Source organism: Electrophorus electricus, chromosome 14, assembly GCF_041902795.1.
Source record: "Electrophorus electricus isolate QZ-2024a chromosome 14, ASM4190279v1, whole genome shotgun sequence".
NCBI lineage: Eukaryota > Metazoa > Chordata > Actinopteri > Gymnotiformes > Gymnotidae > Electrophorus > Electrophorus electricus.
The window spans coordinates 14,569,168-14,691,063 of NC_137510.1; the positions used below are offsets into that span (position 1 = coordinate 14,569,168).

At 42.3% G+C, this 121,896-nt stretch overlaps 3 protein-coding genes and 1 long non-coding RNA gene across 12 annotated transcripts in view; 1 reads left to right on the top strand and 3 right to left on the bottom strand.

Annotated features, from left to right (window-relative positions):
* Nucleotides 1-30,373, bottom strand: part of plecb (plectin b) — a 103,724-nt gene extending 73,351 nt beyond the window's left edge. For 4 of the 9 annotated variants that reach the window (XM_035531221.2, XM_035531217.2, XM_081696506.1 and 1 more), the window contains exons 1-2: nucleotides 30,123-30,372; nucleotides 26,909-27,104 (exon numbers count right to left, since the gene is read on the bottom strand). In XM_035531221.2, the coding sequence (XP_035387114.1) occupies nucleotides 26,909-27,101 (193 nt within the window). In that variant the 5' untranslated portion in view covers nucleotides 27,102-27,104; nucleotides 30,123-30,372. Of the gene's footprint in view, nucleotides 1-2,403; nucleotides 2,447-20,954; nucleotides 21,150-26,908; nucleotides 27,105-30,122 lie in introns of those variants that run through there. The other 5 variants (XM_081696504.1, XM_081696503.1, XM_035531226.2 and 2 more) reach the window with 3 other exon arrangements.
* Nucleotides 30,374-49,855: 19,482 nt separating this feature from the next.
* rspo2 (R-spondin 2) lies at nucleotides 49,856-93,047 on the bottom strand. The gene is made up of 6 exons (XM_027024278.3): nucleotides 92,598-93,047; nucleotides 91,980-92,348; nucleotides 74,767-74,952; nucleotides 66,605-66,748; nucleotides 66,292-66,480; nucleotides 49,856-51,268 (listed from the first exon to the last, which is right to left on the bottom strand). Exons 2-6 carry the CDS (start codon nucleotides 92,077-92,079, stop codon nucleotides 51,150-51,152), a joined length of 738 nt encoding a protein of 245 aa, XP_026880079.1. The 5' UTR covers nucleotides 92,080-92,348; nucleotides 92,598-93,047; the 3' UTR covers nucleotides 49,856-51,149.
* Nucleotides 93,048-95,857: 2,810 nt separating this feature from the next.
* Nucleotides 95,858-121,371, bottom strand: eif3ea (eukaryotic translation initiation factor 3, subunit E, a). The gene is given in 14 exon segments (XM_035530491.2): nucleotides 95,858-96,007; nucleotides 96,935-97,069; nucleotides 97,660-97,762; nucleotides 102,266-102,375; nucleotides 105,728-105,829; nucleotides 106,735-106,861; nucleotides 109,829-109,950; nucleotides 110,498-110,623; nucleotides 116,045-116,140; nucleotides 116,847-116,889; nucleotides 117,794-117,823; nucleotides 120,340-120,421; nucleotides 120,582-120,699; nucleotides 121,262-121,371. Coding segments are annotated over 14 exon segments (1,368 nt in total). The 5' UTR covers nucleotides 121,352-121,371; the 3' UTR covers nucleotides 95,858-95,923.
* Nucleotides 108,194-109,806, top strand: LOC113586266 (uncharacterized). The gene is made up of 3 exons (XR_003411592.3): nucleotides 108,194-108,346; nucleotides 108,810-108,944; nucleotides 109,710-109,806. It is a non-coding gene; the product is annotated as an uncharacterized LOC113586266 (long non-coding RNA).
* Nucleotides 121,372-121,896: the final 525 nt, after the last annotated feature.

Below are 121,896 nucleotides of genomic sequence, written 5' to 3' on the forward strand. Positions count from 1 at the left end.
AATTTTTTGCGACTATAATAAATATTTATTTAACTGAACTTTCAGATGTTTTATTACTTTTATATTCATTTTGTTGTATAAATGTTTATTGGAAAAGCACTTTGAATTGCCTTGTGCATGAAATGTGCTATATAAACGCGTATATACACCTTTACACCTATAGTATTTGGCTAATTAGTTAAAACAGAAAGCACAGACATGTCTTCTGTATGTCTTTCACATAAATATCTTCAGTCGTATCAGGACTATAGCAGAAGAATATCCTATATAAAATGTAGCCTTTGTGTCCATCATGCCAGCCACCCAGGGGCACAAACCATCCCCAGCCATTCGTCAAGAAAAGGGAAAGACCCCATTTGGCAGCATTTGACCAAATCTATAATTCGATTTTTTTGGAATATTAGATTTCGATCAAAATGGTTTATTATATTGGATGAATGATATTCTGAAATGGTACATTCTCAGCATTATTAGCATTTTTCCATTGGCATGGTGCTGTTGCTGTTGCCATAGTATCAAATGGTTCCACACTTTTCCAGAAAAAAGGTTCTCGGATGGCAAAATTGATGCTTTTCTGGCCCTGAAATCTTACTGGTCTGATACCAATGTATCTGTGATGCAAGTGACTGAAGGGTGGGACAGTAAAGTTGTTTACCAGCTTTTCCACCTTTTTACAACAAAAAGCATGTGAACTGCAGCAAAAACAGCAGCAGAGAATCATCAGTGGTCCACGGAAATAACAAACACATTACTTGTGATATTGCCATTTGGTTTACATAATGTCTTCCGACTTCTGCTGCCAGATTAGGGAACAGCCACATTTTTGGGCTCTCAAACTAGTGGGAAGGTGGGTCACTTCTTAAAAGGTTCACTAACCAGCAACAGCTCCACCATGAGCATTGACTGTATTTCACCAGTTCCCAAAACTATACATTTAAAGTGACTATTACAGTATAGTATATAGTATATTTTGCATTTGCAAGTTTAGATTACAGATAGCTCACTTATCATTGCAGTATTTGCATATGTATAATTTTAAGTAAATTATTCATCATGGTGACTAGAAAGTAAACAAGAATTTGAAGCTAGTTCAATTCTCTGACTTGCAGGAGGTGACACTGTTGTGTATAGCAGGGCCACACGCCTCACCATTTACCATAGCTCAGACATAATACACACACACACACACACACACACACACACACACACACACACACACACACACACACACACACAGAGAGACCCACTGGAGACTCTTTCAGGCTTCTCCTTGAATAGCACAGATTAATAAACACACAAAGCATGGACAGACAGAGCTTGACACTATGTGTGGGAGCTCTTTCATTTGGCTTCTGGCATCAACAGCAAACAGTGATCTGTTCCCACTCAATGCAGCACTGAAGGCCTTTCAGTGAGAGAAAAGGCCCAAAAGGCCTTAGCATGAAAACACACCACTCACTGAGGGCTACCAAAGGCACGCAGTCAAGAGAGCAGCCAGTTCTGCTGGCTAATAGCATCTACATTCTAGGGGAACAGGCAGGCTCAACCCACACGCTCAGTTGCAATTCAGTACATGACTTATTGCCAGTTACAACAAATCCTACTTTCTTCTGAAAGTGATATAAAATATATAAAAGGTTTTGACACACAGTAGCCTGGAATATTTCTAGTGGCTCATGTAGTCATGGATGGACAGTAACAGAGAGGCAGATATTCATAAACACTATATGAATATCTGCATGGAATTCTATATGCATTTCTGTGTATAATTAAATAGTAATCAGAGATTTAACTACAGGTCTTAATCCTCAATTCGGAGGTCTTATATCTGTCCTAAGTGTGAACTGACTTCTGCCTGAAAGGACTAAAAAAGATCTTATCCATAACTCCAACATATAAATATTGTAAAGATCATAAATATGTCACTCTGCCACTCAACATGTCATTTACACCTCACGTCAGGATAAGTGCCAGACAGTACAAGATAAAGCCAATCATATAGCAAAGTGAATGAAATAACCCTAACCCTACCTCTAGTTCCACTGTAGTTTGGCAAAGGCCCCATGATTCAGTGAAGAAAAATACATTTAAAAGGACTGTATACTCTACCACACAGTGTACCTGACTGTCCAAAATAAAAGCTACAACACAGCTTTAATCAAATATGACACATGCATGAATGCAAAGATAACTCCCTCTTAACACCTTTTTCTCCTCACTCTCTAAATGCGTGCACACACACACACACACACACACACACACGCACGTGTATGTTAGGGGCACAGACCTACTAGAACAGTACCCGCTGTCTCACAACTCTTTTCTTTTTGCCCCTTGTTAGCTATGCTCCTCTTTCTCCTGCTGTACTCTTGCTTTTATGCTTTGAGTGCAACAGTCTCTTACCTTTGGCCGCGTAGTACAAGTCCAGCATTCTGGAAAGTCAAACGAGACTTCTGCCTTGTTCGCACTCTCTCTCCCACCAGGTCTCTCCGTTTCTCTCTCTGGTTCTCTTCCACCTCTGCCCTGCCTTCACGTCATGGCTGGCAGTGCTACAAAGTAAGAGATCCCCCCCACCGCCCCCTCCTTTTCAGGTTACCGTGGCCCTGCCCACGAGCTAACAATCTGTGAGCGCATGTGTGCGTTTCAGGTGCGCATCACTTGGACGTTCACCCCTTATGTTCTGCTCACATGTACGTTCTTTAAGAGGATTTGCCCACTATAATAGAACATTTCATAGCACAGCACAAAGCAAAAAGTAATGCATACAATCTGATGGTCACAGTGTAGCTGGCCCCAGTATTGACTAGGTGTGGACACAGACATAGTGTTGAGGCCATAAAGTAAATTATTAACCACCACATAAGCACAGTGAACATGGAGATATGCACTAAAGACATTTCATTCTGCAGTTCTGAATCTATTTTGGATATTATACTGTCAACTTGAATTTAAACACATCTGACTGTTATAAAATATAATGACGAATATTGCCTTTAATTATGCCTACATAAAGTACTACTTTCTTGTTCTGTCATGAATTAGAAGAGATTAAGATTTAAGGAATGTTTTTTCACAAACAGTGATAAGGAAGGAAAAGCAATTCATGTTTTAGGTTTTCTCAGAGTAAAGACTAGAGTGTGTTTAGCATGCAGTCTTTCATCCTTGCAACAACACTTCTCTTGTGTACATTTCAGTCGAGGTGTTGGCTCTGGTGAAGTCTTGCTGGGAAATAAAGTGCAATAACAGAGAACAACCAACTACTGAACATCTCCCAGGCAGAACTTAGTGCTTAGTCTTTATAATGAGCAACATTAAAGAGATTTCAAGAGACAGGCACTTTCTCGTCAGTTGTTTTCAGATTCTGGGCTCTCCGTTGGACTCTGAATTACCATCAAAATCCTGTTATCTTACACAAGCTTAGCACTCTTACAAAGTCACCACCAAAGCTACATATAGTCCTCATGTGTAGTGGAAGACAATGCTATATGGCCAGGATTTAAAGCTGAGGACCAGTTTCAGATAACCCCAACCCCAGATTTTAAATGTTGCAAGAACACATGAAGACTTTATATGGTGCAGTGTGCAAATAACTGGGCAGCGGCTGCTGCTGCTGTTGCTATTTTGTTTCTGTACTTAGAATGATGTTAAGATCATTAATTTGTCCAGTTAATATCAATATTAATATTAGAGTTAATATTAGCGCTAGTTCATTAATTTGTCCAGTTAATATTAGAGCTGTGTGTTTGAGTATAACAACATTTGCGTGTATATGCATGTGTGGGAGAGGTGCTTCTGAAAAAGCACCATACCTCCTGAATGTAAAGGACATAGCCTTATATTCGCAAAATATAAATAAAAAAAATTCTAACAAGAAATTGTTAAAAATATAATACTAAAAAGCATAATAAAAATCACAGAATATGAATACAAATTGGGTGTTTTGTTTGTTTGTTTTTTAACTAGGCTTCTCTCTGCTCCACTAATACACATCCTGAGGGGCTGGAACAGTTCCAGGCAGTGTTAATGGTTCTCCCAGAATGGCACCTGTGGAGAAAGAGAAACTGGAGATCTTTTCTCTAAACAGTAGGAGACAAAGACCGGCCAAGGGAGAGGCATGCAACCAAAACCTGTTCTCCTGTATTGCTGTGATCGGCAGCAATTAAATACATTCCCTTGTTTCCCTGCATTGCTGTATGTCTCATGGTTCTTTTTTAATTAAACTATTAATTTGATCAGGGTTTTTTTTTTTTTTTTTCAGATGAAATCTACAAAATTGACATCTAATTTAAATTCATTGGCTCCCAATTTAAAGTTATGAAGTTGAATGACTGGGTCTTAATTAATACCTGCTTAATATTAAATAAGATGTAAAAATAACTGCATAGCAGGTGAACTTAGGGTAGGTAGTTAGGGCTATTTGGTTATCGAGTGCTCTACTTTGATCCACCTAACAGGAGCAAAATAAAAGGAGTGCACTGAACTGAAAAGGTCAAGTGAACAGACTAAAGAAATATCTGACCTTTCATCTAGATTTAATTGTTTCAAAATAAGCAAACTTCAGAAACTCCCCCAGTTTCTTGTCTTTGTTTAAACGTCTTTGAGTTAGTACTGTACAGATATGCAGGCACACACACACACACACACACACACACACACACACACACACACACACACACACACACACACACATTTATTCATTCTCAGGTCTGGTATATCTTCTTTTCCCACTGAAACAGTTCTTAACAGTTAGCATGTGTTACTGTATTACCCCTGGTTCTGAACAGCAGAGGGCAGTACATAGCTGGGTGTTTATCCGGACACATGGACTAAGGGAAGTGTAGCCCTAGGTGCTGACCCTACATCAACATTCACCTACCTGACCAAGGAATTACTTCTTTGAATATCCCAGTGTATCTTGCTGCACAGGCATAATAAATATTGTGATACCTTTTCATTCATTTTCTAAGTATGAGTTTCTTTTTCAATTTCTTATAGAAATATATATTTCTAAATTTCTACATTTCTAAATCTAGCTCCAAAGACACTTATAACATTTTCTGATTCACATGTGCTGAGCAGCCAGTGAAAAGTACCATGTTGGAGGACTTCCTCATGGTTTCCTGACTAGTCAAAATGTAAAGGTTATTTTGAGATGCAAAGCACTGTGCTTTGTGTAGAGCAGCACAACAGTCACACTGTGCACCTATGATGGCAGATAGAAATGGGAGATACTAGGAAACTGGGATACAACTCAGAAAGAACAGGGGAGTCCAGAGGAGATGCCAGGCTGTTGACCAGGCCAAGGCTGGCAGTACCCTTTGTCCTGAGCATGGTGTGTCAATTATTGAAAGCCAAACACAGGTTAATTATCACAGGCAGGAGGAATGTCTCAGATAATAATATTTAATTACACACACATACACATACACACACATACACACCCATATACACATACATATACACACATGGGGAAAAAAGGATCTGAGTATTTTACAGAAGTTGGTTTCTGCATGATGGTCTGCACAATTGAGTTTCTTTCTGGCTCCAACACACTTGATTGGAGTGGGATTACAGGGCTAGGTGGTGACGGGGAACATTTTAGAGGAATCAGTGGGCAGACAACAGGACATCTCTTTGTGTGCATGCTTACATGCAGACAATGCGAAAGGCAAGACTGCATCAACAAATACACACAAACACAATCATCATCAGACACACACAATATGTTGTCCTTGACACACACACCCACCCACCCACCCACCCACAGTGGTGTAACGTCACATCAGTGACAACCGTAGCTAACTGGAAAAAGAGCAAGCCAGGCGTCACCTCCTGTGGTTCAGGGGAGCAGTAAACAGGAAGACGGGGAATGCAGACAACTTCCCGAAAGGCCAGGGGATTCCCTCCTTGACTGGGTCTCTACAGGCGAGTGTAAGGCAAAACCCTAAACCACAGAGACAAGTGAAGTGACACAGCAAAACAAAGTACTCTTGAAATCTTCCACTGAATGTAAAGAAGAGTCTACCTGGAGCTGGACTTTGAGTAAATGCAAATCCATTAATTCTTATAACCACCATCTATGTGGTTTCCTCCAGGATTCTGATGTCTAAAGCCCACAGCATGAGCATTTGTACAAGTACCCCAGATTCCTCCCAAGAGCCCATCTTAAGCTGCACTGCAGAAGCACTAATGCTGGAGACAGCCAGGATCTAATGCAGGAGCCTGTTCATAACTGCTGCCAGGGCTTTTATCTCTCTTTGTAAAGGAGACATGCTGCCTGTCTGACCTACGAGAGGCATACACTTCTGCCACCTAGATTTATTGTCCGGTCACATGTAAAATCTGAACGCTACCATTTTTTGTATTTGTGTGTTTTCTGCCTTAGACCTTTTCTTGACTATTCCCATTTATTCCCATTGGTCAAAGAGACTTGTAGAGTGTGGGTGCAAAGCATGCAACAGCACATCCCTATACACCCTGTACATCTTTACACCCTGTACACCCAAATATCTGTCTGTACATCCTATACTACCAGATATCTGTCTGTACACCCTTTAAACCAAAAAAATATATCTGTATGTACACCCTATACACCCAAATATCTATCTATCTGTACCCATTATACAGCCTAACTTCTCTATTTCATAAATGGTGCAGTATGCATTATTCGCTGCAGTTGTACCACATGTTGGAGACAAACAAAAACGTCTTTGAAATGCGAGCAAGAGACAAAATAATTCCCTTTTAGAAATGTTTACTGACAGAAAAGAAAACATTTAAATTAAACTGCCTAGTGCACCGTCAAAAACTGTCGCTTCCTCACTAAAACTAATCAAAACTAATCAAGTTACAGTGACATCACACTTAACGGTCAAGTCTCAAAAACATAATATGTTCCATCACTCAAATGTGACCAACATCTGTATTCAGTTCAATATAAAATGAAATATAAATACATAACAGATCAAATATTAAATTATGATCGTCACTTTCCAATTAGTTTTAACTAACAATAAGCAATCTCCTAGTCCTTAATTGGCTCTTACATATGCTGCTGCACAGCATATTTCTTGAGTGGACCGGAGTAGGCTGGCACGATCTTTCTCCCTTAGGAAGTCTACATGCTCAGATTGAAATTGATCTGCAGTGGAGAGTCCTGCTCCTGCTGCCCTGCTGGTGATGTCATTAATCTGTGATCAGACAGGCATGAGGCCTGCCCTGTTTATCCAGCCCTGCCTGTTACTCGACTCTCCATTCCCAGCACCATGACCTGTCCAAAATCCCTACCACTAGTGAGCAAGAGAAGCCCGAGAGGAAGCATGTGGAGATCTGCTACTGGAGAAAGGCTTTCCATCTAACACTGTGATGCGATCTGCTAAGTGAATGGCTATCTTAGCAGTGACGTGCTAGATGTTCACAGAATTGCTAGATTAGCGGTCGGACAGGAATAGAGTGATGCGTTCATCATTATATAGTGACTGGACAAGCCTTTCTTTGCCTTTGGGGGTGCTCTCATTGAGAAGCTGATCTGGGGTTTCAGGCAATGGCAGAGTGACAAATCTCTTTACACACAGTGGAGAAGTGATACCTCAACCATGCTATAAACATACCAGACCAAACATACCCCAGTCCAACATATCAGCTGAGACAAAGTTCTCATGCATGTGAAATGGGCACCCCATAAGAGCAAAGCCTTTTATACCAGTTAACCCCACAGTGATGTGTTTTTACAAGCTCAGCAGTGCTGAAGTACATGAATATACATCCTCTGTTTTACATTTATCTGACACTTTTATCCAAGGCAACTTTATGACTGAATACAGCTTCAGCAACTGAGGGTTGTAGGGCCTTGCTCAGGGGCCCAACAGTGACAACTTGCCAGTGTTGGGGCTTGAACTAGCAACCTTCGAATTATTACACTAGAACCTTAACCAGTGAGCTACCACTGCCCCTTGTCTGTGTTTTAACTCACACATAATATAAAATACACCTTTATTACATAATTATATCCTTACTAGCGCTCTTTCAGAGCAGTCTTGGGCCTTCCCACAGGAAATGGAAGATGAGGAGAACAAAAAGTAGAATAAGGTAAAATGTAGAGTTGTCTAATTAAATGAAAATAAATACACATATAGAGATGTATTTTCTGATGCATCCTAAAGTTATTAAATGTACCAATAAGAAAATGCCTGTGGACACACCTTCCAGGTCTGTGGGAATGACATTTGCTCCCTGGTTTGCAAGGGAAATATCAGGCTTGCTGTTTCAATGAGTGGACAATACGCTTCCTATGCTGGCAGGACTTTTTATAGACATGACAATGGAAGGACTGGGTGGGGTCCATTTCAAATGCTAATCTTCTGTGTATCCAGTAGTTACAGCTCAATAAGTGAGATTGAACTGCAGATGCTGTTTGATGCTCTCAAGTGAAGTTTCAAGGAATCTTTGAGAAGCCGTAATTCTTGAATATGGATGTCTACTTCCTCTTTTGCATGCAAAAAACCCCAAAACAGTTATCAGTATGTATGTTACAGAGGAGTATGTTTGTGTGTATATACCATATAAGGTTAGTGACATTTGGATAACACAACCTATGTTAAGTGGAAAATATGTATTCTGACATGCAGCTACTTGCATACATGTACATTCAGAAAATGACCCTTTGTCTGTTTGTCAAAACTTCCAGCAGTCCTGCAAACAATGTGACAAGCGGACACCCCTCCCTGGTCCAGCTACCCCCTGCTGTAAAAAAAAAAAGTCATGTCCCTTTAAACATGCATACCGTCTCATTCTCATTCTCTCTCTCATACAGGGGAAACAGTGAAAGTCAATGTGACATTGGATAAAACAAGAAGCTAAACTAAACTAAAGGAAATCTGAAATATTCCTAATGCTGTGCAAGTTCTTTCAAAAAGTGTAAGATGAGCTGTATGAGCTGAAGAGGGAAAAAGACACAGTGACGGAGTAGATACAGAAGCGTGGAGTGAAGAGGGGAATGTGTGTACCTTTGAGAGTAGAGATCTCCTGCTGGATGGATCTGCCAGCCATGACTGGATGTGAAAGTGAATTTCTTCAGTGAGTGTCCTTGTGAGCAATGCTACTTCTTAAACGCTGTGACGGTTTCCCTGTCTCTCTCTCTCTCTCTCTCTCTCTCTCTCTTTCTTTATCACACTAGGATGAGGTTCAGTGAACCTGTGAATCCAGATGGCTCTTTCGCACCTGCTGTGAGATGAGTCTTTGAATGTCTTTTGATTAGTTGGAAACCACTTGTTTAAATATGTTTCTATTGCCTGTCTTGCTCCTTTGGAGCCTCACATGCCTCCACTCACACACTGTGTAAGAATTTGCTAAGCCACGCCCTTCCATTCCCGTCATCTTCTACCACACACACAGATCATCCTGCTGGAGCCAATTGCAGCCTTCACATTCATAAATGCCAATTCCTTTACTCTGGTGTTTCTTGAAAATCTCACTCTGGGTTGCTATAAAGATACACACAGAGTAAAAAGTTCACAGAGAGACCAACTACATTCTCAACATAGTTCACATGAACCCCATTAAAATCAGGGAAAGAAAACCACTGTCCACCAGAAGTACTGACCAGTAAATAAATAAATAATAATAATAAAAAAAAAACCATCAAGGCCTTTAAATGCATTAGAACACAGACAGGAATTATCTTTTAGTTTGAATGAAATCCATCTAATTGGATAGTAGTTCACTGGCTATTATAATATCCTACTGATCATTAGAACTCCTCTGAGCAGCATTTGGTCTTGCTCATCGTACGTGAACAATGTAGGTGTTATCTCTTCTTCTCATCAATCCCACTATTATATTTTCCTCAATATCACAGATATTTTCATTCTGCTACCAGGCTTTACTGCTCGAGCCTTTGTGTCTGTCCTTCCTCTTTTTTCATGAATGTAAATCTAAGATAACTATTCATCTGGATCATGCAGACTGCAGAATTAGCATTGCAAGCATGAGCATTTGTGTTTTTGAAAGGGCACATTATTATGTCTATCAAATAATAAATGTGAGTTAGAGGAAATGAGTGAGAGTCTGCTGGCATGTCAGGAAGAGCCAGTCTCGCCTCTCTCTCATGCCCAGGACGGATAAACTGGGAAAATGCCAACACTAGCTGCCAAATAGAAGCTTACCAGGTCAGCACTTTCTGCAAACATACAAACATGGCAAACTACATATCCCAGTATTCCCAATTAGTTTGGAACAGAATGTTGTGGGTATCAACAATGTATTGAGCAAAAAGTGAATTGGATAAATGAACTCTTATTTAGACTGAAGATCCTTCAGAGTTTAAAGTATTTCAGAAGAAAGTAATGTAGACACTTGATCAAGCAACATAATAAATATACTGTGGTTTAAGATGAAAGTTATTTTGGATGTTCTGGCTAGTTTCCACAGGACAGTTGAGAGAAACATACACACGTTTCCCAGGCAAGTGCCAATGATGCAGTATTTACACAGATGCGTGTTACAAGGCTGTATCAGTGAGCTCTGTCCAACTGGAGTGAGCTGTCGGTGGTTTATGCAGGTTTTTAAAGGAGTAAATATCCATCAGTGCAGTAGTTCACTAGTCCCTAATGTGTACCTTGCTTTCAGGCTCAGGCATTAACACCTTTCAGAGGAATGCTTGGAAGTTATTTCTCTCTCTCTAAATCCCTCCCTCCCTCCACCTCTGTAGCCATTGCTCAAGGCGTATATCAACCAACAGCTAATGGGAGGATTATTTTTGTATTAGGAAATGAAGATTTAATTTAGGGGAATGGAAAACAAATGTTGATCATCCGAGAAAAAGATTTGGGTGGGATTTTAGCCACAAGTATATTCCAGTGATGATGGTTAATAGCTGGCTGTATATGTTATTGTTGTTAGTGTTGACAATGGATATTGCTTAACAGGCCTCATAAAGTTAATTTCGAATTCATTTTGACAGTCAGTTTAATACAGTTCAGTTTAAGGTGTGAAGACCTGATTGCAGATCTGTCTGTTATGTCTGACAGAGAAAGGAAACCCCACCCATGGCCTCACTCAGACTATTGGGATTTGTGTGCTAGAGGCCATTGCCATTCAGTAGCTCAACTGTGGACATCAAAATCTACATTCCATCTGTCTGAGGTCACACCCCTTAGCATTCTAAAGGAGAGGACAGTCACCCTGTCCAGCCTGCCAGCACCTTCACTGAGCTGAAACAGAATGCAACCATGAACACGCACGCACACGCACACACACACACACACACACACACGCACGCACGCACGCACGCACACACACAGCTCCAATCATCTTTGGAGGGGCAAATCTTTAATGGACAGTAACAGTAACAAACATAAGCCTTGGAATACACAGGGAAACTATTTAATAGTTTAAGAAAATCACACACAAAAGGCACCACACATTTGTGTTTGTGCATGTTTGTGTGTACACATGTGTTTGTGTGCGCATGCGCATGTGTGAGAGCTTGTGTGAATGTGTGTGTGTGTATGTGTGTTCGTGCGTGTAAGCGTGTGCATGCATGTGTGTGTGAGAGCTTGTGTGTGTGTGTGTGTGTGAGCTTGTGTGAGTATGCGTATTTGAGTGTGGATGCAGAAGCAGGATATGTGACTGGGGATCACTTCTAATACCTCCTCATTGTTCTGGACCATAGTTAGCATTCCAGCACACTGGCCCCACTCACTCTATGATCATTTGTTTGCTTTCCCTTAGCTTTCTGAAGCTAAGAGAAACACATTACAGATTCTTTGACTCAAAATGAGGCACTTATGGACAATAGATGATCATCTTCCACAAAGAAACACTAAGAAACCCCCCCCCCCCAAAAAAACCTATATATATATATATATATATATATATATATATATATATATATATATATATATATATATATATATATATATATATATATATAAAATATATAGATCTATCTATCTATCTATCTATCTATCTATCTATCTCTCTATTATATCTCTCTCTCTCTCTCTCTCTCTATCTATGTGTGTGAATGCTACAAAATTGTTTATTGGCATTGATGATAGCAAGTTGTTTTTGTAATGCAGCTGTTTTATGTGAGTGCTAAAGGGCTGGTCCTTGAAAGAGCACAATACCCCCTTGTCTAGGAATGAAGCCAGAGGGTGTCAGAGGTTGATCCTCACAGGTTTCCGTATTTATGCTAAATATGCTCACACCCACTCATGGCATCAGGGCCATAGTCAAGACTGAAGGGTGCCGTCACTGACTGAATGCACTGAGATAACATAATGCCATGTCCTCAAACTCCAATAATGACACACAGGGACTAGTCAGAGGAGACAGAATCTTTAGACTTTTCCACCATCTCTCTCCGCTCAGAAATGTTAAAGGCTGAATGAACCTTTGTTGTCATACAGAGAGAAGGCCACTAGGGGCTGTGCTTATCCAGGTCATTGTGATGTTCTTTACAAATATGCCAGACTTAATCAATGACCAAGTGCAGCACTGTCAAAAAAACCCCAAACAAAACAAAACAAAATGAACGGAGGAAATTATGCTGCTCAGTATCTGCAGCAAAAAAAACATAGGCTGGATATCTACAGCAGGACTTACCTGCTTAAACTTCACAGTGACTCAGATCCCACAGGGGGATGGAAGTTCATGGCTAACAGAACCTTTGCCCCATGAAATGTAATAGAGAGCTTACACAGAGACCCATACTGCATTTATCACTTCTAGTATCACTGCAACTGCAATATAATTATTTTTATGATCTGCTATGAACATGAATATTGTGAAGATAATGGTAAAGCATCTAGGAAAAGTGGTCATGGACTCACATCAGGAGCAACATTGTATTCTATTATATATATTTTCCTACTGTATTTGAATAATTGATTTCACAATTTTAAGCTCATAGAATATATATATTATATTCCAGTTATCCCTATTAGTTATCCAAACTCCAAACAGTGCATCAAGAAGGCAAACTAACAAATCACAGACAAGTGTTCAGTATGAAAGCCTCACTATGGCAGGATTTGACATTTGAAGCACACAGACAAAAAGGGGTGCAGGAGTACAGGGAGGCCAAATCTTTGCCGCTGTGCGAGGGGCGCGCTGGCCTGCTCTCTGCAGTAGCGACACTCGGAAATAAGAATACTATTTGAATCGGTTTCTGTGGTCCCTAATTAAAGAACAGATTGCGCATTCTCTTCTCTCTGGTGACTTCAGCCTTCATGCTTTTACTGCATACCACAATCCAATTGGGGCCAAATAACCCCTACAGGAAGCCCCAAATTAGCTGTTTTTAGAGCACTGGGCTTGGGTAAATAAACATTTGGTGTGGCAGAGCAAGATGAGGGTACCAGCCCAACCAAGAAGACAAAGAATGCCCTGGCACAGTGCCAGCTGACTATTGTCAGGCATTTTACTACTTTCTAGTTGTTTCTCTTTCTCTCTCCAACACACAACAGCCTAAACATCTGCACAGACCAACAATATGCATGAAGCGTGCTACTACATCTTTCTAAATTACTACCAGTAAGATGCAATGCATTTGATATTCCCCAGATGGAGCAAAAGGATTCTCTCACTGCCATCCCTCCAGGATCTCATTAAAGAATTGAGATGTGGATTATAACCAGAGTAGCAATGAATGACTTATACTTCACTGTTCAAAAAGATTCTCTAATTAATGCTTTGCTATATTGGAGCATGCAAGGAGCAGAAGGAATGGAGAATGATCAGGGCTGAAGGCAGCATCAGAGGGGTGTTTCTGACCTCACATATCAGCCCAGAGCAGAGCAGAACATAACAATAAATGATGCTCCACTTGGACAGGCTTTAGGGACTATACTGTGTTTGTGTTCATGTTTGTTTGTGTGCGTATGAATGTGTAGATGTAGACATGTGTATGTAGACTTGTATGTAGTCTTGTGTGCAATGTGTGTGTGTGCGTGCATATGTATATGTAGACTTGTGTGCTTTGTAAAGTCTTCTTGGTGTAGAGGGGTGTGTGTGTGTGTGTGTGTGTGTGCATGCATATGTGCGCACAGAACAGCTGTGTAGGGTGACCTGGCATGTCATTCCCAGGCCACGTGGTGACTCGGATATGCCAGCTGGAGTTGTGTAGCGTGCCACTCTGTTGCAGTCAGCAGCTTTTTTCTGTCGCCATCATTTTCCAGCCCTGCTTTGTAAATGTTACTCATCTCCTATCTTAGCTCAGTTCTTAAGGTGCTCAACTAGTAATCAGAAGGTTGCCAGTTCAAGCCCCACAACCAGGTCGCCACTGTTGGGTCCCTGAGCAAGGCCGTTAATTGTCCAAAATGTATTCAGTCATAAGTGTAAGTTGCTTTGGATAAAAAGCCTCAGCTAAATCCTGTAACTGCTTTAGAATACAGAGGGCTTATTCTTGTTTCATTTTAGAGGGCTTTTTATTTCCCCTTTTTCTTAGAAGTGAACTTTGTATGACAGTATAGTACGAGTTGGCCAAGTTATTGAAGAGATATAATTACAAAATTACCATTAGTTTTGTGTCTATATGAATATATTAGGTCAAATGTATGTATAAACAACATTTATACAACATATTTTCAGTTATAATAACATAATCAACATATTTTCAGTTATAATAAGATTCAACTAAATAACTATAGTATTACTATTATGTTACCATTTAAAAGGTGTTTGAAATAAATAAAGACAACAGGCTTAAAATAAAATATAAATGAAATTAAATTAGATTAAATTAACTCCAATAAAAAGATGTAAACATTGAAGCATTATGCAGTTTTCTGCAGTATCAAAGGGTTTCTCATGCTAATTATTATTAACATGTAAGTTCTTTATGGGGTGGGCTCATGAACCATACACTTGATTCCTTGAAATTGATGACTGGATTTGTGTTCTATACCAGGTATTGCTCTGCTATTAGACTTCAAATTCAAACTTCACATTCTTTGCTATTATATTTTTAATGTGGTTTCCATTTTTAAAAATGTCTTTCTCCTCTCAAACTTAGGTGGCATAATTCTCACAACAGCATCCTCAGCAGTGGTCTGAGAATCGAATTTTATCATAAAATCCCACCAATGCCAGCTTGGAAACTTTTCTTTGTACTTTCCAAGCATTCTGCTCTTTGAAGTCTGGCTGGACACTCTTCAAGGTGCATAAAAATAAAATCCATCTATCAGGGCTTTTTCTGCCACCATACAGTCCTCTTTATTCTAGTGGCAGACGACTTCATCTAATTATGCACAGATTTCTCTCATCTCCGGAGAAAGACATGAGGACATTGTCTGTGTCCCATATCCCAAACTGCAAGAGGACAATGACCCAGACATTCGCTACACTCTTTTGACTTGCAGATTAAAATAATTGCGCCCAGCATTAGCAGTCACTGATACAATGTTCAGTAAGTTCAGTAAGTAATACGGGGAACAGTCAGCCATCATGAACACAAGGTTAATTTTTAACCACAAAAATATGGAGTATAAACACACACACACACACATACACACACACAATGAAACAGCAGAATTTAAGGACATGTGGGTGTGTCGGGTAAATCTGGTAACTGAGGGGAAGGGAATGTTCTGAGCAGAGGTGATGACTCCCAACACATGCCTACTGCTCCATGCCTTCCACATCCCTCCTCCCAAAGCGTGTGCGTGCGTGCGTGCGTGTGTAGGCTTCAGTCTGTGTTTAAATTAGTGACAGGTAGAAAGGAAAGATAGAGGTCAAGAATTAAAGTAGGTGAAAATGTGTCTATGTATGTGTGTACATGTGAGCTCTGTCAAACATCAGGCTAGACATTCCACCAGAATTTTATTTAATGACCGTATAAGTGTTGAATAAACACCACAGAACAAAACCTTCACCTTAAAGGCACATGGAACCATACGGAAGATCAGTGTTGCTCACTGTGCCAACCCAGGAAACTCAGGCTGCCTGAGTGAAACACTCCCCCTCACCCACAATGCCAATTTACACACTGGCCCCTCAATAAAGTTCCAAAAACGCCACCAGGGAAATGAGGAACAAAGGTCTTCATTTTCAATACAAAATATTCTTTTGCATGTAAAACTACATTGCCGGTTTGACAGATGCTTTCTTTCAAGCAACTTCATAACATGACAGGTAGCATGTCTGAATATGGTCATTATAGTGGACAATCCCAGGATTGATCAGCTTTAATAGAACAGTGGCAGTTTCAGTTAACAAAGCAGGTCACTTGCTCTTTAAGAACAATGCTGTCTATAGGAAGGAGAGAGAGCAGGTGAGGAAGGGCAGCTGTTTGTGTCTGATATCCGAGTGCTTTTACAGTGCTGCAGGTCAAGCAGGTTATACTGGGATAGGGACTTGTCACATAGCTCATGTCCAAAGCTGACGTCTGCCAGTCAAGCATGGCTCACATGCAAAAGTGAGGGCATGGAGGATCAAATGCCACACAGGCGAGAAAACACATTAATCATTTAACTACGTGACAATGTAGGATGACTAGAACAGTGTAGCACTACAGGTGGTTATACTGCAGACCTCAGCAAAACACCAACAATTTCACAGAAGTTTACTCTGACAGTGCACACACACACACACACACACACACACACACACACACACACACACACACACTTTCCTGCATCATCCTCTCTGGGAGTATATAATTAATGCCACAGTGAAGCTTATCTTCATAACAGCATGCACACAGACACTATAAGAGTAAATATGAAAGTATGAGGGAGTCTCTTTCCAGAAATTCCTAATAAGGCTAAGATCTCCTCTATGCTGCTCTATGAGCTTTGACCTGGGTTATGTCAATGGAGAGCAATGATAGCAGTAGCACACACACACACACACACACACACACACACCATAAAACACAAAACAAAACAAACAAAAAAAACCCCATACATACATACCAGTCAATATTTCTTCACCGAGCAAGCTTAATACAGTACCAGTAGAGCACAGTATCTCTAATTCAGCACACTACTACCCAGCTATTGAACAAGAACGCCCTCATAGTAATGAGATTCCCACATCTAAACACTGCCACAATAGACACATTCCCAAATGGCTGTATCAGATGGGATGGATGCATTCATTATAATGTAACTGTTTTATAACTGGACTCTCACTGACTTGGTCATTATCTTGGTCAACATGGTACCCCCATATCCCAGTCTTGGTTCAAATGTTTCAAGAAAGAGGGAGAGAGAGAGATTTAGTAGTAAAGGCTGCTCTTTCAACAAAACCTCCAGCAATCTTGTTATACCAGACTTGGGAGGTGAAAGGGAAGTATCAAGGAGAAGAAAAGCAGAGTTTAAGACAGACACTGACATCATCAAGATCCTTTAACAGTCACTTAAAGCCAGTATCACAAGATGGGTCATCTACCTATAATTTGTAATTTATCTGTGACAATCATCCTGGATTAAAATAATCCTAGATAATCTGGGTTCTTGCTCTGTCAAGGCATTTATATCCATATATGATCCTGCTACGTGTAAGCATGCCGTCAGCATGTAAATCAGAAACAGGAGCTGGATTCGTAGATTGATCTGGAGAGGTGCCCTGTAACCAAAAACTTCTTTATTTCATACACTGCATAGCACAGGAGGTCAAATGTACTATGCAGACATGCAAATAGATACACTATTAACCAAGATTTTAAACCAAAACACCGTAACTACTTTCATGTCTCTAGAAGTTCTGTACCCATTCTTCTGGTGAAACACTTTCACCAAAATTATTATTTTAACAAAAGTCATTATCAGACCACAAGGCTATCACTTCATTCATTCCATGGCCAAACATTGCAGGGATACAGATAATTTCTCTGTATTTATGCACTATATCAAAGCTGTAAAAACAGTGACCCCAGGCCAAATATGAGTCTTTACGCCTATTGGTTTAGCAGATCAGCTGTAAACTCTTGGGCTTCCTTATAACTCAGTCAGCAACAATCATATACATATCTACTGTATAATCATACACACAATACCAACTGATGAGAAAAAGATAAATCTAGTATAAAATAACAGTAATAGATATATTCTATTTATTTGTCTACTTTACAAAGATGCAGTAGTGTTTGAAGTGCTCTGTGGGTGACCATCAAGTCTGCCTTAGATCTCAAAATATCTCTTTAATTGGCAGGCCAAACATGGCAGGGGCTATGTATGTGTTGAGTATTTTAAACCCCAGGGGGAAATAAAACAGGCATGCATGGTGTAAACCACCAGGGGAAGAGGAGTGAGAGAGAGAGTGTAAGAGGAAGTACAGGAGAGACGGTGTATGGATAGGGGACTTGGGTAATGTCTACCTCCCCTGCTTCCACACAAAGAGAGAAAGAGAGAGAGAGAGTGAGTGTTATAAGAGGAAGCCTGTAAAGAGAGATAGACTTGGTTTCAGACAGGCACAATCACATCAAATGATACACATAAAAACAGCTCTAGTGTAAAAAGACTCTGAAACCGTTCATCCTTTTTAAAATTGTATGCTAACCACTTGAGGACCTTTTGTTGAACAGTGTAAAATATACTGAAAGTACTACACTGTACATTGAAGAGAATCATTTATAGGTAGAAAATGCACACTGTCTGTTAAAACAAACAAACAAACAAACAAAAAAACTAAACACACTCTTTTGGTATAATAGGATTTCTTATGTTAATTTTCATGAGAGGCTCCTTCAACATATTTGGAGCAATATCCTGGAATTACATTACCATAGCAATTGACCAACTGTACCTCTTAAAATTGTGAAGCACCATTTGTGTTTGGATAGTGTACCATAACAAAGCACCAAGCCGGACAAAGTGATAGAGTGTGTGATCTCAGTGAAATTGACCACAAGAGACACAGACACATATGCATTATTTGCAAGGAGCATTTAGACAGCAAACTTTTTCTATTATCTGGCTATAAGTGGCCAAGTAGTAGCGCACATGTGAACAATTATGGGATCTAAACTAGGGTGTGCAGTCCATCAAACACAGCCTATATATGACATGAGCATGTTTACCATGAAACTAAACCAGTAAAATTGTACATTTATTGTTTCACTATAACAAGAAATGCAGCATCTACAGAATAACCCTTCACACATAAAGCCAAAAGAAGCCTATGTGATGTCAAAGGCTATGCTCTAGAACAGGTGGAGCTCTGGATGTTTGAGTCAGAGTCTGATTAAAACTCAGTGTCACTGATCAGGCACGGGCCCCGGCTGGGGGATGTCCCCACTCAACCTAAACAACAGCAGGAGCGAGGGGGAAGAGGAGGAGCCGGCAGAGGGACCCAAGACAGGAGATGTAGATGGAGTGCTAAAAAAAGAGAGATGAGATGGATTGCAAGACATCTCAGAAGATCGAAAAGGAAACTAGGTGAAGAGGGACAGTGGTGGACATGTGGATTAGGAGGGAAGACAGAACAGGAAGCCAGTGATAGAAAAGGAGTGGTGAATGAGTGAGCGCAGGACAGAGAGAGAGGTGGACTTCCAGAGATGGCGAGTTCATAGCTGGCGTGCCTTAATAAGGAGATCAGGTACCGTTGGCAGCAGGAGAGAGGTGGAGAGAGAGAGAGAGAGAGAGAGAGAGGGAGGAAAGAGAGAAAAGCAAGAAAAGAACGCCTCTAATATAAACGCTTGCTTTCTTTTTCCTCCAGTCTGCCTCCTCAACACACAAACACACTGAAGCACACTTGCACAGACATGCACAAACACAGCGTAGAACACAGCCACTGAAAAATTATTCAGCACAGACCCCTCCACCCAATGAGAACAGAAGTGGGGCGATATTTATAGAGGAAGCCTTAACACTCTCTCCCCCATAACCAACTGTTTAGCCCCTCTGAGACCAGGAGGAAGATGAGGAAGAAGATGAAGATACTCTAAGGTACAGTAGGAAAGGGTGCGAGAGAGATAGGGAAAGAGGGAGAGAGAGGGAAAGAGAGGAAGATCAAGAGAGAGCTGGAGAGACAGAGAGAGATCGATCTAATCAGGCACCTTTTTATGCATTATGTTACACAGAAGTGACTAATTAGCTACAATGTCTGGACCTAACTTTCACAGTTATCACTTGTTTATTTCGATGTGTTCAAGCAGCACAAAGTGTTTTTATTCTACAACAGCAGTTAAAAATTAGGTGATGAGTAGAAAACACTGTTTTCAACTATGACCTAAAAAGCACCATCATGCTTTACCATCACAATAAATCCCACATGTGATATGATATGCACATTAAATGAGATGGAAGGTTGAGCAAATTTAGATGTGATAAAGTACATTGAAAGGCATTGAAGAACCTGGAAAGCAAAGCAGATGAAAATCCACTCTGGACCAATGTAGACTGTGTACAAATGAAGAATTTAAGACCAGATTTGGTGTTTTTAAAAGGAACATATTCAGTATAGCAAACAGAAAAGATAATCAAATCAAAAACAACATGTGCCAAATGACCAATTCTGGTAAGAAAACATCCCATTCTTTAAAAACGAACTGCTTAGAAACTGATGAGAGCAGGCATAGCAAAAGCCTGCTGTGCTCAAGAGCTCCCTGGGCTTCACGTTTTAAATATTGAAATAAAGCCCTAGGGTTCTGTGTCTAAGGGATGACCAAACCAGAATGGGCCTTCCACCGTCTCACTCAGACCGTTATTTACTGCAGTATCGTTTTGCTCAGGGCAGAACAGCATGAGCACATGGCCACAGTTCATAGAGGAGCACTTATGTGAGTGCACTATGAATGCTTCCAACCTTCACTGAGAGACCCAGAGACAGAGTGACAGCAAACATGTGTGCCAGTCAGTTTAGCACTCAATAGCATGATTAGTACTCACGCACGCACATGCGCGCACACACACCCACGCACGCACGCACGCACACACAAACAAACGCACACACACACACAAACAAACGTACACACATCATCATCGCCCGCACTCCACTCTCTTCTTTACCTTTATACTTCTCTCTGACGTTCTCGTAAGCCTGAATGAAGTCCTGCTCGTCTGCATTGGGTGGGAGGCAGAGGGGCTCATACATGGCCATGGTCCAGATGTTTGTCTGGACGCTGGTCCGAGTGCTCTTGCTGGCACTGGCGTGGACGCTCACCCAATTCTCTGTTGTGTCCTGCTTGTCCCGCCTGCACTGTGCTGGATGAGGTGGATGTGTGCGTGAGGCTGGGTCAGTTGGGGAGACAGTGCTCAGACTCTGCTGGCTGGCAAGTGTGTCCTCGCTCCAAACTTCATTCCAAAAGGCAGCAGTAGCAAACCACGCCCCCTAGCCTCCCCCAAACCTCACCGTGGCTGGGAAATACCAGCACACCCAGCAGAGCCCGCCCCCTTAAAGACACACAGAGCCCATATCCTCTGCCTTGATGCGTGACTGTGCATTCACACATACAAGTGCGCACATGAGCATAGCACAGCTTATAGAAGACACTGCAACAGGCACAAATGAGTGAGCAACACATAAAAGCCCACACAGAAACACATAGCACTTTCCATACCAATGACATCAAATGTCTCCATAATGAGTTTAAGAGTGAAACTCATTCAGTCATAATTTCCATACTGCATACATAAAATAACCTAAATACACACAATACTAGAACTGTGATTTATTTCATGCAAAAATACTTATAAATTACACAGCTTTATATAACTTTATATTTAGCATGTAGCTATTTCTAATGGACAACTGAAGGGAGAAATACACTAACAATGTTAGACTGCTGTGCTGGGAGGTTCTAAGATGTTGTATGCTGAGCTGGTGCAGTGGGCAGTCTGATACAGGAATGTCCTTGACATCCTTACAGAATTTCAGGAGAGAAACACTGAATATTCACTAGGGAATATTCTCTAGGGAAAATGAGCTCAAATATGTCATCAACTTACAGAATGCGCCATGTTCTGCCTCTGCTGTATATCAGATTATGAATTCAATGCATATTATTGTTCAGAGTCAGATGGTGGATTTGATAAAAGTACAGTGGCTTCTGTTTTCTAGCATTAGGTGCTTTAAGCCTATGTTGTCCATATGTTCCATGACCCAAACACCATTTCCCGTTTTCCTTCCTGTACTTTCCCAAAGACGAGCTACAGGCGCCCCTTCCCACCTCCCCCGGAATCCCGACAACCTCACATACTTCCACAGGAGCAAAGCTCCTTCTCACAGAGCATTCCCAGTCATCTCACAACTCTGTGTGGTTTCTCCACTGGCAAACTAACAGCTCAGAGATTTTCCTGGAGGGAAACACGATAAGTCCAAATGGTGAAAAAAACAGGAGCTCGGAACTCTAGCCACACTCCCAGCCAAAATGTGGATGGAAACTGCTTTTCACTGCCATGAGCAACAGCTTTTGAAAGAAAAAAAAAATTAAAACAGACAACCCAGCAGGGCCTAATGTGGCCACAGAGCCAGAGAAGGAGCAGGACAGGATGGGATACTGTCTCTGCTATAAAAGGGTAATTTAAGTGCACAGCATGTTTCTCTTTATTGTTTACAATCCCCTCCATCAGTAGATGGAAGTAACAACTCTAACTGTATCAGGACCAAACCCAGGAGGACATATGTGAACTTATCCACTCTACAAGGCCCATTCATAAAACTGAAAAATTGTCAGCTGGGCAGTGACATGGGAAACTGCAGCTGATCTAAGTGAGCTTATTTTTAGAAGGAGGCTAAGTGTCGAATAAGGAAACGAGAGGCCGTTAGTGTAAATGTTTAATCTTATGTGTGACTAAAGTGTGCAAAACAACACAGTGTTTGATTCCTTGTTTAACTGTGAATTTAGAAAAGCAGTCTGTTTCTCTTTCTGTGTGTGTGTGTGTGTGTGTGTGTGTGAGTGAGTGAGTGGGAGAGAGAGCGTGAGAGAGAGAGTGAGAGTGAGAGAGAGAGTGTGTGTGTGTCCTTCACCAAGGCCCAACTTGCATTCTGCCACACAACAGCAGGTGGATATGGTAGTGAGAGAGCATTATTCCCGGCTTACGTTACATAGGTTATAGGAAGTGTAAATGTGTCCGTGGCCCCTGGGGTTTCTGAGTGCACGCTATGCACACATAAGCCCTAGAATCTCCTCATCAGTCATAAAATTCAGCCGACCAGGGCATGAAACGAAACACATCCATCTTACATGAAGACTGCTGTGATAGCACAACAACACCACCTGCATCAACCTGAGAATAGAGCATGTCTGCCTTGACCTCTGACCTCCCTATGTCCCTCTACACCCCTCAGCCATGCTTATCACTGAAGCCCCACAGTGTATCTGTAAGGTGGAAATGAATGAAAATTTATCACAACTCTGTTGCTTTAGGTAAACTCCACTATTCAGATAACTCTGTTAATGTCTAAACCATTATAACCCAAAAACATAGAGCAAGAAACACATAACTCTGAAAAATAATAACTCTTGGCTGTCAGAAACATTAGGGAATGTGAAATAAGAATGAATGAATGGATATGAATGTTAAAATATGAATGAACCTGCAGTGTGAGATAAGCCCTACAGCTAGAGGCTCTCTAGAGAGAGAGTAAAAAAGCAAAAGGTGTGGGAAACTATCCAAACTTCAAACGGAAGCACACTGGAGTGAAGGAGACTAAGCAGAACATATTGTCACACTATCTAAGAGCACCATAATTTACATGGTTTAATATACATGAGCACCATAATATACACTGAGATGTAATGGCTAAGCTGAGGTTTACTCTTTACAATTAAAACCGAAAAGAAAAAAACTTGTAAGCAATGCAGTCATAAAACATACTATATGGCACCTATGACAGTAGATTTTAAACAGTTACTACTGCACACACAAAGCAACAGACTGTTACCAAGTACACAAAGAACATGTGCTTTTAAAGCAGATATAATGAAGATAGAGCATGTACATCACAATCACGAGGGTGAGAGACGCAGTTTGGAGCATAAAACAGCATCTTCCTGAGGCTGCATGCCAAATATAACACATACACATACACACACACACACACACACACACACACACACACACACACACACACACACACACACACACACATTTTCAGTCTCTGCACTTAATAAGAAGTATAAAAACACTGGATTGGAAGGAAGTGTATGAATTGTCCCAGAGTGAAAATTTGCTGCTTGCAGCAATGCTAACATTGTAGCTCTATTTCCTCAAATAACCTTAAGGATTTTTGTAGTAAGTTATAGTAATAAGTAACAATTTCATGGTTGAGGCCACAGAATAGGAAGCAGCTCTGACAATAATTTTAAGGACATAATTCAGCAGAATATTTTAATAACTTTGAGACTAATGTAATGGCTACGGAAAACCGATAATTCTCCATGGATAAAGACCCTAACAAATACTGTAAAAGATGAAAGATTAAAGCAACTGAGGGATCAATTGCTAAAACAGATTTCTCAGTTGTACTTGAGGAAGCTCTATGCTGACATCTGGTGGTTGCAAAATGAACATCAATTTTTAAAACTTTATACCATACAACAAATAATAAATGGACCAGTGCAGATTCCCTATATGAGCAGAAATATCAGAAAATTCAGGATAAAAACTTTAAGTTCACAAATACTCTATATAATAGTTTCTGTAATGGTGTGACAGCACAAATATCACATTACAAATCGCACCTGATTCATCTGGAAAAAGACTTGATAACCAGTGAACAGAATCAGATGTGTTACAACAGCACAAACACTAAATGAGCCATTGAAGTTAAAAACAATTCATCAGCCATTTTCTATTTTTGTGTAATCCGTTATTTAAATTTTTTATTTTGTACAAACTTTACATTAAAATGCTAAACATGCTTTATTTAGGCTTACCTTACTTCATTCATGTGGCATTAAAAAAACTTGTAATAGTGTTTTATACTATTGTTTTTATTTTAAAGAATGTGGGAGATCAGTATATGGATATGTATGGTTTTCGTTGCAAGATCTCAAATAATGCAGTAGAGAAGCACCTAGTGAGTGGGAGTGAAAATCGCTGGCCTAGCCCAGGAAGGTATAGCTGTTCTTCTCCAAGGCAGCTGGCCCACATCCTCCCACATTACGCTTTTATTGGTGTATGCCGATTGTGTGTGCGGCTAGGGGCCATCACTGGCATCTGCTTTCTGAATTTTGAAATGGCCCCACCACTCACCAGGCTTTTAGTAGGTTAAGTAATGATTTGCTCAATAATACGCACGCACACACAGACACACACACACACACACACACACACACACACAGCCAGATCAGATCAAACAGAGAGCCCTGTCACCAAGTCATCAATAGCACACTGTTATCTGATATGTCTGTGTCAGAAGGAGGCCATAATAACCAACACACGGCCACTGGCTACAGCTCTGACAAGAGCCACATAAGGAATCAGTAAGCAAACAGTGACGGTTCTTGGTAAGTATGCCTGGACAGCATGTTCAATATACCATAATTTATGCAATATGTGGCACTTCTGGTGCCTTTGTTCTGTCTTTGCCTGCCAAACGCTATCAAGGAATATGAGCTAGTGCAGAGATTTATTAGGAAGACAGTGTGTGTATCACTGACTTCAGTAAGGACATTCCCTCATTCTCCTTCTCTTTTCTATCCCTATCAGTCTCTCACCCGGCTACTGCAGACTGTTTCTGGTAACAGCTCTGCAAGGGTTTCTGTTCACTGGTGCAGTGAAACAGTAGCAGCAATGGGCATACATTAGTTTGTCATCCCTTTAAGAGAGATTTACATGTTTCCAGTGATATTAGTTAATTGCAATTTCAAATTGATTTCATTGCCACATAAAATGTTACTTACAAGGACTTTTTCTTGGCAGTTCACAGTAACTATATAGTAAAATATAGGAGGAACATTTTAACAAGGTAAAATTAAATAACAAAAATCCTGAATTACAAGTTTCATATCCCTTAAATAAATTAACCCTATAGCAGCAGTAAAATGTCAAACTAAGACTAAAGTATTAAAAATTGGGACAGTATCACTGAGAAGAGCAGGGGTAGGAACTTAGCTTTAGAGCTTTTTATCTACCAAAATATAGTCTGTATACAAAACCTCCACTGGGTCCATGTCTGGTCTTTATGGATGAATCTGAGTGTGTGTGTGTGTGTGTGTGTGTGTGTGTGTGTGTGTGTGTGTGTGTGTGCTGACTCATGCAGTAAGAATGAGAAAGGAGGCAGCACTGATAATGTACCAAACTAGCTGTCCTACTGCAATTCGATACCCAGATTAACCACATCCTTCACTGACACACACAGTTACGGTGCGAAGAAGATACAAGGTGAGAAAGCACAACATATCTTGTAATGTGATTATGTGACGCCAAGGTTTGTTAAAGGTCCACATGAAGACATATACCAGTATATAGCATACAGCAGCTTGTAATAGCCAGCAGACTAACTCCATGAACTGTGCATAGGAGCACTGGTGACATCATTTTATGATAACATGAACGTAAACATCATGTGTTTCTGACTTCACTACCATCATGCTTCATGTCAAAATGTGCTTCAGAACAGCTATTATTCAAACGCTCACATGGCTAAACACACCATTTTTCAGTAAAACAAAGCTGTCTATGACAGCACTGAACGTCACTTTTTAATTAATATCAAATGAATAACAACATGAAAACAAACTACATTATATCTACCTGTGCACATTTGTCCTTACAAATGACCTATACAACAATCACACTTGTCTGTTTTTGAATAACTTGCTCTATGCTATATCTGACCATGATAGGCCATTAAAACGACAGGCCTAATTCCCTTTTGTTGAATTTTGATTATTCTGTTGAAGTGGCACTTCCTTATTGAGGCACCCTTGCATGGTCATACTAGTGTGGCAGAATATGCTAAGAAGAGTTGGTCAGACATAAGGTCAGGGATCTGAGGGATCTGAGTGGCCCACCTGCAATACGGATGACGGCCCTCTCAGCAGGGTCCAGCACCTCTGCCGAGGCAGACTTGGAGCGTTTCACCCTCTGGTGTTTGGGCAGGTTCCAGGGCAGTGTGTCTCCAGGACAGGGGGAGACACTCCTCTCACTGGAGCTCTCCTCCCTCACCGCCAGCTCCCGAAGCCTCTCCCTGCGGCCTGTAGCCATCACCTGGGACACGGAGAGAGAATCATACAGGTGACACATGCACAGAAAAACGTCCACGTGCATACCAACACGTGTGCTGGCACTTCTGCCTTCTCTTGCCTTACAAGAGCCAAAAAGAGCCATATCTGCTCTACTCACAAACTACTAAATACATTTCCACGAGACACATAAATCCAAGTACACACTTACAATCAAAACGTTCAGTGCTTACATCGTACACAGACCAATGGTTCACTGGTTGTTTTACTGGTTGTATTTTTCCACAGTAATCCACAATGTTTCCTCAAAAGCAATCTAAAGAGCAGCTAGAACATCATCCATTACATCTTCCATATATCCACCCTGCTCTCTGTGTGTATTGGCCAAGCTCTGTGATGCATGCAGACACTGTCTGTCAGTGGGCCAACTGTCATGTTTCATGCAGGACAAAGAAGATGTCTGACCTTGTGCCATTATTCAAGCAAGGTCAGTAAAGACATGTATCAAAGGTAAAATACTCAAACTCTCACTCAAGTTAAATGATTAACTACAGAATTCTCCAAGTCTGACTAGAATATTTCAAACCATTTGCACAAGTCATGGGCAGTAATGTGGATTGAAGTAAAGCATGTTTGATAAAAGATTGGCACACAAAATAGACATAGGTTTGAACTACAGACTTAATTTATGTAAAATGTATGTGTGTTATGTATGTATGTTTTTTTAATGATGAATGTACTGGAGGACTTTAACCATAGCATGCAAACACTCTACACTCTACCCCATAAGTGATGTGTCGAGTGCAGAATTGTCTTGAACAGACATGCTGTCATTCACTCAATTACACATACAAATTCATACAACGGAAAAATGCTTACAGATGCAATAGCCATCGTGTATCTGTGCTGCATTTTCAGCTGAAATGTCATGTATTCCTGGACTCACACACATAGTTTGTATGAAGGTAGAATCAAACTACATCCTTATACTCAAAGCCTCTTTGTATGATCTAAACTAAAGAACAGACAGCTTTGATAAGCTGGTTAGGAAATGTCAAGGCATCGGGACTGTTTGAACAGCCAAATGAACATCACCTGACTGTCAGGAGCAGTCCAGTCAAATAATGCGTTTACTCATAATGGTAATAGCAGGGTTGGCCTGGTAGTGGCATGTCTCGCATCAGAGAGACAGTGTCCTACTAGTAGCAGGTTGACTATTCCACTGCACAGTGAAATGAACTATTTCCTGATGTCTGAAAGATTCTGCATCACTTTATTCTGCATCACTTCATTCATTTGTATTATCTTGTACCACTTACCAACATACTCTTAAAAGTGGTAACGGCATACTGACAGACTGGGTTATAAATAACATATATTATTTGAAAAATACATTCTATCCAAATACATTAAGAGTCTATTTGGAAATAGCCTTTATGTTTGGCTTATTGTAAATGAGTTCTGTAAGAGCACTTTTAGGCTAAATGAATGCAGAGATGAACACAAATGTACTACATCAGGAAATGTAAACACTCTTGGAGCCACTAGAGAGGTTCCTCAGTACATGATCTAAATAGCTAATTGTGAGTATTAGTGTTATGTTGTGCGAGTGCTATTGTAGTGGATGTTTTCAGGCTTGCAGGTGTAACTTGAAAGGCATGTCAAATTATAATTAATAATTTGAACTGTAACTTTAAAGTATTAAAGTATACATTTAGCAATCACAGCTGCAGTTTTATGTAAGCTCTGTGAATCTAGCTTTTCAGTTCTTATTTTGCTAGGATTCATTATGTACCTTAGCTCAAGGTTTTACCTGGCCCTTCCAAAATCATAACACACAAAAATTAACAAAACACACAAAAATTAAAAAAAGAAAGTTACTGAAAATAAAATAATTTTGACATACAATGGACATACAATAACATGCAATATATCTTGTATAATCCTGTACAGTATCAGGGGATGGAGAAATTCCAGGTTTTATCATACTGTAGTCAGACACCAGACCAGCCCATAACATAGTGAAAGTTATAATCTCAGTGAAAATATAGCTTAGACCAATAATAGTCTAGTTAAGTGTTTCCTAGTCCCAGATTTGGAGTACTTCTGCAAAGCACTGTACAGTTTAGTGTTTGTCTTGTGCCATCACACACCCATGAAGGGCTTGACAGGTAACTTGAATATATTCAGGTGTGGTGGAGTACTGTAAACACTAAAGAGTTCTGTGAGGTACCTCAGATCCCATAATGGGAAAACACTGTTCTAGCTTTGTCTGACAGGCTTGCTTTACCTGCAAATTATCTAAATGTCATCATGCATTAACCATGCATGATAGCTGATTACAGCTGCCTATATATTTGATGATTTCAAATGAACTCCTTGCAGTTGTTTATAGATAACAACGTGTAGTCCATAGCTTTCCTTAGCTGCACAGTATACATAAGGCATTATAGCTTTTGATATCACTTTCTGTTGCTTTACATGAAAGTTCTTAAGACAAGCATCTGAGAGCCAGATATGTATCTCCAAGGCTTCTAATTATGCCTGTCTCTGAAGCCCATACTTGGATATGTATGGGACGGGCAGAATTAAGGGACTTGTTTATTAAGAGAAAATAAATATATGATATATAACAAAAACTTAAAGCAGATAGGAACTGTATCAGAGACAAAAGGTACAGATTCCAGATTTTATCTTTTTTTCCATATTAATTTGAAAAAAAAACCTTCTAGATTATTTGGTAATACATTGCTTTAGTTAATGTAAGTGTACTATATAGTCTGGATTTTAGTTCTCTTCGTTATATCGCACTATTGGATGCTGCATGTGTCAGTAAACCTATCTGCAAGGTACCGTAAATCACCCGCCTACACTGTGCTAATCTTAAAATCGCGTGGGCTACAAAGGAATATTAAAGGATCATATCATATGCTGCTTTCTAAAACGGAATCTCTCCGTGTTTATTGTTGCTTCCATTAATTACACTATAGGATATGAATCGTCTAGTGAGCTAAAAAGCCGACAGTACGCTTGATTGTCTTACCGTTGTTTCCTCTACAGTAGGCTATGGTGGTCTTTGCCTTGCAGCTCTCCGCGGTCCTGTCAGAAAGACATGAATGCAGGTACTGGCGCGGCTGGACAATTTCTTGCGCTGTGATGAAAATTGAAGACATGAAACCAGTCAGCTCTGTTACGATTCCCAGTGTAGCGAATGATTTGGCTTTACACCGTGTTGACTGGGCGGGTACTTGGTGACAGAAGCTGGCGTCGGCGAAAACACTAGAGCTGCAGTAGTCTATGCTCGCGTAGAGAGCTTGTGAGTTGCTCTTCTGTACACACCGTCCCTTCAGTGTCGAAGCGGAACGTCAGCAATGATGAATAATTAACTGAATCCAGAGAATGGTAGATATGGCAGAGTTCCGAAGCATAGCCATGTGATCTTTTAACGATGTACATTGGCGCTTCTACCTCGGAGGTCATTTTAACCCTAAGATCAATTAGCTGATTTTCCAAGCAGAGCGCAGCTGATGCAGGGAGTTGTCTGCAGGACTGAGAGGAACATGACAAGATAAAATGGTTAAATGAAAGAGACATGTTTGTTTGTCACACTAATTATTTTAGTTGTTGCAGTAAAATTTAATGGAAGGACAGACAGAATTCTGTGCTCAGGGTTAGTTTTTACTCAAAGTAGATTTAACCTAACTAGCTACATAGTTAAACCAAATAACTGCTAAATTCTCAGGCTCCTGTTATATTCAGCCATATGTGTTAAAGCATCACATTTGTACAGTTATACCAAGAACAATGTACAATCAAAGATTTTAGACGGTGTCTGACAGGTGCTTCAGTGCTGCTGCTGGTGGTGTTTCAGTGCTTCAGATTGGTGATTTATCTTGGAATTCTTCCACCTTTGGTTAAGCAAAGTGCATTAGGTACATCTGTGTCACCAGTTGTTCATTTCCTTTATCTTATTTACACCATTACTATTTTGATGTGTGTCATTTGACTGTAAACAAATGGCACAGTTTTAGAACACTGTATACAGTGGCTATCTGCAATGCAAAAGAATAGTGTATCGACAGGCCAATGCAATGAAACAAAATCCTACAAGATTTTATGCTTAATCACTGTAATCAATTCTTCTTCTAAAGTATTTTCTCTCAACTTCCAGTCAGTTCATATTCAGTATAATTTTGGGGGCAGGTCTTGTCAGATGCTAGGACTGGTGTTTCATCTCTAGAAACTGACAAATCTTAAAATTGTCTTTTAATTTGGACAGGATTATGGATTTTCAAGAAGAAATGCAATTGAAGAATATGTAGAGACATGTCACATAAACAACTTTTGAGATCAGATAAGGGTGGGGCTTGGACAAGCAACCTTCTGTTTACAAGTCACATACCTTAACCACTGAGCTACCACTGCCCCAAACCTTACCAGCACTTTGAATTACACGACTATTTATGTGCTTATTGCCAAACATCAGGGAAATCTGTAGAACCAATACACCACACAGTTCAGTGTATTTATTTAACACAATCTCATTCATCACTGTCATGCGCAAAGAATGTGCAAACAGAAAGACCTGAAGCAAAGCTGCAGATCTTCAACTAAAGAGCTTAATGAAAATGAATGAAAATCAAACCATACATAAAAGTGTTTTAACTACAGTATAACAAAAAGCCACATAACAGCAATGATTGACAGTGGCCATGCAACTGAACAGGGATTAAAAAAGGCTAAACATAATTATAGAATAAACCCCAGGTGGTGTGGCTACTGATGTCTAACACACTCCCCCTGAGGGAGGCATGGACTAAACCAAACAAGACAAGTGACACGTAACACAACATAAACAGAAGTCCACGTGTTCACTGACACCAAATACCAGTCACTGTCAACGGGGGGGGGGGGGGGTGGGGGGGGTTCACCGTGACAATCACCAAATGATCTAGCCCTTCATGAGTCGAATTAGGGGTTGAAGAGGTTTGCTATAGTCTTTGAGGACCTATTGCCTATAGACTCTATTTTATGGTCCTGGATACATCTGGAGAATTAGATTTCAAGTGTTTCTGAACTGACCTTTTGTAGTACTTTGTTTCCAAAGTGCTTGGTGGAATCAGGTATTCTAGTAGGATCAGGTTCTCTCCCTTTCCCAGCAGCAAAGTTTGAGAAACAATGTCTGACAAGTGACAGCAAGAAAGACAGCACTACATCTGGGCTCAAAGATTAGCATACCACAGCAGATTAACTACATCTTTCTAATGGCCAACTGTTACAAGCACGAGGCAGCAGCTGACCGGACAGGTGGGTATGATTTACAAACTTGATTTGTTAGTGGAATGCTTTCAGGATAATTTCAGGTCCTCCTGATAAAATCAACAAGGAGTAATTTCTCTACAGCTCATTAGAATGTTGTCATTCTCATTTATGCTTTGAACTTGCTGTCTTCATTTTCAGTCACTGAAAATGACTGCATATGGCTACCCCAACAAAAAGGTTTTACCTCAAAAACTGTAGCTTTCTTTCTCCACCACAAAAAAAGTCATTAAAGAGTCATTAAAACCACATGTAATAATTTTGTATATAGCAGCAATTTATTATTTACATTCGAAAGAATGTCAAGTATTTAAAGTATTTAAAGGCTTTCATTCAAATGCATCACATGCTGACATGCCATTTGGGCTGGATTGATATGGTAGTATAGTTATAGTTATGTATATGAGTCTTTTTAAGCCCAGGATTCTAGATCATTCACCTTCCTCTTGGCAAGCTGCATTAATTTTTCCCCAAGATCTTGCACTGATGATGGGAGATTTGAACCACTGTGCACAAAGTCTTCCCCAGCACATCCCATAGATTCTCAATGGGGTTCAGGTCTGGACTCTGTGGTGGCCAATCCATGTGTGAAAATGATGTCTCATGCTCCCTGAACCACTCTTTCACAATTTGAGCCCGATGAATCCTGGCATTGTCATCTTGGAATATGCCCGTGCTATCAGGGAAAAAAAATCCATTGATGGAATAACCTGGTCATTCAGTATATTCAGGTAGTCAGCTGACCTCATTCTTTGGGCACATAATGTTGCTGAACCTAGACCTGACCAACTGCAGCAACCCCAGATCATAGCACTGCCCCCACAGGCTTGTACGGTAGGCACTAGGCATGATGGGTGCATCACTTCAGCCGCCTCTCTTCTTACCCTGATGCGTTCATCACTCTGGAACAGGGTAAATCTGGACTCATCAGACCACATAACCTTCTTCCATTGTTCCAGAGTCCAATCTTTATGCTCCCTAGCAAATTGAAGCCGTTTTTGCCGGTTAGCCTCACAGACAAGTGTTTTTTTAAGGCTACACAGCTGTTTAGTCCCAATCCCTTGAGTTCCCTTTGTGTTGTGTGTGAGGAAATGCTCTTACTTTCACTATTAAACATATCCCTGAGTTCTACTGTTGTTTTTCTACGATTTGATTTCACCACACGTTTAAGTGATCGCCGATCACGATCATTCAAGATTTCTTTTCCCACCACATTCCTTCCTCGAAGATAATGTGTCCCCACTGTCCTTCCACTTTTTAATAATGCGTTGGACAGTTTTTAACCTGATTTTAATAGTTTCAGCAATCTCCTTAGATGTTTTCTCTGCTTGATGCATGCCAATAATTTGACCCTTCTGAAACAGATTAACATCTTTTCCATGACCACAGAATGTGTCTTTTGACATTGTTGTTTAACAAATGAGAAGCTACTCTCTGCATCAGTTAGGGTTAAAGAACTTGTTGCCAGCTGAAACATAATCACACATGCAGTAATTATCCAATGGGAGGCTCTTACCTATTTGCTTAGTTAAATCCAGGTGGTGACCTTTAGGCAATGTACCTTAAAACTGTATAAACTAACCAAAAATGAAAGTCCCCTTTAAAAAGCTGTCAATGTTTTTAATTAAGGAGTATCTAACAGCTACCACCACCCTGCAGTGTCATGAAGCTACCAAGTAATGCACTGCATATTACTCAAGATTACCTCATTAGAGTTCATAGAGTCTCAACCTCAGAGTTAACTTTCAATTATGACATTAATATTGTTGATATTGTGCTAAAATATGTTTTGTATTGCATCAGTGAAGCAACCAAAGAGCAAGGAGTTCCCACACATGGCAGATAGAGCAGATAAAACACCGGTGTCACCTCAGTGTACTGCAAAGTCCTCAATCTATCTCAGAACAAGTTGATTTGCTAAGGTTATGACTTTGCTCACAAACATTTTCATTGAAAGCACACCAGAAATCTTTTTTTTTTGTTTGCTTGTTTTGATGACATACAGTGACAGGTCAGCAAACAGTGTTTCCACTATTTTAAAACTTTTCATTTCTTTCCATTAAATCACAAGCTCCACCACTTTAAGTTTGCATGCAGCATCCACAGTCTTTTAAAGGTCTGACTTTAATTGAAGAGCTGAACAGAGCTGTCATTTGTAGGGATCAAGCCTCATGGCTTCTGAGCCAGTTTTTATAATGTCTGGTGAGACTGGTCCCTTGTTGAAAGCTCTAGCCAGTTCAGTGACTTCTAAAGACAGTGCACACACTCAAGTTGATCTTTTCCCTAACAAGGATTCTTACCAAGAAAACAAGTAGTAGTGTGCAGCCTTATGAGAAATGTGTTCAGCAAAGAACTCCCCAGTAAAACCTGTGCAGTGTTTAAGCCATTCTTCTGGGAGCTTTGAAGTAGGACATCAGCAGATTTCTTCTTATCATTTAAACTACTTTGTTAATTTCCCACCACTAATATATTTCTTTCCCTCATTTACATTTTACATGACACACCTCACTGGGGAAATATGTGAGAAAACTCTTCATGCACAGTTTATTGTGAGTAATAAAATAAAATAGAAACAAATTTCTTGTATGTAAATATGTATGTCACAACTTCCAGTGACTCTCTGATTATTTGTTGACTGAATGCATGACCTATGGCCGGAGGGTTAAATGTTCCTGTGCAAGTATGGACACAAACATGGAACTGGTCCATAAGCCACGGCCTGACCAGACATTAAGAATTTAACACTTAGAGTGCCCTCCAGTGGACAAATTGGAAGTTCTCCTACAATCATTTGTCTATAACTTTTTGGAGGAAAAATCAGTCTGAAATGTTATGAATCCTCTGTTTGAAAGAGCTGCCAGGCTACATGTCAATTCCATATGCTATCAAATGCTGTTATGAAATACACTAATGCCTTGCAATGTGTTTTCTGTAAGTATAGCCTTTAGCAGGGATTTGTAAAATGAAATGTTGTTATTTCATCGGACTCAAATAGAGTGTTTCATTTTAGAGCCTGCATTGAGTTCCACATACTTCCATACAGCAGTCACCCAAACCAAACCGCATTTTACATAATGCATCGATGGAAACCTGGCAGCATGGAGATCTCTGTAATTTACATAAACCTTGACTGGAAGGAAATGGTACAGGCTTGTAGTGACTCATGAATTTGATAGTATCATCTCAATAAACCTACTTCAGCTATGAGGTTTTGGGTATAGTGTCAAGCTTCTTCAGAGAATCAATAAATGAATCAAAAGCTTATTCAAAATACAAAGGAACACAAAAGAAAGCCTAATTGGAGTTTATCACACACTCTGATCTGTGTGACAGAACTAGGGCCTGAGGAGTGCAGGAGAAGGCACGGCACAAACCAAGGCCTGGACAGAACGGATCAATCTCCTTCCTCAGACTGGACAGCATGGATCATTCTCCTTCCTCGGACTGGACAGCATGGATCATTCTCCTTCCTCGGACTGGACATCATTGATCACTTTCTTTCCTCGGACCCCTTCACACTCCTTCACACAGTGAAAGAGTTCAGTCCTGCACATGCATAGCTGGGAAACTGGCATTATCTTGCAAGTCTTCTGACACACCTGTGAATGCACAACTATAGAGTGGAGAAGATTCAGTGGCAGGCCTCACCAGCTGCAGAGCACTGTGTGTATGCTATCCATCTGGTTAATCTGTGACATTATAAGAAGAAAAGACATTTTTTATTGAATTACTCTCTCTCTCTCTTGCTCTCTCTCTTTCTCTGTCTCTGTATCACTGTAGTACAAGGCATTTTTTGGAGCAGATGTGCACCAGCTGTTTGGAGGAAACCCCTATACAAACAGCTTCTGAATCACCCCCGCCCAACACACTCAGAACCCAAAGAAAATATCATATATTTACATGAAGATATACATGAAGATAATAGCATGTTGTTATACTGTGTTATCACTTTGCCAGAATCATTTAAATACTAACACTCAATCATTTAGATGAATTCTGTAACACGAGCTATACTTTCAAAATATGCTGATGCTTCTTTCTTAAAACAGGTTTGAAACCAGAGATCCTGTTATATTGTCACATCTGGTTATATCTGTCTGGTAATATCTGTCCTACACTCCAACTCCCACATTTTCTTTAGCTAGTGAGCAGTGAAAAACATGAGCCTATTTGTTCTGCTTCTGCTGGGCTGAAGACATTTGGTGGCATATGGGACCTCTGTGGCACCAGGCTCATCATGCCTGATCAGCAGCCTTGTCCTGCTCTATCCTGCTCTGCTCTGTCCCAATTTATAGTAGTGGTGGACTACATCATGAGACACATGTCCTCAGGCATACACACTCAAGTGTGCTGGTGGTCAGATAACTCATGGCCGCAGATTACAGCTACTGCCAACTCCAGTGTGGCCCAAATTCTCAGGCTGTGAAATTGCTGGTTTCTGATCTCAGATATCAAAGTTGGATGCATTGACTTCATGGTTTGTTGACACTGGCAGTCTTTGAAGTGAGAAAAAGCAACTGCCTGATAACCAAAAAACAGTGAAGCACTTTGCAGTTCTATCATTTTGTGTTTAATAATTTAATACTCCCTAATCAACATAATATAGCTTTACATTGGCTTATCAGTACTCACGGCATTCCATAGTCATATCATATTTGCACTTGCACACCAAGTCATTTCTGACAAGCTTCATACCACCACCAGTTTCCAAAGAGTTTTATTTCTTTTTCACCACAAGATGGCGACCACAGTCTTGGGTAAGTATGCTCTATGATTTACAAACCTGTTGCAAAATGCACTTACACAATACCATCACTACCAGCCCTGGATGGTGTCAGCCTGAAATGATGGTTCACTTACTGTTCACACAGATATGACTATATGTTGCAACCCATTCAAAATTACAGTGCATCGCCACGCAATTAAAGCTAAAAACCTCAGCAGCTCAAATCACATCCAAATGCTATTCCATGAGTGAATGCTCAGATGTGATTAAATCAGAACAAGAAATTCATGCAACCATGAGTTGCAGTCAAAAATTCTTTACAGGAGAACTGCATGAGAAGAGTCTGTCTAAACATCTCTAGTCCAGTCTCTTGCATTTCATAATACAAAACCTCTGGTCACATAAACCATGTGCGTTTTTCCAAAGGCTTTGAGAAGGTTTATCTATACAATGAAAATGATTAACATTGAAACTGATATTTTCAGCAATATTGTTTCCCAAAAAACCCTGAGTTTGGGGAATAAGGCTTTGAGGTGACAGAACAGTGGTGAGACAGGTTTTGGTCAGGTTATGGGCAGGATACAGGCATGGTATGAGCAGGATATGTGTACATGTAGGGTACGGGTAGGGTATGGGCAGGATACAGGCATGGTATGAGCAGGATATGTGTACATGTAGGGTACGGGTAGGGTATGGGCTGGATACTGGCATGGTATGAGCAGGATATGTGTACATGTAGGGTATGGGTAGGGTATGGGCAGGATACCAGCATGGTATGAGCAGGATATGTGTACATGTAGGGTACGGGTAGGGTATGGGCAGGATACAGGCATGGTATGAGCAGGATATGTGTACATGTAGGGTATGGGTAGGGTATGGGCAGGATACAGGCATGGTATGGGCAGGATATGTGTACATGTAGGGTACGGGTAGGGTATGGGCAGGATACAGGCATGGTATAGGCAGGATATGTGTACATGTAGGGTACGGGTAGGGTATGGGCAGGATACAGGCATGGTATGAGCAGGATATGTGTACATGTAGGGTACGGGTAGGGTATGGGCAGGATACAGGCATGGTATGGGCAGGATATGTGTACATGTAGGGTACGGGTAGGGTATGGGCAGGATATGTGTACATGTAGGGTACGGGTAGGGTATGGGCAGGATACAGGCATGGTATGGGCAGGATATGTGTACATGTAGGGTACGGGTAGGGTATGGGCAGGATACAGGCATGGTATGGGCAGGATATGTGTACATGTAGGGTACGGGTAGGGTATGGGCAGGATACAGGCATGGTATGGGCAGGATATGTGTACATGTAGGGTACGGGTAGGGTATGGGCAGGATACAGGCATGGTATGAGCAGGATATGTGTACATGTAGGGTACGGGTAGGGTATGGGCAGGATATGTGTACATGTAGGGTACGGGTAGGGTATGGGCTGGGTAAAGACTGACACCTGCCCTGACAGCTATGAATAATCAGTTACAGTAACCAAAGCTGCAGTGACTGTAAGATCTTAAAGTGGTGTACATTTTAGAGAGTTGTCCTCTGTTAATAATACAAAACGGCACCTTCCACTGAAACAGGTGATCTGCATGAAATGAATTCTATGCTGGAGCATAGAAAAAAGTGATCAGGCAGAATACTGTATTTTTTTCATAGTTGGCTGAGAAGCCCAAGAAAGGTTGTAGCCACATGCTTACATACTTACTGCTCATTAGCCAGAAACAAGCTGTTTTAGGCTTAGCTGAGAAGGTAACTGCACAGTATTATAGAATGCTGAACAGTGATTGAGGTTTGTATCTGATTTCAAATGCACTATTTCTCCTATCCAGCTAGTAGAGAAATAACCCATGAGTAGTGATTGTGTGTCTAATCCAAGACTCCTGTTTATCCAGAATGGAATCCTGTCTTTCCCATTTTTTATGTGCTGCAATAATTCACCGAACTACAACATACATAAACGTTCATGTATTCACACACACACACACACACACACACACACGCACGCACGCACGCACGCACGCACGCACGCACGCACACACACACACACACATACACACACACACGCACAAACACACTGCTCAGGCAGCCCATCTGCTGCCTGGGTTTTTTTTCAGATGGGAAATGAAGGCCATAAAGTGTGAGGCTGTCCAGCATGGAAGATGAGCTACAGTAGCACTGTGACTTGCAGGTTACCCTGTGGGGTCAAAGCCCCACCATAACTCTTCGGAGGAACGTTTATTCTGACTTTTTTCCCTTCTGTTTGCCTTCACCTATTCTCAGCATTCATTCTCCCATTCTCCTTTCATTTGGAGGATGATATTGCACACTGAGGCAGGCAGCCTGTACCCCCTGTGCTAAGGTGCTTTGCAGCAGGCACGGGGCCCCATGTCTGCGGGCTCTTGTGTCTGTCACCGCCTTGTGGGGGGCACAGACATCCACTGCAAGCTCATAACCAGAAATATGCCCAGGATATTTATGTTGTTGCTTTTCTCATCTGTACAAGGGCGAATTCAATCAAGAGGTGGAGAAGTTGCAGTGTACCTCATAGACTGTATGTTATTTACTGTCAATTTAATAACAAGTCTATATCTATATAGCAGCAATGACCTTTTCTCTGTTCAAAGCAGGTAAAAACAAAAACAAAAAGCTTGGGGAAATCATTGTCTCTATGACCACAGTTAAGAGTCAACACAGTGCAGGTTTTACACATGGTCAAGGCCATGGTCATGTTCAGCTACAAAGTACACAAAGACTTGTAAGAAATGCATCCAGGTCCATGACTCTGACCCTGTCACATAAAGTTCTGAAGGACTCGCTTCAACAGCTGCTATCACTGGAAGCGTTTAACTACATCTATTACTTTATGACTCTTGGCCCTTCACATTAAGATCAACATAGCGTGCACTTTTCCTTTAACCGCAACATGCATCCATTATGGCACGAGTGGTCTCAGTCCAACCCGAACTGGAAACTCAAACATGCTCCACCAGTACCTGTCCGCACGCCTGATGCAGAGGACGTTATCCACTGCTCGTTTGAAAGGTCTAAGCTAAAGGAAGCCAATTTGTTCACCAGACCTCGTTCTCAGCTCCGGCCTTAAACGCTGGGTGGCATGTTTACCTTTGGGAGAGGAGCATGGGCTGTCAGGTTTAGGCCTGAGAGCAGGGTTACAGCAATCAAGCAACCTCTGCCCTGCACTAGGCAGGACTTCAATAAAATACCTCCTGCCCGCTTTAAAAAGCATTAGTCCAAGGCAAATTAAAAAGTAGAGTGCAATTAAAAGAAATCACTGTGTAAATGTTAGCATGTGGAAGTTTTTCTTTCCTTTTTTTCTAAGTTAAGAAGGAGCCTGGAGCCTGGACTGTGCAGCTGCTGTATATTACTATGTTCATCTGGTTTTGATAAGGCACTATTATTATCAAAATCATAAAATTGCAATGTGGTCTTCTTGTACATTTAGATATTAAAAACCCAGTATGCACACAGTTCATCTATCCATGGCCCAGAATGAATGAATAAGAGGGATGCAGTCAGTTAAAAGTCTGAAACTGGAATGAGTAATTTGCTCATGGTCGCTTTTTTAATATCTGAATTCCATGGACTTTTAGAGTTTGGTGGTAGTCATCATCAAATGCTTGATATGCAGTCTGTTTTAACATAAATATACCAAGGGAAGTTATGTTACAATGGCAGGATTTATCAAAGGTACTTGTGCTGCCAAACTATCACAGGGACATATTCTGGAAATTCTGGAGGTATGTTCTTCATCATGTCCTTAATATTAGCTTCACTATTTTCTTCTGTGAATTTAATTCACTTTCCCATAAGAGAGAGGTGCTTCTCCTCTCTCCAAAGGTATTCATGCCAAATAACTTCATGTATTAATGCTCCGGCTTTTATCTGATTCACCAGGATCAAAAGCGTCAGCCATAGGCATCATGTACTATCCAGGTTTCTTTAAAGACACAGCTCATGAGGGCTGAGTAAGGCACACAGAGGAAAACCTCAGCCTCCCATGACTACAGAAAAGTGCCTTGCATGCAGACTGCTGGGAAAATCAGGAACCTGAAATGAATGAGGATATCTGAAAGGTTTTTAAAGCCAACTCAATCAGTGAAAGTGCAGTAGATGTGTATCTGACAGATGTGGATGGCATTTGAAGTTGGAAACCTCATGTGCTCGGAGCTACAGATTTCCAAGAAGTGTGGAAACCAAGTGTAACTTGAAATATGTTTAGATAGCAGGATTCATAAGTAGCCTCGTGTAAACTGGCCAAATGCTCTTCTCTGGTTATTCTTCGCTTCACTCCATGCTGTCTGAGGTGACAGATGTCGCGTCACGCTGCACAGGCCACAGACTCCTGGACTTCCACACACCAAAAATGAAAAAGGTCTGGCCAGACCCGCTTTCCCTGCATTACAGCGGATATTTCCGAACTGTCTGGAGGGTGAAGTCTGGGTTTTTGTGAATTTCTTCCTGGCAGAGTGCTCCATTTCCCCTATAGGTCCCCAGCTGCGCCGAGCCTTCCCTGCACAGTGGCACGTGGGTTCCCCGTTAGTGGTGAGCTTTATGACATGTGCCATAGACTCATTTTTCACTTAGTGACATATGCTCATTCACTGAGACCTGACACTTCTGCTCAAGCCCAGCTGAGAAAATATATAATTAGTCCCTCATAGCATAATATTTGCCACATTACGTTATGAAAGCAAGATGGGAATGAAGCAAGATAGTTGAAATAGACACAGTTTCCAGCATGCCTCATTTGAACTGTTTTAAAAGGAGGTAGCAACAAGAGAAATTTTGGACAAAGATCAAATCAATTAGTGCTCACAAAAGGTTTTAGAAATGTTGAATTATTCAGCCAAAACATAAACTAGACCTCTCCGGAGGGTATCAGGGTATGTAGGCCATTAACTTCTTTTAGGAAGGCTATCAAATGAAAGTTTGAGCAGAACTGTGGTGAGCCATTTTGTTTTCACTCGGGAAATAGCCCCACAGAAAACCCAGATGCCAGAGCAGCACACCGGCAAATATATTTTTAACTCAGTTCGTACAGGGTCTTTGATGAGTGAAACTTGTCCAATTTGCATTGGTCTCTCATTACAGTCCATGTCTAAGTGAGGAGTTTTTTCTGGGGTGATGTGAAGCGCTTTGAGGGGATTTTCACTTCACAAACATTTTTACAGCTTTGACAGTCTGTAACCCACAAGACCATGGCTCACAGTTTACTTCCCCATCAGCCACCTCAGAGCACCACATAAGACAGCTAAATATAACTGCTCTCATCAAAATCAGCAGCAAAAGCAATGCAGAGACCAACATGGTTGTTTTGGGTTTGGTCGTCCAGATTAATTAACCAGCAAAGGGCACAGTCAATGCAAATTACAGAGCAACGTAATCTCCCCTATAGGAGACTGGATGCATGCATATGGTGGCCATAATGGCTCCTCAGCCCTATCCCAGCATGTTTGGATTGTCAATATATTAGGCAATCTGCTCAATATGATTGGCAATCTGGCTTGTCTGAAGTGAGCATCCCTGTTCAACAATTGGTGCCACTCATGTGGTAGCAATTTGGCCTGCCTAAAACCAAAGGTGAATAAATTCCTGACCCCCTCGGTGGCCTTCTCATTCCCCAGGCAGTCTTTGAGTAACCACATCTATGGCTGAGGTTGGCCGAATGGGAAACGGCTGCCCCGAGCCATTAAACAGGTCCATCCGGGGCTGAGGTTTCATGCCAGAGGCTGTGACCATACAAGTCCTACTCAGTAATGAACCTGACGTATCTGTCCCAAATAAAATCTGAATCACGGCACCTTCCCTGCTCCACTGTGGCATTGAAAAGAGTAACATGGTGAAACAGTTGTGCATGAGCATCTACAGTTGTTAATGTTTCACACATTATCGTGCTGTTGTCATATCCACATGGTTTTGTTGCTCATTCCACACCTCATTTGCATCATTAATTAAGGTTTAAGTGACTGTACAAATAGTTCGGAATGAACCAAAAGCCTCATATCAATTTTATAACATCCTTACATTATAAATAGGGAAAGCAGTTCCACATTTGCTTCCCTGGTAGCAGGGATTGATCTTTTTGCTTGTGCTTGTGCTTGTGCTCCTGTTAAATTGCTTCATTACTGCACTAAGCACGAGCCCTTTGACTCAGAAGAGAAGACATCATCCACTTACAAGGTCTCACATTAAAGTCCTGCTTGCTGCAATAAGCCTTGCTTTGTTTCCAATACATTCATGGTAAAACATTTATTAGACTAATTACAACAAGCTCCCATTGAATTTTCTTCCTGTGTTACAGATGCTTTGGCAGAGATCCCATGTTGTGTCACAATGTCATTTTATGCAGCACTGCAGCTCTGAGTGCAAAAATAGAGAGCAAATTGAGGCAGTATGGTGTGATTCATGAAATGAGGTTTCCCCAGGTCTCCAACCGACTTTAGCATCCTGGCAAGGAGGGGTTATTTTAGACAACATGAGTGTTAGCTGAATGAAACAGTATGGATACTCATGAGATGTCGGATTCAAGAGGTGTTTGTCCAGGACAGTAGAGATTACCTGTAATGGTGGTGTTCATTGACATTACTGTTGTAACCGCACATTACTCTGGATGTTCTGCTAGTTTTCATATGGAGCATCCTTCCAAAATCATTTGGTGTTTTGCTATAATGTATTGCCACCTATAGCAGGTACTGAACACACTGAATGAGTGAATGCTGCCCTGGATGTTTCATTCTTCTGAGCATGGTGTTAGCCTGAGTGCTGTTATTTGTGTGCCTGTGTGTGTGTGTATGTGTGTGTGTGCGAGTGTGTGTGTGTGTGGGCACTTCCCTCTTTAAGCCTGTGGTCTATATAATCCTGTTTTGATTGGAGCTTAAACTCCCCCTGCCGAGACTGGTGCCTCGTAGCCGCCCTCTCAGGCAGAAAGACCCCCGAGCATGGAGCCCTCCTGAGGAAGTCCTCTCTTTAAGCAGCACAGGGGAGCTGGGATGACTGCCATGTCTCACGCCCAGGCACATGGTCGCCCAGCCTCCCCTGCCCCAACACAGCCCGAGCCACACAGGGAGACAGCAAAGGAGCTGTCCGGGCCAAGCCCGTCTGTCTCCTCTCCACCTCCATGTGGTTCCCTTTATCTGGAATGATGCATTCAGTCAGTAATTACGGTGGAGGTGGTGATGAAGCCTTCACTACTTCCCTTCAAAATATACAGTTTGTGAAAACGTTGACTCTGGAGTTTTTAAAGCACAGTGCAGGGTGGGAATTGGAGGAGCCCTACAGGATTCTTTGGACTGACTGGGCCGATTAACCTACACCCTGCACTGTGGATGCTTTTCCAAAGGTGGCTGAAGTTATGTATCTGATTAGGATTCACAAGAGCAGCTCTCCTGCTGGTCTCAGCTCTTCAGTAGTTCAGCTATGCAGCAGTTCAGCTCTTTAGCAGTTATTCTGTCCCATGGCTTAATGCTGAGTACATGTTTAATATAGAGACTAATCCCTTTTCCTCTTTCTTCCTATGAAAATCAGTGCGTTATAAATGTCTAAAATTCTCCCCCAGGAGTTGATGGGAGTACTTTGTTTGTTTTCCTAATTGTTTCTAAGGGATGTTGACCAGTGTTATTTACTCTCCAAGACCAGTTAAAGCACTGCATATTGAAAAATACATATGTCTGGACTGAATTTTGCAGACAGGCATATGCGCATACACACACACACACACACACACACACACACACACACACACACACACACACACACACACACACACACAAACGCACATAGACAGACACATTTGTATGGGGCATACTCAAAGCATACAAACATTCTGTGTAAACACAGGCTACTGCTACTGGTTTTGAATTAGAGACTGACACACAACTCCAGCCACTAATTTAGAGGCCTGAGATAGCAGGTATACATTCTGCAGGTCTTTAGTCAACCCCACACACTGCCTGTCATTGCCACACACTGATGAGAGGAAAACATTTGTAATGAGGCTAAGGTTTAGACAGCTGGCAGTTTAGAAAACAGAACTGTCCTCTGAATTACTTCACTGGAAGTCTGATGATCCTCACGTACACTGTTCTGGTGTCAGGTCAACAGCCTGGCAGTCCATATTGACATGAGGGAATTTCAGAGTTGGTAAGCTGCTCTCAGGGCATCAGCAGGTAGAGCTGCATTTCTCCTTGGGCCTACAATACTCTGGACAACAGGCCAATGACTTCTTTTTATCTTGTGATCTGTTTTAATATATATTTTTTACATACTCAGTCTATTGGACAACACTAGACTTGGCCAGCTGAGAAAAAAAGAAAGTAATGTACCACAGGAACAAAATTTTATTTTCTTTAATTATTTTACTTTCACCCAATAATCCGCATGCCTAATGCCATGGCTACAGTAAGATGCATGGCACTTGACTAACACCAAGCTAATAAAAGCCTGACGCTATGCCTGACGCTATGAGGAATTTTTACTAATTTCGTTTCAAGGCTGAATTTTTGCCAACCACTGAGAACGTTAGATAACACAACTTCAGAACCTCTTGCAGATCTACATCTACAGTAGCTTAAGCCCTAATTTAATCAGTTACTTCAGCGGTATATACATTAGAACTGAACTAAGTACAGGGCGACAGCCAGAGGTCAGGGTCAGAGTTATCAGGACAACTCCACCCTTGATTTTGAGAAGCACTAACTATGTTTGAGTAGATTTCACTAAACTCAAATTCATTACATCAAGCAAACTAAAGGCATGCTCAGGCTACATGCTTCCCCAGAACATAATAACAAAACCAATAACCTACAAACATTTCAGCTACTTACAATAGTCCATTGAAAGGGGGAATGGTTTCAGCTATCCCTGTACCTGACTCATCACAAAAAAAGCAAGCAAGTGTACAAACAAACAAAAAAAGATTAGCAAGTAAAAGAAGAATCATCTTCTCTGCAGAACACCTGCGCAATCTCATTTAAAGGAGCAACTGCATGTTTCTTTTTCCGGAGGACTTTTAGGCTTTGCCAGCCATGAGTGAGGTGCATGAATAGGAGGGGAGGCTCAAGCTGGGCCTCCTCCTTACTGGAGCTGAGGGGGAGGTAAACATTCCTGAACTATGACAGTGTCATTACAACTTCTACACTTATACCCATTCACCTCCCTAAGGAGCAGTGTAGCACACCTCTCAGGGCAGTGTTCCAAATCTTCTCCTCCTGGACTCTTAACCAACTCTTTCCTCTGTTCAAAGCGGAACAATGTCCCTTATCCTACTTTGGGTCATTTGTGTCAACTATGGAATAGATATTGCCCTTTTGGGTCCTTACTTGTAATATTATATCCAGTAGGAATTCTCCTAGTAAGGCTTAATAAGCTCTGGTTTTGATTAATCCTTTCTTGAAACCTTTTGCTAATGTGGCTACTAGACTCATATAAAATCCAATAAATGGGGAACTGTTGCCAAACAGAGTGGGAAAACAGCAATGATGGTGTTTTTTTATTTTGTTTCTAGCAGCTGGCTTGATAACTTAGCCAAACGTGACTTTTGTGTCCATGCAGCACTGTCTGCCTATAAAGGGATTTCAGAGTTCCCAGCTATTGTCAACTGAGCAGACAGTATTCATCTCCGCTTATAAAGACCATGTGTTTGAGGTCCTACAACAGGGCCAAAGCTGGGTAGTGATGGTGTGGTCGACTTAGGGCTTTGACCTTTCATGTGATTACGAGACCTTGAGGCCTCGGGGGAAGCAGAAAGTTCTGCTGCAGCTGTCTACTCACTCTGAAAGGCTGCTCTGTTTGCTGTGATGGTGGTCACTAGCATTTCACCATAGCAAAGGAAAAGATGTTAAGAGCAATATAAGAGAGAAAGTAAATCCAGAATGACAAAGAACACCCGCCAGTCCCTCTTCTGAAACCTCATGCCAGTTCAGGCCAGGAACCCTTTTTCCAGTGGGAGTAATAGGGACTCTATCCACTGGTGCACCTGCCCTAATGAAACCAAGAAGGCCATACCCCCCAAAATTAGGTCATAAATATAGTTTTATCCCTTCTTACTCAAGTTGAACATCAAGAGGGGTAGGCCAGAGGGAGATTTTCTGACCAAGGTTCTTTGTTCTTATGATGACCCCACCGATTCACTTCATACCGAAGATTCTGTCAACTGTGTCTTCTACTCTATGTAATGCTTGAAAGGCCTTATAAAGCAGTCTTAAGATGGAACCTTCTCCCACACTGTAGGGTCTCACTCAATTTCCATTCCCCATTAACTCTGTCTTGTAGAAAGCAGAGAGGGTCACACACAATTACCATTCATTGACAGCTGTATTTATATGTGTAATAAATGTGTAACTTAGCAACTCCCCTCCACCCAAATATGACTAATTTGCTAAAATGGACCGAACTCCGGATACGATCGGCAATTATATGAATATTTATCCGTCCTGGACATGCTTTTAAGCTTCCCCTCACTAATTTTGTATGTGTCAGGTCTTCATAGCTGACATATGGTAGATCTATACTCTACCAGTCTGAGATGTTGGAGAGCATACAGCCACACGTTCTCCTGCAGTGCTTCATGCCAAAACGTCATATTCAATGAGAGCTCTAATGATTCCTCATTTCCTACATCCCAGAGGACAACCGATGCCCCATTATAAAGTTACTGAAAACAGCAAATTATTTCAACATTTATTGTCCTGGGCATAGTTATTAACCTGACGATGTCATTACTTCCATGTCTGCAGTGTGCTTTGGAACTAATGTGTCATTCACTCAGTGAGTGCTGTTTATGACGTGACGACCTGATGGTGTGAGAGAGAGCACGCATGCACGCATACACACATGTACACACACACACACACACGCACACACACACACACACACACACACACACACACACGCACACACACACACACACACACACACACACACACACACACGCACACACACACAGTTCCTGTTTGTGGTTTCACTTGTTCAGCCTTTGATGCGTGCCATAATAATAGATCTGAATTGAGCTAATGAAAATGCACTCTGTCAGATTAAAGAAGTCTTTTGACTTAGCTGCCTCACCAGGGCCTCCCCCCCACAACACACACAGACACACACACACACACACACACACACAGAGAAGAAATAGAGATCCTCAGTATGATCCATTGCCTTTAAACAGCCACATAGTTTACAGTGGTGGTTTTCTGATGAAAAGACAGTTAGGAGATGGCAGCAGGAAATGGGGAACCCAAGCTTCTGATGTGTGGGCAGACATCTGATGTACTGACAGACCCTAACATGTGCCAGTCTGTCCTGTTCTGTTTCACTAACACACACAGACACATGGACTGAGAAGGAGAAAGAGGAAGGGAATTTAACACGGTTCAAATCTAAGAAGAACACAAATTCATTTGAGATTTGTGCAGTATCTTTGGTGGTCTTGAATGAATCAACTTCAGTGTAGTTCTTGTGACAAGTTAATGTCCAACGCTAGTGCAATGACATTCTGGCGAATAGTTCATAGTGTGAGTAGTTCATTAACTCATAACCAACAACAGAGGGCTGTTTAAACACAGTTAGTAAGTTTACATATACATTCACTACACAGTAGTTTTATTAATCCCACTCCTGCTTTGGTCCCTAAGGGCCAGGAACAGAATTTCTTCAAACTTGCAACTATGTACCCACATTCTGCTGTTATCACAGATTTCCCCATCTGGTTGAATCTAATCTTACACTGGGGATATACTGCATAAGTGCCAGACACACCAGTGTTAATCCTCATTATGAGTCCAGCGTCAATTTTAACATATGTGCTTAAAGTTAACAAAGTCACTATGAACATTGCAAACATAGAAGTTCAGTTTACTAAATGGATAAACTGGATAAAACTAATTTAGGTCACTTCACCGGCACTACAATGAATCAGTTCTTCTTCATGGGTTTTAAGGGCACTTGTAGCACCTTTAAAGCTGTAAAGCTCTTAAAACCAGTGTCTCTCATCCTCCCGCATGGCTGCTGAGAGAATGTTCCAGTTAATGGCCATGTTAGCTCTACCTGACACATTATCCACCTGACACTCCTGGAGACTACAAAGCCCTCTTTTTCCTTCTTTTCCCGCTCCCCACTTTCCTCTGGAAATATTCTCTGTGACTCCACAAGATTTGCAGGGGTTGGATGTCTGTGGTGGAGTGGTCTGTGTTTGATATATGGGGCACCGGCTGATTCATTTGCTACCGTACATCCATAAGCTGTCTGCCAGATTGGGCTTCGTGTTTTTTTTTCTTTCTTTCTTTCGTACTTTTCTTCAGGCAGTGATTTTACACCGTGCCACGCTGGCTTAATTGGCCATGGCTCATATTAAATTGTTCTGGCACTCTGGTGCTTCCATGGGATGTGTTTATTCACTTCAGGCCCTTTTGCATGGAGAGGCTGACAGTGAGCAGAAGTCAGCAGAGAGTTGTACAGTAGGAAGGTCTGTATGAATGGCTGCAGAATCAACACACTAGGAACAGTAGCGTGACTTTGTTCAGAGACAGCAGGACTATTATTGACTGATTTATAGAAATATTGCCAGGATGTTCTTCTGTATTGATAGATGAGGCATGCATCCATGTCAGAAAGAAATAAAGCCCTTCTCTTCACAGACATCTGATATGTACTACATTATGAAAATGACAAACATAATGGTGTTTATATATTGAAGTGGAAGGAAGATTACTTTAATGTAACAAATATACAAAACAATATCACATATAGGCGACATGAATTGCATTTTTTAATAGAACATCATATACATTGTCATTTCACTGCCTATAATATTCCAGCTGCTCTGTTATGGGTCAGCTTAAAGCTTACAGCATAGGAAGTTCTTCTGAAGAACAGATATTAGACACATCAGACACAAACTTGTTCCACTGGTGGAGATATTTGTATTGTTATAAGTGATTCAAAGAATATTTCTGCACAGACAAGTTACAGGTACAGGGACAAAATTGTCACAAAACACAAAAGTACAAAATCGAATCAATAAATAAATCAAATATATACCATATTAATGTAATAACTATGCGAAGGCTATGTTTTATTTATTTATTGTTTTTGTTCTTTTTTTAAAATCTGTAGCTGGTATTATAACCTTTTTCTAACATTTAATGGTGAAGGAGTCAATACTGAAAATACAGTAACATTTTATTTTAATATTATCATTAGATAAACTCACCATCTATGTACACATGAGCTTGTGGCCATGCTAGTTGAACAACTAAATTTTGTTACCCACAATATACATTTAGAGCATGAAGCAGTCTGGACGTAAACATTTTGTGCCGAGAATCAAATACTTTGCAACTATGCATGGTGTTGGATTACTTTCAGAAATGTACAGAGCCACTGGAAAAGGCAAGATAGGGCGCACTCTGCAGCCTTTGATGGGCATGTCGTTTTACATAAATACAGACAAGTCTCTCTCTTCTGAGCACGTCGGGGTTAGCCACTGATTCTGAACATGCTCCCGCTTTCTTGTCACCTATCCTCCTTCTGTCCATCTCAGGGCCTGCTCTCTGCCTCTTTGCTCATCCTCCAGCCTAAATGTCCATGACTCCATCAGCCCTCTTTCCTCTTCCTTATCAGCCAGTGCGGGAACAGCTGCTGTGCAGTTCGAGCATGCCAGGAAGGGTCACGGCTTGGGCCACGTGTCACCAACATGAGGAAAGCAGCAGGAGGCACAAAGAGAAAGCGTGTGTGTGTGCGTGCGTGTGTGTGTGTGTGTGTGTGCACGCGCTCGCACACAACATAATGGTGAAGAACTGTACCTTTACTGTGTATGTATGTGAGTGTGAGTGTGTGTGTGTGTGTGTGTGTGTGTGTGTGTGTGTGTGTGTGTGTGTGTATGTGTGTGTATGTGTGTGTATGTGTGACTGCATTTGTCTGTGTGTTGGTGTGTGTACACATGTGTGTTCAGCAGCGGCTAGCAGCTTTGTGATCTTTGTCCTGTGGGATGTGTCAGTCTCTAGTGGCCAGCCCTGAGGGAGGCCAGATGCTCGCTGTGCTGGTTCTGGGCTCGGAAACGCAGCCTCTGCTTGTTGGATTTCTTCTTCTGGTCTTTGGATTTGTGCTTCCCTGATCCTCCTACAGCAAACACAAAAGAGAAAGAAAGAGACCTTAATGGGCTGTTTAACCACCCATGAGTTGGGTCTACAACCTACTGACTCCATCGACAGCATTCCTAGCATCGCCCCGGTTGAAACTTCTGTCTCAGGCTCTCATGTAGTGAAACAAGAGAAACACCAGTTCACTTTTGAGACAGTTTATATCCTAGCTCAAAGCAGCCCAACTGACAGAACAAAACAGCATAGTATGCTGGGAAAGGATCACATATTGTACAGCAAACAGAGCAATGATAGGAGCTCAATGACTCCTCAATCCGTGATAACTCCTCAATCCGTAATAATTCCTCAATCCATGATAACTCCTAAAACCGCGATAACTCTTGAATCCATGAAAACTCCTCAATCCAAGAGTGTGCGTCTGCACATAAAATAGTGCGGGCTGGTTTTGTGGGTGGGTTGGAGTGCATTGGTGTAATGGGAGGAGAAGGGATAACTGAGCAAACCTGTCAGTGTTGGGAAAACTAGCATGGCTTGGATGCTGGGATGGCAGATGAACCTGAGCCAGCTGGACCTTGAGTGCTCTCTATGATTCACTCACAGGGAAAGAGTGGGGAAATAAAACAACCTCCTCTTATAGTCAGACTTTGGTGCTCATCTTAATGTCTCCTTTATTGCACTTGTTTGGCCCGTTTAGCTCAGCCAAATGAGACAAAGCCGAGCGGCGTGCGGCGAGTTTATCTGCAGCGATCCTCTCTGTGGCACGGCTGGCCACTCTGCTGTCAGCAGCTGCTCGACTGCCTTTCCCAACATACCACTGTAAATTCCGTGAAAATTATTTTCTTAAGTGGAAACAACCCTGAGAAAAGAGTGCGGCTGTTTTTGCTCTCACGTTGGTGGCACACACACACACACGCACCCCGTGCCCCCCCCCCCCCACTCACCCACACACACGCACACATATGCGCACACACAAATGTAATAATTTCACTTAATGTTCCAAGGGTAATTTCCTGCTATTAATCCTCTATTTTGGTGACTAAAATCTTGTACTTTAGCAATTTGGCAGGATGTGAAAATGTTGTCTTCATGCAATGCCTTGTTATTTGCCCAGTGAGGCCTCCATAACCTCCCACAGTACAGAGCTCCACTTCCAGTCCTGCTAGTCACACAGCTATGAAGGTTTCCATGAGCCTCATTTAAAAACACCAAAGTTGCTGATCTTTTTAGAAAAATGTCACTTTCTATTGCTGTGAGTTACACCAACATTATGAGCCTACGCAGAGGTACCATACTGCACAAGTACATCTGGATCACAGGCTTGTTTTTTCACTAACTGTCATTTAAAGGGTCATTTTCATTTGAAGAATTGCTGCTACACACTTCATAAACAGAGCTTTTGCTGCAATCAGCTCAAAATGAACAACGCTTGATGGAAGTAAAGCATGCAATTCTGTATTTAACAAAGGCCACTGTGGCACACCAAAGTGCATGTTCTTACCTCTCAGCATCTTATTAAGCTGTGCAGTCTATATGGCAGTGAACTGTGACGAAGTTACAGCATGACCTTACCTTCTACATTCCTGAAACTTATGATTACTTCACAATTACCAGATACATACAACAAACGTTCGAGTGAATTGCCACTAGAGTCCCAATTAGTTACCACGATTGTCTTCCAGAAAGTACTCTGTAAAGACTGCATTTTATGGAATCTACAAATCACTATTCACTTGCTTTGGGAATCTGTAAACACTGAGCTATATGTCATATTTCATGACTGACAGCTAGAGGGCAACCTGCACCAACCGAAAGCCCTGTCACAATTAAGTCATGGTAATTCCTAGAAATGGAAAATTATATGCAAATGTATGAAGCATTTAATGTATCTGTGTGTCTCAGTCACGCATGTTATTGACTGAATAAACAGTAGTTTTTAGGTTATTTACAATTAATATGCAGAATTAAATCCCAGGACCATGCAGGAAGGGGTATAGGGGTGTGGGGTGGTGGTAGCTCACTGGTTAAGGTACTCAATTTGTAATCAGGAGGTTGCCAGTTCAAGCCACTTGTTGCTACCACTGCTAAGTTGCCACTGTTGGGCTCCTGAGCAAGCCCCTTAACCCACAATTGCTCAAGCTGTATTCAGTCATGACTGTAAGTATCTTTGGATAAAAGTGCTGTAAATGTAATAACCCCCACCAACTCCTTGGCCCATTCCTCAAGCTAATAGGTCTTTAGATCCAGCCTGCTAATTGTGAACTGGAATACCTTGAAAATTAATATAAAATGGAACTGAACTACTAAAATTTAAAAAGAAAACCTACTTTGAATGAAACTTTTGTAAACAGTTATATGCCAGAATAGCCCTTAGTAGATAAACACTTTGGTCTTTATCTATTAAAAAAAGATCTTTTAGACATGCATTTTCAGATAAATTGTTACAAGCAATCAAATTAAGGCAAATGTTAACTGACAGAAATACATGTAAATCTGTGCATGTAAATTTAAGCATGTGTTTTTATGAAAGTGAGAGAGAGACAGACAGAGAGAGAGAGAGAGAGAGAGAGAGAGAGAGACTTATCTATAACTCTGAATGTGACTGCGCTTAAGATAAAAAGGACTCTCCCAAATTTTACTTTCAGTAAGGTGTCTTCATTCCACCTCAACGTGGCCCTCAGTGTGTTTGTCTTCTCTCATCCATCATGTCTAACTCCCTGTCAACAGCAAAGAATGTTTACAGCATGTGGATTGACAAACATATCTACAAGGACACATTAGTTCCAAGACTACGAGCTGTTTTATCAATTGTGCGACTGTGTAAAATGCACACATATCCAAGGTTGTTTTGATTCTAAAGGGTTGGTTTGTTTTTGCTTGGGCCAAGTATACAGAAGAACAGGTGGAACAGAGAAAGAGATAGAGAGACAAGGATAGAGAGAAAGAGAGAGGGAGAGAGAGAGAACAACAGAGAAAGAAAGAAAGAAAGAAAGAAAGAAAGAAAGAAAGAAAGAAGAGAGGCAAAGTCAGCTTGTTATCAGAGAGGCCATGACCTAATGAAAAGAGAGCTATTTGGCCTGCTGTGCGAGCCGAAGTGACTTCATCTGGATGACTCAAGTAGTTCAGGAATCGAAAGGCCTAATCTTATCAGTGCAGCATGCGGTTTAAGCAAATCGATGGCTGACCTCAGGAAGGCATTAGGAGAGAGCGGTAAATGGGCCTCTCTGCGAAGGCTCTCCGCTCCTTCTGTTCAAACCTTCTCATCTTTCAAGGGACCAACAATTAATAACTGCCCCCCCCCCCCCAGCCCACCCTGTCCAAAAGTTAGAGCGGGGGAGAAAAGGGAGAGAAGATGGGGTCCGTCCGAAGAGATTCAGGTAGCCCGAGGAATGGTAAGGCCAGCGTTTTTTTTGGCTGCTCACCGCTCTCATAAACACACCAAAGCAAAAGCCATTATTTGTGCATGAAGGAGAGGACTACTGGCGCCAGTGAGATTTGATTTCAGTGGCAGAAATTGGATTAGCAGCCATTAAGGGCCTCCTCACACATACATTTATAATGCTGTGAAGGGAAATACAGCTACAGCCAGCTTTCCTCAACTCACACACTGCCTGGAAGAGGATACACAGCAATCGCAAAGTACTGTGTGCGTGTGTGTGTGTGTGTGTGTGTGAGTGTGTGTGTGTGTGAGTGAGTGAGTGTGTAGCTGTGTGTGGCTGTGACCCTGCATGTGTAACAGTCTGTCAAAAAAGTTCATATATCTCTCATAGACTATATTTCTCACAAACTCATATTTCTTTATACAATATATCTCTTTCCATTACCTTGCATGTTTTTATGAGTGTATGTATGTGCATTCTTTAGCTGTTGTAATGACATGCATGGTTACAAATGTGAAAAATATATTACCATTGTGAAAAATATATTACCATATTACCATTGCATATTTTTTTCAGTCTGCTTTTCAAACTCGTCTCATTTGATTTGTGGCTCTTCTATTTGTTTAATGTTGAATAATTATATATGTGTATGGTTACTCCTGCTGTCAATTAATCATACTTTTCAAATAGAGGTCTTTTTCTTTCCTTAAAGTGGTCCTGGGGCCAGTTAGAATGGCCATGACTTTCTTTAGAGCAACTGGGTATTCGGACATGCGCTGGAAATCTCAAAGTTATTCAGCTAGAGACAGAGATGGAGAGAGTCAAAGACAGGAGAGAGGGAGGGAGAGAGAGAGAGAGAGAGAGAGAGAGAGAGAGAGAGAGAGAGATACAGCACAAGCGAGAACAACATGAACCAGTACATGCAAGCCTGAGTGAGAGGGAGATGACTGATAACTAAGAGCGAGCTGAAATGCAGGGATAGAGCCCAGTCCCCGAGCTGAGGTACGTCTTGCCAGCCAGCTGACAACAGACTTCTCTGCAGAGCTTCACTTAGCCTAACAAGATTACTCCGGATCAGCCTCTTCTCTCTGTCCCACTATGCTCTGCTTCCGTTCCGATGGGCCGATTCCAAACACATCCATTCCTGTTGAAAAACAGCTAACGTTGAGATTAGGTGCGTCATCATTTTCTCATTCTGCATGGTGGTGGAGGTGCTGTCAGATTACGTAGCAGGTTCATTTCCCTGCTCAGCTCTCTGAAACTTAACTGATGATTATGTTGAGGCAAACGATTAAGAATCCTGATTAGAATCTCTAGCCTGAGAGAGCAGCCAAACACGTACAATCGTATAAACTAAGTGATAAGAGTTTAGAATGGCTCGAGCAGGTTGGACCGCCCTCGAAATACTGAAATATGCAGACTAACACTATTTGCAGATATCACCATGATCTAGCAATAAATCATCATTTAATGTTAAAAAAAAAAATAGAATGCATTTCACTCATATCTAAACTGGTGGCTTCACCCATCCAGGTGAAGCTATGGAGAAGAATGCTAAGGGGGCACCTCACAGTCACCGCACTTCACCTGTGCATCTGAGCACCTCTGACATGAAAAGGTCCCCTGAGCTACCCCAGCCCTAAGCCCATGGCCATCATGGCAGAGCCATGACTACCATGACGATTCTGTTACGATCGCCACTGAAAGCACAGAGAGGCAAAGAGAGCACTGCCTCTGTGTGTGCTATCTTCCGCACTCAGCCCCACATCTGGACGTAAGCATATGGTTCTCCGGTCCTGTGTCCCTCCGAAAATACATAATCAGCCTTAGTTACATTTAATTACTACCTAAACGTTGCACAGCATTTCTGATGAGGGACATAAGCTGGCTGCTTTATCAAACAGTTCCTCAACACCGGTACCAGTGCAGGTCTGTGCGTGAGTCTGTGTTACAGCCCAGGAGTGAGGGATGACAGAGGGATGAGTGAGAGGATGACAGATGGATGAGTAAAAGATGTCACGGGGTAAATTAGAGATGTCACAAGAGTGAAGAAGAGACGTCAGGATGGCAGCGGGATGAGTAAATGATGTTCACAGGAAGGTGAAGGATGTCACAGCGGTGAGTGAGAGATGCCTCATGGGTGAGTTACAGGATGGCAGAGGGGTGACTGAGAGATGTTACGGGGTGAGTGAGAGGATGGCAGTGGGGTGAATGGATATGTTGGCAGTTTGTGGAAGTCTAAGTGAAACTGCTTTAGTAGAGGCCTAAGGATCTCAAACTCTGGAAAACTCTACCAAACTCCACAGCAACTGTAAATTTAATACCTCCTTTTCATAGCTGTCATGAGAATAAACTCCCAGCCCAAAAATAAAGCTCTGCCAAAGAAGTGACCTCTTCACACTATTATTACACAAACCATTTGATGGAACATTTGTTTTCTATTTTACCCTCAAAGCTGCATTTCCTGCTTATCATTCAGATGATGGACAGAATGGGTGATTTTTTTCTGTGTGTGTGTGTGTATGTGTGTGTGTGTGCATGTGTGTGTGTGTGTGTGTGTGTGTGCGCGCATCTCAGAACCAATGAGATCATTGTGTTCCCCCTTGAAGAGAAGCTAGGCCTCCCAGATTTCTTGAACATGTCAGTGTAACATACTGAGACCTGCAAAAACCGTAGACTGCAGTGTTCAATGCTCCACAGCATTTGGCTTTATAGAAATAAACACACATGGAGCTGAGCTAAGGTTAGGAGACTGATGAGTGGGAAAGCGTGTGTGTGTGTGTGTGTGTGTGTGTGTGTGTGAGATTGTTTGGTTTGCTTAGGGGGCACAGCAAGGACTCCCTAGAGTTGCTCAAAGGGACCTCAAGCTCAGAGGAACATTCACAAAACCAGAACACACACACATCCACATTTACAATATTTGGCAGATACTTTGAACCAGAGTGACTTACATATATGAGTTTGACAGTGTGTGCACTCTGGGTAATGAACTTGCTCTGCCTGTTCTACCACACGCACACACACACACACACATACACACATACACACACCAACACACACATACCAGGTACTACTACCAGGTATGGTAACAAAATATTGATAATGGGATTCTTTACTATATTTGGGTTGAGGCTTCTCTCCTCACAACACACCCTGCTGTGCATCTCTGTGAAAAGCAATCAATGCCGTCGTGGCCATGCCGTGCCACTACCTCCACTCCAGAATGAGTCTCTGAGCCGACGTCACCTTCGTCTGTCTAAAACCAATCAAGCCTGTGTACGTTCGAGATAGCCCACATCCCAAAAAGAAAGAAAAGGAAAGAGAAAAAGGACATGAGATCATCAGTGGCAAACAGATCTGGCTCTGGCGCTCGAGCTGCAGCAGAGCTGTGCCCCACTCTCCCCGAAGGCCTCGCTGGGCTGCTCATGCCCATGCCTGCACGGGGCTGCTGGGCTTGGAGCATGCACCTACAGGGGCTGGGTGAGTCCAGCAACATCCACCCAGCCCCCATCCGCAAACGCAAACACGGAGCTCTGCCAGCATATGGCAAACATTTTCCTCTGCGCATGGCCGCTCACGCCACCTCTGATTGCTGTGTAATTTCGGCGGGCGATTTCAAGATCTTGCCTCGTAAAACGGGGACCTGTGGATTCGGGGCGCTCCAACACATAGCCGCTGATAGGGTGAGCCATAGTATGGAGACGTTAAGGAGTGCATGTGGCACGCAGGTCCTGCTGCCAGTAAGCCTGAGCAAAGCCCTGTGGGGTCTGTGCTCCAGAAAAGCCCCGCAGGAAGAAAAAAAAACTATGAGCGTGTCAGGGAAAAGATCCAGCATATACCACGGGATACTGGGGATTGAGCCAGGATCCAGGTATTATTCAGTCTAAGCACATGAGGATGGAGGCCAAGGACTTGAACAGGGGTGGAAAATCAACAATCTGACAAACAAGCACAAAAGCAACATTTGGATTAAGTATATTTAAAGGTAAATCTTCCACTCTGCCATTTACTTTGGTCCAGGGACTGGAAACCCACTTCTGCCTGACAGTCGGCTCCCTCTCCTGCAATTTTGCGTGAGTGCAGTCTGCATAGATGCATAAAGTCCCACAGTCAAGCACCCGGCAGCTGGAGACAGTCAAGTACCCAGCAGTTGGGCTGGATGTCCATGCCTGTGGACGTGTACTGGTCAGACCCCACATAATTTTGCATCATTCTGTTCGGACTGCAATCTGTGATGTCTGCATGGATACACCCTAGAGGGAAACAGGCAAGGTGCAAAGAGAGAGAGAGAGTGCAACAGAGGACGAGATAAAGAAAGAGATAAAGAGGATTGGAGAGACCACAAACACAAGAAAGAGGGGCTTAAAAGTGAAATAAAGAAACCATAACAGACCCTGAGAAAAAAAAGAAAAGAGAAAGAGAGTGTCTGAGTGTGTGTGTGTTTGAGAGAGAGAGAGAGAGAGAGAGAGAGAGAGGGAGAGAGAATGTGTGTATGTGAGAGAGCAAGATTGAGTGAAAGAAAGAGAAAAGGAGAGAAGGGGGGTTGCAACTGAGTTGATGCAACTGTGCTCCAGATGTTGATGGCATAGCTTCCTCAACCAAAGTTCGATCTGGGTCTTGCCAATATTCAGCTAAATGTTGCCTCCACGCATATGTGGGTGTATGCACGATCACATATGTTTACTGCAGACAAGGCGGAAGTGTGTTGCCTGCCATGTGTGGTGTGTGGAGATGAAAGTGCGTCTTCCTCCGCCCCCCCCTACCGGTGCGTGCCGACGGTAGGAAGGGCAGAGGGTCTGGCAGAAGGGCCACAGACTTATCCTGGCTGACATAGCTAAGGGCCACACACTTCAGCGTAGTGACCAGGCTGCCTGAAGACACCCCTACCGCATGTCACAGTGCTGTCCACTGAGCCAGCATTCCACAAACAAACCTTCTTCATTAATGAAACATGTAACCTAATGGTGAGGGGAAATCGCATACTGCCGTAATTTCTGATATTAGGATGACTTCTTTCCTTCATTTCTTTCATGCATAGAAGTGCAAAGGAATCCAGGAAAGCCTGTTCAGAATATCTGCTGTCAAATATGAGAAAAAAATCCCCTCCCCAACTGAGACATGCTCCTCCTGATTTAACAGAAGCGGATGGTGAAGATGTGCAGAGAAGAGCTCCCCGTCACCCTAAGCCCTCTTCCACAGGTCCACATGTTTATCACTCATGCCTGTGGTATGACGATGGATTCTCCATATAAAAGCCAGCCGGCTCATGGGGTGTTTCAAACGTTACTCTGCAAAGACAGAGTTGCTGACAGAATGACAGGGGCCATATTTATTTTGGTCAGGGAGCAGGGCACTTTGTGGGAAGTTAATCAGAGCCACCCCCCACCCCACATACACACACAAGCAATGTAACCATGGCAATAAAGAGAGGAAGAAAGATTGTTTGTGAAAGAGCAAAAGTCTGAGACAGAGAGAGATGACACTACTGGCAATCATTCTCTCCCATTGGAACAGTTAGCACTGGCAAAAGTTTCCAGAAGCACCATCAAATCAGCCTGCATAGCGTGTCCGAGGAGAGTGAATCAGGTGAAGGCCATAGGGAGCAAGACTGACTGAGCCCTGCTAAGAGAGAGAATTGCCTAAAGAAAATGCTATCAGGGCTGCTTTCAAAGCATAAGAGCATAACTGGTTAATAAAACACATCCCAAATGGTCTAGCATACTGTATGTAAAGACATACCTTATCTTGATACCATTTCTGCTCTTACTATAGACATCTCAGTTATTCACGACTCTTGTAAATATGGAAGTAGACCAACAGGCTTGGAGCTGTAACTTTCCAAAGTCTTCGGAATTGGACTGTAAACACAGCAGCCTTGTACTATTCACTGATCCAGCCGAGGTAGGTCAGTGGTGAACACAGCTCTCGGTGTGCGGACAGGGAATTTTTTTCAGTTGGAATAAGTGAAGACGTCGATTTTCCCGTAAGCAGGCACTCTTCTGAGTGCCAGTGGATAAACGCTGAAAGCCCCAATCAGCTGAGCAAGGCTTAACCCCAGGATATCAGCAACAGACTCAATCCACTTTCTCTTAGTCTTTTGCATTTTCTTCGATGAGAAAATGACAACCCAAGACATGCAAGACCCCCCTCGGCCTCTGAAAATAATATCTGCCTGATACAATTTCAAGAATACCTTACGAACAAATCAAAACCAGGATCAATAACTAGGAATGAAACCCTTCTTGCTGGTGAGCCAGTGGCAGACCTCTGGGCTCACATCCTCCAGGTTCTGATCCTCATGCACAGGATGGAGATGGAGCACAGAGCCGTTGCACGCATGAACACACAGAGAGTCAGCTCTGAGGCGGCCGTCCTGCCTCACAGGTCCAACTAATTAAAGGAAGATTAGTCCACAGGCCCACCAGTCTCAACAGGATTGGCCGTGGGGCACAGATGATCCCTCCGGCATGGTGGCAACCAATTAGTGAGCTTGAGTTGCTCTGGGAAAGTGGCATGGCCCACTCTCCTGTGCCCTTCTGGTGGGAGTTTGCCTGAGCTATTACCCGGGCATAATTTGGCTTTAGTCATCCCTGCGTTTCAGGACCGAGGCCAGGGCTCGTCAGGAGCCATCATCTGTGCATCACTTTCTCCTTCGAGAGGCCTCCTGGCCATTCAAGAGGGCCAAGCAGCCAGACAGTAATCAGATAACTAAGGTAGTGCCCTGCTCCCTCTCGTTCTCTCCCTGCTGAGTGAATTTGGCTCGGTGGCCTGGTTGAGGAAGCAGCCCTCACTGTTTTTCCCAGACGGCTCAACCATGCGCGGCATTCTGCAGACAGGGATGGGACCGTGTGCCACATGAGAATCCACCGCTGTCGGCAGCATGTCAGGACTGGCAGCATATCAGGGCTGCCATGATAGCAGGGTAAAGAAAGGAGCCCAGCTGATGCAAAAATGCTCAAAGACAATTTTGTGTTTAGGTTTTCCAAGCCAAGCATGGTGCTCCATACTGTATGTTTAACTGAGAAGAGGTGGAGCGAAGTGTATTTTGGCAGGGCCCTGAGGCATGCCACTATCTCACCATAAACACGGCATACTGCATGGGGCCATGTTTATATGTTAACAGAGCCCTCAAAAGGACTTCCTCTGTGCACGCCTTATCCCGCCTCTCACACCGTAACAGATTAAAAGCAATTGCTACTCTATGGGCACCACTTCACCGTGGTCTCCCATATGGCTCCCAGACTGGCCGGCTTATAGGCTTCGAGAGTGTGAGGATTATTCCCAGCTCCAGACCTGTGCGAGCGTCTGCACTGCCATGGAGCTGCGAGTGGCCAGCCAGCATGCATAGACCTGTCACCTCGCACTTCTGTTCACTGGCCTGTGATTGATAAGGAAGACTTCTGATCCAGCCGGATTTTGTTTGTAAGCATAGTTCTAACATGCGCATGCAGCTGCAATGAGCGAAGAGCCGCTGCTGTCTGTATTCAAATCAGAAAATGTGTGTTTACAGGTTGAGTGAAATGTTTGCTGTTTGACATAATAATTTGACATAAGAGAAAAAGATGAAAAAGTAAGCAGAAGCACAAAACAAGCACAGCACAATGGTAATCACCAGGTCAGATGAGCAGTCTCGATGAAACACACACATGTAGTAGGAGTACGCAATAAATGGTCTTATATTACTCAAGCATAAAAGCAAATTTTCCAAGTGCAGAAGCTGGAAGAAAGGCACATGTTTCTCCTGTTACAGAAATGGGAAATCAATGGCACTACAGCAGGCATTTTAGTGCATGGCAGAGGTACTAAATCCGAGGGCTATACTAAGCCATTAGTTGTAGAACCAAGTGTCTCCCTCTCTCCCGGCCTGTGAATCACATCACTGCCTGCATGTCTAACTCTTCTCAAAAGAGTTTTTTCAATCGACACAGTTCTTTAATATTACTCACACAAGCAAAATTATGTCTGTTTTCATCACGCTATTTCCCATTGTCTGAGAATGTAACTGTATTGCTGCCATTAGAGGCAATAACATCCTGCAGCTCGGGAGACAGATGGGGGCTATTTGGAACACCAGGGAAAACCTCCACGGGGCAATCACAGACAATATGCCCAATAAACTGCCCAGAACGTAAGGGTGGAAATGTCAGTCATATGCTGGAAGAGTAGCATGAATGCTGACAGGGCAGTCTGCACGCGCACAGCCACAAAGACATCCTTTTCCTCTCCTCTTCACCTCCTCTCCTCTCCCTGGCTGGCCGGCCAGGGTTTTGATGACAGCAGCAGAGGGAGGTGCAGAATGGAGCTCAGCAGGCGATGCTTTTCGCGAGCAGTCAAGCAGCTATTAATAAACAGTGTTTATGGGCCACGCAGCGGCCCGCCCCGGGGAGTCCCACCACACGCTGCCAGAAAGCGGCTGACATGCCTGCGGGGAGGCGTCGGCCCGGCAACCGACTACCAAGCTCCAGCTCGGAGCAGCCGAGCAGCACTGGCTTTCTCCGCCTGCTGGCTGCCGTGGAATGCAATGTCTACATAACTTTCACCATCATCAGAGTGCTGAACAGTTCACTGATGTATACTGTTCTCCAACTGCTTTCTCCAGTCCCCTGTTAGTGTAGCAGGTTATCACTAAGGTCAGATCAAGGCTGCTGATTTGTGAAATAAGGTGCAGATGTTATTTAAGGTGAGAGTAATGAAAGCTGGATGATCATATAAACAATTCCAGAAATAGCGGACCTTCAAAATTCTTTGTTATTCCTTACCGCAATTTTTTTCTCTCCCTCTCTAATTTCCTGTACCCACTTAATCCATAACTATCTACAAGATCTGCTGTTACGTAAGTCAATACTTATTGCAGAGGCTGGTGTCTAGTGTCTGCTTTTAGGCATATTATGGTACAAGTGATCTTATTGCAGCACATGCATCCTTAGTCTCCTTCTTCTGCATCGATGTAGCATCATCTTCTTCGCACTGCAGATCATGTGCATATACATACATGCCTACATGGTCATAGTCTGTCCATAATCCTCTTTATGTCACTACATGTAATTTGTTTAATAGCAAAGTAAAGCGTCATATTAGGTAGCGTTCAGGGACATATTCACAAAAGCCCATGGAATCCGGTGTAATTTAAGAAGTCAGCTGGGAGGAATGTTATCCAGGCTCTGACCGAGCTTCCAGACTGCTCCCTGAACTTTGCTGAGGGGCTCTGGCCATTTCCTGGTACTCGGCATTTTTACTAACTGCATATTACTGCTTTCAGGGCAACACTGGCAATGTAAAATTTCTACTATTGCTTGGAACCGCACTGAGCCATCAGCGATTACCACGAACGTTTCTCATTTCTCGTCTTCTGATTACACTATACATTACAGAGTCAGTTTTGTTGTCGTGGCGATGGTTTCCATTTTAAGAGTACGCAAAAACATAAAAATGAGAGCAACCATGTTGTTCCTGCAACTGTACCAAGACGGCATTAACCCAGTGTTACACGATTGATCTAAACTTTTTTCAGGGGGTTGGGGGAATGACACTCCTCACATCAACCAATTTTACTTATCATAGGAACAGGCTTTTATCATAAACAAAATACAGGATGTGCTACACAAGGAATGGCAATAAATTGATATTTAATATGCAAAACATTCTTATCTTCAACATTTTGAATGAATATATGTAGCATTTTTTAAATAAACATTTTCACATTAGAACTGTTCATAGTTGTTCGCAACCAAAGCAGCAACATGATACTGCTGCAACTGTCATTTTTTTAAAGATCAATTTCATTAGCTTTTATCTTTTGCAAGTCTTCAATAAAATAAGCCACAAATAAAGTAACAATGTGCCATTACAAGGAGCTATGTGCATATACCTGCAGTACAGGTGACTTCAAGTATGTAAAAATGTATGCTATCAACAGGTAGAATAATGGTAATCTTCCCTTTACCCCCCAAAAACCCATACGTGTGTATCCACCCAACGGACACTGAGTCTAAGCCTAGTGTTCCCAACAGGCATCTTCCACATAGGGCACAGAGATTTATATCCATGTCTTTTTCTCATCAGCAGGGAGGACGTTTCTTTAGACTGAGCTGACAGGAGCTTGCAAAGGAATGGCTCCATGGTGCAGTCCAATAAAACCCTAACAATGGACCCAAATCACCCTTCTCATATTACTTAATTGATGTCGGTAAAAGTGCATCACAATGGCAGCTTTAATTAAAGAGGACTATAAAGTACTTTTCAGAAAGGTCAAGAAAAAGAACTGAACTAATTATTTGGAGCTGAGCCATCATGGGGTATAGAAGAGAAATGTGCCAGGTAATCATTTTCGCTGACCCCAACTTTTCTATGTCTCATGGCTACAGAGAGAGGAACAAGCACCATGGATAACCTCAGATTTCTTCTTTTATTAAGCACCTAAATAAAATGTTCTCAGAGCTCACCTGTGCAACGCCATTCTCAAAAATATTCTCATTGTTTACCTGTGCAAAGCCATTCTCTCAGCTCACTTGTGCAAACACATTCTCACAGTTCACCTGTGCAAAGCCGTTCTCTCAGCTCACCTGTGCAGTGACATACTTTTAGTTCCATTTTGCTTTGCACTATTTGCAAAAATGCAGAAATGCATTTTAGGGATGCTGTGTGTGGCAAAGGCACACAGTGGTTTGGACAAAAAAAGGACGTTAACTGATTTTTTAAGTCTTTTGGTTCAGAGTAATTTCTCAGACAAGTGGACCCGTGGGAGGAAATAGCTGAATAAATACTGATATTCGAGCAAAGAGCCACAGCTAGTCAGTCCACAGTGTTCCACTCCTGGGCTTCTGGACTGCTGACGCCTCACTAAAGCAGAAGTCAAAAACACATGCAGAGCTATGAAAGCGGATGTGTTTTAAATGTAAAAGCCTACGTTATCCTAAGCTGACCTAAAACTGAAATTACATGTGTATTTAGTGTGACAGTGTTATAATTCAAAGGCCTCAAAAGGTATAATTGTATTCAGGTGAGCAGGACTAGACATATAGAGAAAGGGAAAAAACAAATTACTACTACAGCTCCTACCTGATAATTCTCCAACGAATAAAATGCTTATTTTCATTAGTGAGTTTGGCCCCACGGTCTAAAACTAAACACTTTATGAAAAACTTTACCTTGGCTGCATTTAAAGTGAAAATATTTTCCCCCCAGAATGCTGTTCTCTTTTAATGGTGAAACTACATGCAGCACATACCGCAAATAAGTCTCGGTTAGAAAAGAGGAAACCTGCACTTCATATACACAGCAATTCCACCGTGACGTGAGTGGAGAAGGCAAGAGATAATATACCCCACCACTGCCTAATAGGCCTGGCTAAAGTAAGCATGGAAAAACTCAGTATCATGCACAAAAATCTACCGAGGATTGAGGTCAGAGCTGAAGGCCAGGAAAGCACAGTCCTGATGAAATAGGTTACTGCGCGGGATAAAGCAGGTGAGTGTGCGGGAAAACAGCTGTGGTGTCGTGCAGGACTCGTGTCTTCTGCTGAAGGCTATTCCCAGGCCTCCCACAGGGAGGAAAAACAACAGCTAGCACCTCTGTGTGGAGCTTTAACGAATTTAACACTAAGTTCAACTATACGCACACACGTGCGCACACATACACACACACACGTGCAAATTAAGCATCTCACCTCTTCTGCAGTGTCGCATGGGCATTTTGCATCTCCTGGACTCAGCAATTGTCGGGCATGGTATCGTGTCCTTTGGGGGCTTCTTCACAATATGCCTCGTGCGGGTCTCCAGTCCCCACTTGAAGCCGCACGTTTTGTTTCTCCTGGTGCACGTGCCCCATTCGCTCCACTGGCCCACCTCACAGCCCTCTGACAGCAGAGGAAGGCCAACATTTAGGAGCCGTGTTATAACATTAGCATACTTCATCACAGCTATGCCAGCCTTGTCATGTTTTTATTGTGTCTGGGCTGGCGTCCTGTCCAGGTGACTTACCTCCACACTCCATGCTGTCATCTAGAGGGGCAAATCCCTCCGGACACTTCTCAAAGCATCTGGTTTTGTGCAAGTAAAAGCCAGGCTTGCATTTTGTGCAGTGCTCTTTGCTGAAGCAGGTCTCACAGTTCTCTATCCTGCACCCTACAGAAAGACATGAATGAATGAGAGAGACAGAAAAAAACCACTGGTGAGCACAGGAATCACTATGTGCTCATCTGGAGCTGATCTAGGCAAAGAGAGGGACTGTGAAAAGATTATGGTTAACAAAAAATGAGTTTGATGCCTGCAAATGTCCCTCCAGGGCAGAGGGAAACTGCTCGTTTCCTCTGACAGATGTTTTTTGCTGGGCAGTGCGGGCGTGAGTGCGGCTGGGTTTGTGCAAACCTCCATTGCTGGGGGCATAAGGGATTACCTCACCATGACCCCTTTTAGGAGGGGGAGACAACACAACAGTAGAAGATCTCTTTTTCATTTTTTTCACTTTCATGGCCATTTGAATGCAAAGGGTAGGTGCTGCCACTACTTCAGTGTTTCATTTAATATTCACAACCAAATACAGAAGAGCCGAAGAACTTCTGTTTCACCTCTGATCCTCCATTTCATACTTAAATATGGCTGCGGCTTGAGCTCTTGCTTTGGTAAGTGAGGTGAGGTTCACACATTTCGGGGAGACCGATGTCCGAGGCCGGCCAATGCATCTGGTGTGCCCCGCTCCTCCTCCCACGCCCCACCCTGCTGCAGCATATCACATGGAGTGGCCCTGTGGCACTGGGCTCAAGCTCTGCAAATAGCATGTCAGACAGAGCCAAATTACATGAGCCACACCTACAAGGAGACGCACTGGGCTCCATGATTAAAAGGAGTCCCCTAGAGCTGTCTAATTTATGATGCTCATCTGATCGTCTGATAGGCTTTGAGTATCAGATTACAGCCATTATAGGCCTGCTCTCTGCCACTGGATTAGGTTGTTTCCCATCTCTGTGGTATCCACTCTGGCGTTCTTTCGCTATAAGATGGCCCTGCTGTTTGAATGTGAATATGCATGTTGTACAGATTTTCAGTTTCTCTAAAAGAAAAAAAGACGAGACGATTGTGTCTTTGACGCTCTGTGGGTCTGAGCCTATCATCATGCTAAAATGCATCAAGTTAGGTGGAATTTTAATAGAGTGGCCTTGCCCCTAAGTGTGGAAACCCTTCCTCTCTCACTTTGAACTTTAGAGCTGGCATCCAGCAGGCATTCTGGTCTCTCACCCTCTCTCCAACCAATCTAAACAACCTCACATCACATTTACACTCTCTCTCGCTCTCTCTCTCTCTCTCTCTCTCTCTCTCTCTCTCTCTCTCTCTCTCTCTCTCTCACACACACACACACACACACACACACACACACAAACCCGCCTGCACACACACACAACTATGCACCTTTCATGACACTCATCTCAGCAACAATCCTTACCACCACCTATATTTCTACAAACCATTACACAGCTCCATCTGTGGCGCAATGGACCAATAAACAATAAGCAAAGGGTGTGCGGCAGTAGCAGCATCAAACAGGAGCTGAATGGAGGAGCGTACGCTCTGAGAAGAGCAGGCTTTTGTGAAAACCACACGGTGAGCATTTTCATGTGACACATGATGCACAAGACAGGCCTAGCAATCCTTAAATACCTCATGCCTTCACTACGGGATATGAATGCAGGGCATGCAGTCAGAGTAAACAGATCCTCCCCTCAGATCTCTGTCTCCAATGCACCGCCTTCACACCATCCCACCACCCGACACCACAACAGCCCAGCGCTGTTTCATAAACATGCGATTCAGATGGTCGGGTTACGGCGTGCTGTAGGGATCTTGGCGTGAAGGGGACGGGCCACACAGGCTGATGTAGCGTGCCTTTGTTCCCCGCGTAATGAGAGCTCTGAGCTGTCTGATGTCCCTACACGTCCAGCACATGACAGAGAGTAACAGCTAATAAATCACCGCTGTCCGTTAAACGCCAGCCACGGTGAGCCTGTCAAAACCTGAAAATATGTTATTTAAAACAAAGATACGGGGGGAAAATTCCAAGCAAAAGCCGGCACGCACCTTTCCTGAGCAACAAGGAGTTATTAGTGAACAACAGCCTACATGCTGGAAAACGTAACTAAAAATCATTAAGTAAAAATTATATTTACCATATATATTTACTATGTTTACTTAGAGTCCATTAATGCTTATAGTTAAAGCTAAATAGGCTTTCAAACAGAATTGTACTTTAATCTGAAAGCTGTCAACAGCAATAGCAGTGGCAGAAAAATCATCAGCCACTTTAGCACTGTGCTTAAAATATAAAGAAATTTGCTACGCTGTCAGTAGTCATTTCCTTTAGGTATCCTCAAGAAATTATTTTTGTCCAAACTCTGATGGTTTTGTTACTTAGTCCAGCAGTTCATCTGCAGGAACACAGATAGCCATACTAACGGTTCAAAAGAACACATATGGAAATACAAGTATTTACACAGCCTCATTTGGAACTATTTCAAAGATGTGTTACAATCTTTCTGCATAGACTATTACTGTGGAATGATGGAGATGGTTTGTGTTAGACAACAAAACAATTGTTGGCAGCAGTGTTTTGGAGATTCTCTGAGAAGGAAAGTCCTGACTACATGGCCCAGGATGGGCGTACAGATCCCAGGGAAAGAATACCATCTGAATTTCTTGGGATGTGCCGCAGTCAGGCAGACATCTGAGAAAAGGTGGTCTTTCCGCAAGATTAACCTCTGTGCCACCTTTAAAGCCTAGTCTATATGCCTTCAGGAAACTAATGAGAAATAATGAGGTCATCCGATCTGTCACAGACATGTGCAAATCCGATGGAAGTCCAGTACAGCCAATTTGCCACTTCTTAAAGAGCTTTATCTTTCGGTCTGATCTTCAGTGGAATTAGTAGGAGGACAAAAAAAGCAGGTGTGTGAAATCATCTGGTCCTGCTCCCTACCTCATAGATATAATACTGCTCAATTTTGATGCTTTATCTTTGTGGTACATGGGTTTGCGTACAGTACATGTCTAGGGTACACTCTGGAAATCTGGAATTAGAATTCCTCTGTTGCTGGTATAGATAGCGCATGCTTCATATTTTCATCATGCATGTATGCACACAAAAACATCACTGCAAATTATGTTTTGCGCACATTCAAACCAGTGTCACAATGGAGCTAATTTAAATTTTGAGACTTTTCATTGGACCTTAAGCAAGTACACCTTGTTGTAAAACAAGTTGACCAAAGAGCTACAGGTAAAAAAAAAAAAAGACACAAAAGCTGAAATTCGGGTAGCAGGTCACGTGAAACTCTCAGCAGACCTCTGGTGCAGAACGGATGCCCATGCTCAAACCAGCCTGTCCACACCCTGCCAGGCTTGGGGGGAGATCAAACCACATTTTCCATCTTTTCTTCAGCAGGACCAGCTGGGGCAGCCAGGCTCCTCTGAGCTGCTTTTCTCGGCAGACGCTGCTGAAGGCATATAACACGCTGCTGCTTGCTCACACCCAGCTTCTGTGGGTTTCCCTGGAGCTCTCGCAGGGACGATGGGCACCGTCCCTGTGGAGTTCAGCTTTGCAAAGGCATGTTGGTTGTCCCAGTAATCTCCAGAACAGGCAAAAAACCTCTGGGGATGCCAAGACAGCATACTTCCAGCCAAAACAGGATAAAATGAGCACAGTGGATACTCTCATAGAGCCACAGATCTGCAACAAACCCTTTCTGCACTGTTTCTGCACAAGTGCTGATGGATTAGGTATAGGTGCACTGCCTGACACCATGGTCTGCACATGCACAGGGGCCAAAAGCAAGCTTCACCATGAACAGAACAGCCCATTCATAACCAAAGGGGTGTATTGCTGTGGCAGATTTAGATGGGCATTTTGTGGGATTATCGCTGATTCCTTTATGGCTGTTGGGTACATAGTTTCTGGGCACTGGGTACTGGACAATTTTTGTGACTTATTTCCAGCCCAGCAGCACAGAATTCCCCAAAAGTCCCTTAAAAATGCCAATGCTTGCAGTACATATGTAAAAGACAGACATGCCTGCAATCCCCATTACAAACACTGACAAAGTGGCAAGAACTACAAAAATGGCATTTATTAATAGATTTTACCAAAGGTGTGGATTTAAGTCACACGACCTGGACTTGAGTAGCGAATTTGAAAACTTATGACTCAACACGACAATATCAATAAAAGATTTGCAATTCGACTTTGACTTGGAACTGGACTTAAGCTTTTAGACTTGAAAAAACTTGAGATGCCTCACGAATCCATTTTCAACATTATTTATTTCCAAGAGTCAAAATAACAGTGTCATATAACCGACTTTGATAATGCCATCTTGGAACTCGCTGTAACTCTAGCGAACTGAACTGCTCAGCTCTGATTCTACATCTACATAGCAACCAGAGAAATTCTGGAGCCAGTCACTGGCAACCTCTTGGGCTCCAGTGTACATTCAGGGTTTGTTCACATGGTGAAGCAGATTCTATAGCTACAATGATTTAAAAAACTGCCCATTTCTACTGAATTCTTCAATATGATGTACAAATATATAGGACATTGCTTGCTGATGAATATTCTACGCAGACATGCTAGCAAAGAAGCTAATAACTAGAGCACATTGCAATAACAGATTTACAGAATTGCCAGAGCAGGTAACCGCTAATATTGATCAGTAATAAAAAATAATAATAATAAATAAAGAATAAGAGTGAAAGTAAATCAATAATAACTTCCTGACCAAACACCGCATATAAAAATCCACTCTGCTCTTGGCAAAACTTATCACAGGCAGATTTTGTCATGGTTTGCATGTGGAATTTTGGTGGAATCATCTGCTCTGGCATGTGACTGTGCCCTAAAACTTTGGGCAGGCTTGACAGATGCTGCCACAAATAAAAACTATAAAGACTATGCGCTGGTGAATAAAAACAAGAACTGCAACATGCAAATTGTGGGGTAAAGAACACTGATGAAGATGCAACATCAAACTTTGACATTTGAAGCTACACAAAGAACAATAAGTCTTTGCCTAAATACATGAGTTTACTTAATAATTAATTAGCTAGCTAACTAAAAATAGGGAGCTAATAAGGCTAATAGTGAAAGCCTAATGTGAGGGAGTTCTCTTCCGACATTCCATGTAGGGTTTAACACGCAAGTTAAGTGCTGAAGACTTGACTTAAGGCTTGCCCTTATTGACTTGGGAGTATCAAGACTTGAGACATACTCATTACTTAGTGATATGTTAACTTAGTGACAGGATATTCAAGGATACTGCTAATCAAAATTGTCCTTCAAAAAATGTCCTATGCTGTTAAGGAGGATAGACTGGACTTCACACAACAGTGGATATATATAGAGAGTGTGTCACAACAAAAAGAACCTGTATAGAAGACTCTTTCTCTCTCTCACCCCCCCCCCCTCACCTTTGTGTCTTAGATTTCTTAGACTTCAAAGATCATTCAGCATGTCACTGAGTGAATCAAATCATTTGTAATGAACTGCGTGTATTAAAACATTCAGGTTACACATTACCTGAATGTTTTAATACACATTTTTATGGCTTGCCTGCTGAAATATCTGGAAGGTTTCATTTTGCAATGTCTCCGCACCCAGCTCACTATGTGAGCAAGCAGATGACTAGTAAAATCAATTTATAATTCTGCAGATCAGAAGGAGTAAACTCTACTGTCCTCCTCTCAGAGAATGAGATCTACTGCAGTCCTCGTGGACTGTTTTGAATAACTCACAGCCAGAACAGAATGTTATGAACATGAGCTGATGTTTAGAATGATTACATTATCCAACGCCCTCTCTCCATATGCTTCTCTCTTTCCCAGTACGGCGCTGTACCCAGAAAGACAAATGAGATGAACTAGATGGATTACCTGATAAGTGTCTTGATGACAGCTGTTAAAGCTATCGCTGGTATCAGACTCTCCATTTACCACCGGTAGGATCTGAACCTCATTACAGCCTCTGCATTGTGAGTAAGAGTGTGTGGAGCGAAGAGGAGGTGGGTGTGGTGTGACGGTGTGTTAAAACACAGTTAAAATGGGGAGGAAGTCACTCGGGAGGACAGGCAGCAGAAAGGGAGGCTTCGAGATCGATGAAAGCGAGGCCTTTGGCTTGACAACGCTGGAAAAACTCAGCATAGCAGCTTCCCTTCTTCCTCGCTCCTTCAGTGCCTTTCTTCCAGCATTTATCTCTCCTGCTAGCCCTCGTCTAGCCTGCCATCTCTTTCTCTGGTTAGCTTCAGTTGCAGCACACAGACCCCTTGCTCTGGACCATCTTCCCACATAAGGAGAAGGAATTGGCTGGGCAAAGCTTGCACTCTGTGAAGAGGGCTTGTTGTGACAGAACACCCTCTGAGCGCTCGGTCAGGTGGATGTGAATGCTGTTGCTTGTCCCTCCGGCTCCTAGTGAAAAAGCAACTGGCAGAGTGTGAACCTGCTTTAATTTGGCTTTAGCTTTCACTTGAGCCTGCCAGTCTGCAAAGTATTTTTCAGTGAGATAAGATCACACAGACACACTTAAATGTAATAATAAACAGCTGCTTCTTAAGTGAATTCAGTGTTGTTGTTTTTTTCTTAAAAACATGTCTAAGTCAACATAATGCAGCACTGTAAGGTGTTGAATAAGCAGAGGAGTGGACAAATTAGGACAGTACTTTGTAACAGTTTATGTGTGTCATTCCTAAAATCACTTCCAGTAAGTCAGCAATTAGCTTTAATGTTAGCCCTGAAAAAACATCCCGTTATGGCTGACAGACATGAACATCTTAGCTAAGATGACAGGAAGAATGTAACTTTGGGAGGGTCAACTGCGAAGCTGGATTATGAAGTCATGACTGAAATTGTGATCACATCAAAGTGGGCTTTGTGCTGGGATCTGATACCACGTGACAATGTGAGGTTTTGTTCTGGGAGAAGCTCCCCTCAAAAGGAACCCAGATTAATTTGCCACACATCACTTTTGCTTAAAATCAAAATTCACAGAGGACGTGGAAGGGGTGAGGATCCAGGCAAAACAGAATTGTAAACTGTCAGAAAACAAAGGGTTTCTTGCCTTCCTCAGCATGCTCTTTTATTGTGGAGACGAGGAGAAGTGGGGCAAGGTTAGAGGTTATTCCACAAGGATAGCAGCTTCAGTTTATACCACAAGCTTATAAGCAGAAGGTTATCTTAGGTGATTAAAACTGGAAGCCCCACTGCACTAAGGCAGGGAAGTGACTTTTTTAGATGTAGCAAGCCCAGGATGTCTGGGTGCTTGGGCCTGCAGGTCCTGACACACTCCTCTGGGTGCCTGTTTCAGTCACATCTGTAATGGCCTTACCTCACAAAACCCATTGGGTTCAAGTTCTTCTCTGTTTTCACAAGAAGATCTTTGCCAACACCTGAAGCTTGTCTAAAAATACTGCAATTACATCTGATATAACCACAGAATGTAAAATGCAAAAAAAGTGAGCCTAGTTTGACAAATAGTAAGCGTGAGCTAAGAGATTTTATAGTGATTGCATCAGCTGGACTCCACAACAAAATTCACAGTTGGGAGGAGACAGGAAGCTTCAAATGGTAGTTATTTAGTTTTAATGAATCATATAACCATCCAGGCATGACTAAATATTATTGGATACTGGAGCACAGCGCTGTCACTCAGTTGCTTCCAGTGGAATGTGGAACCAATCAGATTCCACTCCACTTGATTCCATATTGAACTGCATTGGATCCAGATGTCCATACAGATCTCATGATGGCTGGACATGAAACTAAATTCAAACTAGGCTTCTTGTTTGTTTTTGTTCATTGCACAAACAGACAGTCAGCTCGCCTAAATGTAAGGTTTTATCCATCTGCTCAGAAGTGTGAGAGGCTTTTGATTTCATTTCTAAGTCACACTTTCCAGAATTCGCAACATGTCAGCCAAGTGGCAATATTGCTCACTTAGCCTGACGACTCCAAAAACCATCCATCTCACGCCCAGCTGAACTGGCAGGACTTTAGAGATCATTCATGCAGCTGCGCTAAAAATAAAAAATCCATGTATGTGTGTGTGTGTGTGTGTTTTCAAGTGTCCTCGAACCATACATATGCAGTGTAGTGAGGGGAGCGGATCATACTTGAGCACATGTTGATCTCGGGGCCCCGGGTGCCGTAGTAGCCTGAGGGACAGACGTGGAGGCACTCTCCATACTGCCTCATCCTCTCACGCCGCAGGAAGAGGAAGAGCTTAGGTTGGCATGTCATACACCCGTTGTCCTTCGAACACACTGAGCAGCCTTTGCAGATTGGGTAAACATAGCTAGCTGAAACACAAGAGAAAACAGATCCTGGTTATACGGGGTAATGAAGGCACACTGCGGGCTCACTCGCCCAAATGATACAAGAAGCAGGGGTATCAGTTAGGCCTGTTAGTCTGGTGCTGTAGGTTGTAGAATTACAAGGCACATTTAAAAGGCATGATACTATATTCAATAGCTATAATTGTCCAGCAGTACATCTGTGGAAGAAAATTTTCACCTATTCCTAGTAAAAGAAATACAATGAATCAAGAAATAGTCATTTATGTGAACCTCTTCTACATTTCTAGAAAAAAAAGTCTATTTTGCATGTGAACAGAGCACTGATTTGATTCAGGGCTTAACTCCTGAGCATAGCGTTGAGACAACCCCTGAAAGCCCAAAACCACAGTGACTACGAGAAGGATCGTGTTGCTGGTGGGAGACAAAGGAGCCAGTAACAACCAGACTGTTCCACAGTCAACGTCTCCTAATGTAAACTCCTTAGTGTCCAGTTTACAGGAAAATGTCCTTGGGCGCACACAATCGCTGCAAACGAGAGACACTGCTATTGATTGGAGCCAAGTTTTAAATATTACATGCCAAGACAGGGTAACATGCCTAACTGGATGACCTACCACAATACTTTATAAAATATCATGCTAGGAACTGTGGGTGAAAGAACAGAAAAAGGTACTATGGTGACCAGTATATCTCTAACCTCTTTTTAAGGACAGTCTTAAAAAACAGAATATTTTTCATTAAGAACTAAGATTACGGTCATCAAGGGACAATTGCTATAGAGAGAATCTAGTTGTTAATCAACCTCGATAAATGTAAATTTATTATCTTAGACTGGAGAAATGGGAATGTTAAAGCCTGCTCACAGATAAGTATTCTACATATGAATCTTTCTAGAGAGATTATACTGAGCCTTTGCAGAATCTATGTTTGTTTCAGTGTGAGTGTTGTACCAATCCCTCAGTGATCTTTCTGGGTAAGCCACCGCTCAGTGTGAACACAACTCTCCACCTCTTATAACCTTCATCTTCTGCTCCGCACCCCACCATACCTCTTCCATCATCTAGAAAGTAAACTAACCTAAACTAAACTGAACAAAACCAAACTGAAATAACATACATTCTGGAAACAACAATACAGCAGGAGGTAATCTAACAGTACCCAATGCTATCAAGCTATCAACATGCCCTGTGAGTCTTTCCAGACATGCAATGTATACACATGTATATACCACACTGGATATATTGTTGTCCAAGGTAAATAGTGCATCTCATTCAGTCATTACATATTTTATTAGAACAAAAACAGTGTTTGAGTGGCTGCCTCCAGGAAATTGAACCCTAAGCAAATATCAAAGGCAGCTCAGCTTCTCAAACAGAGCTGATACTGACACCAAAGGAGATTAAAACTGCTGCTTTTACACTAGGTAATTGGTATGGCAGTGATAACAAAGAAGGATATATAAAATTTCTGTTTATCTGTTTCATGTTCTGGACTCTCAACATGTGATGAGGAAACAAAACTGGACACATCGCTACCCAACCGCATCATGCATAAATGCAGACATATGGTGTACACTTTGGATGTGTTTATAGTAACCTGACGTTCACAGCAAATTGGCAAGCTCTCCTTTCCCCAACCTAAACTCTTTAGACCTGATTGCTATCATAGCATGGAGAACTGAGGAAACCAGGTCCAGCATGGGGCTAGAGGTGGGAAATGCAGGCTAATTTTGGGCCACTTGTTCGACTAACTAGCTGGTGGGTGGTACTGTTCTTCTTTCCTACTAATGTGTAATTATTTTAAATTCATCCAGCCACCAGCCCAGTCATCCATTTCAACAAAATATTTAATAATATTTTAATAAATAATCATTGTGAGTTTGAGCAACACAGATATCAAGTCTAATTGCTTCACGTAATTGATTGTGGCTAGCACGACCTGCTCCTGCTGGGCATGTGCACTGTGAGGAATCGTTCAGCTTGCTGTTCATTGTGCAACATGCAGCCTGGCCTTGTGTCGGCCGCACGTGCAGGTGTGAGCTCGCTCTAACCACCGCAGCCAAGAGTGACGGAAAACTGCAAGGGGAAGGCCCAGCCAATGGCTGAAGGGGCCTTAGTTTTAGCTGCAGTGAGCTTTTGGAGGAAGGATCAGACTCAACCAGTCTCGGGCAGGGGTGTCCAACTGCTGCCTTAGAGGACACAGGGCTTCCACATTTTATGGAAATCTTTCCACTGCCAACTGACTCATACCTGAGGCTATGACAGCTATGACTGGAGTCTCTTACCCTCCCCCTCCCCCCCACAGATTTCATCAATTGCTCTAGAGGATTGAATTCTAAACCAGAAAGTATGGCCTTATGCCAAGATCACTGTTGAAGACAACCTTTCACATTCAGTAGACAGTTATCTAGGAAAGGACACAACCAAAGGCACATGCATCAGTAGCACTTATTTCATACTCAACAGTCAACTCATTTTCATGTTCAACCTGAGATAAATAGCGAACTATGGTTGCACATGAATCAATGTCAACTGGAGGCTATTAGTGGATAAAGTCTGTGTCTCACTCATAAACAGTCTGCCATTATAATGCTACACTGCTTCTAAGAGAAACTGTGCAAGCCAGCCTTCCTTCATATATAAACCGTGTCATGGACCATGTTTTTAAGGCATAGTAGAATTCTTACAGTCGAAGTGCACTGGTGCCTGGGAAGTCCTGGCTTACAGTGAATTATAGTAGATAACCATAATTTTGCTGTAAAGTGTTTTTTTTTTTTGTACCAAGAGTTGTGGGAGTGTGTGCTTTTATATTCTACACCTGCACCGATATCTAGAGAGTGCTTTATGCTGACAATGTGTGTATTGTGGAATTCTACAGAAGAAATTATTGCTCTAAATCAAATCAAGGAACTCCCCTATTTTTTACACCCTGACATTGTATTCCAAGAGCTAATGGAAATAAAGAGCTTAGATGTTTGCGCTATTTAAAAAAACATGACACAAGTTAAGGCATATTTTCCCCATACCGCCATAGTGTAAAAAAGTGACACCTACCTCTCAGTGAGGTATTCCCCATCACATAGTTCCAACATAACCTAGTTTAAAAATGCCACTCAAACAAAACATCAATGACTAGAATTTAAGCACAGTCATCTAAAGAATCGACACGTGCCAAATGCTCTAGAGTCAAAATCACCATTAAAGATTACAAATAAATAAAAAGACACAGAAGAGCTTTACAATGACCAAGAGTCAAGGAAAATACTGTTAAAAATTTTCAGTGTGAAAGTGATGTTAGAGAAAGCGACACAATTGATCATCAGAATAAATCTGATGCATGTCTGTCAGCTAGAATGGTGCCTGTGGGAGACATGCATCTGGACTAATTGATTACAGGTACAGACTACAGGTCTTGATTTACTTAGTAAGACTGGATTGCTATCCTTGTTATTTTGTTCTTAGTTGTGTTTGTACTTATTCCTCAGGCTTTCTCTCCGGTTTGAGAATGTATAACTCGTCACGGGGACAACACTTTTTTTCTTTCGGAACTAATAATGATGTGACTTGACCTTGGAGTAATCAGCATGCAGCAGCTCCAAATGTACTTTACAGAGAGACCTCAAACATCAGTGCAGACAAACGGCGCAATAATTTCAGTTCGCAAGCCTCAAGGCAATGAGAACTAAAATCCAATTTGTTAAGGGTAAAATATCCTTCCAACATAATTCTGTGGTACTGTTCCTCTGTCTTGGCTGTAATGGGGAAGTTGGGAGATGACTTCAGATGAGCTCCACATTTCGCCCCCTCATTTGTGTACATCACGGGTGCAAGATGTGAGGCATAACGGCTTGTTTGGACTGGGCTGCTTTCATTCAGCCCAAAGAGGTTTAGTGCATAAAGTCTGTTTTGAATGGTGATAAAGGGCAATTAGTGCCATAGCAAGACCCAGCTGCAGAGAGCTCGGCCTCAGGTACATTTAATGACTTCTAAACAACTGTGATGGGCATCGACTGCATTTGCCAGGGCCCTGCCTGGGATGGGGGGAGGGGGAAGGTTTGGCAGGCTCCATACCTTCATTCCTACCTCCCTTTCTCTCCTAGACACATGCACATATAACAGCAACACCCCCCTACACACACTGCTCTCACGCCCTCGCTGGTCTCTATAACCACATAGTGTAGTATGACTCATTTAAAGTTTCTGCAAATTCAGAACCATAAAATGCTGCGATTTCAACTCTGTGATTGCGAGCTCTAACTACTCCCTATGGAGATCACATACACAAAGCAAGTTACCCACATCACTGAGGGTCATTTTGTGCTCATCCAATTAGTGAGAGTTGTGTAAAAGACAGATGTGGTGTCATTAGTAAGCAACTCAAGAACATGGCCCAGAGGAACCCCCCCCCCCCCCATACTCTCCTATTCAGTTATGAATGTTCCAATGAGAGCCTCACACAGCACAGCACATTTGCTTTTCAAACTTGTACTGCACGAGAGTCATGCAAAGTGCACCATCTTCAAAAGAGAGAATATTCAACATCAGAGCAGAGCAGCCTTCAGCAAGAGTTCCCTCACAAAAAAATGTAAGACAAGATTTCTTGAAACTCAAGTGAGAATATAGTGCACATGAAGAAAGAAAACTAGAAATATGCACCTGTTCACAAAAAAAGATTAAATAGCTTCACAATCATGTCAAGAAAATTTTCTATGTAAACAGCCAAAGGACTGGGTAAACCTCAGCCCTCAACAGCTAAACCCACAGGCTTCTTATGCGGTCTCTGCTCTGCGGTGAAAATTAAGTTTGCCAACAGAACCATGTATGTGTAACTTTCCTGAAAGTGTTTGGGTAGTGCACTTCTAAAAGGCATCATTATAAAGGCTACAGTCCACCACAGAAGAAATGTGCAGTTGGTTTCTCTGACTTCAGATGTTATGTCATCAAGATCTTTGCTAAAGTTTGAAAAATGAACTGAATGCATGACAAAATGCTTCTGCTGCCTGTGCCTGGGACTCATGTCCATTCAGCAGAACTTTCAGATGGTCTACCTGAAGCATGGCTGTGTCCCTGGCAGCTCTGTACGGTTCTGCGCTATTTGGGGCAGTATATGAAAAATGATGTTAAACCACCTACATTTGGTACAAATCACTTTACACTATAGTTATAAAAAATGAGGACTGGTGCTGGTGGTTGAGCAGGCAGGGCACATTATGCCCAGAAAGCACTCTGCAATCCTAGTTTAGCAGAAAATATGGCCATTGCCTCTAACTACTTTACAGCTGGAAGTAGTCGGGATTTTGGGATTCAAGCCTTTATTTTTCCAGTTTTCTTTAACAGCTCGTACTGTATGCATATGTTTACAATTTAGGGCAAACCCACCACTTATAATGATTTTGCAGCACGTGTCTGAGTAAACACATTGGTTTTATGGACTTAATAGCTTAGCTACATTCCTGGGTTGCAGGCCTGGGGGCATGGCAGACACTGAGGTTTGCAGATTGGATCTCAGATTGGATCTCAGCGCTTAAATTGGTTTATCTGATATAAAACGTGTCCAAAAACAACAGGTAGCCTGCAGTCTGAGCGAAAGTGACTAAAGCTGTGTCTCAGAACACTGCTGTTACTGAAATGCAAAGTCTCTTGTATTTGGGCTTGATGAATTAATAGCTATTAAAATCTGCATTAATCAGTTATCTATACCCAGTCTTCCAGCTGCAGTGATCATACTGTGAACTGCTTGATACTAAAGTGGGAAGAGTATCGTGAACCATCCAAACAGGGCCGGGAGGACTGCACCACACCTGTCTGCTCCAGGGCTACCTACCAGCCTGATTCCCACTGAGGGTGCAACAGAGTCTGCTTAAGTACCAAAACAACGGAACGTCTTCAGGCGCAGCTCTCCGCAGACACACCAAGCTCTCCGCAGACACACCAAGCTCTCCGCAGACACACCAGAGTACCAATTCATGTGAAAGTCGCTGGGAGGCCAGAATGACTTGTACTGGTGCTGGGAGGTCAGGAGCCTCTTGGAACTGTAGGTAATATACACAGTAATCCATCAAAGGCTGTGTGAGGTGACACAAGCATGTGTTTTGTGTTTTCCTTTTTTTGGGGGGGCATGATTTGGACCTTTACCACTTCTCAAGTAACTCCCAGGGCAGTAAAATAGTGTTAATCTCACTATTGAAAAGAGCTAGTGAGAACCAGAGACAGAGGAAGCAGAGGGGAAAAGGTGAGAGAAGGAGAGAAAGACAGAGGAAAGAGAAAAGACAGAAAGTGTAAAGAGAGGCACAGGAACAAGAATGTCAGAGACAGAGAGAGAGAAGTGAGAGAAAGTTAGAAAGGGTGGGAAATGGAATGGCTCAAATTAGCACACCTGTTGGTGATTTATCACACATAAAACTCACACCTAATTTTCACACCTGTAACTGGATGTGCTCGGCATGCTATAACTCACTCCCACATGGTGTTCTTCAGGAGCCGGCTGTGTGCTGAGTGCAGGAAGAAGCACCGGCACCTTAGCCACTGATGAGTGAAGCAGTCTGGGACTGTTATCATCATACACTGAGTCTTCCCTCTCCACATCACCGCCTCTGGGCCACTGGATCCCAGAGCACATCCCCACACCACACCCAACATGTCTTACCAGCAGGGAACCCTGACCCTTTTGAGGTTTTTGTACATTATACAGACACCCCTACTCACACACACACACACACACACACACACACACACACACACACACACACACACACACACACACACAGACACAGACACAGACACACACACAGACACACACACACACACACACACATGCACACACAGACACACACACACACACACACAGACACAGACACACACACACACACACACACACACAGACACACACACACACACGCACACACACACACGCACACACATACACACCAACTCCAAGACTTCTCTCTTTCCCAAGCCTTAAACTTTTCATCCATCCATTGCAATCCTTGAGAAACCAAATCCTGCTGCACAGTTGTACATCATTACCCTTTAATAAGATTCCCTCACCAGCTCCTATCGTAGGCTAGCTCCAACCTGCTCCGAGAGGCCAGCTAAGAAATGCTCCGCAGGGTCAAAAGGGTGGAGCACCACAGGGTGCCCACAGACAGTCAAGCACCGACTCACACATATGGCCCTGGCCACTCAGACAGAACTTCAAAAGGCAGATGCCCAATACTGGCATTCTGGTTTGTCAAACATCACCAGCAGTTACATGACTCCTAGCACCTTCTTTATTCTCCACAGACCTCACTATCATGACACGGAAATAAGGCTTCAGATAGGACATAATGTCTCAAGACATAAAATATTTTTTTTAAAATCAAACTGAAGACACCAATCTGCCTTTATATAAAGAAAGCAGTTATAACACTAAAATAAACTTCAATATAGTTCTAAGATATTTGTCAAAGAGGTTATATAAAAACTAGCATTTTTAAGAAAAAGGCAAATGATTTGTGAAAACAGTACTCACACCAGGAGGTTAAGATAGTATGAAGGTAAAATGACACCTTTCGCTATTTCCTGCACACATGGTTGAGATGACACATGCACTCTGAGTGTCATTATGAGTTTTCCAGATCCTGACCTAAACTCCTACCTTGCAGGTGAAGACACGCAACACACCTTGTAGATATAAATGAAACCCATACAGATGCGTTCCATTCACACTCTTCTCAGACCTGCTGCAGCCAAGAGCTGTTTCCTCTTACACAAAGAGCCCTGCCACACACTCCCTCTCTCTCTCACACACACACACAGCTCCCCACTGCCCTGAGAGTCATCTATCCCACTGATAAAACTATTTCAGCAGCGGTGTTATCAGCATCTACCTATGTTTTAACTGAAGTGACACATTTTCCAGGCCTTACACATGTAGAATGTGGGGTCAGGCAGTGGCATCACTGAAACCATTAGCGAGTACACATGTAAACTACACATGACCTCTGCCTGTGTGCACCTATCTACCCCCCCCCCACCCCCACCCCCCACCCCGACCCCCTGTCTGTGACAGCTGTTTACGCAAGAGAAGACAGGCTACTCCTGAGGCCTGGCTCTGGTCCAAATAAAACAGCACAGAGTTGAAGAAAAGTCAGCCAAGATGTAATACAAGTGGATAACCAAGAGGGGGAAAAAAGCAGGAATCTGAAAAATGCTGATGGCTAGTTTTCCCTGCCCCATGCCTTTTCTCTACCACAGGCTGGCTCCTGCTGCACAGCCCAGGTTTTTGGGGTGGGGGAGAAGAAATACAAAGATTCGTGCTGCAAAATGCATAATCCCACCACAACAGAGGTTCTTTGCGAGAAAATACAATCTGAAGCCAAGAAGGCGGAATATTGTTTTGGCAGGTATTTGTGTATTAAAATCATATGAATTTGCCCAAATAATGCACAGCTGTTTGAAATGGCAATTTTCTGCTCTTCTCTGGGCAATGGACTCAACAAAGAAGACAGCTACACCTGTGCCACACAGCCCAGGCCTGCCTCCTGGGCTTCTGCGGCTGCCTGCCTTTCTAACACAAAAGGCTCGCGAAACATCTTAGTGACAGTGATAGAACTAATTGAAGGTTTTTTTATGCAAAGCCATAACAATGTTATAACCCTATCACTACTTTTACAGTATAGGAGCATGTATCAGAGCCTGTCAATCAAAACGCGTTTGCCTGGCATATGTGACTGGTGAATGGACCGGCAATAGTATTCAAAAAACAGCCTGTTGCCAGTGAGAGTGTGTATCTACTGTTAGTGACCCTCAAGGACCTCTCCTCCAACAGAGCCTATCTTTAAAGACAGAGAGAGAGAGAGAGAGAGAGAGAGCGAGAGAGAGAGAGAGAGAGGGAGAGGGAGGAAGGAGAGTGAGACAGAAAGGTAAAGAATGAATGAGAAGGGAGAGAATGGAGAGAAAGGAGAGACAGCACCAGGAGTCTCTACTGACTTTCATGCATGGCCCTGACTGACACAACACCAGGGCTTCTGCACAGGCAGCAGGGTGACCCAACAGGCCAGCAGGGGCAGGTTAAGCTCCACAGTAAGTTAGCCAAGCAGCACTAAGGGTGGACAAAGATTATGAGAGGGCAGCAAGAGGAGGCCTGACCCTGACTCTGTCCACGTCCTCCGGCCGGCCTAATTACAGCCCTGCAGAGCCCTGAGCGCCTCTGTTCCATCTTACCAGTTTCCGTCCATCCCGGAGTAAAGAGCAGGCGTGCTGACATGGGCTTCGACGTGGAGTGGCAGCATAATTAGATGCCCTATAGCACGCAGGGGAACAGGGAGGGCCTGTCTATCTGTCCAACGCTAGAGGTTTGGGGGAGGGGTGCCAGCAGCCATGCACTGCCCTGTCATCATCATGGCCAACCATGTAGGTGTGGTTATAAATATCTATCAGACAGGCCCCTGTGCCTAGCGCCTGCTGTGTGTGTGTGTGTGTGTGTGTGTGTGTGTGTGTGTGTGTGTGTGTGTGTGTGTGTGTGTGTACGCATCTGTGGAGGCCTCCAGAGCTCCGGTTACAGCAAGGCTTTAGAGATTGATCAGAGTTAGGCAGGAGGCAGCACACACAGGGAGACATGTTAGCAACAGCACACCCAAATGTAAAACCGAACAGCACTAACTCCCGGAGGAACAGGCACATGCGTATTCTGGAAGTAGAACCAGTTCGAGTTCTCAATCTCGGCAGCTGTACTTAGAGATGCTGATTAACTCTATAAGCTGTCCCAAACAGTCCGTCGACAGCCCATTAACCAGTCATGGCTCCTGGCTCTCCTGAGCTGACATTACACAGGGTGTTGAGGATGTGAGCTCTGGCTTGTGGTGCCCTAAATAATTATAATGGGTCAAGTACAGGTCAGGTTGCAGGGTGAGAGGCCTTATTGATATGCACTCAGGACATGTACATAAAGTCAAGTATCAGTGGTTAACCTCACTCACTTTTTGACTTTTGAAACGTTCATGTTAATATCATCTTTAATCTTTACTTTAACATTTAGTTGAAACCCAGGGTAATAAACAAATAATAAAGACACTCAGCACAGGTGGAAATATCTAACCATTTGTCTAATCTGCAAATCCATGATATACTGCAACTACCATGACTGGAATTCATTACTTGAAATATAAAGTAAAAGCAGTGAGCATTTGACACAGAACTGCTGAAGCTCTTATGTTTCTGATGTGTTCATTTCATGTCCTGCCTTTAAGTGACTCACTGGTTTACCATATTTAGTAGCTTTATTAGAAATATTAGCCTGTTCATTAGCCTCATGTGGCAGACCAGCCGGTGACCTCAGTCCATTCAATGAACACATCTATGGTTTCAAATTGAAACTAAGACGCTGCCATGTATATACGCATATGCATGTATCTGCATACGAAATCTGAGCCTTGTGCAAGTGACTACTTTGTAGCTGTGTCGCTAGTCTATATAAAAAAGCACAGTGGTCTCTCACACTGCTGTAACTTCTAGAAGTAGTGTGGCAGTGACTCATCAGATGTTGGTACAAACTGCATTCCAAAAGGAATTTGGATCTTTAACTGCTTTTTTTTTTATATCAGATTTTGTTCGATCCGTGTAATGACTGAAAAACGAAGCAGGTGATATTCCTATGCATTTGTGGGCTGGCCCAAAATTGCAGACTGTGACAAAAGTCTACAAATTTTCAGCTTTGATTAATCATCTTCTTGTTCTATCACAATAGGCACTGTAAGCATTAAGTGATCTTAAAGGAAAGAAAAAGAAATGTTTGAGATTTTACTTAAGGGGAAGAGTACTGAATTGAAAGGCAGATGTTGCTATTTTGGCTCAGGCTTCAATGATGTATGGGGCTTGCTATTGAGGGAAAAACAAAGGTGAAGGTTGAAAAAATCTCCCACTCACTCAGGTGGGACGTCAGACTTGTTTTCAGATCCAGTTTCCTATCACCATTGGGAAATGTGGATTGTATGTAATAAGTTCGTTTTTTACAGTGCGGTAAAATGTGGGCTGAAAGAAAACCATCTGTTTGGCATTTAAAATTGTCAGCATATGGGATGCTCTGATGACAATGACTGAAAGGGGGAGGTGAGAGGGAGGGTGGAATATCCCCTTATGTATGAGTCCATTGGGGGGGGAGTGAAATTTTAACATAAAATGTATGTTTCACCCACAAAGTGCTTTGACATGACAAATGGAGACACGTTGGAGAAATGCACTGCTTATCTGCATGAACTGACCACTTCTCTCTTCTCCCTAGTAAACAGCTCACAAACAAAGAGATATTCCCATTGGCGGGGAAACACGGCACTCCAAATTTGAATCTGGAGACTGTGGGTCTCTCTAAATGTGCTAAAGCTAACCTAATTTGTTGGGGGAAGGGGTGTCATTGTGGTAAATGAAAACAAAGAAAACCAAAACCAGATAAGCCACAGAGGGTCATATGGGGCTCGAGGAATCCGTCTGATCGTGAGTTCATGCCACTGGGTTTCCCGCTGAGAGCAAGCCAGCAGAGTGCCAATTGCTGCAGCCAGAGTCATTTCGGTGGCGCCTCACTCTCCCAGGCCAGTGGTCCCAACCCCTTACACACTCTCAGTTCTGACACTCTCAACAGGCCAGCAGTCCCAACCCCATATACACCCTCAGCTCTGACACCATCACCAGGCCAGTAGTCCCAACCCTATACACATTCTCAGCTGTGACACGATCACCCCAACCAGCAGTCCCAACCCCATACACACCCTCAGCTCTGACACTATCACCAGGCCAGCAGTCCCAACCCCATGTACACCCTCAGATCTGACACTATCACCAGCCAGTCAATTATGGTCATTAAATTGTCACTGGATTAATACAACAGCTAAATGAAGATTGACGGTGCTTCAGCAGAACACATTTGCCCCAGCTGTTCTGGATCTGAGCAGTGCTAGAACACAGTAAAGTACAGGCATGTGATTTGAGCTAAGACAAATGTGTGGACAAATCTACTGGTGACAGGGGGAATAAAGACAGAAGACACTGCCTCTTTGAAAGACTGGGGATGAACCAGTAAACTCAGCTCAAACAAAGACTTGAAGCTTGCCGAGAGTGCCCCAGTTTGCTGAGAGATATCTTTTGGAGAGTTACATTTAACTTATTTATCTATAGACACACAGGTGAGAAAGGTATGGAAAAAAAGGCAGGGACAGAAAATGTTCCCTTCCATACTGTGCTACTTCATGACTGTAAAAGCTCTAATCCTTCACAGGTGATGGAGCTCAGACTAAACCCTCATCAACTGATCTCCTCAAATATGGCCCCTCTCCCTATACCTGTTTCAGCCTAGGTTAAGAACTCTTCTTCCTGAGTGTTGCATGCACACTATTTACAATCATGAACCTCTGCTTATGTTTCAGGAGTTCAATAAAACAAGCACTGTGCTGCCAAGTGAGGGACAGCTTGCATGCACTACTTCAGGAGTTAGAGGGAAATGGCTGTCCAGTGCCTTGAGGCTGGTGGCATAGGAGGATCACCCTAGGCAATGGCCCAAGCAGCAATGAGTGAAGGACACTGGGCACTGTTTTACACACACACACACACACACACACACACACACACACACACACACACACACACACACACACACACGCGCATGCACACAATGCTCTTTCCAATGGATCAGCACCATGTAAAATCCCTCATTAAAAGACATGTCTTCTGGAGTCCTTTTCACTTTTTCTAAATGCGGAGTGGCAAATTCTGCTTTCAAAAAAGCTGTTAGGAGTGTTCTTCCTCCTGTCAGGCACTTAATCAGTGTATTATATTACATGAACATAGCAGAGGCCAACATTAACACTTATGCCCATTAACCTGGGACCTTGTGTAAGCTTTCGGCAAACACCACTCTATATTCAAATGTGCTCTTCTCTCTCTGCCATGAGGTTTTATACCCATTTGGATTCACTGAACTAATCAAACTAAAACACAAAAGTCTATTTTAAAAACTGTTACCTTCTCTCTCAAAATAAACTTCCACCATCTTTCATTTCTAATCTGGTTAATGATTTATCTCTTTTGTTCCAAGTACCATCATCTTATTCAAACCATTCATTCACCAATTCTTACACTTCACTAAGTAATTTAATCACCCTTTAAATGCCAGGCACTCCTGGTCCACTTCTTCTGCCACCTTTGACTCTTTCGATGGTGCCTGGGTCTAATGGAGTTTCACTGTGGACTGGAGTGGCACACAACCAATGGAAACAGATGCCATTCATGAAAAAAGGAAGCAGTGATACAGCATGTATATGTGCTAATGAGGTCTGGAAAGTGAATCTAAACTTCATGACTTTACACCCCCTTACACCCCCCACACTCACACCTCTCTTGCTCTCTGAGAGTACATTCAATTAAGTGCCAAAACAGTGAACCTGTTTCAAATGCCTTTCATAGTCAAATTAAGAATGACTCAATCAAGAAGAATCACAATGCCTCAGTATCATGTTTGCATTAGTGGTAAGAGCAATTTATATTCTATAAAATAAAATGGCTTCCTAAATATCTCCCAGTATAACCCTAGATCAAGCCATAACTACACTGAAATATAATAATAACAACAACAAAATTACATGTAAATATTTAAAGATTTAAGTAGAAAAAAATAGCAGTGGTTTACAACCTCAAATCCACAACCTAAAGGTTACTGGTTCAAATCGCTTTATGTTTCAGGGGTTTATAGGTTTTTGTGTCCTCTGTCCTTCCATTCTACTCTTCAGCCCCTCTGCAGAATACTCTACTTGACAACAGATTATTAATTCAGAAACAAAAAAACCCTCTGATCATAACTTTTCACAACCAAGTGTTTGTAAAGACAAATCCGACAGCATTATTAGGAATAATAAAGTTCAGAATTTAGATCAGTTTTTATAAGTTAGAAAACTCAAAGAAAAAGAACTGACCTACACTCTCACAACTTCAGAAGCCCATGGAATGAATGTTATGATTTAAACATCTACTGTTTCTTACATAAACTGGATTCACCTCCAGAAGCACTAACCTTTCACAGCAGATAAAATACCTCTGTCCGAAATGTCCTGTTTCTCTGGAAACTTTACTGCAATTTTGATCACCTACATCTTTTAGAGCAAGTCTTTTTTTTTACTCACTGGAACCTAAGATACAACATTTTCAAATATTAATGTATACGTTTCTTATTTATTTAAAATCCAAAAACTAAAAAAAAATTAAATGTGGCTTCCCTACTGCCAACATAGTCAAAAACATTCTGAATAAATTCCTTAACAAAAGGTTAACACCCCCCACTCCACCCCAGATGTGAAAAGCAGATTCCTGCATCTCTCCTCCTCTGGGCTACATTGGTACTTGAGCTTTTGGTTTTTATGTAGTCAGCAGGTGGCATCATTAACCAGGAAATAAAAATAAAAACCAACACCCCAGAGTCTAGCAATGATATCAAGCTGAGCACACCGGGAGCTTTTCTGCTCTCTGTAGAGTGCAAAGTAGGTGTAAAGAAGTGCCCTTACCATTGGTTTTGTTTTATTCAAACACAAAGTTGAGCCAAGTCTGATGCTGGTGGGGGATGGTAGGTGTACCAACACCATCTGTAATAAGGACTTCTGATTATAGTCATCATCAGCTTCATCATATTTTTCATAATTCATCCATCAACTTTGTTCAGGCTGGGGTCACTAATGTCAGCATTACAATGTTGAGAAGCCTACACAGCACTTCAGACACTATGCTTCTCCACTTTAGTCACAACACGTGCTAATTAATGTTTGTCTGATGCATCAGAGAGCAAAAAGACATTCAGTGAGAACATGTGGCTTGCGTTTCCGGAATTATTAAAATACCTCTGTACGGCAGCGTGCCAGCAAAGATTGTATATAAAGCTGTCAGAGAAATCCTCAAGGCAAGAAAAATATTTGACTGTTTCAGACTCTATTGAACCATGATTCTCTATCCGGTGGTTCTCTCAAAAAGCATGATAAATAAAGGAAGGAAGCAAATCTAAGCTTGGCTGCTTGCCACAGCATTTCATATGTCGCTCCTGGCCTCTGTTACTTCAAAACAACAGAAACCATTCCTCCTTTCACCCCTTCGAAACATGCAGATCAGAGCCTATGCGTGGCTACAGCAGCCTGCAGTCAAAACTCTCAAGGCTGAGGGGGCCTCAGATTTAAATGCAGAATTGCTACATAAGATTAATGTATTTCTGCCTCTCTCTCTCTCACACACACACATACACACACACACACACACACACACACACGCATGTTTTCAAGATACCTTAGCCACCATTTTAAAAAAGGAAAAGTTCCCCTCTGCCAGCAAGTTTGATCCAATTAAGAAAATTATATTACGGAGTATCTGAGATCACAGTTTTCGTAGAAAATAGGGGAGCAGAAAATGTGTGTGTGCCAGTACCCTGCAGTGATTGCCTGATTATTTGCAGATGGGCAGTAGAAGGATTGCAGCCGGAGTTAAGGTTGCCCTTGGCATGTCATGCATATGATTAAACCTATGATTGCCTCCCAGTTCAACATCTCTGAGAACAGAGGAAAAAAAAGAGAGAATATCTGTCGTAATTCTTGTCCTCTTTCTTCAGCCATATGGATGCCTCAAATTCAGTATCAACTGAATTCTAGACTATACTGAAGTGATAATGTCTCACATACAAGTTCCTGTTCTTTGCCGTGACTAAGGGAAAAAGTCACACTGGTCATTAATTTCTTCCCATCAGGATTAAATTCTTGTACACTGCAGCAACTAATCAGTAGCTACAGTAGCCTATGTGATTAATTAAAATTGGCTTATGCTATGTGGAGTCCTAATGCATTTGAAAAGAGTAGGGAGGTGTTCATTCACCTATTCATCAAAATCCACTCGTCCCGAAACTAAAGTGTCTTCTCTAAGTGATGGACAACGCCGCATTACCGAGCTCTCAACTGAGGATGACTACGGAGTTCATTCCTCATAGATGTACAGACACGACCGAGTACGCTATAGCCTAAGATGCTTCGTCTGTTATGAGCCCTCTGATACAATGGATGGACCTGCGTAACAAAGTGTTAATTATTACATTGTTATAAAATTTAACCAACGTACAAAACAGATGTAGCCCAGTTAGCCATTTTATCTGCCATAGCTAACATTAGACTCCCAGTTTCATTCTGACAAAATTTGAATTGACCAAACGTATAGACTATCCGGTGAGGCAAACGGTTGTTTTAAAACGAAGTCATTTACAATGATGTCACACTTGGATAAGAGCCATAAACTGCGAAAGGGGCTTCACTGTCCGCCAGACGTTAGCTAGGAATACTTAAGAAATCTGAAAATGAGAGAGCGTTCCAGACTTGGCAGTGCGTGTTGGTTTGCTACAGCCTCCTCTCAGACTGGCTAGATGCGAGCTCCATCACAATACGCGTCATCTCGCCGACTGATAACTCTGAGATAGGTCAGGAGTGACTCATGACATTTTAAAATGAAGTTAGGCTAGATCGTTTGACCGCAATAAAACGACTGCTGCGTGACTTTTATTCAAGCCACTCCGACGGTTACGAACAGCCTGCTGTTATCGTTACGCGCTTACAAGCTTGGGTTATAGCACGCGTAGTTTACTCACGCGCAAGTCAAAAGCCGCAGCCGAATCAATCGGTGGGAACATTTCTACCGAGGTGGCGAAGGCGCGAGGGAATGTTAGACCGAGTTGCTTTTTTCTGCCGCTCAGTCATTAAAAAACACACACAAAATAACAACCCACATATACGGTGAATATTTTCACAGAACACAGGGTCAACTAGGCTATAGGCTACGACACGTCTAAAATTTGGTGTCAAATTTGGGTTTCAGTATCGGGCAAAAACAGTAAGTATAAAGGACGTCGGTTTTGCTCACAACGTGTGAACGTTTAGCTACAAAATGTGAACGATTCTGTCACTTAAAACAATAGCAAGAGGTGTGTAAACACAATGCAGAGTGCGATTTTTTTGGAGGATGCAAAGCATGAACGCCCAGCCTGCTTACCTCTTTTGTTCCTTCTCCAGCGATGCGACTGAGTCTGACAGTGGCTGTAGTCCATACAGTTCAACACGATTAAAGCAAAGGAGAAAAGTCGAAACTGCATCTGGGCGGCTATATGTTCTTTCGATTCAGGTTAGAAGAGCCAAATGTATTTGAAGTGATTTTCCCGTTCCAGAGTCTTCAAGGTCCGTATATATGGGTTTAATACATAGATTTTTCCAGAGTGTAATAGGGAGTTTAAAAGTCCGTAGTTCAGTGTGCCACTCATTAGACGGGTAGCGCAAACAGTTTATCATCAACGAGTAATGTCATTTTTATGAAGCATGTGAAAAGCTTATGAGAAGGATAATCATAAGAAAATGCCCCAGTAGTCTGCGGAAAGAGTCAAAACGAGGTTATATGTAAAACACCCGGTGATCGATCAACATGGATGATAGCCTAGAGCACGATATGAATAATCTATTCAATCAATTAAAAATACATTTAAATTAATAATACACACTGTATTTTACAACGAATTAAAATTATTCTGGCGTAACATTATGGTGTAGCACAAATCACCAAACACTTTCCGAAAACGTTGAGAATATTCGATACAGAAACATATAGAAAACGAAATACCTGCGACGGAAAATAAGTCCAATCCGCGTGAGAAACTAATATCAAGTTCCTTCAGAATGCCAAAGAGGACTTAGAGCATACAGCATCCCTTTCGCGGGAAAGTTTCTCACTTTTATAACGACAGAGATCCGTTATTTGTAGCCTATCAGTCTTTCTTGTACGCAGAAATGTTCTTAAGACGGTACTCCGTGTAAGCAAGCACATTGATTATGATGTCCACAAGTCTTTATGTCGAACACCTGAATCTCATTATAATTTAAACTTACATGTAAGATTGGTGTGGATTTCTTCACTGTTCGGTAGGCTATAGGCTTCACCGCTCGGCTGATGAGGTACCACTAGTGGTCCTGATGCTTGCCTGTTTTTACTATATAGCTGCTCCTGTCACGTGGAGACTCCCAGGATCTTTTCAGAGTTTGGAAGCCCCCCGGCCAAAAGAGGGGTGTTTTCCCTTTTAAGATTTCGAAGATTATACATGCAATTAAACTCACTGGTTCTATATGACTTAACGAGATTCCTCAGGGTCCTAGTGCAGGTCTCAAATTAAAAGTGACCATCGCCGAGAATTACGAAACATCTTAATCCCACATGCCTATTATAATTCTCGTCTCTTTTCTCCATAGAATGCATTCGATCCAACACAGTAATTAGAGAAAGTTCATATTACCAGGACATGACCAAATGAATCCAACTCTAAATGAACTTGATTAATGTACTGCACACTTCACATTAATGACTTATCCTATGACAGTAAACTGTTGGTTCAGATTTATACTGTGACATTTGACATTTTAACGCATTTGGCAGACGCTCTTGTACAGAGCGTTTTCAATGTACCATTTACCAGTGTTAAAGGACTGCATATTCATTGGAGCTCAGTTTAAACACATTAATGAAAGGTTTAACTACTGAGAAACTCAGGTGTCATATTGTCGAGTTCATAGATTGAGGCAAATTATGGCGTATTTGTACGATTTAACAGAATTGGGTGAAAACCGCTATTACATGCCATATCATAAAAAGCATACGTTATAGAGAAAGCTCAGAGAACATATACAGCTGTCTGCGCAGAAGGAAATCTACCGTGCTGCTGTCAAATTCACCTGTAAGCATCCGTGCATCTACATCTCAAAGCCCAGCGAAGGCTGTCGTGTCGGGGTTTTTTTTTTATCATTAAAAATACCCATCATGACCACTAGGTGTGGCACTTAATCTTTTATTTATTTGTTCTTTTTGTGTTACTCACTTTTTAGGACGTCTCCATTTCCAGTATGGTTTACACATAATAATCGAAAAAGCCTCTAGAATCCCTAGGATGAGGTTTGGTCAAAGAGAAGAATGCAGTGCAGACTTTCTAAACCTGCGTAAAGTCGCACAGCACCTTTGAGAGATCATGAGGTCTTACTGATGCCACAGAACAATCACAAAAATACATGGTGTTCATTTCACCCAGTAGCCTATTCTTCAACATTTGCTATCACACACAAAGACATTTTCATACTATTTTTTACTCTTAGGTCTTTAATGTAAAAATTAAAGTAAAATACTGTGACAAATGACTACTAAGCATTTCTCAGCTTTTTAAAGTACTAAGATATGAGTTATTTTAAAGTGGCTACAAAGTACAATGAAGTACCATGTTTTAGCTTTAGTTTGAAGCTATTTGAAGAAAAAAAGTAGGATTAGGCTTATTTAACCATAATATGTAACATTAAATGTGTAATTTCTCATTTCAAAGAACCTCTCAGGAATTGAACCTGTAGCAACACCACAGCCTACCCAGCAGCTCAGTGAGATTTACGAAGGCAGAATTTAACAAATATATGGTGCATGTTTTAGCGTGTGTAGTTTTGAGGGTGATTGAAAGCCTACTGCATAATTCTGATTAGAAGAAATTGCTAGTTTGATGTCAACCTTATTTATTTTTACAAATGCCCACAACCTTAACACAGAATTTTCATCCACATTTAATGAGTGACAACAGCATATGAAAAGGTTATGTCCCTTCTAATTCTGGGTAAAGCTATAGTTTTAACTTAAATCCTTAATTATGTCAAAACAACGAGAAAAGCTTTATTCATGTATGTAGACAACCAGCAAACATGAGAAAGGTTGCATTATAAGCCATTTTTAATGGCAATACCTGCAACCATGAAGAATTGAAAAAATGATTAAAAAATGAAAAACACCAAAAGGAAAGGTCATGTAGTTGTTTTAACCAAATTCTGTGCGGACCATTTGCACTGTTGTTTGTTTATTTTGAGTAACGACAGACGTAGTTGAGAGGTTCATCAACCACATGTCTGATGCTGGTCTGGATGTCGTACTAAAACAACATCTGAGGCAGCACTCTTTAAGGTACATGTGATAATTAAGGGATAGTAGAGCTTTATTTTCATAATGTGTCATGGCAAACCAATCACTTTAGCTGCCTCCTCCCATCGTGGATATCTGCCTACCCGCCCACCCGCTCACTTGCTCACTTGCTCCCTCCCTCTCTCCCTCCATTGCTGTGGAAGTAAAGGTGACGTCAGCGTTTTAGTTGTCTGGCTTGGAGCCTGAACACTATGGCAGCTGTAAGCCCCCTGTTCACTCAACCAGAGAGACAGCACTCATAAATGTGTCAGCTGATGGGGAGGTCAAAACAGACATGGACTGAGTCTTAGCCACCACTGTGTGAGTGTGAGAAAGAGAGCAAAATGGAGAGATAGCAAGTGATGGAGACAGTAAGCATGCAAGAGAGAGAGAGAGAGAGACAGACATATAGAGGGAGAAAAAGAGAGAACACAGCTGTTGTGATCCAGATGAGAAGAGGAGGACGGGTGGAGGTAAAGGTGGAGGGGGCATTAAGTTGATTGTGTTGTTGGCTAATGGAGGGTTATGAGTCCCCAGCGTCGCCGTGCACAGACAGAAGGCATGACTGGCATCGAGTAGGGTAAGGAGCTGGCTGACATCACCTCAGCATGCCCCGGTCCCCGACTCCCCTCCCATGTGCAAGTGCGTCCACTGCAGAGGTGCGGCAGGCCACTATGGTTTAAAGCCGTAAAATGCAGCAGACTAAACACTCATTTATCATTACGGCACATACATGCACTGCTTCGCGAAAACATAGACTCGACTCCCGTCCCACTCAGTGACTCAGTGCACACATTAAAACTTCATCTGTTAAGGAAAGGAGTTTGACCACGTTAGCCTCAACCACTGTTAGTAATGTCCAGAAATAAAAAAGTATGCACGGGGTGAAAAAGGTTTCGTAATGGTGTTTTGTAAAATATTTTATTGAATTCCAGATGTAAAATAAGGCTCCTCTCACACTCCTTTGAAGGTCACGAGGAGGGCGAGGACATGGTCAGTGGCAGGTTGGGAATGCTGAAGACTAACAGGAAGAACACAGCAGCCCAGTTTGGTGCCTAAGGAAAGAGGGCGAGAGGGCCAAACATTATTTACCCAATTCACATTAAATACAAGAGACATGTTTATGGCTGGTAGGTTGTATGTGCCTGGTGATGGATGTAGTGTATGAAGTTTTTTAACGATGGAACTACATTATTCTATGCCTTTGAGATCACATTGTTTGTGTGTTAGATTAGATTCATTAGCACTGTAGGTAACTTACTGAGAGTCCCACATGAAACTCTGCATAAAGCATTTTATGATTTCTCCTTACAAATGTGACTAAACACAGTTTTTATACTGTAACATAAGTTGATAAATACATTTTAATGGACTTCAGTCATGTTGCATGCATATTGGACAATGCAATTTGAAAAGCATTGGAAAAGCACACTAAGCATTTGAAAAAAGGTAGGTTTTCAAAAAGTTCAGGACACACACATTTGGGAAGGCTAGCTTAGGCATTCAGCATATACATCACACTCATACACAAGCATGTGTACACACACAAAGATCAAAAAGTGACCGACTGGACCCCAAGCAAAACATCTGTGGCGATTCCTAAGTGTAGGGAATTCTAGTTTCAAGTTAAGTTCACAAGGGCTTGTGTGCAAGTGTGTGTTATTTACTCTGCAGAGCTGAGTCACTGGACCCAGGCCTTCTTCTTTACGGCTGCACTACCATCTACCTTGTCATTAGTGCTTTGAAGAAGAATGGTCTGATGAAAGCCCTCACTCTGTTAAACTTGCTCTTACTGGTTTATACCGTGTAAAGATAGCTCTGGGTTGAGGGCTGTTCAACATTCTTAGAGCTCTGCTCTCTGGACAGATCATTTGCGTGTGTAAACTACAGGGTGCAAGTTAAACAGCGAGAGATGAGATCAGATAAAAGTTGGACGTATGGCATGTGGGGGGTGGGGGTGGAAGTGATAGAGATGCTCTGACCTTGTTTCTGGTGCTGTAGCTCAACTTCTTCTCAGTGTTCATGGCCAGCATCTGGCTGCAGAACAACAGGCTCTTGGTCTTCTCCATAACTTGCTGGTATGGAGACATGGCATTGTTGCCCATGACTACATGGCCCTGCCAAAGGTAGGAGGCTGGCTCAGGACTAGATGAAGTGGAAAAACACTGAGCCCTTTTGGTTCCCACGCAAAGCCTCCATCGTCAGTCGCTATCTCAACACAGGCTGACTGGGTCCCAAACACGGAGGCCTAATTCTAGGCCAGACCATTATAAGGCTGTGTGATTTAGGAGATTACAGAGGACCTGCTCTATGGTGGGTGTGTGATGACATTTGGTACTGCAGAAAGGCCGTAATAACACAGCTTTCCAGTCTCAGTGAAGGAGTGTGTCTGAGGTGGAACCTCTCATTGGGTCACCAAACTAAAACTTGATCGATTATGTCCAAGTAACTTTCTACAGAAAAGGTAGAAAAGCCACCACCAAAAAGTATGGAATTTTTTTCCTGACTAGCACCAACACTAACACTATACAAGAGCTGAGAGAGAACAAGAGAGAGGAAGGTACGACAAAGAAATGAGAGTTAGTGAGTAAGAGTGAGAGAGAGAGAGCACAAGAACCAAGGAGAAGGGAAAAATCAGCTGAGCATTGGGATGCTCGAGAGAAAGTGACACAGAACAAACAAATATGAGCAGACAGTGACTTCTCACCAGTTTGGAGTCAATTTTAGCGTCCAACCTGGCATTGCGAATGAGGTTGACAATCCATCATTCTGCCACCTCGGGAGTCATATTCAGTTTGTCTGCCAGCATGCTGCAAACAAACAGAGGCTGTTGGGACAAGTGGCTGAGGGGAATGCTTATGTGCTACACATAACTCTTCGTAAATGCTACATAACTTGTGCATTTCATGTGTACGTACATAAATAAACATGTAGGCATAGGCATTATAGACCTGACCTAAGTGCTGGGGGAAGGTGAGTTTGCTGTCAAACCTCAGTATTTGGAACAGTATCCCAGAGTGACAAATGCCTTTCATTTTGTAAGCAAAGCAATAATGATGATTTGTGCCAGGACTAAGAAGCCCATAAAAAAGGAATACAATTACATCATTGTGCAGCAATGGAGTGAGGCTGAGGTAATGATGACAGACAAATAGAAATGTCCTTCCAAAACTGGAAACGTGATGAAGTGAGTCCAGAGAGTTAGTCCATTTGAGAGAGCTTGACAGACTGGCCCTCAACTCATCAGGCAGTCTTAAAGGTCCTCTGCTGTCCACTCACTCCATCCCCTGACAAAGAAAAGCAGCATTCAGCTCAACGCCACCAAGGCCTGTATATGGCTACAGGCTCCCGCAGAGAAGGTGGAGGCACCACTGCTCTTTGATCAAATGCCTTTTCATCTGTCTTTCCAAAATCCAGGTCTTCTTTGGCACTGTAGGCCATTTCTTCCAAAATCTGACTTTCCTGACTGAATATATAGAATTGGATTTGGGTAGACCAAGTTTCTTTATTCTCATTTACCAAAAACAAGGCTTATGTTGTTTGCCCTTTGATGCCCTTTAAAACTACCTTATCTAAAATGTTTGCCATACCTCAGAATCAGTACAAATACTCTATTCATTCTAACCATTTTATCCACATTCATAAAAACACGTTCAGAAAGCTGTAACATATCAGCATCATGTACCGAGCATGGGATATTAGAATGATATGAGTGATCACTAAGGAGTCAGAACTACACATATACAAAGGCAACCTAGTAGCCTGTAAAAAACACCTCTCACGCAGCCCGTGCTCAGCCTGGCAGAACTGACAGCTGATATCATTTACTCTCGCAGCAACATGCAGAAAATGACATATGACAAGGTAGATTGCTTATAGAGCTCATTATTTAAGACCTAACCACCACCAAAAGTGCCAGTTGTCAAATCAGAAGGGCTAAGGTTGTGATGGTTAACACATGTCCAAAATCAAGCAGAGGACCCTATTGACATTGGAGACAGGAATGCTTGTAGACTCCAGAGCCTGGAGAGGGAAACATGAAAGCTGTGCTCTTCCAGATCTCGAAAAAGCACAGCAAAGCACGTTGCAGACTGATTACCAATTACAGCTAAAAAGGCACAGGAAACCAATTAGAACACTGGGTCATTCAGAACATCTCTCTCCGGTGCTGTACTTCTGTTAAAGAGAGGCAGAACTAGGCTCTGGTCCTTCTCAGATGCTAAATGGTTAGCATCAAAGGTCACTTTAAAAAACTCAAATTGGTCAAATTGTTGATTGTGGCAGATGGAAGCAAACATTTGTCCAGCCATTGTATCAGCAAAGTCACAGCCAGAGACTGGATGAAAATAAACATGACTGTGTTTCTTCTGAAGGGAACTGACCAGACAACCTTTGCACATGCTCATTTAACAAATCCAGGTCAGCCCCTGCTTATACACACCAAGATGCCTGCATGCCCTGATCCAATTTGAAGCAGGGAAAATATCCCAAAGATGGAGGTATTAGGACTGAATCGGTGTAATCTCATTAGAAACATATTTCTGCAAAAGGAATTGCACAAAACCAGATGAGAAAAAAAAAAAAAAAAACAGGAAGTGGGGAAAAATATGGACCTTCAGTGCTTATGGCCTGCCCTGGTTGTTGGAGGCCAGCTGCCTTTTCCTGCTGCAGGCTCATTTTACGCAGACCTAACCTAGGTCCTTAGGTGCAGGGGGTGGGTGGTGGTGGAGATCGCTTTCACATCAATCCCTACATTCATTGGCTCCTCTCCACTGATTTATCCAATTCTGACTGTGGGCCAGCAGGACCGGGGAGACCCGTCTCGCTCCAGGAGCCTCGTGCTTAACAGAGAGGTCAGGCATTAAAGCTGGGACAAGCAGAGTCCAGGGAGAACACCAACCACAGAAGTGCCCCCTTTTTAACATAGTGGAGTTTAACAAATGCATTGCTAAACACTTCCATATGAAGGCATGAAGACATTCCATGCCATTTGGAGAGACCCCTGAAGGTTTAGAGTAAAACTGAATTTTCTAATTTTTTTCAAAATAAACCAAAATGACCACAGTAGTTAGTCAGTAGTCAGTGAACTAACTGTAATATAGAGAAAGCTGTCCGTTATTACACTGAAATACTGAGTTTTCAAGATTTTAGTTTATTTATTTTAAACATGTTGAGATTACGGCACAAAATTTCAGTCTAGTGCACAACTGGAGATCAAAACTCCCTTAGATTTTAGTGATGTAAAAAAGAAAATGCAAACTCCATGCCAGAGATTTGTACACAGATCTTTTTTAATCAAATGAACATATCAGATGTCCAGGAAAACCGATGAAAAAGTTTTTCAAGTAAAACCATGGCATCACACTTCTACTGGGTCTTCTACATTAAACTGCTCAATTACTCTTAGATTTACTTTACTTATGGCATTGCTGAGGATGAAAAGCAAAAAAGCCTATGAAACTGTCACAGTGAGCAGCTGTAAAAATGTCCATGTTATAAAGAAGCCTGAGGTGCATGTAAATCTATGCTTGGGTAGAAGCCTCCCTTTATCAACAAACTTTATTCAATACACACTAAAAAGGATCTAGCATTGTTTCTAAGACTTTGAAAAACCTAAAACAAACAGATAATAAATTATCGCAATTGTAGCTACTAACTCTAGTATCTCTTGAGTTCTACCACTAAGCTGTGGTCTTTATCAAATAACTGTTTCCTACTATCCTACTAGAACAAGACAGCCAAGAACAGACAGGGCTTGTAATCAATCCCAGACTATCGGCAGCTAAAGATTTGGGCAGCGTCTGATCAAATTCCAAACATTTCCCCTGTTTACAGAATTCATTCAATATACAGGAAGAAACAGGGTGTCCAAAGCGGTCTGATATAATGCACTAATGTCTGTGAATTTGTGAACTAAAACAAGACAAACTTTTTTTTTCGAAACAACAGGTAATAAATCTGTAATTTTACATTTTAAATTTGTATGTTTATCTAAACAAATAAACAGACAAATAATTCCAAATAAACAAACAGGTAATTCTGGAAAAGTTCAGCGTGTGCGTACCCACATGTGCGTGCATGTGTTCGTGCTGCGTTTTAGAAGATGCCAGAAATCCCCTGAGGTGGATGCAACCTGTTAAATCCCCAGCCGCTGCCTGCCATGTGCTTCCCGCTCCACACAGTGAGGGAGGGAAACGACATTGCTGGACAGATGCTCACAGACGACTACTTACAAAAAGCTTGTTAAACGGTGAGTGCAGCAGTGCATGCCTCGCTGTTTTGCGTGCTATCGCAGGAGCGCTAATAAGCAGGTAGAGGGAGACCAATGTCACCCGCCCAAATGTCCCTGGCTTCCCCACTGCCTTGTTTCCAACAGGGGGGAAAAAAGGCAACTCAAACCATCATGTGTCTTCTCTGGAAACCTACAAAGCTGGGTGTATACCATAAAAATGGGCAATAAAGAAGAGCAACCAGAGTAAAGTGGCAATAAAACACCTGCCCCACTCAATGCAGGGCAGGAGGTGGGTGAGTGGTCTACAAAACAGGTTCCAATAAGAACTGTAACTAAAAGCAATCCCTGCTTACTCTGTAGCCTTACCAGCTTTGGTCACTCTGTTTAACTGTAGACATGCCTTTGAATATTTTGTCAGCACTGAACTGAAAGCAAGAGATTTATCTTAATGGCAGTGTGTGTGCACATGTATATATGTGTGTGTGTGTGTGTGTGTGTGTGTGTGTGTGTGTGTGTGTGTGTGTGAATGAGAGAGAAAGAGGGCAGCAAGGGATGTGAAAGAATGAGCTTCTGTAGTATTCACTGAATGGAGAGCTCTGGGTGCAGGCCTCCTACGGGTAATATTTAAACTCTATAGAACTGCTTGAAAGCATACGAGTAGATGTGCTTGCGATGTCTGGTTCTCTGTATGTGTGTGTGGGGAGAGGCTGAGGTGCTGGCAGCTGGTCTCTGGACATACTTCCTCTAGCACGCTAGGTAATAAAAAGGATGTGAGTGGAATGGGAGCACTGAAGAAAGAAGCAGGAAGCAATGCCACATTGTGGACACATTTGGAGAACTGCTGCTTTTTTTACGCTCCAAGCATTAAAAATATTCATAACACTCAATAATTGCTGATTTATCCTTGGGCCAGACTAAGACCACTGGACTAGTCTAAATCTGTGCTCAACCATCCAGACATTTACAGGTCATTTACTGCCAGAGACGTTATTACTGAGGCATTACCTTGTGTAACTACCGTGTTACTCAAGCTTGGCTGAAACCTTGACCCCTGACTTATGTTTGGAAAGCTCTAAGTTACCTTATACTGATGCACTTGTGAATTCTGCAGAAGGTCTCAAAGATGAAGAGATGAACATTTTCAATAAAGTCTTCTAGACACACCACCAAGGAGAAATCATTTAGCAGCACCTTCAGGAGATTAAAATGCTGATTAAAGATACTGCTGAACACTTAAGGAGTGGGGTAATAAACCATCCCCTATACAATGATTAGAAAAAGACGGGGTCTGCTCCTAATACGTCCATGTTAAAGTTCAATGCTCAGAAGTTTGCTTTAGCAATTGTCATAAAAGGAGAAAACCTCCATTTAGAAGGACAAAGGAAAAAAAATAGAAAAGCATGATCTGGGCCATTCACAACACTCCAAATCAACCGCAAATCTTGGAATTCCTCAGTTTCCACATGAAAGCAAGCAGGAACAGAGCAGGAACAGAGCCGGAAGAGAGCAGGAACAGAGCCAGGCGCCCAGCCCGCCGCAGTGGCTTCGTCTTATCGCTACTCATCTCGCCCACTGCCACAGTGCCTGGCGAGCTGCACAGTGGAACCAATTTACACTGCCACTGCATTCACACGGATGCTCTGCTGTCTCATAACAATCCCAGACCCAGAGCCCAGCTGTGTGCTGCCCAGTGCGCACACACGCCTGGAACTCTCATTCCTCCCCACCTCAGCCTTCCACTTCACACTCACCTTTTCAGTAGGCTGTGGAGCGGAGTGTTATGGGGCAAGTGCATTCCGCAGTGGTGAAGGCATGTGATCACCGCCCATGCCTGCTGCATGCTTCACTTGCAGGCCCATCCTCAGCATTGGGTACAGTCTCTGCTCTCACAGGGCCCCGAGCTCACATGTTCACAAGCCCTCAGACTCACAGGGCCCCACACTCACACGCTCACAAGCCCTTGCACTCACAGGGCCCTCCACTCACACGCTCACAAGCCCTCGCACTCACTGAGCTCCACACTCACAGGCCCACAGGGCACCGCACTCACACGCTCACAGGCCCCCATGCCCACAGGGCCTTCCACTTACATGTTCACAGCCCCTCGCACTCACAGGACCCCACACTCACATGCTCACAGGCCCCTGCCCTCACAAGCCCCCGCAATGTTTGCTTAGGCCCTGTTTGCCGCTATCGCGGCTGTTCTGCTTGAAGAGATACCAACTACATGGCTCTATCAGCCGGCGCACATTTCACCAGTGACATTGCTTATCTTAAGCCAGAAAAAAAGATCACTTAAGTTCCATAATTACTGTCATCTGTGTTTTTCAAGACAAACTCTTAGTTTACTGTTTTTAAAACAACACAAAAATGTATTTTTAAGTGTATTATACAAGGTTTTGAAATACATATTTTTACCTTTAATAAGATTAAAAACTGTTTAACACTGCTCTCCACGGATATGCATAACATACTTGTTACAAACTACATCGAGCCAATGACAACTACAGTCAAATGGCAAACATACACTGAACTGCACAATCACACAAACAATATTCATTGGATTTGGGGGGGGGAGTGCTCAGTATAACAGTAACAAGACGTAGTCTCATTTTCTCACTGTCCTCTCAGCCAGTTTGGCACAATATTTAATACTCAGAGCTGCTGTACTACGAACCTCAAGGTAAAATTAACATTAAGCATATGACATTAAAAGTCAAGGAAAACAGACTATTGTATGTAAGAATAATAGAAAAAAGGACAGACCATGTTAACAGAAAAATGATACCCCCACCAAACCAGTGACATGATTTATAAACATTTACTTCTGTGAGGGAACCCATTTGATCAGGCCAGATGTTTTTCATTCCAAACGTTTATCGGCAAGAAGCAAGGATGAAAATGAGACTCAAAATCGCACACACTTGAGACTTTTATGTCTGGGTAGGTCCAAATGATCAAACCATTAGGGAAATCTCCATTACACTCTGCATGCTAAGCGGACAAGTCTTCTGAGAGTGGTGGTAATTAGCACACCTGCCTGATCTTGCAGTGGGAGAGCCCTCTGGCCACTGGACCTGCAAAACCACTCTCACCTCCTTCCCTGCGCTGAAGGCTGTGCATCGTGTGAACAGCCCCTAATTAGTCACTACCCTGATTAAGTATGCTCTAGGCATTACTTAGATCACAAGATGTGAAACCATAAAAAAGAATCAACATGTAAGTATAAATGATTATGGAATAAGAAGGCAAAGGCAGGCATAAAAAGTTTGTCTTTTTTAACAATTTTGTATACAAAGTGCTTGACCTTTTAAACCGCTCTACTTAGAAGCCTTGTGAGTGCAGAGCCTAGGGTGTTTAATTCACCCAAGAGCTGCACTGTGAGGACATGTCTGGATTTATTCATACAAAGACAACGTCCAAATGCCGAACTATATGCAATACTATGAAAGATCTGGCCACTAAGTTTGTGTAGAACATTACTAAACAACTTTATGTTTAATACTAACGTTTTCCAGGGTCAGGGCACTAGGAAAATGTGCCAAGTTTGGTCATGACCACAGAACGCAACAGGCACAGGCTGCTGCTTAGAATTAATGTTCCATGTACACCAGCTATGATACACCAAAATATGAAGAAATAAGGGGAAAGAAAAGGGGGGAAATCATATCCTACCAAACTTCACTGGAAAAACCGAAAGTGTCTGTCAACACCCACTTATATCCTAAATGAATGTTGCCTTATACATACACCTTAAATGACTGGTACCTTTTTTCTAAGCATTGCTCTGCTGGCACTAGGACTCCATGCTCTGACCATAAAGACACTTGTATGACAAAGCAAATCACATGGTGATTTGTACTGTACAGGCCATCACACAAAGCCATTACAAACCAAAGAGAAAACACAGACCCTTGGCCCAGTCAGAGCTGCAGGAGGCTCTTTCCAATGTGGGGGCCTGCCTCAACACACCAAAAGTGCTTCTTGTTAACCATCCCGCTGATGGACGCTTACTGGGCATCATAAAAACATAACAGACGGTGAGTCAGAGGCTTTCCGAGAGGCATTCTCTGCCTGGCCCATGACACACACACCCACAGAGAGCGGTCGAGGTTCTCAAGCTCCTTTCAGGCCCCGAGACAAAAGTGGAGGCCATTTGTGGGCAAGCACAGCTCATGACACAACTCCGCTAATTACTCCCACCAGCACCCTGGGATGTTCTTGGGGCTCTTCCGACCAGGCGTGGGCCCGCGCCACGCGCACTCTTATTACTTGTTCTTAAGGAACCAGAGGCGTGATGGAAGCAAACTGATAACTTGTAGACTTTCTGTTGACAGAAAAATCAAACTGAATGATCTTATTATAATAAATACAGGTTTACTTCCCTGAATGCATTCTGTAACAGAAGCTTTATGTGTTAAAGTAATCTTGATGTGTCTGATACTGAAGAATCTTTTGGCTTTTAGACGTGCACAACGGCTTTGATAATGACCTCCAAACCAAGCTAAGAAAAACGCAAATTAAAAAGACACCTGCAACTTACCGATTCACACTCTCTTAACTTTTTCTGAGCGCCATCAAAGTAAAAGTTCACATGCAGACATTCCACAAACTCTGTGATAGGGTCTTTGTAGGTGTAGGACTCCTGGAATGGACAGAGGAAACAACAACAACAGCAAAGATTATTTTCCAGCCAACATTTCATTGTGTGTCTGAAGGAACATGTGAGAAAATGTTTTTGTCCATATCCATCTGTCTTTAAAGAGTGGCTTTTCCTTTCTCCCGAATCTATAAACATTTGTATGATTTGTAAAGGTTCAGAACAATGCTTTTAGCAGATGAGCCCCACTGGGATACTTGATACAGGTTTTGGGTCTTCCCAGGATATAAATACCATGCATGTCTGAGAAACCATGAGAGGAGAGAGCAGCGCAAGTGGGCCGCTGAGCGCACTGACTCGCATGTTTAAGAGATTACCCATGGGCTGGAAACACGGCTCTTATTTAGATTTCAGAGCCACTGATCTCTGAAGAAGCTACTGCTGCTGGATGATGAGACACTGGAACACTACAATCAGACAGTCCAGTTCCATTCATCACACTTAATGGATTCAAGACTCGTGGGCCTGGTGTAGGGACCTGGAGAGACTCGAAGTTTTCTCAGACATGTAGATTGTGCATTTCTTTTTTCAACAATCACACAATTACTTACACACACACACACACAGACCGTTGACAATTCCCTACTGGGGCATGCTGAAGTGATGGTGGTTTTCAGATCAAATGAGAAGCAGTGTTTTGTTTATCTGTTATGGGAGGGTCTCTTTTATTTTAAATGATCCTTCAAAGAGGAAAGCAAGCACACGTGACTGCAATGGGGTCTTCAGTGCCTTCCCCAATACATGGGCATGGGGGTGGAGGGGCAGTGCTGGATCTGATCAGTGATATTGCCTACACCTACTTGGCCACATGAATGAGTGCGAGTGCCCTCCCGCATACAGGAGCAGGTCCTAGTTAAACAGTTAGTGGGTAAGAAACCATAGCCCCAAACCTGCTGGATGACTCTGAGCAGATCCTTCAGGACCTGCCTACACTTCCGCACATCCTTGTTGGTGATGACAGCTGTGGTCAGATAGGGCAGAATATGTGGGCACATGGCCAGAATAGCATCAAGATACCTGGGAACGCAGGACACACACTTCAAAGGAAGGTTTCCTTTATGGTCAGTAGGGAATAGGGGTGGCTACTGACCAAAAAAACAAAAACCAACACAAATAAAAAAAACATGGACGGTAATGGTGAAAGCATCTTTATTCACTGGTGCCACTGTGAAGGGGAGAGAAGGAAAATCCCTACCTAGATATGGATCAATGGCCACCGGCCTGGCCAGCAGGTGAAATACTACCCACGAGGGGCTTGTTTTTCAGCCACAGGTCAACTAGCTGTAGATGGAGTGCAAGACTGAGCACTGAGTAGCACTACCATTACAACCCAAGACAAAGTTTCTTCTCTGCAGCCGGGGACAGACCTTAGCATTCAATCATAAAAGGGAAGGAAAAACATACACACACAACGGACGCCTTGTCATAAGACTGAGAGCTCCTTTTAAGGTGCACTTAACATATCAAGTCAATTGGAAGGACAACCTTGGTGCCTGTGGTATCGGAGTGAACATCTCGGAACCCTTCACCCACTCACCCACCCCCACACACACTTCTGCCACAACCTCCTACGAGGATCAAATTAAATTTGGAAGAGGAAGTAGAGTTGCCCTGCCTTGGCCAGCCACTATAGCCCTCTTACGGGTCAGACTGCAGAAACACATGTCGTTCTAGAAGAGAGGAAGACCAGCGGATGGCTTAATTAGCCAAAACAATTAGAGGGACAAGAAGGCCTGTGGCACTTCAGATGTCGGGGCTAAAAATGGTAGTGGGTTCGGGTGGCGTGTGATCCTGGCTGGTGTGGGCCCCTCCTCCCTTTGTAGTCGGTGGCAAACCACAACGCTGCATGCTATGTTCCTGATTAACTTACACCTACTCACTCACCAGAGGGGGCTCCGAAGGCCCTCCTGCTTGCATGAGTCATGATGCCATATCTGGGATTCATGTTCCAACACGGAGAGAATTATCTAAGCAGCCCGATGGCTAAGTTTGTAACCACCATTCATCTTAACAGACTGCTTTATAATTTCACAAAGATGTCAAGGGTGTAAGTTTATATTACCAAATGTGTGTCACTCAGACAATTATGCTCAAACTATTTTTCGCTCTAATAGCGGTTTGAGATTTAAAGTGCGCAGAGACAGAAGTCCAGATATGTAGTGAATGGCTGTGCAGTTTCAGTTTCATGTATTTCATGATACATGTGGGGGTTGGGATTAGAATTAGAGGCAAATCACGTGCCACACAGAGCCACTGCGTAAGGGTAAGGATAGTATTACTTCAGTATTATCTTTCCTGTTTGCACCTAAATCATAGATCATCTTATGACAATATTCTCGCTCCAGCTGCCCTTGGACAGACTGCATAATTTGATAGCCAAACTTCTATATCATTTTTCTTCTCTAAAAACTTTCAGGTTTTGATTTTGTTTGTCTATCCATTCGACAGCATGGCAGTGTCATCATCATCATCATTATCATCATCATCATCATCAGCTTGAGGGTAAGTCTTCTAAACATTTGCCATCTGAACAGAACCAAAACACTCACAAGCTTAAATGTTTGTACAATGATAATATCCAAATGATTGGTTAGAAAAGAGATTTATCTTTTATGGTGACCATTCATGATTAATAACGCTCTTCTTCAAGTTAAACTATCAATCAATATGAACATAACTCTGTTGTGGTAAACAATAATATGCAATGTATCCAAACACCATAAATTGAGATTCAGATTCATGGGATCTAGTCTAATCTTGTTTTGAGGCAGCAACTCTGAAAACAAGCATGAAATCAGGAATGGTGAGAAAACTTTGTAATGTTGAGAAAAGAACTATAAAGTATGTGGCCAACATAGAAAGATCCTAGACTTGAAGAGTGCAACCACAAATTAGAAGTACCTATTTGAGAGAGTTTAATCTAGCATAAAGATTCTTCTGGTATAATGAGCACCCAAATCCACAGAGCCGCTGCAAAGCCAGCTGACTCGCCGTCTCAGAGCCTTGCAGCAAGGCTGCAGTAAGCAGAGAAGGTCTGGTGTAGCCTACACTGCAGGCTCACCCCAAGGGTCAAACACCCAGCCCAGGCTCACATCCACAGGTCAGTGGCCCTGGCCTCAGCCCAAAGAAAGCAAGCAGTCACCAGCAGGAGAGAAGGGCTAAGCCTCACTGAGGTTTCCAGCCTGCAACAGCACAACTAGCAACCTCAGTCTATCCTTACAGCCACTATGGTGAGGTACTTATTAGTAATTACTGGTCTGGCCTCACTTAATCATCTGCTGTTGGAGTCAGAGGAGGGGAGAGTAGCTGAAAGGCAGATAAACCTAATCTTGGGTGTTGTGGTGAGACGTCAAGCTTTACATTAAGTGCAGGCATCTGATCAAGCACGCAAAACTACATTGGGGAAAAAAAATATAACCTTAAAGTAGGTGTAGTGTACATTTAATGTAGTGGGATCAGATTTCCCATCCAAGCTTGCAGCAGAAATTGTATAAGCGCACAGGTCTGAGGGAGAAAAATAAAGCACACTCACTCAGACCACTTAAGAAAAACAGCGAGGCCTTGTTATCGTAAGAGCTTGATTTCTTTTACATATTGTGGCTTGCTATAAAAACTGTTGATATGTCATGTGAAGCTGTCATCTAAGCCAGAGCTCCTGTTCTGGGGCTGAGATGCTTTGTTGGCTAAGCCATCTATTATTCTTGGTGTTCATAGGACAAACCTGACATCTTGCTTTCATTGGGGCCCCTGGGGTCATGTATGTTTGTTATTGTGCGTTTGCGTGTGTGTGTGTGTATGTGTAAGTTTGGAGCAGTGGTGTGAGACACTGGACTGTGAAGTACAACATCAGCATTTTCGTTTACAGACTGTGGTGGGCTTTCCAACCTGGACCCGTACATCATCCTACCTCATCCGATTTTATTAGGACCAAACTAAAGCCAAATAAAATTTGAACGAAACCATGCAGCTGTTGAAGGTGCTTACTGCGGCTGGTACAGGAATAGCTCAGTAACGTCTCAGCCTTTGGGCTGGTTGTAGAAGACGCAAAGAGACCAGTGGATCAGCCATGTCCTTTCCTGAAGAGACTGTAGAGGAGAGCTGACCGTCTGAGGAGAGGAGGGAGGTAGGGAGAGATAGATGGATAAGGTGATGAGAGTCCTTTGTTTGTTTGGTTAATGGGTTTGCTAAATTTGCATTCTGTGCTATCGACTCCATGTCAAAAGCTCAGCTTCAGTTGGCAATACTGTTTCAGTCTAATCCAGGACCACAAAAGGCATTTAAGAGGTCAAAGAAAATTTTGTACTTTTCTCCAAGCCAAAACACCTCACCTCACACCTTTTCCTGGTCGTGTAGTAGAACTACACAATTAAGGTTCAGCTGGAGTTGCAGGCAAAACAGGGAAGACAGTTAACCAGAAAATAAATGAAAGGAAGAAAAAAGATCGTCTAGGAAAGCACGAAAGAAAAAGGAAGAGCAAGCGTGAGAGTGTGAGTATTTATGTGTGTGTGAGAGAGAGCCAGAGAGAGAGAGAAAAACAACAGTAGCAGCAGCAGTAGTGGTGGTTGTGCTTTGCTGAAACATGAGGCGGTCAATATCACGACCTATGTAAAGGACTCCGAGCTCAGTATTGAATTCTGAGTGGTGGGGCATTACATTGTTATCGATCGTCTCCCTCAGGCGGGTGAGGTCCTCCGTAGCAGACTCCCAGTTCTGCATAAGGATCTCGGAGGCCAGCTTGCCCCACAGGGAGTTCAACGCATTCCGATCCGTCGCAGGGACCTGCATGTGCAGCACAACACACACACGTGCAAAAATAAAACACCATTAAGCTTGAGAGAAAACATGCATGTATTATTTATTAAATGGCAAATGGTCACCGCTCTGTTCAAGGCCACCTCGATGGACATGGAATGGGGGACGGATATTGCAGTAGGCCTGGAGTAAGTGGGGTTAAGTCCCTTGCTCAAGGGCTCAAGGGCAGCGGTCAGGGGAGGGCAGAAACATTAGAGCCTGCAGCCCGTGCTCTGCAGCCCCACCCAGGCTCGGAGCTGAGCCCTGCTCCCCTACAGGGCCACAATTGCTGGATACAGTTAACATTTTTATTTATTTATGGCCGATAAACGGATTAAACCAAGTCATCTTCAGGGACCAAAGTCTGACAGGGAGAGAAATGGACCATGAAAGGCTGTTTAGCTTTTTCTAAAACCTCATATGCTGCTTTTTGTGATAAAGCAGCCACTGTCCCACACCAGCCCAGCCCTCCACAATCCGCCCAGATTGCCGGGGTAACTGAAAGCACATTTGGCATGTATTTCTGGTGTTTTTTTTAAGGGTGTCTTTTGATTAGTTTAGTTTTGCTGTAACTCTCAAAAATATCCGAGCTCTCAAATAGAAGGGGGTTTCTAAACATGGAACATTTTAGATTGTCTGATTTATCACGATTTATGTCAATATCTACAGATTAAATCCAACTGGCCTCACGGTGGGTTGGTTTCACTCAAAATGAGCTCTACTGCATGAGGTTAAGTTGAAAAGGTCTCTTGAGGTGAAAGGTGAAGGATCAGCTCGACTGTGGCGTAATGGCATGCATTAAAGAAGTGAGTTCTAACAAGGCTCAGGGTCAAATGCTAGCTATGTCAAGGGAAATGTTCAGTTAGTCAGCTCCAAGGAGCAGAAGGTTCAAAGGGTCACCAAAAGGGTAAGGCTCACTAAACAAACATTTTGGGTGTATTTCCCGAAACTGTCCTAGCATCAGTATCATAGTAACAAGCAGAGTCAATAACACTTTGGACCACTGAGATGCTCTTAAAGCTATCATGTTTTTGGGAAGGTTCCGATCTGTTTCCACAGTGTGTGTTTCAATCATTAGAGGATCCCATAAGCCTACATCAAAACCAAATCAACCACCATCCCTATTATGGTATGCAAACACTTCACTCGTTCAGACACCCAGAGTGGAGACTAAAGCTCTCCAAAGTGCTGTGCCCTTGCCCTGACCTCAGAACAAGGCCTTCACCAAGACTCTTTAATGAAGTGTGCTGCTCCTGCTGCTGGTCCCTTAAACACATGTGCAGGGGCTTTGATCAGCTCTGTAACAGGGGCAAGTGTGTGTGTGTGTGTGTGTGTGTGTTTGTGTTGGTGGGGAGGCTAATAAAAGTCACTTCTCCTGGAGAAGTGCAGGAACAATGATCTTCAGACAATAAGACAAACAAGCTGATGTCTGGCCAGGAGCTACGATGAGATACAACTTCCCATGCAGCAGTTATGTATGAATACTGGGCAATTATAGGGCCAGTCCAACAGTTGGCTAGGAAGAAGTGCTTGACGGGCCAAATCTCACACTCTTCACCTTTGAGCTCTAAGTCTATTCATGCCAGGGCTTTTTGGTGCAATGACACAAAAACTCCAAATGTTCCATTTAGAAAGAGAAAACTTCCTACTGAGTCACTTTATAAAAGCCAAAACAGACACTTGTCCAATCTACTGAAATATAGGCTCTAATTAACAAAAGTCATCTTTGTAGAGACAATCAACTTCAAAGGGATACAAACTCCTGTTCTTAATTATGTCAAAAAAGAAAAATAAATAAACAAACAAAAAAGCATAGATAATCAAGTGCAGGCAGGGCATCCTGCAGAGAGGCCATGTACTGGACTCTTCCTAAGGGGCCTCAGGAAACCATGATAACACCACATGGCTGGGAGACAGTGACTCAAGCAGGAAGTCAAGGCAGGTGCCTCTCACAGGTCCACAAAGCTCTTAAATCGTCTCCAGATATCATGGCACCTCAAGCCAGCACAGCCAAAGGAGCAGTCAAGCCAGGAAGAGCGCACATAATAAATCAAAGTGTTAGGCCACAGCATTATTAACCCAAGAAACCAAATGTTGAAAATTCTGTGAAGCCTGTTAATGAGAAAGAGCAAGAAGAACTATCCCAATGTGCAAACCAAGTTTCTTGGAGAAAATTCAACAAACTGTATGCAATTTCCTATAAGCACAGCACAGTGGAGGCAGAAAGCTATATACTTGCAGGGGGGGAAATGGAAAAGTTTAAATGACTTTCAAAGTAGAAAACTTCTAAGATAGTCCAGTGGAAAGGGAGTGTGTCCTGGGGGGAGGGGATAACACTGTGTTGCCAATATAAAGGTCAACATTTCATTTCTAAAAGTGTTTGTTTTTTTTCTTTTTTCCTGAAGTCCCTGCCTGCTAAGTCTGGCAAGGTTCCATGTCATTATGGCCTCTTTTTGCACACTGCCTGGCTTTCAGCACTGACCATGCAAGAATAGTTTCAATACCTGGGTTTTTCCAGCAGTTACCTTAAGTTTCCACCACTTCTCCAAACAGGCACATTTTCGATGACTGACCAGCAACAATAAATTTACTGTGCTAGAGATCCAACGTGACACTCAATCTTTACTCTCAGCATCCAATCCCCGCATTAACAGATGATATGAATAAGTTGCTCTTTTTGCGCTGGACCCGTGCTGTAACAGGACCTCGGCTCTGGATTTTGCAAGCCTGGCTTCCTCTGTTAAATTTCCCACGTTAAATGAGTTCTGGAGCCTACCATCTCCCTAGCTAAGAGCCATATGAGGGGACGGCAGGACTGACGTGAATGAGGGAGAGCGTAGGTGGAGACTGAGGGCGGAGTTGGTTAGGCCAGGTACTCTATCTCAAATCAAGCTTTGCATGGCTTTTCCATTCTCTTTGTTCTATAAATGAGGGTCAACAATATAAGGGTTTGAAACCATGCTTGCTACAGGAAGAAGTATGCAAAATCAGAGCTTTTGAGCAATTTGGGTTTATTTATACTAAGCTGCAATGCCATAAACAATCATGGTTGCTCGGTACCAAGAGCTCATCTACTCAAAGTGTTTGATGTGTGTAAAATAGAAAATGATGCCATTTTTCATGTTTTCTAGAAATGAGGAGTCTGTCTCATTTTTTTAACTTCTGCCTGCTTGGAGTGAATGAGAATGGCTTTGTAGTACCATTTCAAAAGTCATGTGAGGGCAAAAAAGAAAAAACAAAAAAAGGATTGACATCATGTTTATAGAGGATGCCTGCACTGCATTTAAATCCAGTGCTTGCTTTGTTTTTTAGAATGCACAATTAAGATGAACAGAAATGAGAGAGATGACAGATACATGTTGCGCTAATGTTTGTTTTATGGTAAGGCATCTGATAGAGTTGTGTGCAGTTTCTGAGCCAGAGTCTAATGCCAAGGCTTTGAATTACCTTTTGAAATTTAGTTACAATGCACTTTTACACTGCAGCTAGATTTAGTATGGAAACGCTGTCAAGGTATGCAGTTTAACACACAGATTTAACAAAAGCCTGCACGCCTTTCCTTCTACTGCCGCAAACCCCAAGTGCCTACAAACAAATAAGCAAAACAGCATGTCGATGATTTTGTAAATAAGAGGACACAATGAAAACAAATACAGCAGAAATGGCTAACACAAAAAACTGTCAAGCACACCCACCATTTGCTAAGAAGCTCATCAACGATCATGGTCTTCATTACCAAATGTTTGACTTTGCTCACAACATAAAGACAATTTTCTCAAGTCGAGCATTAATGAATCATCCCTGAGTGCAGCTCTGTCCGGCCATCTGAATAATAAGTGCACATTACACGCGAGAAGGCAGGCTAAATGGCTCTGTGAGAAACGCTCAGCGCCAGGGGAGTCCGATAACTCGGCCAGGCGTGGAGCCCGCCGCACACTCCCAGCCGAGGGCACCGCTGACAAAGGGTTCCTCTCTCCTGGCGGCGTGGCCCCGGGCAGGGCGCGTGAGGGAGGGGAGGCGGGAGCAGGTCGCAGGCCGTCTATTCCCAGGCTAACCCCCCCACCCTCCGCCCGCTAGCCAGCCAGCATCGCGTGGAGCCCTGTGCTTCGGCCATTCTCGCGCGCTAGTTCATCTTTCACTCATTTCTGCAGGCAGTGGGAGAGAAACCACACACACCAGAGCCCGAGCAATGAGCCCTTTGTTTATTGAGGAAATAAGAAGTACGCATTTGTAACGTGGATACTGCCAGTACTCTCGGTGAACTGCAATTATCTTCCCCCACAAACCTACGGTGGTATTATCTGATTTCCAAAGTATTCCACTGGTGAAAATTATTTAATCCAAAACCCTCAGTCTACCTCTGTCTAAATCTTTCACCAGACCAAAAAAAACTAAACAAAAACAAACAAAACAAAACTAAAAAAAAAAAACACAAAAGCTAGGAGTCTTACAAGAGCTGGGGATTTCTAAAACTAACAAGAGGGGATCCAAAGTCAAGTGTGTTCATGCTGCATTGGCATTTTTCACATTTTAAACACATTGAAGGAATGTTAATCAACCGTAGAAAATTGCTGGAGGAAACTAATGTCATCGTGACATTTCCACATGCCCTAAGAGATCTAGCTGTACACACATAGTATTAAAGCACTACAAATTGTGGGAATCCCAAAAGAGTGTGATCTGGCCACAGGCTCCCCATTAATAATGTACAGAAAGCAGCATTGCCAGTGAGCAAACTGCAGTCAGATTATGAGTTTATTATGAAGTCTGACTCTGAGCACTCAGCCCAGTATAAACTCTTACCCGAGTCATTGAACAGCATATTTTTAGCACCAAGGACATGCAGAGAGGTTAACAGGCCATGGCATTTGCTTTTCACAATTACCCATCAAGACCTTTTTAAGCCTTATAGTGAGTGCAAAATTGCTGAAAAACTAATGTATTCCAACCAAACAAAATAGGCAATGGGTAGTTTGACTGTTTTCCTAATAAACAGAGATACGGTGTTGCTAACTGCTCGTTTTCAGTACATCTACCTGTGAGAGAACAGAATCCATTCATCACTGACTTTATTCATAAAAATTAAAGTTTAAGTGTATGCATAATACTCATAACTAAGGCCACTTGGCACTGTCCAGTGCTGAAAATAATAACATAAAGAACTATTTCCCCAAGGGAATGAATACGTTTCCTTAATTAACATTTACAAAGGAAGCCTATATCAAAATTAAACTGTTTGTCCATTAGACTTAGAGTAGACACTAGATCACACTTAATGAAAAAGGAAAGTAATAGCAACTTATTCAGGGCTATAATTGCCCCAGCACAGTCCCATTGGTGGAAATGACAGCATCATGTCAATGAAATAGTTATTGTCTATTTAAGCTGTTGGTATGGTTTGAGACCGACCAGGACTCTGAAGAATTAGAGGTACTCCACAGCTTCAGAGTAATTCCCACACTCATACTCGTATTTGGATAGGCTGTCCAAATACTTCTGACGAAACTGCAGAGAAAAGCAAGAGGGCTCAAAGAGTGACCATTTGCATCTTAAACTGTCTGTGACCGTCCTTGTGTATGTAAATCATGTTATTTCAAGGCACTCTTCAAGCTCAGCAAATGCTGACGACAGGACAGAGTTATGGGGCTTCCTCAACAGCATGCTTGGGGAGAGACCAAGCCTGTCAGAACATTTGACAATGGAGAGCTCATTGCAATTGCACACGTGCCACTTTTCACTTCCCAGCAAGAGGGGTTGCGCGAACTGGAGGCCAGCGCATGGGCTGAAGAGCTGAGGGACATGTGCCCTTCGGGGGGCCTGTTGGAGGGCTGTAAATGTGAATAGCCCCTGCATTAGTGCAGTAAAGGCCTTGGGGCCTGTGAATTGAGGTACACTGAGGACAGGCCCCAGGTCAGTGGGATGCCGGGTTGGAGGGGAGTGCCGTCCCGTCAAATATAGAATCCCCAAGCATTTTTGCGGCCAGATCCATGGGTCCGGAGCTGTTTAGTTTATTCTTAACAATTCACCACAGAAAGTAAATGTCCGCAGAAATTTCTGCAAGCCATAAAAACCCCGAAAATGAGTTAAGGTTTTGGGAAGTCATTTAACGTCTCCACGCTCAGTGCTGCCCCTCCCATTGGCCCCCCAAAACAAGGCTGAGTTCACAGAGGAGTCATGAGAATTCCGCGGAGGAGACAGCAGAATTACTTACACCATGCTTCTCAGCCAAATAGTCAAACAGCATACGCCCATCCCTGGAACAGAGAGGGAAGAAAAGCCTTCTGTGGTCAGCAGGGCCTTTTTGGAGGTTACAATTTCTTGTTGTTGTAATCAGCTTAAGGAACGTACAAAACTGTTTTTGTAAGTATAACAGAGGAAAAAAAAACGGAAATCAAAGTTTTTCTACTGCATAATTTATATTTCAAAGATCAAGGACAGTTAAAATTAAAATGAATGAAAATTAGAAGCAAAAATGAGACAAAGGCAAATAGCAATAAATGGCTGTGTCCCAGTCGGATGGCACTGAGCGATGAGCTACTGCTGCTCATGTGACTTGCGAATTGGTGACTTGCAGGAGATGACTAGGTACAGGGGACTGGTAACCATACTTTCTGAACCCCCACCCGCACCAAATGTGGCCAGCTTCTGAAGAACAGGCAAATGAAACTGTGGTACTGAACACACCAGACAGAAAGAGGAGGTGGCAAGTTTATTTTATTTGAGGGGAGCTTCAAAGGCTGTTTATAAAGGCATGCTCCTATTGCACTGTTTCTGTGAAATAATACTATAATACAACAGAAGAGGGAATGAGCGCATAGAGAACAATCACACTTGACGGCCATTTAGGAGAGGACTGATCCTGGAGAATCTTTGCTTGTAACCAACCTTCAGCCTTCCCAATCACAGAGCCTTCGTGCCTAACTTGTTTACATCCTCATGTGAGCCTGCGTGTGTGTGTGTGTGTTTGTGTAAGATATGTGAGACAGCAGAATAGACCGTAGTCCTCCAGCCAATCTGCTGCCAGCAGCTCCTCCCTGGACAGTGATCCCAAGACCGGAGCAGCCTCCCTGTGGAGGTGAAGGTGCTGTTGCTGAGTTGCATAGGTGGATACACTCAGGCCTCAGCAGTTTATCACAGCTCTTCCACCATGGCAGCAACCTCTGTCCTTGCATCCATCTGTTTGTCTCTCTCTATCTGTCCATCCTTGTTTCATCCACCTCTTCTCCCTCATATGGGCCTCAATGCATCTCTCACCACTATGTCACCTGCTACACACCATCAGCTCTGAAGGACAGCCTGTCCTATAGCTGGATCAAACACAGTTAGCGTACAAATGACTGAGTGGACACAAAAACACAGCTATTATTTCACAAGAACAGAGAAATGTTCCATGTTTCCTGGTTGCCTTTTAACTTGCGAAACACCAGACACCAAAAAATGCCCCCTGAAACCCTAAATATTCAGATCGAACAAATAAACCTCAAAGGCACTCGTTAATTAGGAGCAGACAAGCATCTGAGCAGTTTAATTAAAACTGCGTCTGCTTTTAAGCCACAGCGTACTCCTCAACTGTGATAAATGTGTTTTGGAGAAACGAAAAGCAAACCGGTTTTTAAAGATGTCTACTATGCCTACCACCTACCAAGGTACCTCACAAGAGGCAGAGAGGCAGCCCACAAACTTCCATTTGCTACAATTTCCTGAGAAAATACAGGCCGATGGAAACAAAGTGACTCATTGTATCAGGTTCAGAATGAGACTGAATGAACCACTGCTTGTGTTGCACACATGGAAAAAAAGCCATACTGAACAGTGACCGCATCATGTTACAGATGGGCAAGGACAAAACTTGTCCACTGCTCAATGGTTTCTCCATGTGAACAAGAAGCATTGACAAACAAATCCTGCAGTCTCCCTTTACCCAGAACTGCAAACAAAAAGAGGGTCAAATGACTATGAAAGTAACCAAAAATGAAGCAGAGCATCAAATGTCCAAAATGATATATTTAAAAATAATAATAAAAATCTAATCAGATGCAGTCACTTTCTGTATTTTCTTTTTAAATCTGATATAAAAAAGAAGCAAACCCCTGGTCCTTGTGTATCTTTATATCTTTATATATATATATATATATATATATATATATATATATATATATATATATATATATATATATATATATATATATATAGAGAGAGAGAGAGAGAGAGAGAGAGAGAGAGAGAGAGAGAGAGAGAGAGAGAGAGAGAGAGAGAGTTTCTTTACAGAGTGACCGAACAACCACTATACACACCATGGACATGCCTGTATCTGGGTTTATAGTTTTACATTTATTGTAGTGGTCCAAGCACAATACTACACTGATTTATAAAACTCATATGACAAATTCTTCCATAATGCCTAAAAGAAAACATAATGATTTCTGCAACCAAGCAAAGATCTTCCTGACTGCATACTGATGTGAATGTTTGTTAGCTTGTTGAGTCTCGAAAACAAGAGTGGTTTTAGTAATGAGTACACTTCATAAAACAAATAAACATGCTCCTTTAAAACTGCAGACCGGCTGACGGACAGAACAGTCATTGATAAACCAAAGAACACCCTGCCGAAGACCTAAGAAAAGAATAAACATGAGTTTAACCAAATCTTTTAATTATGGCAAATTCAGCACCAAAGACATACGCTGAATACTGCAGGCCCTTGTAGCATTCTACTTGTATCTTTTCTAAATGGGAAAAGTGAAATTAGTGAGTGTAATTCACTGCAAAACTCTGATAAGATCAATGTACCTTAACCAAATCCATCAATGTACCTTAACCAAAAACTGTCAAATTGATGCTTCACTGTACATTAACTACCAAAAGTTGTTAAAACACTAAGAAAAAGTTACTTTTTAAAAAGAAAATACAAAATAAACATTGTAAATATATACACATAATTAGTATTATTACTGTTATTATTGCATAATATAAATATTCTTTACATGTGTAGAATCAAACCACACAGGCATTATATGAGCATAAATTCTGGCTATGCCCATTAAGAATATTTCAGCTACTTGAAGGAAAAACATGGGAAAAGATCAAACAAAGTAATTGTGTTCAATTACAGATGAATAAACACTGAAAATAATAATGACTTATGCTGACTGTAAGTCAGTCATCATAATTTTGACTGAATGGTACCCTAGACACTAAGAAATGACACTAATTAACCAAAGTCTGAATTTTTCTGCTTCCACAAAATATAAATTTCCTCTTGATCACACTTGTTTCTTTCCCTGGGAAAAGTTCTAACTCATCAACCATGCAACAGATGACTATTAATGAACCCAAATGCATATCTGAAACAGGGACAAGTATAAAGGGCCAGATTAATAGACCAATCTTAATTATGTAAAAGATTAAAAAGAACAAAGAACAAAGTCTATCTGTCTTTTTGATAAAAGTAAGCTCACATGTGTGTCTTTAGATGTTATACTAAAAGACAAGGCTTTCTTCCAAGTTTTCTTGACATTATTTGAGAAAATGTTTACAAATGAAGATCTCTTAATGATGAAATCTCTCCCACATATCTCAGAGTAAACTATTTAGGAAATCTACTAGCAAGGCGATCATCTGGACAGCTACCTTTAGAGTTCTGTATCAGAAGTATACATGTCCGGTATCACATGCATGCTTCTTAGCAGCTTCAACAACCTCACGGACTGCATTTGTCTAGTGGTCTAGACAAGAACTGAAGTTGCCTGAGCTTGCCTACAACTGCTCTCCTCTTCTCTTTTAGGGCTGAAATGGGACAAATTGTTTATGAATTGTAAATTCCCTTTAATTCAACTTAAAATATCATTGCTTATTAACAAACAGGGTCCCAAAACTATCTTAGGTATATCACTGCAGAGGTTCTGTTGTACCAATGGTATGGTATACTTAAGGCTATGGAGCTCACAGTTTGGTAATTCCTTGCCAGGGAACAAACACTTGTAGACGTCCATGGCGAAGTCCACCATGTTGGTGGCACCGAGAAGATCAAGCTTCCCATGTAGAAGCTCAGTTTCATTATAGATCTGTAGGGGAGGGGGTATGTAAATAACATTATTAAATGAGACGTTTCTCAGTTACACCAGGCAGGCAGATGGTACACCACAATAAAAAGGTACGACAGGTATATACTGCTAATGAATGGTTGTTCTGTGTATTGTTTTTTTTCCTAGTAATGTTGCTAAATTGCGGATCATTATCATTTAGCTAGCTAGCTAGCTATCTACTATTGTATTCCAAATCTCTAGCTATTAAATTCGCTAGCTAACATTATGTAGCTACATAATTATTATAGTTATGTAGCTACATAATCAGACAGCTGACCCAACTGACTAAAATTACAACTAGCTACCCGCACAAAATAGCACTACGATGGCTGCAGAAAAAAACGTTATCAATTGAGTTTACTAACGTAACTTCAAAAGCTTTCTCGAATTGCAAAGTTCGCAGTCTGTCCGCTAACAGGCTCTGGCTAATGCTACATGTTCAGCGACTCCAGCAGATCCCCACACGTGCAAAGACAATATAACTTCAGGCACATCACCCTCTATCTCTATCTTCAAATAAACACACACAATTTCTATGTACCTCTTTAGCAGACAGGAATTCCATCAAAGGAAAAACAAGATGTCTATCCAAAAAGTGAGCAATTTTGGTAGTCAAGTCGTACTCCGCCATGTTGGCCACGGAAAATGATCCAATTCAAAACAACGAAGCTTTATTAGAGAAACTATCCTGGGTGTTAAAAGTTTAATTATGTCAGATACAATTTTGCATTTTATTTTCGGGCAAAGGGGTGTGGATTTTAGAACAGAATAAAACCACACCTTGGTTTTTGATTATAAATGAAATATTGAATCACATGTTTCGTAAACATAAACGAGGTTTAAAGTGTTTCAATTTCATATGTGGATGTGTCGGCTTTTCGTGCTCCGATTGTAATCGAAACATAAACCTTTCACTCCCCTTATTCTTGGGTTAGATTTTAAGACATAATTTACCCTGTGAATGGGCAGATTAAATGGTTGAGTAATTAAACGTTTTGCCCAGACACCAACGAAATTTTCCCAATTACATGATCTAAAACAAATATTCAAATGTAAAAAAAAACAAATAAAAGAGACTAGTTTTAATTATTGTCCCTAAGTGTGTACTTAATATAAGCACTGGTATAGTGTTTTGTTAGTTCCCTGTGGTTTAAATAGACGTTAAAATCAATTGTT

Coding starts and splice junctions, on each gene's coding strand:
- rspo2 (XM_027024278.3), bottom strand. CDS start 92,079: ATGCAGTTTCGACTTTTCTCCTTTGCTTTAATCGTGTTGAACTGTATG. Junction 66,749..74,766: donor CGAGATCAACATGTGCTCAA/GTATGATCCGCT, acceptor GTCTTTCTGTAG/GGTGCAGGATAGAGAACTGT. Junction 51,269..66,291: donor CATGCGACACTGCAGAAGAG/GTGAGATGCTTA, acceptor TGTTTGCTGTAG/GAGGATCAGGGAAGCACAAA.